Here is a 144,179-nt window from a genome sequence, read left to right as displayed (position 1 = left end):
AAGCGCCGGCTGCAGTGCGGACACTGGATATAGTCGGGATTCTCGGACGGCGGTGGTGGGGGCAGGTCGCTGAGTTTTCCTGGAATGAAGGGAAAGAACTAAGTATGAAAACAAATAAACACGAATAACATTTGGTTCAAAAAGTGATCAAAAGTAATTACATCTTGTGTAAAAAGCTTGATTGGGTAAGCTTCTCTTGGTATGATTAGATTGTTTCTTTAATTAGTCTCAGACAACTAAAAAAAAACTTCAGTCTAGCCCTGAAAACAAAGTTATAGCTGAAATACGAATATGTTTCATTAACATTTACTATTTGATGCTAAGTACGACTAATGAATAGGTCAAAAATGTTACAGTCGTTAAAGGCTTTGTACCAGCAGGCGCGTAGCTACCGCCGTACCTATCTGTCTTATCAATAATACGGGACCCCAGTGCCAAACTTTTTTAAATAGACTGAATAGGTCATCATCATCATCATCATCATCATCATCATCATCATCATCATCATCATCATCATCATTTCAGCCATAGGACGTCCACTGCTGAACATAGGCCTCCTCCAATGCTTTCCACGTTGATCGATTGGTAGCGGCCTGCGTCCAGCATTTCCCTGCTACCTTTACGATGTCGTCGGTCCACCTTGAAGGTGGACGTCACACGCTGCGTTTTCCGGTACGCGGCCTCCATTCCAGAACCTTGCTGCCACATCGGCCTTCAGTTCTGCGTACTATGACTGAATAGGTCTGCTTAGAATTTCTATAATTTTGAAAGAGTAAAGGTTGACGTGCTCACCGCCAGCGTTAAGGTGCGCCTGCACCTGCTTAGCAGCGCGGATGGCCTGGATGAACTCTTCGTGCTTCTGACGCCAGTTGTTGTTGAGAGGCTTGGCCGTCGGCACCTTGTTGCTCGACGCGGCGCCCTTGCGAAGCTTGCTGATGAACGGCTCCGCTTCTGTGCCCTGGGGTTAAGGTTCACTTTTAGACAGNCCGACGAACTACCCTCGTTTACGCCTCGCCTGGCCAGTATACTAGGCCTATGTGACGTGATGCTTTTCGTTGCATTTCTTTTTTTACCGAACAAGTTATAAAGTAGCAATATACTTTGAAGCATGATACAGTGGTTTTATTTGAGATTTTTTTTTTGTTTTATAAATTAACGGTAATTCAATATTTTTAGATCTTTGTTTTTTTTTTATTTTGATTCTTCCGATTTTTATATTTTCCCGATACACTACGTGAATGTTTTGTTTTTAGGGTTTCGTTAGAATTTAATTAAAAAGTTGCCTAGATAGGAAAAGCGTGCATAAAAAAACAATTGATTACAAAATAGTACATTTTAATAATCCAATAATATCTGCATAGTTAATTAATAACATTTAAAAAGCATAATCTTTTGTACAAACATGTCATCATCTTAAAAATTGTGTTATGTATTCGTCTTAATTAATAGGTCCCAACTTGTTTAAGGCATTGTAAGTACTAATTAGTTCTAATTACAACTAAACTGACACTTTTTAACTACCTTCTGCGTGATCTTCTTGGGGTATTAGTTTCGCTACGATTTTGATAGCAGCACGCGTAGTCGTGAACGTATGAGATTATGGTCCAAATAGAGTAGTACACGACAGTTGCAAGACACATTCTTAGTAAAAAGTCGGCTAGACAAAAAGTACCCCCCTTTGGGGGCATTTGGGGCGGTCGAGGATACGACTCCATTGTTAGTTAGGCAGATTAGGGCTGATGATGTCATAAAACGACTTCACCAAGTAAAAGAGCGCGTACGTGAACAGGATTTGTATTAGCGAGTCGACGTACCAGTTAGATGCGACATCCTTGTTATCTAGTTCCAAGTCGGGCATCTCTGAGATCAGAACTCCACTCGAAGTTCAAACTGGTGGACGTTTAACAGGACAGAACAGTCTACTCTAGCCAATGGGGAAGAATAAACAAAGTTTGAGAAGAAGTGGTGGAATGGGAGTGGCTTCCGATTTTAAATAGTCTTAGACTTTGACAGGACAAAACAGTCAATCCTGGGTAATAAACGAGGTTTGAGAAGTGGGGCGTGGTTTCAGAAAATGGGCGTGGCTTCCGATTTCAAATTGACAGTTACAATAATTGCTTAGTAGTGGCCGGCAGCCGAGTGGTTCCGATTTTAAATAGTCTGTCGGTTACAAGAGTCGCCAAATAGTTACTGGCAGCAAATCCAGGTGACGATGATACACCACCCAGCACTGAAGAAGAGTTTAAGAAACAATTGAATGGGCGTGGCTTCCAATTTTAAAAACTGACAGTTATAAGGTTTAAGATAGACCGTTTAGTTACAAGAGTCGCCAAAGGGTCGCCGGCAGCCAATCACAGGTGACGATGAGCTTGAAATACACCAGCCACTTCTGGAGCGTGTGTTTATGTGTCCCGTTACCGCTTCCTGGCGTTGGGCTTGGGCTTGTTAAACTGGAAACTGGCGCACTTGGGAATGTGGCGCTCAGCGGCTGCCTTGTTGAAGCGCCGGCTGCAGTGCGGACACTGGATATAGTCGGGATTCTCGGACGGCGGTGGTGGAGGCAGGTCGCTGAGTTTTCCTGGAATTGAGGGTTGCATCAAACAAAGTATAAAAAATAAGGTGTAATATTGGGTGCAAATATGTGAAAGTAATTACATCTGGCGGTGGGTAAGCTTCTCTCGTTTGGTATTGACTGATTTTATCTTACATTATTCTCAAACTATTTTTAAAAAACACTTCATTCTGTCCCTGAAAACAGAATTAGTATTCAATTTGCTTACGCTGAAATGGAGTCAAGTAAACCCCCGCAGAGTACGCATATTTTATGGTAACGGCCGACATTATCATATTATTAAAAGTATATTGTTGCGACCATGACCTTAAAAATAATATTCAGAAATACAATTTATCTGCAAGTTGTAATTTAATGTAGTTATAATTGCAAGTTGGTCAAGGGATCAAAACTGAATAATTCTGATGGCTATATCCAATCGATTTCGGGAAGAAGAAACCTGTTGAAAAGACAAAGAATGACAGTAAAGTTTGACGTGCTCACCGCCAGCGTTAAGATGCGCTTGCACCTGCTTAGCAGCGCGGATGGCCTGGATGAACTCTTCGTGCTTCTGACGCCAGTTGTTGTTGAGAGGCTTGGCCGTCGGCACCTTGTTGCTCGACGCGGCGCCCTTGCGAAGCTTGCTGATGAACGGCTCCGCCTCTGTGCCCTGGGGTTAAGGTTCAATTTTAGATAGCAGATTTAAGATTTGGAGAGTGATCAAAGCGAAGCGAAATTAAAATCATCTCGAGATACTGAAAAAAGATGATGGATTCAAACATTGTGTGAGTGGAAATCAAGTTATAAGTAAGTCAACAATAGGAATCAGCAGTAATTTTGATTTTCGGATCAATATTTCGCGAGGATCGTCCCACTCGTGTGGGCATGGTAAGTTGGTTAACAGAAACAAAATACATTTTAAATAAGAAACATAAAATAACATTATTTTATGATTGTCACATTCACAAAAAAACTAAATAAATAGGATACTGGCGTATTTGGAACACAATGAGTTCCATTTGATTTATGAACATTAGTACATCACTTTTTCAGTGATAAAATTATGAAATTAAAGTATCGTTTTTTAAAGATTTTCGTGCATAGTAGTTATGCGTGCATAATGTCCGTCGGTAATTGGTAGGTATGTATTGTGAAACAGGCACATTGAAAAAGTCAAGACAGTCAATAAATAATAATTACAAACTGATGTAAACAGGAAGTTTAAAAATTAAATCATAGCTTGCATTTTGTACATGAGTGCGTTTCTAGACAGGAAAATAGGTAATAGGGGTAATGTAACTTTGCTTGCCTTATAATTTTCAGCTTCGGTACCCTGTGTGTGAAAGTTTCATTAAGAATAATTGATACAATCATTGTTGTGTGTTTATTAGAGTGTGGTCATCATCAATAAAATATCGTCAAATAAATACATACTTAAATGTAAAATTAAATCTCGAGACTGAAATCATTATGGCTGCGCACAATGTACAGCCAGACTTCTGTCAAAATTGACGTTACTTTGCTACGGCTAATTATGTAGTACCAAGTCGTACTCGTAGTCTCGTAGCACCATGACCGTTGATTGATCTAATCATTTTCCCCTATTAAATTAAACGAGTAATCGCAGGTCCTTATCATCAAGATCATTTATTCTCCAGTGTCAACTGCAGGAGGACGTCCCAATTTACCATAGGCGAATTGAGGACTTAGTCTGGTAAGCCAGAACGAATGTTCGCATATTTGTATCTTAAGAGATCCATTGGATTCTGCAGGAATCGCACTACTTACATTACATGTCACCATGTGGATCATAATGATCCACTAGAAAGTTTGGATGAGGCATGAGGAAGAACTTATCATATTGAAGAAATAAAGGGTACCTAGCATCCCGTTTTCACCATTAATCCCTAATTTTTAAGTGACCCCTATCACAACAAAATTCATATTATGTGTTACCATAGGGGTCACTTAAAAATTAGGGATTGATGGTGAAAAAGGGCAGAACTCCTAAAATAAAGTTTCCTAAAATGACGAGCTGTCGTGTAAAATCGATAAAGTTTTCGTGGCGCCTACGCATCCTACTAGAAGTCAGGTAAAAGCAAAACTCACCGCCAGCCGATGCTTGAGCGCGTCGAAGGGCTTGCGCTTCTTAGCGTGCGCCTTCTTGCAGATGTCCTGGTGCTTGTGAAGGCGGTCGGGCGCGAACCGCCGCCCGCACACCGCGCACGCCGCGCCCGCGCCCGCCGACCCCGCCGCCGACGCCGACGCCGCCGACGCCGTGCCACGCGGCTTGGTCGGGCTCTGGAATAGGGTAAGGTGGGGCACAATGTGGTCGGGCTCTGGAATAGGGTAAGGTGGGGCACAATGTTACACGGGGTACAATGTTACAATGCATATTTCTGCGTCCCTTTCTATTAGTTGTATGATGTTGGTATACGAGGTGTGTTCNCAGTTTCATTGTATGCCACTGTCAACATTTCAAGTGTTTCGGAGCACTAAATTTAAATGTTTTTACACAAAATTTGATGCAAATCCTTTGATCCATATTTTTCTATAGCAAAAAATCGCCGAGCACGCAAAACACTTATAACCTTTACGGCTCTCACAACCAAACAAAAAATGCTATACACTTGAAACTTGGTACAGATGTTCGGGAAGAGTGTACCAATATAACAAAACAAAAAAATCGATAATCGAAAGTACGTTGCCCGCGAAATTTGAAAAGTCACCTTACTTTTTGAACACACCTCGTACACGTTTGTCAAGCTCATAAGAGCTGCTGAACTGAGCCGCTGAACATCATACAACTATAGAAAGGGACGGAGAAATATGCATTGTAACATTGTATCCCGTGTAACATTGTGCCCCACCTTACCCTACCCAGGAACAACAGGGTTTACACAAATTTATTGGGCTTGAATCTTTAAACTAATTCGCCGACGCCAACGCTGCGGACGCCGTGCCACGCGGCTTGGTCGGGCTCTGGAATACCCAGGAACAACAGGGTTTACACAAATAAACAAACTTAAGACTATAGAACTACTTCGTTGAGGCAGACGCCGCCGACGCCGTGCCACGCGGCTTGGTCGGCCTCTGGAAGGCGGGCCGATCTGGGCCCCGATTACGCTAACAATTTTCATCTTCAACGTGCCCGGACGACGAACGAACATCAGCTGTTTGACAAATCCGTATTGCGGTGTCGTTTTGACAGCTAGTTGAAACGAAGCATAGACGCACAGATAAGGATAGATGCAGCATGTGTCAAAATTTGTATGAAGCCGAGCGTGCCACTTTTTAAACGTCATTAGTGTCATTTTAGCGAATTTTAGTGATTGCCGCAACGTAAAAGTAATCGTATCATCGTACTGCATTCGCAAAGTCATCGAATGATATCGTGTGACTCAATTCAAAAATTAATTAATTCCGATAAAACTGATATATTGTTAAATTTATAGCTAGTCTGATTGTGGATTAAAATAATTATGTAGCGGTAGACGTTATTCTATAATTCTGCATTATTATTTTCAAATAATATTTTTGTTGTGCCTAATGTTTATGAAAGTAATGATCGTTATTCCATTATGTTAAATAGTACTACTAGTAATTCATACTTAATTCCATACTTTTAAATATCCTAGTAAGTAAATGACCTACTTTCATAAAATAAAGACTATTTTACTCAAGCTTTTTATTTTCAATAAATGTAAAAATGCGNTTGTCGAGTGATTTCGGGCTTTTGACTGGACCCGCAGTTTTGACTGCCAATTTTAGAAAAGTGCGCAGACTAGCGATCCAAGCTTTACTGGCTTACTGACAAATTTAGTAAACGAGGCTTTCCTGGAATGCCAGCTCTCTGGCGCAAGTTTTTAAAAAGTTATAGCGTAAAATGTTACCCTGGTCTACTATAGTAGTCCGCGCGTGTACTCTAGTGTTAAGGTAGGCACACTCACAAAAACTAAACGAATAGGACTCTGGCCTATTTAAAAGATTTGCTTTATGAACATGGAAATTACAGCTCTTTTTCAGTGATAAGATTATGAAATTGGATAATCGTTTTTTAAAGATTTTCGTGCATCGTAGTTATGCGTGCATTATGTCCGTCGGTAATTGGTATGTATTGTGAAACAGGCATATTGAGAAAGTCAAGACAGTCAATAAACTATAATTACAAATGGACGTAAACAGGAAGTTTAAAAATTAAATCTTAGCTTGCATTTTGTACATGAGTGCGTTTCTAGACAGGAAAATAAGTAATAGGGGTAATGTAACTTTGCTTGCCTTATAATTTTCAGCTTCGGTACCCTGTGTGTGAAAGTTTCATTAAGAATCATTGATACAATCATTGTTATGTGTGTTTATTAGATTTATATAGAGTGTGGTCATCATCAATAAAATATTGTCAAATAAATACATAAATGTAAAATAAAATCTTGAGACTGAAATCATTATGGCTGCGCACAATGCACAGGCAGACGTAAGTATTTAGATGGGGCGCAGAGAAAAAAAAAAGACGTTACTCTGCTACGGCGAATTATACAGTACCAAGTCGTACTCGTAGTCTCGTAGCACCATGATCGTTGATTGATCTAATCATTTTCCCCTATTAAATTAAACGAGTAATCGCAGGTCCTTAATTATCATCAAGATCGTTTATTCTCCAGTCTCCACTGCAGGAGGACGTCCTCACTAATTTACTTTAAGCGGATTGATTGAGGACTTGGCCTGGCAAGCCAGAGTTGGAAAGGCAGAACAAATGTTCGCATAGTTAGTTGTATCTTACGAGATCCATGGGATTCTGCAGGAACCGTACTAAGTACCTACTTACATTACACGTCATCCACAAGAAAGTTTGGATGAGGAAGAACTTATTGAAGAAATAAAGGGTACCTAGCATCCCTTCTAAAATAGAAGAAGAACTCTCCTAAGATAAAGGGTCTCCTAAAATGACGGGCTGTCGTGTAAAATTCATAAGGCTTATCGTGGCGCACATCCTCTTACAAGTCAGGTAATCACCCTCCTTCTGGCGCAGTCGGGTAAAAACAAAACTCACCGCCAGCCTATGCTTGAGCGCGTCGAAGGGCTTGCGCTTCTTAGCGTGCGCCTTCTTGCAGATGTCCTGGTGCTTGTGCAGGCGGTCGGGCGCGAACCGCCGCCCGCACACCGCGCACGCCGCGCCCGCGCCCGCCGACCCCGCCGCCGACGCCGACGCCGCCGACGCCGTGCCACGCGGCTTGGTCGGGCTCTGGAAGCCAACCTTAGTTAGAGAGACTAGGGGTTGCACAATTTCATTGAAATACAAGATATCGATATGTTACGGTCAAAGTGATAAATGTGAAAATTATGAATAATCGCCGGTTATTATGAATACTTAATTACCGCATGATTTGTGATGTGATTAATATGAGGTCNATCTGTGCATAGACGTAAACGTAAAGCTAAATATCTCATGTGATAATGAAAATACTAGGAAGGTAAGTACGTCCATTACTGTGATACCGAATTTGCACTTCAGTTGGAATGAAAAACGGAGCACGACTGGAGAAGAAGCGCGTATGTACTGGAGACGTTAAAAATTAGCGTAATCGGGGCACTGGGTTTACAAGATCTCATTGGTTATTGTACAAAATAAAATAACAATTATGATCTCCCTCGCTGACGATAACACCGTGTTATCGTACGTACGTACACGCGTAGTTGGCTGGCATCATAGAAGAAGGTATCACTCGCTAAAACAGTGGCGTCAACTGGTGAGCGCTGAAGCGGTAAGTATGAGGACTATCGTAGGTAAGTAATTGCTTTCAATAGTGATTAGGAGTTTACGTGACACCAGTGTAAGGTCTTGCCACTCGCTAGCGGCAACTGACTTTTATCAAAATAGCGTCTGCCTATTGTATTGTTATGCTTTGCATGAAAACAAATGTAGAGAAGGATAGAGGACAGGTAAAGGAAACTTACTGCTGTCTGACGTTTAGGTACCTGAAATAACAAAACAAAACTGAAATAAAAATAAAATAACAAAAAATTATACAGAAATCTCAGAAACAAATAAAATGGTGTTTGGATAGTAAAACCCAGAGCAATCTGAACCAATCGATAGGTTCCGGAATGACCCATCCGGGAATCGAACTCGGGACCTTTCTTTCAATGCTTTTATCGCACCACTAGGCTGACACGAGGGTAGGTAGCCTACTCAAAAATTAGTTTCTTCTACTTACGGCGTTGGCGGTCCGCTGCATGGCCCCGCGGGCCCTACTGCTGTCCGATACCTGCACACATCATCACACTATCAGCACAAATTCTCACATTTACGATAATTTTTAAAATTTTACACGAGAAACGACAAGTTCAACGAAAATTTTCAATGACAATGACAGTTTGCGACAAATATTTTGAATTTAGAATTGTCAGTTAAATTTTTTTCAAAAGAGATCAGAACTTTTTGCTTACAGCGTTTTCACTTGTGACCCTCCTAGGTGGCGCTGCTGTAGGTTGAGGTTTGGTTTTTGGAGGGCTATTTCGAGGTGCAGGACTACTGAAAAAGAAAACAGCGGTAGTTAGTTGGAGATTATTATTTTACGTTAAATTAAACTTAGCAAGTAGGTAACTCTTGTGTAATGTATCGGTGAGTGACTTATTATATCACTCAGGTGGAAAATGCAGTGGCCCGATGACCTCAGTTCGTATTAGATATTATAAGGACCTTTTTCATCACTTGTTCATCACTTGCTTAAAATTTCGTAGCTGGACTACGGCAGCCGAAGTTTGCTTTTCCATAAACATGACGAATCTATAAAAACGAACACTGTAATTGTCCCCACTAAGCACGGCAATTTTTTGTCACTGGCAACACTGGGACAAATTAGCATGGTCTGACTATAGTCTGGTACAACCGGCACCTAACATTTTATAGTAACTTCTTTATTAAACCTTTAAAAATCAGTATATTGGTAGCTCTACCTTCTTTGTGGCTTCTGTTCCCGTACTTCCCTGGGCTCGGGTGAGCGCGGCGTGGGCGTGGGAGCCAGCGCTTCGGGGAACGTCTCGTCTTCCAGAAGGTAGTTGTTGTCGGCCTTGTCCAGTTCGTCGATAAATGGTATCTCTAAGGCCGTGTCCAGATGACGCGTTTTTACTCGCGCCTTCCACACTGGGCGAACGGGCTCGCGCGGCGAACTCGACATCCTGCTCACTCAAGAGCAGGGTGAGCAGGATGACCAGCGTGCCGCGCGAGCCCGTTCGTCCAGGGTGGACGCACCATTAGACAAAACTCGCGACTGCATGTGGACCGAATGTATGAACCTCTAGTACCTCACTATCGCGCGATTCGAAACTCGCGAGTAAAATCGCGTCCTCTGGACAGGCTCTAATTTTCTTACCTTCTTTGTGGCTTCTGTTCTCTCACTTCCCTAGGCTCGGGTGAGCGCGGCGTGGGCGTGGGAGCGAGCGCCTCGGGGAACGTCTCGTCTTCCAGAAGGTAGTTGTTGTCCGTTTTGTTCAGCTCGTCGATAAATGGTATCTCTAAGGCCGTGTCCAGATGACGCTTTTTTACTCGCGCCTTCCACACTGGGCGAACGGGCTCGCGCGGCGAACTCGACATCCTGCTCACTCAAGAGCAGGGTGAGCAGGATGACCAGCGTGCCGCGCGATCCCGTTCGTCCAGTGTGGACGCACCATTAGACAAAACTCGCGACTGCATGTGGACCGAATGTATGAACCTCTAGTACCTCACTATCGCGCGATTCGAAACTCGCGAGTAAAAACGCGTCGTCTGGACAGGCTCTAATTTTCTTACCTTCTTTGTGGCTTCTGTTCCCGTACTTCCCTGGGCTCGGGCGAGCGCGGCGTGGGCGTGGGAGCGAGAGCCTCAGGGAACGTCTCGTCTTCCAGAAGGTAGTTGTTGTCCGCCTTGTCCAGCTCGTCGATGCGGGAGATCAGCTCGCCGTTGCTTTTTGGCAGCTGTGTAAGTAAATAAGTAAAGAGGACTTAATAAGTAAAGAAGAAAGAAAGAATGAAAAATATTTTATTTGGTTCACACAGCTTAAAACAATATCAGATATTAGACAGTTAATAAAATTTATTTAACCAAAATGGCTCTAATAACTCAGCGTGTGTCATGCTCTACATCTACAGAACATGAGCTGGTAACTATTCTTTCTGCACGAACCATCTTGAAAAGATAGTAATTTACGTTGTACTTATGTACGAGTATTATGTTGCAAGAAGGAGTGAAAAATAAACTACTTTATATTTCATTTTGAGTAGAGATCGTGTTCGCCTCGCTATGTTCGTTACATACAAATAGTAGATTTATGCGACTCTATCGATTAGAAAATTACAGTTACTCGTTACGTTCCTGAGTAAGGTGGAAAAAACACAATATTATGTATGTTACTTATACAGGGTACCTACTTACGTCCCAAAAAATTGTGTCAAGCCGAAGCCCAGAGGTAGAGCATCACTAGGGCTACCCCAATCACCGCGACTTTTGATAGTTTTCGAGTTATGATTTTTGTGTTATGATGTAGAACCAAACTCGATAACAAGCACTGAAGATATAAAATAGTTTTTTGTTCGCAAAACTCTCCTATTTTCAACTTGCCTAGGCACCAAGTTTAGTAGTTTATGATTTTATATACTTAGGTACCTACTTACATAAAAAACATGTATTCCTAATCGTTTATGAATTATTTATCACGTTAGAATTTAACATGCAAGGTAATTATTGCTTTTAGGAGTTGCGTGACTTACCATATTGTGTTTTGTTCGATTTAGATCCGGTTCGTGATTGTGGTTGAGATCTCCGGATCCATTTACTATATTTTCTATTTTCTGTAAAAGAAATGCATAATTTGTTATATTTTACTGATTGTGGCATAATATTCAAGTAAGTAGTTGTAAATTGTAATAGAGGCGACTTTGCAAAAAAAGGAAATCTGATGGTAGGTAACAATATGTGAAAGTCAATCCAATAGTTCATCGGAGTGATTTGATTAAAGTAGATAAACTAATTTTCCCGAAGATGTTAGCCATTTAGTTCCAGCCGAGTACAACAGGACCACGTCCTGTCTTTCCTAGGATGCTGTGAGGCAAGCCTAGGGAAATACTCGTATATGTCTTCTCAACCCATTTGGCCAGCGTGGAGTCTTGGGAGGAAAATCCTCCAATTGCCTCTGGTAAGTTGGAGAGGCTCCTGTTCCTGCAGTGGAGACTGAATTACCAGTCTGATGATGATGACAGAAATTTCTTTAAGAGTAATCTATTGAGTACAAATTATTGACTCACATGCTGCTGTTTTTTAACGGTGTGCGTGCTGTGACTGTGGGTTTTGGTGGTTCTCTTCTCCACGACCTTTGAGTTGGCGGTGGCCGTGACCTTGGTGTAGCCATTGGGCAGCGCCTTTCTGGTGGGGTTCCTCTCTGTATTGTGGATGGGCTGCAGCGGGTAGCTCTTGTCTATGCCTGCTTTCGTGCGGCGCTCTTCGAACATTTGGCGGACCTGGAATGTTAGAAGAAACAAATAAGAAATGGCTCTTCGTTCTTAAAAACTTCGAGTGAAGTTACAAAACACCCCATACTTTTCATAGAGTAATCAATCCCTCTTAAAAGTTTCGATCGATTGGTAGCATAGAGCGCGCTTATAGTTTCGAATAGAATTGGTATAGAGAGCGATTCATCAGGTTTCGCCTGAAAGTTGTAGAGTTAATCTAAGTTTAAGTATTCCTGCTTTAACTTCCCACGTGATGTAGGCAGGCGGCTTCGGCGGCGATGATGCACTTAGTCAGCGACGCAATCATCAGCTTGCACCTCATGGAGTTGGTAGAGCGACGCGGTTTTGCAGCTATCGCCTTACAGTTGTAGTAGCTAAGGTCTAATATTGTTTACCTTCCCCGGGTGGTGGGTGATGGTGGCAGGCGGCTGCGGGGGCGAGGTGGTGCCATGGCCTGTGCCCGGGGAGTGTCGCACGCAGTCCAGCGCACGCGCTTGTCGCGCTTCGTATAGCGTCGCAATCTTTGCGGCTTTGCAGTTATCGCCTTATAGTTGTAGTAGCTAAAGTCTATTTCTGTTTACCTTCCCCGGATGGTGTGTGATGGTGGCAGGCGGCTGCGGCGGCGAGGTGGTGCCATGGCCTGTGCCCGGGGAGTGTCGCACGCGGTCCAGCGCACGCGCCTGCTGCGCTTCGTATAGCGATGCGATCTTCAGCTCTATAGCGCAGCGGCATTGCAGCTATCGCCTTATAGTTGTAGTTGCTAAGGTCTAATATTGTTTACCTTCCCCGGGTGGTGGGTGATGGTGGCAGGCGGCTGCGGGGGCGAGGTGGTGCCATGGCCTGTGCCCGGGGAGTGTCGCACGCAGTCCAGCGCACGCGCTTGTCGCGCTTCGTATAGCGTCGCAATCTTTGCGGCTTTGCAGTTATCGCCTTATAGTTGTAGTAGCTAAAGTCTATTTCTGTTTACCTTCCCCGGATGGTGTGTGATGGTGGCAGGCGGCTGCGGCGGCGAGGTGGTGCCATGGCCTGTGCCCGGGGAGTGTCGCACGCGGTCCAGCGCACGCGCCTGCTGCGCTTCGTATAGCGATGCGATCTTCAGCTCTATAGCGCAGCGGCATTGCAGCTATCGCCTTATAGTTGTAGTTGCTAAGGTCTAATATTGTTTACCTTCCCCGGGTGGTGGGTGATGGTGGCAAGTGGCTGCGGGGGCGAGGTGGTGCCATGGCCTGTGCCCGGGGAGTGTCGCACGCAGTCCAGCGCACGCGCTTGTCGCGCTTCGTATAGCGTCGCAATCTTTGCGGCTTTGCAGTTAATATCGCCCTATAGTTGTAGTAGCTAAAGTCTATTTCTGTTTACCTTCCCTGGCTGGTGGGTGATGGTGGCAGGCGGCTGGGGAGGCGAGGTGGTGCCATGGCCTGTGCCCGGCGAGTGTCGCACGCGGTCCAGCGCACGCGCCTGCTGCGCTTCGTATAGCGACGCGATCTTTAGCTCTATAGCGAAGGGACTTTGCAGCTATCGCCTTACAGTTTTAGTAGCTAAAGTCTATTTCTGTTTACCTTCCCCGGATGGTGTGTGATGGTGGCAGGCGGCTGCGGTGGCGAGGTGGTGCCATGGCCTGTGCCTGGGGAGTGTCGCACGCGGTCCAGCGCACGCGCCTGCTACGCTTCGTATAGCGACGCGATCTTCAGCTCATTAGCAAAGCAACTTTGAAGCTATCGCCTTAAATTTGTACCAGCTAAACTCTAATATTGTTTACCTTCCCCGGGTGGTGCGTGATGCTGGCAGGCGGCTGCGGAGGCGAGGTGGTGCCATGGCCTGTGCCCGGGGAGTGTCGCACGCGGTCCAGCGCCCGCGCCTGCTGCGCTTCGTATAGCGATGCGATCTTCAGCTCGCGCTCTTGCATTTGCTTCTGTTGGAAACGGGCCTGCAATAAATAAGATTTTTTAGAATATTTGACTACATACATGTAGAGATTACGTTTAGATATAGTGATTGGCATATAAAGAGATAATATACACAAAGAAAATACGTAGAGTTCTACAGTGTAGTATGTGGTAACACAGGTTGAGTCCTGATCCTGATCATTTTTAACTATTCCCGAAGTCATTTTTTATGGAGCAAATTAACGCAGGAGTTTCGTCATGAGTTTACTCGTGGTTTGAAGATCTTGAGGTTAAGAATTTGGGAATAATACGTAGTACGATCATAAGGGTGGTATTATTAGTTAAGTCTTGTCATTCGTAAATGGAAGGTGATGATACATTACATATGAATGAGTCTACTGACTTGAGTCATTGTAAGTATTTATTTGATTGTAGAGTCATCACTCAAAAGAAAGAGATGAATAAAATAGATCCTTGTATGGCCACCAAATCTATAGCCTAAAAGACTGCTTCCTCCATTTGTTTTTTGCAAATGTTTTTTGTTTGTTGCGATCTCCGCTTTAGGCGGGAGGTCGGCGCCTACGCAGCGATGCGAGGCGACCTGTCAATCGCCATTTTGATTGTTTTCGCTTCCGACTAATCGAAAATGTCTCCAAGGTTGTCTCCAGGAACTCACTTAAGTAACTACCCACTTAAGCATTGTGTCCATTTTAACATTTAGGATTTTGTGTAGATTCGTTGTGGAATTCCTTTGTCCAGTGAATGTCATTTGGGTGAAACGAACGAACGAAACTAAATAATTCACCATCATGGTGTTACTAAGAAACTCGTAATTTAATCTACCTAGATCTTCGTCAATATGGAGTTAATGGCTTTTTATCAGAAATGGTCTTGCCTATAAATAAGAAGATTGATTGATTGATAGTTCAATGGGATGAATGTCAGCGCGGTAATAAACCTGTGAATAAGACCTCACAGGTAATATTAATATCATGTAGGAATAGTCAGTAGTTTATGTAGGCGTTTTGCTACACTTTGATCTTGGTCTAAATAATGTAGCTCTTTGGTATTAAACAAATACTATACTGATTTAGTAGCAGTGCCTCAAATAGAACTAATTAATAGAAGAAGATTTTGCAATGATTAATTAAAACACAAACAACGTAAGTAAGAGTACAAGTAGATACCTAACCTTTACCTACCCCTTTACCTTCATTAGTAATTATAATATGAGCACATGAGCACTATGGTGCTAATAGGCTTATGATAATAAACACAGCTGTAGTAAAGTAATAATTAACAGTCATATAACTTGCTATTTCAAACATCATTGTTCACTATGAGCAATCGAACAGTTATTATTTCCATTTGCTATCGATTGTAACTTGTAGATGCAACTGCGTCCCAGATAGTCGATTTGCAAGCGTTGTAGATGCAACTATGTCCCAGATAGTGGATTTGCAAAGCGTTGCCCAACAGGTTTCTAATTTGCTACAATTAGTATGCGACACAAATGCAAGAGCTATGAACTGTGGGTTGCGCAAATTGCCTACTGTATTGATCCCTTGATGATTGCTTCGTTTGTTATTAGTTGTGTAATTGAAAAATGCATTATGTAACGAAGGTAAAAACATAACCCACTTGGGGTGATAAGTAATGTCAGTCATCTTTAGAAATTTGGTTCTGTTATATGTATTTTATTCAGATTTTAGGGACGACTTAAGACGGTAATTACTTAACTCTACATTTTTAGTCAGTTTATGCCAGTGAAGTTACTTTTCATCACATAAATGGGACGTTTCGCGATTTTTTAAACGTTATTCTTAAAAAATGATAATTTTGTGTTGAATGTGACTCCATGTCTATTGTGTCTTTTGTATGGAAACGATATTAAGAATAAATATTTTGCACGTGTAAAAATTTAAAAAGGAGGATTACATCTATTATAAAAACTCATGAGCCATAAACAGATCGCCTTTTAACGTACAGTCACGGAATGAAAAGGTTCGTCAGTTTTCAAATTGATTCCTTCAACGTCGAATCGCGAGCACATATTACCTTTTGAAACTATGTTACAGAATAATCTCGAGTTAGAGAAAATAATCTTTAACTGTTCGTCAGTAAAGTTCAAAATTATCCAGATCAAAGTTGTTTGACGATTTATCTTGTCAAGAAGATTATTATGATTGATAAACTAAAACCTTCTTGTTAGTTCAACCTGCCATTATTATTTCTATTATTCGGCATGTGACGATGCACAGCATCTGGTGAGAGATGCGTCTACTTCCGGTGTAGTTTTTTACCATTTTATACCTTAAATGACGTCATTTCCGCAATTATTTAATAGGAATTGATTTGACTTACTTCCGTTTGCCGCCATTTTAGTCACCTGGGGGCGAGCTTGCTCGGAGTTCTTCATAGCAACATCGTAAGCAGAAACTCTGCTCAGATTTTTACTGAAATAATTTATTTCTCAACGTTCTTATACTAAGTTTAAAATTAAAAAGTGCAATTGACCGCGCGTGTGTGACCGCGAACGACATGTACGTGATGGTGGTTGGCGCCAAAGGGGACGAGTGTCTTCCGGACGACGAGCAGGTGGACCCAGAGCGTCGGATACCGGAGAAACTCGGACCCCGGCGAGATTCAAAACCGATGAAACGAGGTACGTGGGATTCTGATAGCTTTAACACTCTTTTCGATCAAATGAGCATTCTCGCGAATCTCTATATTGTATAAATAGATTGAATAACGTACCCACAACCATCTTATACAATTTTAACGGCGGCCCCGTCAGCCCCAATCGCAAACATTACCAATCAAAATACGTTGTTAGCATCACCACAATCGAACGATAACTCTTTCTGGTACGAGTTTCTTAATAAATACCCATTTAAAAAGGCTCATTGTGCTCATAAAATAAAGCACCTACAAATGCTTTACCACATCAACAAAGCACTTTAAACTACAACTATTAGTAGACTGGGTGGCCACCCCCAACACTGAGCCAGCTTACAGCTTGAATTATTAAATTCTAATGTTTTTTGCAAATCAAGAAGCTTAATAAGTATGACAAAATGTGCTAAGTACATCGAACATGTATACTTCTATTTTGCAACAACATATAAATTGTAATGTGACATGCAATAAACGTTTTTGAATTTGAATTTGAACATGTCACGAGCGTATCCTGGCTAAAACTCCTAATAAGCATTGTGCGAGGAGCACCCTCCCAGTGCTGGATTTTTGTTCGGCAAAATCACCCTGTGCTCGTACTGGTGATATCTAAAAAATAATCCGACCTTGGTTCTCTAGCCGGTCACTTCAAGCAAAATCAAAACATAATAATATCTTTATTTGCTTAGACTGATTAAATTAGTTCTTACAAATCGTCAAATACTAATAAGTAAGAAGAACTCCGAGCAAGCTCGCCCCCAGGTGACTAAAATGGCGGCAAACGGAAGTAAGTCAAATCAATTCCTATTAAATAATTGCGGAAATGACGTCATTTAAGGTATAAAATGGTAAAAAACTACACCGGAAGTAGACGCATCTCTCACCAGATGCTGTGCATCGTCTCTGCTCAATAATACAAGTTTTATTGTTTTGTAAAACTTGTACTATTAAATAAAAAAAACTATTGTCAATTGATCAATGTCATCATTGCATTGCACTGATGGGATAGAAAAATAAACAAGCAAAACCTTATTTGTTAGCAAACGTCATATTTATTTAAATGTTAGCAGCACTGTTTCTTGCAGTTATGTTGGCAGGTTTGACTCTTACAGTACCTAGTGCAAGCGAAAACCGACACTAAGGTGACGAACCTTTTCATTCTGCGACTGTACATTATTCGTTTAATTCAGCACATTACCGTTAAATCTAAAGAAAGTGCTTTTGTTGAGTAAATCCATTCTCATTCGCGAACCGGAAAGTGAAAGGGAAAGAATTACGTTATAACGATAAGTATGATTTATAATGTGCAATTAGTGTGTGGGTGATAATCGATAATAATACAGATCAAGGTTGGGCTGGTCGCATGACCATTTGTGACTAAACCCGTCCTAATAGGAAGAGCTGCTTATGTTAGTATGTATTACATATACCTATGTATGTAATATGACTTTATTAATTGCGTGGGTTGATTAACAATGAAGAAATGATAACTAGACTTCTGACTCAAGAAACTAACTGGACGATGTCTGTCTCTGAACTCAAGCTCCAAAGCAATTTAATATTATAAATAGAAACGTATCATTTAGCTCTATATTTTTTCAGTTTTCAGGTTTTTTAGCAGAAACAATTTGATTAATTTTTGTAGAAGAGTTTTATGCTAAATCTATACTTAGTTAAGTTTTTGCAATTTTGTGTATTGTTATGGTCACAGCAGACTTATCAACTTTGAAAGTTATCAACACTGTATCGCCTTTCGCGAGCTGTCATTGCCTTTCGGGCGCTGTCAACCGTGAGGCGAGGCGTTTACGTTACGGTGCGGATAAGTGTGCGTTGCAAGGCGTTGCAGTATGGAATTTCATACATACAAAGAATACCAGTCAAGTTGCTACGGTTACGATCCCTTTCCGGGTTGCTAAGTGTGCTACGTCCTTTAAGCTTAAAAAATGTTAAAAGCAAAGTGGGCATTGCAGAATATTAAATCAACTTAAGAGCGTTGGCCCTCGGCTGTCTAGCTTATTCCAAATTAGTTATATCCAAGCGAATAAGGCATCCTTAAGCCTTAGCTAAATCTAATCGTAAATATCATTCGGCCGTCGTTAGCGGCAATGGCCATACACGGCGCGTGCGCATGACTCAGTGGACATCGACCTTACAATGCCTTAGATAAAGGACGGAAACTTTATGCTGGTTAGAAAATGCACGAAGAAATCGGGAATTTTGTAGAAAATTTGACCATTGTTTTTCAATCGTGACAATATTGAAGTTTCCAGACAAACTTTCGTTTTTTAACGCGTTAAATTGGTTGAACGAGGCTCTTCCCTGCCGGAAGAGTGTCGTTATGAAATTGGACATGGATTTCAGCGAATTGAAGAATCATACTAATATTATAAATGCGAAAGTAACTCTGTCTGTCTGTCTGTCTCTCTTTCACGCCTAAACCACTGAACCGATTTGATGAAATTTGGCATAGAGATAGTTTGAGTCCCGGGAAAGGACATAGGATAGTTTTTATCCCGGTTTTTGAAACAGGGACGCGCGCGATAAAGTTTTTCTGTGACAGACAAAATTCCACGCGGGCGAATCCGCGGGCGGAAAGCTAGTAGTAAATATTTCTAAGGGATCGATAATATTATGGTACTTATTTAGTAATTCAGAGCTATTCAAATATATACCAGTGCAGCGTTAGCTACTAAACATAAATTGCGAGAGACTGTGCGAAAAAGACTGCCTTAGGCCGGAGATCAAACAATAAGTAAGTAGTTTTTCGGTAATCTTGCCTTGGTAAGCCTTGGGCAAATACAAAAAACAGAGAGGGTTTTTTCAACTGGGTAAGTGTAACTTTAATAAAAAAGTATGAATATAATTCATATATGAAACCAGTTGGTGACTGTCAAATGAAACTGGCTGCCAGAGTATTTAGGGTAAAGTAGTTAGCGAGGCAGCGACACAAATTCCTTATTCGGGCACATAAACACACCAACCAAGACCGCGATGCAAAACTAAAGCGTTTAACAGATTGTAATAAAGTAAGTGCAATCTAAAAGTTTAATGAATAAATAAGGATTGGAAGTCGAAAATATGCCAAATCAAGAGGTTTCATATTTTCAATAAATCATTTTATTTCCAAAAAATATGTAAGTATGTACTACATTTTGAGTAAATTAATCAATATGTATATCGAGAAAAGGAATGGGTAGAGTTTGAAGCCCGTAAAGATAGAGACAGTTTTTGTACCTATATTGAGTTTTTGGAGATAAGTAAGTAAATATTACACATATTCAAGTGCAAAAAATCCTTTTAGTATTTTTCTTGAATTGATTGATTCTTGACTCTTATAAAGATCTTAATTCAGCGAGCTTGTCCAAAAGTTTCCTATGCACTCGTGCCCTTCAGAATTTTGTTGTATCGCACGTCCATATTGGCTGTGTCAGCCAGCAAAGGACGACAAAACATGCAATGTCAAAACAGAGTTAGTCAGCGATCCGTAGGCAGCGTTACGTCACTTGCATGAGACCTCGTGTGACTCACCACCATAAATGGTCAATCAGAACTCTGCAAAAACTTGCTATTGATACAAGATTAGTGCGCATCAACTTGAAATGTTGCTTCGGCGATTTGTTTATGAGATCATCCTCGGCCTAAAAATAAAACTTCTTTACTTAAGTTAAACCGATTTTGAAGATTAGAAAAATCTTTTCAAGTAGGGAATTAGGCAACCTAGGGAGCTTTTATGTTGCAAGCATTTTTTTGTGTATCATTGTTTTTGGGTATTTAGACGACTATCCGATTTGACTATGATTTAATGACTTTCGAATGACATGTCAGCGCAAAGGTACAAGAAGATTCATTTCATCATTACTTTAGGGTAAATCAGCGTGTTTCGGCTTTGTTATATAAAAATCCTCGTATCATAGCGACAATAATAATTCATAATGCATTCATATTCGATCGACACCACATCAACTAAAATATACTTCGACCACTCTGACAGTTTCATCGCGTGTCAATGTCGCTATCGCTGTAGGATCTTCGTTTATGGTTTCCAAATTCGCCATTAGTATTCCGACCGCGCTATTACAGCCCAAGGTCGCCATTGGTGCTAATTAGAAGCCATTGTAAGATTGTAAGCTGGAGACGTGCGAAACTGAGCGGTAAATTTTATTTCGCTAATAACTAGGCTTATTGGCAATTAAAAAGGAGGTCAGTTATTAGGCAGTGATTTATAGAACCTGATGTTTTTATTAACAGGTTTAGTTCACTTGTCATTGTTTTAGACCCACTTTCGCACTAAATAATATACGAATATCAGGATTAAAATCTAGGAAAAATAGTGTTATCTAAAGCGAAAGGTCGCTGATTGACTCACTTATCACGAAATCTCAGAAACTACAAGTGCTAGGAGTCTCAAAATTTGCGTGGAGGTTCCTTTTAGAACAAAAGTGCTTACCTACTAAGACGGGATTTTGAAAAATTTAACCCCTAAGGGGGTAAAACAGGTTCCACGTGTACGAAGTCGCGGTCGCTAGTTGAAAATAAACGAAGCAGGTGTTCGTAACAACATGATCCGGATATTACAAATCTAAAAACAGAAATATACTGTAACTGCTAAAGAATGCTGGTATTTTTATGAAGCCGAAGCTACAAGTACCTAGGCATGTGGTCAGTGTTAAGTACTGAAAGAAATATTTCTTTTCAAATGGACTGTTTCTATTGTTCATTGGCTGTTTGAATCCTCTTCTTTCTTAAACTGACTGTAGGTACCACTTACCTACGCATTTATTTCCTACATGGAACTTTTATTTGCCTCCAGTAATAGCTGTGTGGGCACTGTTTAATTTTTCATTTCCGTGTAAGGTCACCGTCCAAGGCCACGCTTTTTACATTATTTAATAAAACCGAGAATTCTAATTGAAAGTTAAAATCGATAGTTGTGACGCAAGTCGTTACTTGAAGTTGTTTACTTTCTATAAATGATGTATTAGCTGTGTAGCTGAAGAAATTATACGCATAGAAAACAGAACGGTTAATAATGTAGTTTTTATCGATTTTAGTTTTTATTAAATTTATTTATTTAGAGGGTTACCGCAATAGATGCATAGAAAAATATTTATTGAAGAAGATTCAAACGTTTGTGGTCAGATTGTGTTCAATGTCCCATTCTAATTGAGCATCCGTTTATTAGGTCACTCATCTTCCTCAAAAGGTCCTCCAACGAGGGAAAACTGATCCCTCAAAAGAGGTTCTTTAGCCAGGTGGTAGAGCTGTCCTATATCCAACGAATTTTTCTAGAAGTTCAACGATCGATGATGAACTGATGTGCGGGCGCAACAAAATCTGCACACTACTTTGCAACATTCCGGGACAGTTCACGGATTATGGACGCACACACACAGGCACCCATCGGAACCCGATCCTGGTGGTTACGCCCTGTCTATCATAGGCGAAGATCATCAATAATTCTTGTTCTTTGCTGAATTCCGATGTTCGCGTTTCGCTTCATTTTTTAAATCATTTTCTGTTGCAACCAAATCAATGCTCTATACTTACTACAAACATCTTTATCAATATACATACTCTTACATAAGCTTCGATCAGCTATCTATGATGAAATAAATTAATGCTAGTTCGCAAAAAAAGATTGTCTTTAAAATTACTGATCCAATTAGAAACTTTTTCACTAATTGCAAGCAAAATAAAGTAACATTAATCTAGCTAGAGTGTGTTTCATTTTGTTTAAAAAATATTTACTAGACTCACCTTACATAATTATATGTAACAATTACCTCAAAACATTAAATTAAGTATTGGGAAGGAACAAAGTAGCAAAAACAAGAAATGCATTTTCAAAGAGCTTTCGCTTATTCTCAGAACAAAATGATTTGTCAAAATGTTCATTGATTAGTTGGGAAAGACTTTTCGCTCGCAGTCTGCGAGATCATTTGAGAAACATGCCTCGCCAATGGGAACAAAAGTCCATTGTTTGGCACTGAGGGAGGGCTGTAGAGTTTATAAATTTTAATAAAGACTTGTATTAACGTTAATCAATTAAATTTTATGAAAGTTTGATGATTATGATTAAGTCAAAGTTTTTCAATTAAAGAAGATTTAATCTAATGTACCTATCGATGAACAATGTATAGGGCATACCTAATGCAATGGTGGGTATCTACGAGTACCTAGTTATCTTGTTTTTAATGTTCAATTAGTTAACAATACATTCAATAAATCCTTTATCTTTTAAACATTCATCATATTCCTATGCCCTATGCCCTACGTAGGCAAGCTTTAATGTCATTTAGTTGCTGGCGAAAAAAATTTCGTCTATAATCACTAAGGCTGAGTTGTATCATCTAACTTTAACCATGACGATAACCGGTATTTTTTGTTTGAAGTTTGACAGATTTTTGACGTTTGTTATAGTTAAAGTATGATACTGCAATCCAGCCTACTGTTTTAAGTGAAAATCACTAATTTTAAAGAGTCGTAGTAGACCTGAGGAAGAATTTGCCTTAAGAAGAGATGTTACCTTCGGATCAGGCAGCGTGAGCCATCCATTCCTTATTTCGGCAGGATCAGCTCCCTCCAACGACATGGATGACATGACCCTTGGCTTCCTATTCTTCCAGTGCTCAGGATCCCACCAGTTCACGTGGTCTAAAGACCGAGACATGTCTCTAGTCACCATCATCGGTCTGTCGTGTCTCGCGAGCGTGTCTCAAATGGACTTAGAAAATGAAGCAGTTTGAAAAACCTTGAAAAATTAAGTGGTAGTAATAAATTATTCAGAGACTTGTCCGGCTGATATTACATAGCCCTTGACAACTTTCCTTGGAAGGTATTTATTGACTTATCGACTTACGAGTATATTAGCTTGGTTCAATTATGTACTTAAATAGCACCTGTACTTGTGCTGTAAATGCTAATATTGTTTGATGAATTCAGGTTTTTTTCAGTCGTATTTTTATTGTTTTTGCTAAGACCATGTTAATTATCTCTTTCAAGATTCCAGTGAGTTCTCTTAACTGTCTGAAAATCTAGTGAATAGTGAATTCAGATAAAAAACGATCTGAGTTTGAAAAATTGTCCATTAGACAGGACTGTAATTATCTTCATTGAATCTGAAGTCATTCAACCACTAATATATAAAAGTTTGATGACCCGTAATTTACTTATCCGTTAGAAATTGATTAGTTCTTATTTTAACGATTGAACTGTCTGAGAGTTTAAAAAGTTTCATTTCACACTTTCAAAACGGTGTCAGTGTCTTATAATATTTTATGTAAATCCACTAAATAAACACTTGTTTACACTTTACGTCTGTCAACCCCAACCTTTGAGTTCTGAATGAAACCCTCATACGAATGGGAGTGAGTGCTTATTTGTTTGTTCATCCGTTGCATAGCAACAAAACACGTGGTTCTGCTGCCAATGTCAGGGCGTTAAGATTCCATGAATAAATCATAACCTTGGGAACCACCGGTAGATTGACCCTGGCAATACAAACACGGTTGCTTTCTTCAAACTAAAAACACATTCTAAGTGTTCTTCAGTAAAGTTGATATTCGTTCGTTGGATCCTCGGAGGAAATATAACTTAGTTCTGGTTCAAAGATTCGAATTCCCGTTCGTGTGACTGTTATTGCGGTGGAATAAGGTTGTTATTGATTGATGTAACGTTGTTTTTCCGCTAATAAAGCGCTGATTGTGTTTGCAACAATGCTGAGACAGTCCCGTATTTCTTGCGGCAGACAACGGTTTTGTCTGTCGATCTAGGAGGATATTGATAATCATTCGCGGTCTACATTATGCCGGCATTGACAAGGGTAGAGTATTAATTAAATATAATGACAAGCAGTTTGTTGGTGCTAATTGTCGCAGACTGTTTTGCGACTTCAATGGAGACCTATTATTCAAATAGATACTTATACTGTATTGTTGGTAAATACTTCAGTCTGCTATGTTGTGTATCTGGCTGGGTGGACTGAAAATCTTCTTAGAACATCTTATTCAAGGGCTTAGTGATACTAAATAAGTAAAAGGAAAACTTTTTACTTATTTGTGTAAACTGTTATTCACGATTGCGACCTGTATGGATAGGCCAGCGAACGTCTCAACTCTTGAAACGAATCCGAAGTTATTTCCATTTATTTTATTAACCATTTTGAGTAAAAGAAGACAAACGAACAATACCGGATCAAACTCGCCATGCCTTTCTAACTTTCGTCCGTCTCGCTTTAATCATACATCATTTATCATAACAAATGACAGTCACGAGTTTAGTGCTAACGATATTTGACTCTATGCCATTGTAATAAAGTCTTAAAGTTTCGCCCACTTGTATTTAGAGACATGGCCTTAAAAGTGCAGAGTTAAGGCTGCGCGTGAGTCACAGCTTCCTTGTGAGGCGGTAGAAACTTGCACGGCGTGACGACATCACTTTCGTTCATACATTGTTACATCAATGTTGGACTTTAAATTTAATCTTTTGATTTGGAGAATCTTAGTCCAGAAAATACTGAGTAAAGACTGTGAAATGTTTGTAGATATAGGCTTGAAATAACGTCAATTATTTAGTTATTTTTAAAAACTGAGGTGTAGCAAGTAAAAGTAATAAAAAGCTAGCCAAAGTACTTGTCAATAGAGTCATGTTATTTAAATTTTCATGGCTCATTTACCTACTATGTGATTTGGACATTTGGAATTGGATGTAACGAAGGACTTTCTGACTGAAAATCAATAAGCCTATTTTCAGTGGAATTCAGTTAGCTATTAACATATGAGTATTTATAGAGGTATGGAGCAAAATTGCTTCCGCGATTCATAAGCTTCCATACAAAACAGCGCTCTACCACGATTATAATGTATGGACATATCTGAACTAGGTATTTGAACATTTATGTTCAAATATAGATTCTATGTAAACATTGTTCAAATATTGACTGTCTACGTGGGTGGATCGATGGACACTGTTCAATACAGCCAATGACCAACAATTTGCTTCAATTGGCGCCCGAACGAAATTGTCCCATCAACACGCCGTTGTCTCAAGGTTAGCATTAAATCGATATCAATTAAAACATGATAATGGTAGGGCATTAGGGTGTTTTTTCACCACTACTTAATGCTAAAATATCCTTGGAATTATGTTTCATACGGCGAAACATCTAGCCTGAACTAAGCAGAGTTTCTACTGGACCCAGAATAATTTATAATTAATCAATTCGTTTTTTTTTTTAATTTGACTATGACAAGTTTTGTATTATGACATACCTACTTAATATAGACACTAACGTGTCACAACCTAAAATAGCAGCAGCGGTTATTTACAAATGAAAAATATTTAATGTAAACAATATTAATCATTCTTTTCGTAATGATGTTTAGATATTCACCTGAATTTATATGCTATTATTCATCATTGGAAGTAAATTATTATGAATTATGAAATAATAAATTATTAATTTTATCTTGAGTTATCAAATAATGAGCTCTCATTTATAAGAAAAAAGTTTGACATTCATTTATTTGGAGTTAAAAAGTGTTTATTTTTATTTTGTTAGGAGCCTAGTTTATTAAATATTATTAACTTTAGGTAGCCTTTAGAGGCACAGTACAAAACATTGATTAAAATAATTAGCAAATGGAGGCACCATTGGAAAGACACGCCCAGCCAGGCTTAATTTATTACGGGTGGTGACCTAATTGCGTTTGTAATTATTACACCTTATATTATTCAGCTGTTTGTTTGTTTTCCTTGTTTCTATTAATATAATTAAGTACTAGCACGGAAATGTTATTAATCAATTTCTTTAGAGCTTAATTAAACTTTGATTTTCCGTTTTTAGTTGCTTTAGGTCGAGTGGTAGAGTCTTGAACTCTACAGCAGTTAATTCTGGATTCAATTACTAGTTGGAAAACATTGATTTTAATTTGCATTTTGCTCGATTGTGTTATGATACGTAAAGACTAATGAAAAATGTTATTTTATTGCTATTCTTTGACTATTCGTCAGAAATTACCAAATTACACCACTAATATGAAAAAAAAACGTTCATATTCATTATGTGCAATGATTCTTCTTCTATTATAAACCATGACAACAATACAGGTAAATATTTTTGAAACATTTAGTAATAATTGCTGTGTCCACCGGTACAGTCAAACCGCATCCGATTAATTTTAAGTTCATAATGTCACGGTGTCTGCTCGGACAAATTGTGTTTCACAAAACATGATGACACAGATATTATTGCTGTACAGGTAGCGTCATTATTTCGTGACACCCAAAGTGGACAAAAAGTTGACAACACAACCTTATTCTAATTGTAACAAAGATGTGTTGCGAACTTAGGCTGCGTTTCCACAGAAGCTGAGCTGCGCGGAGCTCAATATACACATCTCATCTACGCTCCGATTCAGTGGAAACAGTGTTAGCGGAGTTGAGAAGATTTACATTAAAATGTAAGGTGCGCGAGGATAAGCGTGACACAGCGGTGTCGAGCTTAGTAGAGCTGTGCGGGTTGAAGCGGGGCTGTGCGGTGTAGAGCGGAGATGCGCAGAGTTGCGCTGGGTGGAGCAGGGCTGCGAGGAGTAACGCGACATCAGGCGCGGGAGTTTGTTTGTTGCAGTTTGACCTTGTACCGTCATCGAGAGTGCACGTTTATCATTATGACAACGGACGAAAAATTTATTGCAAGCGTGAAAAAATGTATTCGCAGCCCCGTTCAGCTCATCTCCACTTCACAGCTCCGCTCCACTAGTCTTAGCTCTGCTCGGCTCCACTTCACCCAGCTACACAACTCAGCCCTGCGCCGCTCATCTCTGCGCAGCTTTAGTGGAAACACCTACCTATTTACACGGCTCTGCTCCGCTCAACTCCGCGCAGCTCCACTTCTGTGGAAACGCAGCCTTATTGGCTACTTTGGGTGTCACGAACTATTTGACGCTGACTGTACGAGTGTAGTCACGATCAAAGCGATTAATTCCGTTGTCAGTGACTTCGTGGCTCGTTTCTGCCTTTTTTTGTGAATCAGCGTCGAAATGAATTATTTTAGAAGATTTGTTTTTCTAGTGGCTCTAAAGCCGGGTCCAGACGGGTGTAATGTGTAATGTACGATTACTTGTAATGTAACATGAATTCTACGTGTGGACGGCACTACGAGCATTATAATTATGTAAAGTGCTGCCCATACTATTTCCATTACATTACACACCACACGATACATTCTATTACGCGTTACACCCGTCCGGCTTAAAAGATACGGGTTGAATTATTAAAAATCAAACATTGAAAAAGAGATGAAGTGAAAGTAAATAGATTTCTGATATTTTTCAACCGACTTCAAAAAAAGGAGGAGGTTCTCNTATTTACCTTTGGATTTGAACCCAGGAGATGCCACTAAGTAGGTTGTTTTCCCCGTAAATTGACCTAGATCGTCAGATAAATTTGATTGAATCGACCTGGGAGATAATATTTTGCGCTGTCAGAGCTATTTTTACCCGACTGAACCGAAAGGAGGTGATGTTTTTCAAGTTGAAAAGTTAGAGAGACAGTTCCAATAGAGGCTCTGAATGTGCCCCTTTCTCCCTTAGTTTCGAGTATAGGCTATGCTTTGATTGTCCGATAGCAAAATTAGTGAACGCACACGAAATGAATGAAAGAATGAGAAATCCCCCATCGCTGATTATGATTTCTGATATTTTTTAGACATCCAGATGGTTGTTAAGAGATGCTGAGCTGGAGTCTTGTGTATTGGATCGGTTCTGTGGGGTCGAGTTGTGATGAGCCCTCACTGGAGATCAAGCTTACCGTTATAGGCATTTGTTGAGTCGTATAGATTTCGTATTTACCGACAAAATCCTTAGAGATGATGACTTGTTGAACCTGAGTTCACGTAATTGACAAGGTTTAAAGTGTTCCAGAAGATAAAATGTTACACTAACCTTCCGTTCTAGTAGTTGCTGTCTCGTCTGGTTTGTCAAAGGTGACGAGGTTTNGCATTTGAAGTCGGTTTTATTTTTTTTTAAAGTTAATTAATGTTCAATTAGTTAACAATACATTCAATAAATCCTTTATCTTTTAAACATTCATCATATTCCTATGCCCTATGCCCTACGTAGGCAAGCTTTAATGTCATTTAGTTACTGGCGAAAAAAATTTCGTCTATAATCACTAAGGCTGAGTTGTATCATCTAACTTTAACCATGACGATAACCGGTATTTTTTGTTTGAAGTTTGACAGATTTTTAACGTTTGTTATTGTTAAATTAAAGCAACCTTTTTTTTTCGGGGAAAAAATGCATTGAATTGCATACCTATCCTGCGGGGACAGGGTAGGCTATGTGGGGCTCACCAAGTCAGAAGGACAAAGGCATACCCACTAAAAAGACCCCGGTGCTCCGTCATTCGCCTTAAGTGGGAAGGAACTGTGGGATTCCGGACAAAGCCTTCACTACCACAGTCCCTCCCGGCGATGCCCGCCTACACGGCGGGCCCTACAGGCCCACCAGGACGGGGGGCGACGGGACCAGCTAGGAGCACACAGCTGTTCCCGTCCGACGGAAATTAAAGCAACCTAGCCTAAGTATTTTAAGTGAAAATCACTTATTTTAAAGAGTCGTAGTAGACCCGAGGAAAAATTTGCCTTAAGAAGAGATGTTACCTTCGGATCAGGCAGCGTGAGCCATCCGTTCCTTATTTCGGCAGGATCAGCTCCCTCCAACGACATGGATGACATGACCCTCGGCTTCCTATTCTTCCAGTGCTCAGGCTCCCACCAGTTCACGTGGTCTAAAGACCGAGACATGTCTCTAGTCACCATCATCGGTCTGTCGTGTCTCGCGAGCGTGTCTCAAATGGACTTAGAAAATGAAGCAGTTTGAAACCTTGAAAAATTAAGTGGTAGCAATAAATTATTCAGTCACTTGTCCGGCTGATATTACATAGCCCTTGACAACTTTCCTTGGAAGGTTTTTATTGACTTATCGACTTATATTAGCTTGGTTCAATTATGTACTTAATAGCACCTGTACGTCTTGTGCTGTAAATGCTTGTAATTGTTTGATGAATTCAGGATTTTTTCAGTCGTATTTTGAAGACCGAGAAAAGTTCTTATGAAAAGAAATATTTGAAAAGTTTCAGGGAAATATTTTCGAACAGAGCTTCCTTTTCTGTGGTTTAAAGTTTCCTATGACACTTAACGGTTCAGCTAGCTTCAAAGTAAACTTGCATACAAAATTAAGAATTGATGTATGCAATTTATAAGAAATAATAATATGTTTTTATTTTACTTTATCACATTATTACATTAACTTAAAATGACTTAAAAACTAAAATTTAAAAATTCGTATTTTTATTGTTTTTGCTACGACCATGTTAATTATCTCTTTCAAGATTCCAGTGAGTTCCCTTAACTGTCTGAAAATCTAGTGAATAGTGAATTCAGACAAAAAACGATCTGAGTTTGAAAAATTGTCCATTAGACAGGACTGTAATTATCTTCATTGAATCTGAAGTCATTCAACCACTATATAAAAGTTTGATGACCCGTAATTTACTTATCCGTTAGAAATTGATTAGTTCTTATTTTGACGATTGAAATGTCTGAGACTTTAAAAAGTTTCATTTCACACTTTCAAAACGGTGTCAGTGTCTTATAATATTTGATGTAAATCCACTAAATATACACTTTGTTTACACTTCACGTCTGTCAACCCCAACCTTTGAGTTCTGAATGAAACCCTCATACGAATGGGAGTGAGTGCTTATTTGTTTGTTCATCCGTTGCATAGCAACAAAACACGTGGTTCTGCTGCCAATGTCAGGGCGTTAAGATTCCATGAATAAATCATAACCTTGGGAACCACCGGTAGATTGACCCTGGCAATACAAACACGGTTGCTTTCTTCAAACTGAAAACACATTCTAAGTGTTCTTCGGTAAAGTTGACAATCGTTCGTTGGATCCTCGGAGGAAATATAACTTAGTTCTGGTTCAAAGATTCGAATTCCCGTTCGTGTGACTGTTATTGCGGTGGAATAAGGTTGTTATTGATGTAACGTTGTTTTTCCGCTAATAAAGCGCTGATTGTGTTTGCAACAATGCTGAGACAGTCCCGTATTTCTTGCGGCAGACAACGGTTTTGTCTGTCGATCTAGGAGGATATTGATAATTATTCGCGGTCTACATTATGCCGGCATTGACAAGGGTAGAGTATTAATTAAATATAATGACAAGCAGTTTGTTGGTGCTAATTGTCGCAGACTGTTTTGCGACTTCAATGGAGACCTATTATTCAAATAGATACTTTATATTGTTGGTAAATACTTCAGTCTGCTGTGTTCTATTGTATCTGGGTAGACTGAAAATCTTCTTAGAACATCTTGTACACGGACTAGTGATATTAAATACTTAGTGATATTAAATAAGTAAAAGGAAAACTTTTTTCTTATTTATGCGTAAACTGTTATTCGCGATTGCGACCTGTATGGATAGGCCACCGAACGTCTCAAGTCTTGAAACGAATCCGAAGTTATTTCCATTTATTTTATTAACCATTTTGAGTAAAAGAAGACAAACGAACAATACCGGATCAAACTCGCCATGCCTTTCTAACTTTCGTCCGTCTCGCTTTAATCATACATCATTTATCATAACAAATGACAGTCACGAGTTCAGTGCTAACGATATTTGACTCTATGTCATTGTAATAACGTCTTAAAGCTTCGCCCACTTGTACTTAGAGACATAGCCTTAAAAGTGCAGAGTTAAGGCTGCGCGTGAGTCACAGCTTCCTTGTGAGGCGGTAGAAACTTGCACGGCGTGACGACATCACTTTCGTTCATACATTGTTACATCAATGTTGGATTTTAAATTTAAATTTTGATTTGGAGAACATTACCTAGGCCTTAAAATACTGAGTAAATTTTATTGTAATTGTGAAATGTTTGTATAGGCTTGAACTAACACAACTACTTGGTTGTTTTTAAAACCTGAGGCTAAGCACGTACAAGTAATAAAAAGCTAGCCAAAATACTTGTCAATAGAGTCATGTAATTTAAATTTTCATTGCCCATTCACCTACTATGATGTACCTTCATGTAACTTGAACCGTTGGAATTGCATGCAATGAAGGGCTTTCTGACTGAAAATCAATAATCCTATTTTCAGTGGAATTCAGTTAGCGATTAATCTACGAGTATTTTTAGAGGTATGGAGCAAAATTGCTTCCGCGATTCATAAAGCTTCCATACAAAACAGCGCTCTACCACGATTATAATGTATGGACATATCTGAACTACAAAGGTATTTGCACATTTTTGTTCAAATATGGCTTCTATGTAAACATTGTTTAAATATTGACCGTCTACGTGGGTGGATCGATGGACACTGTTCAATACAGCCAATGACCAACAATTTGCTTCAATTGGCGCCCGAACGAAATTGTCCCATCAACACGCCGTTGTCTCAAGGTTAGCATTAAATCGATATCAATTAAAACATGATAATGGTAGGGCTTTAGGGTGTTTTTTCACCACTACCTAATGCTAAAATATCCTTGGAATTATGTTTCATACGGCGAACCACCTAGCCCGAACCAAGCAGAGCTTCTAATGGACCCAGAATGATTATGATTAATCAATTCGTATTTTTAATTTGACAAGACAAGTTTTATTTACACACTTACGTATTACAACCTAAAATAGCTGGCATTTATTTACAAGTGGAAAATATTTAATGTAATCAATATTAATCATTCTTTTCGTAATGATGTTTACATATTCACCTGAATTTATAAGCTATTATTCATCATTGGAAGTAAATTATTACGAATTATCAAATAATAAATTATTAATTTTATCTTGAGTTACCAAATAATGAGCTCTCATTTATAAAAAAAGTTTGACATTCATTTATTTGGAGTTAATAAAAAAGTGGTTATTTTTATTTTGTTAGGAGCCTTGTTTATCAAACATTATTAACTTTAGGTAGGTAGCCTTTAGAGGCATAGTACAAAACATTAGTTAAAATAATTAGCAAATGGAGGCACCATTGGAAAGACACGCCCAGCCAGGCTTAATTTATTACGGGTGGTGACCTAAATTGCGTTTGTAATTATTACACCTTATTCAGCTGTTTGTTTGTTTTCCTTGTTTCTATTAATATAATTGAGTACTAGCATGGAAATATTATTAATGAATTTCTTTAGAGCTTTATTAAACTTTGATTTTCCGTATTTAGTTGCTTTAGGTCAAGTGGAGTCTTGAACTCTACAGAAGTACAACATTCTGGATTCAATTACTAGTTGGAAAACATTGATTTTAATTTGCATTTCACTCGATTGTGTTATGAGACACAAAACGCTAGACTAATTAAAAATGATATTTTTTTGCTATTCTTTGACTATTCGTCAGACATTAAAAATAATCAAAAGAAATGACCAAATCCTAACACTATTAATATGAATAAAAAGTTCATATTCATTATGTGCAATGATTCTTCTTCTATTACTAAGCAATGGCAAAAATACAGTAGTATTAAATCTAAATAATTATGAAGCATTTAGTAATAATTGCTGTGTCCACCGGTACAGTCAAACCGCATCCGATTAATTTTAAGTTCATAATGTCACGGTGTCTGCTCGGACAAATTGTGTTTCACAAAACATGATGACACAGATATTATTGCTGTACAGTCAGCGTCATATACTTCGTGACACCCAAAGTGGACAAAAAGTTGACAACACAACCTTATTCTAATTGTAACAAAGACGTGTTGCGAACTTAGGCTGCGTTTCCACAGAAGCTGAGCTGCGCGGAGCTCAATATACATACACATCTCATCTCCGCTCCGATTCAGTGGAAACAGTGTTAGCGGAGTTGAGAAGATTTACATTAAAATGTAAGCGGTGTCGAGCTTAGTAGAGCTGTGCGGGGTGAAGCGGGGCTGTGCGGTGTAGAGCGGAGATGCGCAGAGTTGCGCTGGGTGGAGCAGGGCTGCGAGGAGTAACGCGACATCAGGCGCGGGAGTTTGTTTGTTGCAGTTTGACCTTGTACCGTCATCGAGAGTGCACGTTTATCATTATGACAACGGACGAAATATTGCAAGCGTGAAAAAATGTATTCGCAGCCCCGTTCAGCTCATCTCCACTTCACAGCTCCGCTCCGCTAGTCTCAGCTCTGCTCGGCTCCACTTCACCCAGCTATACAACTCAGCCCTGCGCCGTTTTAGTGGAAACACCTACCTATTTACACGGCTCTGCTCCGCTCAACTCCGCGCAGCTCCACTTCCGTGGAAACGCAGCCTTATTGGCTACTTTGGGTGTCACGAACTATTTGACGCTGACTGTACGAGTGTAGTCACGATCAGAGCGATTAATTCCGTTGTCAGTGACTTCGTGGCTCGTTTCTGCCTTTTTTTGTGAATCAGCGTCGAAATGAATTATTTTAAAAGATTTGTATTTCTAGTGGCTCCAAAGCCGGGTTCAGACGGGTGTAATGTGTAATGTAAGATTATTTGTAATGTATCACGAATTCTACGTGTAGACGGCACTACGAGCATTATAATTACTTATAAAGTGCTGCCCATACTATTTCCATTACATTACACGATACATTCCATTACGCGTTACACCCGTCCGGCTTAAAAGATACTGGTTGAATTATTAAAAATCAAACATTGGAAAAGATATGAAGTGAAAGTAAATAGATTTCTGATATTTTTTTGTATTTTTCCGTATGATCATTTCATGAACATTGCCTTGAAAACAACATTAAAGATTTTGAAAAATAAAGGCGTTATGTAGTGTTGCGCTTACGTTTATTCAGCAATCAGCTCTAATAGTAGAAGTTTATTGCCTATAATAATTGTACCCTTGCATTCCTTATGAAAAACCTAGACTAGGTATACCAACCACTTAAAACCAATACGTCTTTATCTACCCTAGCATTATCGCTTATAAGTTATAAGAGCGCCAACAAGAATTGCTAGAGTATGATTTACTTTATGGGGTATTTATAGGGTTTGAGCGGAATGATAGCAAACAGCGTCGCGGCGCAGCATTATTTTAAATTGCGGCGCGCGCGCTTGCAGGGCAACGGTCTTTGATGGAACAAGGAATCTGTGGAGCTGGCCTCTGCGATGCACAGAATGTTAGGATTTGAGTATTTAGCATGCGTGTATAAAAGGAAAAAGATTATATGTAATTTAAATCGGTGATTTGAATTTGTACGACTGAAGTACATATTCTGTGATAGTACTATTATTGATTACTCTTACTCTAAAGAAAGCCAATACCTAATATCTGCATCAGTCTGATTGTATGAACTAAATAGTTTATAAATCAAGTAGGTTCAAAAGGTAGAGCTCAGGAAGGGTACATTATTGAGATGAAAACTGTAAATTATGTAGAAAATACCTAACAATATTTAAACATTGGCCTTGTTACAAAATGCATAAAAAGCTTGACCTCTCTACTTAATATCTGTTTTTTCCTAAAAATAACTAACAATAAGTACTCACAATAAAGAATATTCAATGAAAGAAATGTAGAGTCATTGATACTGAAAAGATTCACGTGAAAATTTCAAAAGCAGCACTCTAATACACCAAGCTATAGAATAATAGAATCAAAGGCAACTTTCGCAGAACTCCGCTCCACACCACCCTTGTTCTATTGACTCAAGTGTCCATTACGAACAAGTGTTCAATTAGTCAGAATGGCCCGTAACGCCACCACATACCACGGATTTGATAATGGTTCTCCGAACATCGCACGTATAGCTTACTGAGCAGGCGCGTGGCATACACTTCGAGGGTAGTTCGATCAATTTGCTTATTTTAAATTCTAGTACATTTAATTAGGCTGAGGAATGCGTGGGTGGAATTCCTGTAACTGTTTAGTTCTTTAGTGCTATGTTTCTGGGTACTGAAGACTCGGCATTCAGCATATTATGCTTCTGTATAGAACCTATATTATAGGTAATATGGAAAACAATTAAGTACCACGAACTTAAGTGAGCTAAAAGACGGATTTTGTCAGTTATATTGCTCGAATCTGTCTAATCTAACGTATGAAAAAGCTTTTTATTACTTAACCTAGAATGCAGCTGATACGTATGAGATTACCTACATACCTTAGCTATATACAATACATTATTGCGTTATTAATCCAGTGTCTTCCTGCTATTAGATAAGAAGTAGGTTTGTCGTCCGACAGCCTACTTACTGAGTCAGCTTTTTGCTCTATTAAACGATTTACACCAACAGCATTACTTAAGCACACCTGTATATCCATGTAGCTTGTGTATAGTCAGCGTCAAATACACTCGGCATCAAATAAATCGCACCTCCCGCGACAAGCACTTCAAACGTACACTACCCCACTTCCCACCAACATTGGTACCATTTGAAAGCCTAGTTCTAAACTTCATTTCATTAAAGGAAAGGTTTTTACCCCAAAAATGTGTCTTTAGAAGGATACAGAGTCACTTCTTCAAAAAATAGGTAGTTACGTTTGAGCCAACTTTTATGGCTATAAAACTGTTCAATTGGAATTAATTGCTATCCATCTGTTAACAGGACACGTAAGATCATTATTTGGTTTTATAATCACAAAAATTGGTCTACTTGGTCCCAGAGGTGAGCCCCAAGTGAGGCCTTTTTTCAAGTCACATTTATGGTACCTGTTTCAAGTTTTTAAGTTTATTTATTGGGCTTTCAAATAACACCAATATTGTTGGGGTACCTTGATTGTGTCAGAAGAAAATCTTTAAAGTTCGCGTCGCGAAAGGTGCGATTTATTTGATGTTGAGTGTAGTTCGTGACACCCAAAGTGGTCAAAAAGTTGACACAACCTTATTCCAAATAACAAAGACGTGTTGCGAACTTTTTGGCTACTTTGGGTGTCACTAACTATTGGACGCTGACTGTACTACTCGTAGCTATAAAAGCTTATGTAAACACTAGTTTACCGCAAATTCGAAGAATGAGTTTTCTGATTTACGTACCCACGTATAGAATACTGAAACTGCAAAAGATTGACGATACAATTTCCATTACGTAAGGCCAATTTGTATATGAAAGTTCGTGGAAACTACAAAATTCTGTAATTTTCCATGACTTTTATTAACTTGATAGTTATGGATTTTACAGTTATTCCAATATGAAGTAAAGTAGATCTTTGTTTAATAACACAAACAAAGCATTCACAATTGCATGTTTACCTTGTCTAAAACAAGTGGGCGATATTGCAAATTTAATCTGTGTAACCAGTTCTTGGGTCCACCCACTATGCACTTTTTTGGCACCAGGACCTCTATTATGCCTGCCTAAGTTGAGGTAATTGGCCATAAATTGTTCATATTTAAATGTTTTAATTTGCGTAGACAATAGATCATCTTTTTAATAGTTTCGTTTTGGGTTTGTTGGCGAAATAAAACGTTTCAAAATGTATTTTAATAGTGGTATGTTAACTCAGTAGTATTGTAAATAGCCTTATTAAAATAAACATAATTTTACAACAAGCACTTTAACTAAACAAAGAAAAAAAAACTTATAGTTTACTCAAAAATAAAAGGAAAAAAAACTCGATGCTGGCTGCATTTATTCGCTGATAATAGCCTTAAAAACCAAATCTACTTACATCATAGAAAACCAGCTTTCATAATAAATTATGTTTCGGGTGGTTTATTGAAAAATAAAATGCTTAATGTCACAATGTAATAAAAATAAATTGTTTCAGGTGGTTTATTGAAAAAAAAATGCTTGATGCCCCAATGTACAAAAAACATAACTAATTGGTCTTAATCTCGAAACGCAGTTATTTACTTTGATTTCGTGACCATTTTTTTAGAGCACGAGTTTTTATTAATTAGCAATTCTTTTTGGACAAATATCTATCTTGTGGACTTACATTATCTCTTCTGTCACCCCTTTTTTGTAAAGTCCATTAAAAAATAATTGAATTCGCTATCAATGGCCCGATGACAGATATTGATAATGTCTGACTGAAACTGTTTATTTGTTCAAATTATGGTAGGGCGCGAACACATGGTGTGTTTGTATCATTCTACTAATGGTGTATTTCTACCATTCTACACGATCAATAGCTATTTTAATGCATTTTATATGACCCGATATAACCGTAGCTTTGGTTGGCGACTCTACTAATGTGCATTTTTAGTTTATTATAAGTAGATATGTAGATAGATATATGGTTTATTTGCAAAACACATTGACACACAAGAAGCAAAAAGTAAGATTAATAAACACAGGATTAATTAAATTAATTAATTAATAAACAAAGTAGCGTCAGTTCAAGAGAATATAAACATTTGTTTTGCATATTCGCTGTTGTTTTCCGGTCTAGAAACATAATTTTAATTAAAATTACCTAGATCTTTAAAATGAAAAACAGCTCATCGTGAACAGCGTCCGATTCCGTAAAAAATTACTAGTATTTTTACAAGATTTCCATTTTCAGTTTTTTTCTTACTTTCCATGAAGTTTTTTCAGTCTGTGAACATATTATATAATTTAGATTTGTCTTAACCAAAAATATACAAAAAAAAATACTGAAAATATTGTACTGAAAAATTCCTTAAAAATCACCATACAAAATGGCAATATCTGATAATACCTAATAACCAAACGCTGAATATTTAACTAAAGTTTTGTTGATACAAGTACTCATCACTAGCCTTTTGTGGCGCATGTAAAACAGTTATTATGACTGAGGGTTTAACTCGACACGTGATCGAAGATAGGTCTATAGGTTGTCAGACACACCCTGATCGATAGGGCCCGACACGCGATCGGTATATAGGACAGTAGTGCTTTTTTTAATGCCACAAATAACACACTGATACCATTTTTAAAACATGCGGGTATTTTTACTTTGGTAGAGCTGTTTGAATATTGAAGGAAAAACTGCATTCCTAAGACGTAAATTGTTATTAAACGTTTGCAATTTTTAATTGACTTCAAATTCTCTCTATAAAATCCGCGAAAGATCTTAATGAAGTGTAATAAGATAATATGATCTTTGCTGAAATTCAAGATCATATAGTACACACCTATCATTGTTACGATCATTATTTGAATAAATTTTCTTGAATTGATTATTTTACTTAACTTTGGCTTTAAGTGAGAATCGCACGAATAAAAAACTAAATCCATCGCCTGAATCGACGTTGGATAGCTAAGTATGTCTGCTGAAAGATTTGATAAATACTCGTACTTACTTACTTTAGTATTATAAACACTTCAACTGCTCTAAAAATATATATCATAGGTACGTAGGGCAGTAAAAGTGTGAAATATTGACTGCACTCACTATCAGCTTCATTATCAACGAACTCATGTACCTTATGATAAGGAACGGGGCCNAATTGTTTATTAAATGTTTTAATTTGCGTAGACAATAGATCATCTTTTTAATAGTTTCGTTTTAGGTTTGCTGGCGAAATAAAATGTTTCCAAATGGCTGATTATTATCAGCCTTAAAAACCAAATCTAAATATCCAATCCAAATAAAAATCAGCTTTCATAATAAATTATGTTTCATGTGGTTCATTGAAAAAAATTCTTGATGCCCCAATGTACTTACAAAAAACATAACTAAACGTCTTAATCTCGAAACGCATTTATTTACTTTGATTTCCTGACAATTTTTTTAGAGCACGAGTTTTTATTAATTAGCAATTCTTTTTGTACAAATATCTATCTTGTGGACTTACATTATCTTTTCTGTCACCCCTTTTTTGTAAAGTCCATAAAACATTAATTGAATTCGCTATCAATGGCCCGATGACAGATATTGATAATGTCTGACTGAAACTGTTTATTTGTTCAAATTATGGTAGGGCGCGAACACATGGTGTGTTTGTTACCATTCTACACGATCAATAGCTATTTTAATGCATTTTATATGACCCGATATAACCTACGTGGCCTTTTGGCGACTCTACTAATCTGCATGTTTAGTTTATTAAGTAAAGTAATTAAGTATAGAGGAGAGTCAGTTAAAGAGAATACAATATTTTTTGTTGTTGTTTTCTTGTCTAGAAATATGATTTTAATTAATATTACCTTTTTAATTAATATTGAAAATGAAAAACAGCTCTTCATGAACAGCGTCCGATTCCGTAAAAATTACTAATATTTTAACTATTAAGGTTTAAATTTTTTATCAAGATTTTCATAAAGTTTTTTTTTGTCTGCGAACAAATTTATATTTATTTATACATACAAAATGCAAATTCTGATAATGCCTAATAACCAAAAGCAGTTAAATATTGTCTTCTGTATATTTAACTAAAGTGTTGTTGATACAAGTACTCATCACTAGCCTTTTGTGGCGCATGCTAAACAGTTATTATGACCGAGGGTTTTTAACTCGACACGTGATCGAAGATAGGTCTATAGGTTGTCAGACACACCCTGATCGATAGGGCCAAACACGCGATCGGTATATAGGACAGTAGTGTTTTTTTAATGCCACAAATAACACACTGATACCATTTTTAAAACATGCGGGTATTTTTACTTTGGTAGAGCTGTTTGAATATTAAAGGAAAAACTGCATAAGACCTAAAATGTTATTAAACGTTTGCAGTTTTTAATTTACTTCAAATTCTGTCAAAAAAATCCGCGAATGGTCTTATTGAAGTGACTTAATAATATATTATCTTTGCTGAAATTCAAGAAGATCATAGTTCACACCTATCATTGTTACGATCATTATTTGAACAAACTTTCTTGAATTGATTATTTTACTTAGCATAATGAATAAAAAACTAAATCCATCGCCTGAAACGACGTTAAATAGCTAAGGAAATTTGCTGAAAATAAGCTATTTGATAAATACCTCTAAAAAGGATAATATTTTACGGGTCTTTTCAAAAAATTGGATTCAAATGCAATGTTATTCGGTCAGTTACTTCTCACATAAGTGTGTGTCAGCTCATCAGTATGAGAGAGAAAGCCAGAAGCAAAGACATCATGGGGATTATTTTTGAGATGCAGATTCAAAACATGTATGTACTTATTTCCATCTAACTCCAAGCTAGAATTCTGAAGCTAGGTTACCTTATCGTAGATTAAAATTAACATGAGCTCTCCATATGCATTCTAGCATAGCTCTTATCTCCCGTATTAATCTCTTAAGCTAAAAATGGCTTAAATCATTAAGATCAAGCTGGTTGCGTTTACATGCACGCCTCAAGCAAGACATAATTAATAAATTTCCAGTTTAGCTTACAAGATAATTTGAATTTGTACTTTTACCTACTAAGAACAGTCTCAAAACACGCGTAATAGCAAGGTTTGAATTATAAAAAACATTTCTTTTGCAAACTAAGGGTTTATGAGATCTAACACAAAATATAAGTAGTCATCGGGCCTTAAGCCTATGCAAAAAAATAATAAAATTCCAGACTCATAAGTAAAGAAAAATTTGCAAAGCTCATGATGGGTCTGATGTATATTTCTTATCAATGTAAGTTTGGGAGAAAACAATTTGAGGATAGTTCTCCATTAAACTAAAAAACATTAGTAGCTATTATAAACACTTCAACCGCTCTAAAAATATATATCATAGGTACGTAGGGCAGTAAAAGTGTGAAATATTGACTGCACTCACTATCAGCTTCATTATCAACGAACTCATGTACCACGTATGATAAGGAACGGCAGGCGCATCAAAGTTTCGTAGATAATGATGGGAACAATGCTCCACTTGTGCCTTCGTGTGCTAGTCGCTACTTTAGTGCAACTGTACTTTCGTGGTTCACCTAGTTAAACTTTTAATTTAACAAGGAAACTTTTAAAAGTTTATGTAATTACACCGTTTTTAAAGGTCAACAATAATTGCCGTATGTTTAAAGTTACGTTATATTACATATTAATCGATCAGAAAGTAAGTTACTATTTCTCGTACAAATCTCTCCTGTCTCAAGCTTTTCGTAATGGTAAAGTCGCAAGCAATGTTTCTCGCCCTTCAAATGTTGTTTTAGGATAAAAATATGGGCCAATACAGTGCCTTGAAGAAGCAGAGCAAGAAGTTCGGTCACTATTGTCAGCCTCTTTTCAATAGGTTGGCAAGATTGTGTATTAATAAGCTAGAAAATGTTTTTTGTTGTCTTCCTTAGAATACCCCATCGGCCCAAATAACACATTACTATTATTCAATGGATGTGTGTAGTACATTAGGTACAATTACGTCAATAGGCGTAATGCCTATTAGTAGGGCATTGGGTCGTCGATTGTTTGCCCGACCTGGATCCGGCATTGTCAAAGCGTTTAGGGCCAGAATTGGGACAATTGGATAAACTTCAATATAAAAGTTACGACATTTCACTTCGGATCCAATCGTGAAAATGGAATAACTGACGCGCACTTTCGCTAATTTTGATTAGCCTAGTAATTTTCAGTTAAATATTTAGATTGGTACCATAAACTATAATGATTGTATTAAAAATTATGATAGAGTTAGCTTAATCTTTAGACATTTCATTGATGAATTCCTTGGTTCAATGCTGTAACATAAAAAAGTTGTAACATAGGGGTTTTGTACATGTGATTAAGTATTTTTGTGAATAATAATTGATTTAGGTATTTAGCTTAAAAATATCATAAAATTTCACAAAGTGTTTTGACCAATTTGTATTAAAATTAGTTCTTTTAAACCGCCTTAAAAATGACTGTGACATTATGCTTAATTTGTCATATTCAATGCACTGCTTAATGGACCGACAGGCCTTGCGCTGAAACTGTCGGCGGTAATTGCTGTCATTTGAGTCATTTTTCGTGTTGACAAGTGCAAAAACTGCCCAAACACGAAGAAAGCATAGAAATAAACTTTACCATACAAAATGTAGAGACCATTATTTTATTTCTATTAATAATATCGCTAGAAATATGATAGTTTAAAGAGCATGGCGTTGGGTGATTTTAAAGTTTCATGAAAATATGCTTGACACAAACAAAAATTATGAAGAAACTGGAAAGCATGATAGATTCTCTAATTCATTTCTCCTCAATTCCATTCGCCTCTGGAACGCTCTTCCCGATAAAATCAGGCAGGCTCCTAGTAAGTTTGTTTTCAAACACTCTGTGCGCAAACATTTTCTTGAACGCATCAAGTCGTCTTAATCTCCCTTATTCTCTCCTTTTCTCCCTTATCCTCTCCTATCCTCCCTTACCTCTCGTCATCCATTTTATATAAATTATATTTATGTATATATATTATAATATTTAATGTATTATATTGTGTAAATTTTTGTAGCTTTTTAGCACCGCCTACTCAATATCTCTGTTTTGCTCAAGGTCAGCTGGTAGAGAATGACTTATGGCATTAAACTCGCCTTTTTGTACTACATTGTTGTGTGTGCAATAAAGTCTTTAAATAAAAATAAATAAATAGATCTACATAGCAAATCGCATAAATCTATCTACGAGTATGACAAAAAATATTTTTGGAAGATAACGACTTGTTTTGCATCCCTAAAAGACGGTCAATGAATTCTTTCAAATGTTTCCGAAATGTTTGTCCCAAATGAAACAGCTGCTTCTTTGTCTCTGTCTTGATTTGACGAACGGGACCGCAGGGTTCAAGGTTCGCATCCGCGGTCAGGCGTCGCGGCTGGGGTCTGGTTACAAACTTATTGAAGACGGTTAAAAACTTATTGAAGACGGCTGAAATCCGTTGATGACTTGTGTGACATTTGGCTCACTATCTGGTTTGATAATAATACTATTACTACGATATATCGAATGTTTTTGTTATATTTTTGCATGTAGAGTTCTCAAAACAAGAAAGTATAAAATAATATACTTTTAGAAGTTAATAAATATTATGTCAACTATTTCTTTTCGTATTCTACGCTCTCTTACGCGTACCATCTGTTACCTTGTTCTTTGCCAGACAGTGATTTTTAAAGTTTAAGGGTTCCTTGGATTATCTAGAGCTCTTTAAATGTCTTGCATTTTCATCACACTATCTGGGTACAAAGAATTTACTCATGTGAGTAAATAATTTACTCGTGACACATCGTGGAATGCGGTATGCGGTCGAAAGTGTAGTATGTTCGACTCTACACTTAGAAAAATATTTTAATCTCCTTTCAATTCGCTTAATAAACTCTACTGATCCTGACACAATTTTAATGCAGCATTATAATTTCTTATCAGAATTTTGCCACCACGTGCACACCATAATAGCAGAAATCTAAAAGGGGAGAACGTTATGCCCTTGAACTTACGCCCGGCGCTTTGGCGCGTGACGTCACGGGAACGGGCCGGGACACATGGAATGTGTCATGGGTATTGTTAATTAGAGAATAAATGCTCAAATATCCATAAAAAATCCTGGGAGATTGAGGACTCTGTAGAGTCTCTAAGGAAAATTGTTTAAGCCAGTGGAAATTTGGGAAAAAACTAAATAAATGATCCGAGCGTTTTATGGTGGTGGAATGGATATGAGAGTATGTGATATTTTAAAATAATTTGTTTCTTGAAAGTTGAAAGAAATTATTGACTTCTAAAAGAAACAATCAATATTTTTCCTCTAACATTATTTTTTTCAGTTTAAATATTATATGCTGAAAGTGGCTACACTTTTCTAACATGACGAACCAAATATTTTAACGAATCGTGTATTCGTTTTTCTCTGTTATGATAAATTAAGGTAGACTAATAAATAACACCAACGGAAATCAGTGAGTCACCTTAACTAATACATAATACCTATATGTGCGACAGAAGGAAAATGATAAACTTATTACCAATGTAAACAAATAACTTCTAAAGTATGAAGCTACGTAACGACATTGGTAGTTATTTTATTTTAAATATTTCCTATAATAAATATAAATAACTCGGTAAATAATGTAATAAATAACTTACCTGCATCTGCAGAAGTCTGGACCCTCCACTCTTCTCCATGTTAAAATATTTGTCACTAAATTTTTATTTAAAAAACTGTGGAAGACTATTGATTATTCAGCTGTACTTAGTCCAAGTTAAAAGTTATCAAAAGTGTTCAGAAAGTAAATATAAACGTGTGATTTTTGCAAAATTCTCAAACACATAACGTTCACAAAATTTGACACAAAAACATGACCGTTTGACGTTTGGGACGCGCTGACGATTCCCGCTTTTTTATTTTGAAAATCGAACGTTTCGTTCAGAAAATTATTTGAGTTTTTAAATTAAACACTCGTGAAAGGAGGCGCGTTAACTTTTTTAAAGTAGAGACGCGACGCTTCGCGTGGTACCGATCTAACAAGTCGGCGGTTTCCAAGCGACTCAGGCTCAGCTGTTGCGCCGCCTGCCGCGAGAGGGCGCCGGAGCGCGGGCCTGCATGACTGAGCGCTGAGTAAGCACTGCACCTACACGACCGAAACCTCGCGAAGTCTGCCAATGCGACAGTATAGGCCTTGGAATTCGAACTTAATCGCGAATGTTTAGAGTAGTTTTTTAAACAGATACCGTCGGCATTTCGCGGGTTAATCGAGAAATGCTTCTCTTGCGCGTAACATAAGGAAACAATTCGCGACAAAGTTAGTACAAACAATGCTTATTTTAGTGCGCAAATCAGGTTTGTGTATTAGAAACTAAAATATTTTAAGTGCAACTGAAATATTCTAAGTGTAAGTCAATATTTTTTCAGTAAGTAGGTATGTAGAGTTCTTAGGTAATTTGTATTATTATCAATTATGTAGTATGTTTACCTACAGCTAGATTGATTCTCAAACTTATTACATAAAATGATAATTATTAGTCATTGGGAAACTATTTTGGGCGCTTTGTNTACGAAAAACTTTCGAGTTCGTTTCGTTGCGTATTCAAAGTGTCATCGAAAAATTTTGTATGAAAAATTAAACAGCGCCCCCTATATTATAGCCGCCCTAGGGGGCGCTGTTTAATTTTTCATACAAAATTTTTCGATGACACTTTGAATACGCAACGAAACGAACTCGAAAGTTTTTCGTACTAGAGGTACTGTACTTAATATTATTCTGTGGTATCAGGGCGAGCATGGGGGTTTAGTAATTAACGGTACAGCGCGTTGATATTTTACCTTATACCTACCTACCTAGGTAATCAATTTTGTTCATAATCGTATCACACGATCGAATACAATTACGTCTCATTACAAAACAACGCACAAAACTCTATTTATTAATTTCAGTCATAGTTTGTTTGGTGATTGGTCTTTTTTCAAGTTCAACCAATGAAAAGCCTAGATTCCCGTGGGAAAAAGCCCTTATGCTTGACATTGAATAGAGTTTTGAGGTTTTTTCTGCCTTAGGAGGTCATCGAAGGTTATCAGAGGTCAACTTCGACTTGTCTCTTACAAGCCGAAGTTGTTATAGTCCATACCTATATGACTTATATTCCTCAGAATTCGTATTCTGAGTTATACTCTTGGCTCATACTCAGGTCTTGATTTTTAGGGCCTGTCCATGAGGGCGAATTCTACGCGCGTAGAATCCATATGCGCGTTGGCGAGATACTAGGAGCCAATACATTGCGTCCACTAGGCCTAAGATGCGCGCCGTGATAGGCGGTTATCACGGATTTTGCCCATACAAATTGACGTCTATAAAAGTTCATCAACAGCCCTTTACAGTTCACTGCTGGACTATGAGCCTCCTACACTATAGTGGAGGGTTTTGCCATAATCTCCACGCTTGGCAGGCGGGTTGGAGATCGCAGTTTAAAAGATTGATGTTTTTCAGAGAGCGCTGCTGCCCATTCTCTGTTTGATGTGTAGTCCCTAAGTCGCCTCTTACGACACCCGCGGGAAGAGTAGGGGTTGGTGACAAATATATTCTACTCTGCCGTCACCACACGGCTAAAAGTTAATTTAACATCACGATAAAAGTTATCGACGTCAATTTATCATATCAGTAAATCTCGTCATACTACAATATGTTCGTGTTCGCGCGTAGGATTCGCGGCGAATTCGCCCTCCTGGACAGGCCCTTACTAATTTACGAATGAAGAGAAATAAAACATCAAACGTTAGCCATTAAGGCGTTTATTACAAAAGTTACATACAAACATTCATAATCTGTAATGTGAACTTCCTACTCGTACTTAGCCACACCTTTCCGTACTACGCTACCGACTAAGTCCGGTACTATGCGCCTCTACTGTTGACTTTTGAGATAGATTTTCAAGTAAACAAAGTTTATACCAAATTATGGAAACTGCATTTTAACTCCTGGTGTTTAACTCATAGCAAAAGTCGCTGCAATGACACATTGCTGTGAACATATTCATGCGCTGTGACAAGTAGTTATTTATCCCAAGTAAACAACAGTAGAAGCACATAATACCATACGATTTTAAAGGATTTCTGTCCATGCAATATGTAATCTTAAAATGTCCATGTATGAACCTTACGTTTCGATGATCATGTACTCCACGTAGAGTATACGTCTTCATAGATCAATTGCACAAACAGACTCCCATAAAATCTCCATACAAGCTTTCTTTATAAGAAAAAATATGACATGTAATGGAACACATCGACTTCCGATTTATAAATCAAATGCAAGCATCCCTTACAAAAATATTCGACGAGACCAGCGTCCATACTTTATTGCTGCCTATATTATACATTCAAAAAACAACTCAACAACATCAAAACACGATTGTAAATACTTGGGGATACATAATACTAGCACTGGTAGTTTGTATATAACGTAATATTTTGGCAAATGTATCTAATCCAGTGTATGCCATCCTTTATGGATTTAACACACTGGATTCCTTCTATAAAGGTGGTAGGCTTCTACACCTATAGATTCTATGAACACACAAACACAGTCGGTGAACCAACGGCAAGTATTAATTTTATTAGATAATAAAATTATCAAGCTGTTAAGTGCCTTTTGATTTTTAAGTTTTTTTTTGCCTATTTTTCGTAGGTACACCAACCATATAGACCTACATTTCAAGATGTTTATTAAGAACAATATCCAAATCTTTTTTGTTTTCTCACACCTTTCATGTTATGTTTAGGGCTTTATCTATAAAAGAAGACAACATCAAAATGTGCAACAGGGTAATGTTTATCAAAACTTTAAATAAGTTTCATTCATCAATGTATATCTATAAAACATAATAAACAATTACAAAGTGTATAACTTTCATATAATGACCCATTGGCATTCTTAATTCAATACATAAAGCACATCTTTGAAAATACTTTTGAAAAGTATTTTAATTCATACGTGTGCTGACTTTCGTAGTGGTAGGAAACTTTTAGTTTTGCAAAAAAGTATAGATAAACTCAGGAGTTCCTTTCAGTGGAATATTTCTTCCTTTATTTATTTATTTTCATTTCGGTTTGCTAAACTTTTTTGCCAAACTGTGCAAGTGCTTTTAGAAAAATAAATAACTTAAAAAATGTTACACAAAAATTACTTTTAATTATTCGTTCTTTTCCGATAATATCGCACTTACTAATATAATGACGTCTAAATTATTCTAATACCGTTAGATACGAGTATTTTACAATTTACTAAAACATCTATAGCTACATTGCAAGATGCAGGGGAAATTAAAAGTTACCATTTAGAGAAAAATAAACCCATAGGTTTTCAAGGAGTATTTCCACTTTCCCACTGTTATGGTTTAGTTCATGACGAAAAGTTATTTTTTCGTATACAAAAGATTCATAGCTACTAAATATCTGTACCAAGCTCTAATACAGCAGTTTTTTTCTGCAAAGAATGTAACCTTGCGATTTCATGCCACTATGCGGTAACAGTCTGCCTTTTGGCGACATCAACCCAACGGTGTGTCCGTATAAAACATCAAGTTCAAACGTTTTTAGAAAAGCCAAATATCGAAGTCTCTCTCTTAGGCTATTTATTACAAAACCAATAACAAATTAAAATAATTCTTAAAATTCCTTGCAATGTAGCCTTCTCGCGGGGCAAGGGACGTCGCAATACCATGCCTAGGGACACACAACACAGGTATCAGGTATAATAACGTTAGGCAGTCTTTGGGTAGGTCGGAAGATTTTATAGCAACTAGACATCCTCAATAAATTGTACTAATATACAATACCACACCTAATATACCGACGCTATGCCAATACGTTGGTTTTAAAGTTTGGGATGATTGAGATCTTTTTGAAAATAAACTTCACAAAAGACTAATAACTTGCATAGAGACATCTTCGACAAAATTTTGACGCTGTGGAGTCTATTCCTGAAACGCATGTTCAATTTTTTCCATCGATTCATGTAAATTCTTCAGCTAGGTATCTGAAGTTTATTTTCAAATGTTCTCTATGATAAAGGGTGTAACAATCAGGAATCTGCTCTCTACCGACCACATTCACTACATACTAACACCGATTTTAGTTACTTACATCTAATATACGAATTTACTCACGAATTACGATTAAATATATTCCTCATCCATAATTGGTGTCATATTGAGACAAGCGTCGTACTTATTCTATGCTAGCTGCCACTCGCCTCAATAAGGCTTTGTTTACAAGAAAATATTAATTGAAAACAATTTACAATCAAAATTGTTTACTAGAAATAATAGAGGACCACAAATTGTTCCTTGGGAAACACCTAACCAAACCTACGACAACACATCGCTCGTCACGTTTTAAAGTTATTTATTGAAAATATCTAAGTCACGTTCATCAATTGACTCTTTCCTATACCTTTCCATTCGGTACGGGATTATAGATTGATCTAGCTAGAAACATTAATCAAATAAAATTAGGTAGACAAAATTTTGAAGTCACTCAAAGGCTAAATGAAAGATGACGTACAGAACACTCGTGATTTTCACAATTGTTCATGATTTTTGTAAATGTATAAGCATTTCAATATGAGCCCAAATCATATACCTATAAAATGGAAACTTAACGGGTTCAGGATAATAATAGGTATCTTTCCGTAACATTGATAGATACATTACTCTTTAAAGTATGTAAATTATTTTCCTAGCAGGCCCTTAGCTTCTCTCGATGTTGATTCACTCTCTGAGATTATAATTTAAATTGATCAGTAAATTAATTCCAAAAGGGCTCGTGCTTTGTGCGATGTTCCGTATAGTGAATGTTATGAAGAGGACTCTCGGAATACCCTGGATCGTCACATAAAGCGTTCAAAAAGATTCGTTCATGGCTCACAAAACACTTTCAAACACGATGGGTTAAACGAATTTAAACATTTCAAAAGGTTCTTTGTATACGTGCAACGGCATCACAAAAACAAATTATAAAGGTCTCTAAAACTATGTAGGCATATAAAGTGATGTAAGATTATCATTTGAAAAAGTAACAGTTAACCATCTTTAACATCTTCATTTTATTTCATTAATGACGGTTAGGGATTAATGCATGTAATAGAAACCTTCGAAAATATCAGGGTTTGTTTAGGAAAGTAAACAATACATCTCGTATAAAACACCAGTGGACAGAGGTCTTCCCCTAATTCTAAACTATACTGTACCGTAGGCCGTACAATTTCAAGATCTAACAAATTCATGGCTACACACATCGTTTCTATGACAAACATACAGTTACGACTATAGAGCATGCATCTATAAATGGAAATTGAGTTTCGTGTCTAAGTATAACGTCCATTTTCAAATAGAGTGACCAGATATTCTAGTAAGAGATAGTCCAAAATTGGCGTCTCATCACCTTCATCATTGGTGCTCACAGATTCGCTAGAAGAAGATTGTTCATCTTTATAAAAAATACTTTTATAAAAATGTCGATTAGGCTCCGTTTGCCGCAATCCAGCTAATCAGTAGGCACCGTTATATACAAAATTCATAAGATTTTAGAAAGTTAATACTTTTGGCACGTCAATACTTTTTGTGACCAGCACAGTAACGTCTTGAGCAAAACCGCTCATTTGTATTAAAAATGTGCGTTAATTTTGATGTAAAAAGACCTTGTATACTTGTAAAAGCATATACTGAGTATTCATTCGTTCATTTAGAATCTTATGTGAACAGGTTTTCTCTAATTCGACGACACATATTACAGTAGATATTTCTTAAACATTCATTCAATCCAGTGGATCTAATGGAAGTACCACCATTCCCCTTCATTCACTAAAACCGTTCGAAGATCTTTTTACATCAGGATCAAAATTAGAATTCATTTCAAAAATGGACATACCAAAGTACCTTTTCGTTGAAATTTTTCAATAATCTGATGCTGGGATTTGTTAAAAATTAAATCATTTTTGATCAGATTTCCATAATGCGGTGTATAGCATAAAGAGGAATGTAAACATTTTGATGTGACGACAAAGCTTACACAAGAGACCATCACTGCAATTTCTTTCCCCAATCTGACTTATGGTAAGTTTTGTCTTCAAAAGATGTTCCTACCACAAAACCAATTGCATTATGTAATAAATTGTGTGTTTCAATCACGTTTACATTTCTCCCAATGCTCACACCAGCCTGTCATCCACACTTGCTATCGCCATTTCTCAAATTGCTCTGAAATCCCCTACATCATGAAGTCCCCGCAATCGACCCCGAAGTCCCAGTCATCCGACGTGGTGGCTGAGTCGTCGTACTCCGCTAAGGCCTGCTCGTAGGCCGAGGCCTCGTAGGCCGTGACGCCGTCCAGCATGGAACAGGCCTGGGACACGTTGGTGTGGTGCATGATCGGCATTGCGTGGAGGGCGAAGTCGTCGCCTTCTTGGGACCAGGTTAGACCTGCAAAGTTAAATGGTACATTTTTGAAATTAAGATCATCTTCTGGCAGAGCAGACACATTGTCCACGTGGGCCTATATACTTTATTATTATCTCAAAAAGGTTAAAGAACCATAGTGATTTCAAAACAATATTTTGAATTAGAATTTACAAAAAACTTGTTCTATCCAATGTGATATTTTCAGCCATCCATCTTTTTCAAACAATTCGTCGTTATTTTAGCTCTTATCTAAAAAGATATTGCTGCAATGATATGACAATGGATTAAATGCAACCATATCACGCAGATACTACTGCTCAATACTCTGCTCATAGAATTAACAAACACAAGTAATTTATATTGCCTGTCACTTGATAACACCTAGTAGTCTGCGTCTGAACTTATAATATTTAAATTTTGTAATTCTGCAACCATCGGACATTGACGCCCGTATTCACAAACGTTGCTTGCTTAAGGCTGGGTAACAGAGAAAATGGCGAAAATGGGGTTTTCATTTTTCATTTTTGAGGTACTAAACAGTAAAATAAAAGGCTAAGATTTTTTTTGGGCATAGTTGAGGATATTTTCTAGGGCTATTAACGGATGGAAACACGATTTGATGAAGTTGACTCGATAGAATAAATTCCCAAAGTTACCTCTATTCGTTTTCTAATAATGGTTTTATTTTTAAAATAAGCGATTTGAGATTCTGAATCTTTTACTAAACTAAAGTTCAGAAATAACTTGAGGGCTTTTAACGGATGAAATTTTTATATTGCGTCTTATTTAGTTACTATGTTAAAAAATGTGGAAAAAATCGCCCATGACGGCTTGGACAATCTCAATCAGTCGCGCGGTGGCGCTTACGGAGGACGGACGCGTGCCAGTTTTTTGGCCGTGACAGTTCTCGATATGTCAATATTTTTGACAATGATGACTTTGATGAGTCACAGTATAATAATACCAGTGTTACTGGAAAGCCGGCGCAGAACTTCCAGAAGGTCGGGCGACGCCACGGCCACTTTGAACAGTGTTTACTTCTGCAGTTATATTTTATATTTATTCGATTCTAGAATATATTCCCAAAAAGTCTGAAAGGTGTTTTAATTTGTATCACTTGGATATGATTTCTATTAGAAAGTGTTGTGAGTGTGACGCTTGAAGGGAAGGAAGTCAACCTAACCTAACCAACTGCGTATTTCTATACTGTGTAGCTGGAAATTGTGGCGGGAGCTCTTTGACGCGCTGTTTTCGGCGAAGAATTGCGCGCGCAGATTTTGACAGCGCGAAATACCTACTTTAGAAGAAATACCAAGCCTTAAGTGAAGCAGCAAATCGAAAGCACAGAGTTGAATAGAGCTCTGTGATTGGTTCGCGTGTTACCCTATACGTGAACGCGCACTGAGAGACTTTACTGTAATGGTTGTGAATACGGGCGTCACCTCAGGCGTGACTCTCATTGGTTATAGAATCATAGACAATGCTGAACACTTACGGCCGCTCCAGACGCCGTTGGGCAGCGTGACCCAGCCCCAGCCCTGGCCCCAGGCGAGCTGGTGGTCCAGCTGCCCCGCCAGAGGGACCTGCCTCTTGATGACGGCCACCAGCCCGCGACCGTCTAAAGCTCCGACCGCGTTGCGGGAGCTCCGGGAATACATCTCGGAGGAGGTCGCTGGAAGTAGAGAAATAGGGATGTATCAGGTCATTTGGTCTATTCTGGTAGGCCCTTCTGGCAGGGAGTGCCTCATGTTTGTTACCCGCTTGTAGAGGGAGGTATTTTCAATTGAAGCTACTGTATTTGTGCTCACCAGTTAGCGCTACGTGTGAATATGGTCTCGGCCTGTCACTTGCTAGAGGCTATGACGGTGGCGATAACTCGAGAGCGTAATTAATATTGTGTGATTAGCAATCTCCAGGTAAATACGAACAGCCCTGACCATACAGGGTGTAAAGTTAGTCACCGTATTTATTGCCCAGTGAATGTAGGCATTCATTACATTAGTTCACTTCAATCAGATAACCCACAGTTACATAACTTAGGTAACTATAACCACATTCTAAGGGCAATAAACCGAATATCTAATTACTTGTTATCTTTGTCTCGACAAAACAGACAATAGGAACGGCATATTAATAGCGAGACTATTAGGTTAATGAAGTGCGCGTGTAGTTTTGGCGGGAAAACGGCGGCCATAATGGATTAACTGTCAAACGCCATGTCAACAGCACAAACGACTGTGTTTGTGGCAAAACAAGCATCTTGTTAAAGTAGGATAACAATATTATGAATCTGAGAAATGTAAAGGCTCCTTATGAGCAAAATTTGACGATTAGCAAGTAGATACTAATTCAATTAGTGTTGATTTTACTTCTATTACTTTTTAAAAGTTTAATCCAAAAGGAAACGCGTTTTTACCTAAGTAGGAATTGGTCCTGAGGTAACAGAATTACTATTTCATAAGTAAAGAAAACTATAAAAATAAACATATTTTTCTTGTGCAATATTGTCAACTATATTAGCTCCCTCAGGTAGTAAAGTCAAGCAAACTCGTAAAAACATGATTTACAACGAGGAAATTGCTTAATCAGGTTCATTATACGACTAATTAACCGTTTACAGCGATCGCGACCTTGAATAAGATGTTAATCAATAAGCCACAGCTGCACAGTAATAGAGAGAGGAATTTCTCATATTCTTTATCTAACACACGTCTTCACTAACATTACTATGAGGTCTCACTGCGCGTGGACGCATAGGGTGACACACGAACCAATCACAGAGCTCTATTCAACGCTGTGTGTTCGAATTGCTGCTTCACAAACAAGCATCATTTGTGAATACGGGAATTATGTTTTCCAAAATGTTATGCCATTATGAATTGCAAGTAGAGTTGTGAGACTGTTCCGCGAAAATCTTATAAAAGCGCTTTTCAATTTCTATTGGTAGAAAATAAATGACTTTTACGACTCTATGACCTCATTTGGTTTAAAAAAAATTGAAAACCATATAAAATACTAACCTCCTTACTAATAAAAAGATACACGCTGTATTAAATACACATTTCCATACTTAACGCCACTTTAAAACACTATTCAACGAATATTTAGGTTGAGTTGCGCTATATCTTACTTTGACTTTACCAAACTCAAAAATCTGTCAAACTGCATACAAAAAGCACCGGTTATTGGTAAAGTTGCGGTTAAAGTAAGTTGGTGCAACTCAGCCTTAATTTTTTATTACGGGATTAAATTTGGGATCAGCGCAGATTATTTTATGAAGGTATTCTTATATCACTAGTCAAGTGGCATCTTACGAGTATGTCTTATCTATCTTATGTCCTATGTTAGGAGCTCTAACAGTACCTACTCTAACCAAACACATGGCCATTCTTCTAAAACGCCAGGTACAAACAGGACCGACACGACTTGCCCATTAAAGTTGTGAACTCGGCCGACTCAAACTTCGCGTTTTGTTTCAAAACCTTTTAGGCTTCATCGTCCGGAGTTATTCAGGGGTTCAGTTACCTTGGAACTTTAATTAAGGGTCAACTCTAACAAAAAGCTGAACCAAAAAATTGGACGCATTCGAAATTTTTCGAAAGGAACAAGGTTTAGGTTTTTTTTACCCATTAAAACCATAGTCACTTGCATGAGAAAATAATAACTATTCACAAACGATGCTTGCTTAAGTGAAGCAGAAAATCGAACGCACAGCGTTGAATAGATCTCTGTAGTTAGTTCATGTGTCACCCTGTGCGTCCACGAGCACTGTAAGACCTCATAGTAATGTTTGTGAATACGGGTGTGTCATTGCCAACATTTATTATTTAACTTAAAACTGTACGAGTATTTCAAAGATACCTAAGTTAGGAATAGTTCTGTAGTCGGTCATATATTTAGTGGTTTGCCAAGGTAAATAATGGAACAGTGAAATAAAAGGTACACCATGTTTCACCCGGAGTATTTTCTCGTAGATAATTCTTGATACCAGTACTTTACAGCTAAAAACCAAAATGCTAGTAAACACGAATGTTATTTATAGATTAATCCGTTCTATTTTGACTCGACAGTCGTTAACTGACCGCTGATCGTCAGTTAGCAGATGCGGTCAGTTAATTGCATCCTCGGAGTCGCCTCCGCGCTTGAGGGTCGTCACTCAAGAGGGTAGTTTAGGTTTACCCAAGCTACTCGGGAATTACGGACCGGATTTCTTTGGCTGAATTTATAGGCTATAAAGGAATCTACAGGGTGGAAACGATAAGTGATCTCACTCGATTATTTCTAAACCATACAAGATATCGAAAAACTGGTTCCTGATCCTGAAAGTGCTTTACGAGCTCTTTCAAATGGCACCAATAACAGGTTACAGAATAAACTGGATCTATCCGAAAATTCAATGTTTCCGGCTTCCATACATTTGGTACAGCCTCATAATATTAAAAACTACAGAAGGTATCGTAAAACTGGTTACTGATCCTAAAAGTGCTTCACGAGCTCTATCCAACGGTATCAATATTAAGTTACAGAATAAACTGGATCTATCCAAAAATCCAATGTTTCCATCCCCCATACATTTAGTACTACCACAGTCATGGCACTCATCTCTTGATACTTGATACAACACTTTATAGCAAGTAAAGCCTAAAACTAATTATTTCCTTGAATAATTTTAAATAAAAATGCGTTTTTTTTAGGTTCATTATTTAATTTTTAAAAAATACACTTAATATTGTGTGGTTGGCATACATTTAGTATGGAAGCTGGAAACATTGAATTTTCAGATACTTCCAGTTTATTCTGTAACCTGTTATTGGTACTGTTTGAAAGAGTTCGTAAAGCACTTTCAGGGTCAGTAACGAGTTTTTCGATATCTTGTATGGTTTAGAAATTATCGAGTGAGATCACTTATCGTTTCCACCCTGTAAAGTAATCTTATGAAGATGTTAAATCGTTTGATGTTAAGTAAAAGTAAAAAATCTAAATATATACAACTCAAAGGTGACTGACTGACTGACTGACATAGTGATCTATCAACGCAGAACCCAAACCACTCGACGGATCAGGCTGTTTGGCATGCAGGTAGATGTTATGACGTACGCATACGCTAAGAAAGGATTTTACGAAACTCCACCCCTAATGGGGTAAAACGGGATCCACGCGTAAGAAGTCGCGGGTGGCCGCTAGTATTGTTATGCAGAAGCTTTTACTTAGTTCATAAACGTCATCAAGACAAAGTTAAGGGCTCAGACAATATGACACGAGGGCTGTCAGTCATAGAAGAGTTGTAGTCTACACTGCAGTCGGTAGTCCTGGTAGCAGCATCATTTTTTTTTTATGCACAACGAGAAAGCTCTTGGCCTGTATCTCATCTGATGGTAAGTGATGATTAGACCGCAGGTGGAAGCGAGCTTCACCCGGAATCCTCTTACCACGGAGGAACTGGCTATCTTACCTCTAACTGCCGGAACACAACAATGCTGTTAACATTGTTGCTATGGCGACAGACTTAGGTAAGATGGTGGTAGCTAGCCAGGCGGACTTAAAACAAGCCCTACCACCAACCAAACCGAACAGAAAAATCTGCCCCCACTGAGAATCGAACCACAGGTTATCATGTGCATCTTAACAATATTGCATAATCATCTGCAGGTTTATATGTAAGAGTTTGTTACTCGTATCGTATAGGTAAGCATGCGTTTTAGGCTATACGATCTACGGTGCTCACCAATTATACATAAATAAACTGCAAGTTTTTTTTGTAAAAACTGAGCAATTTCAATATTTCCTACAGGGAAAAAGGGGCAAAAACTGTCAAAATCAATTACCCCAATCAAAAACACGGCTCACGGTTTGTATATCAGTTATTGTTGAATATGTATTCGGTGTCTGTGTTTAGAACAGTTTAATGGAAGACTTAATTCGCAGCGTTGATATTTGCATACATCTCTGACATTCAGCGGGGTTAGGGAATATTAAGTACGAATCCCAAATTCGGGTTGAACGTTAGGGTTGCCCTCAGGAACTACTGGTCCGATTTACTCAAAATCTTTCAGAGTTAGAGGCTATATTGTCACGCTAAGACAAGTAACTATTCCACGCGGAAGAAGCCGCGGGCAGAAGTTATTTTTTCTTTACAACTATAAAAAAATAAAGTAATATAAAACCACAGAAGTTATTTATTCTTCATAACTACAACATCCGATATTTGAGAGCTGAATTTGTAGACTTTCAAAATTTACCAAAGATCATTGAATTAGTAAGAGCAAAACTGACTGAACTAATTCGGGTTCTTTTTCCAATAGTTTTTCATTGTAATGTCATGAAAGACTCTATTAATATGTAGAGTTTGCCTGAATCTTGAAAAAAACGTAAAAATATGTTTCCTTCGATTCTAAAAACTCTTTTTCCCATCTAAACTTGCTCATTTTTGCCAATAAACAAGTATTGAAATAAAAATTACTACAAGTATAATACATATAAGAGTAATTAATGTTATTGTTATCGTGAATAAATAATGCATACGAGCAATCCCTTTAAATTAGTGGAAGTCACATTAACTCAAATGTAGCAACCCTACGTGTCGTAAAATGACAACATCCCACGTTATATTATCTGGGATGAATGGATTTTCATGGCATTATCATGTCTGTATGGGTTTGGAATATTGAATGAGCGGAATATTGTTGCGAATTGAATTATTAAGTATATCCGAGGAAATTGTTAATCAGGGCGTGTTACGGGGAAATAAAGTAAATGAGCAGTAGATAGCTACATGCACGTAACATTTAAATTCAAAATTTTACTCGTATAAAGCTTCTGATACACAACTGGTGTAGGTGCAGTGACACGATTCCATAACATCTCAGGTTATATTTTAATCAACATAACTTAATATGCTTAGCATAATAATATACTGCACTGGCCCATTTATTGTCCCGAAGCAGTGGTAGGGTTAATATTGGGACGTGTAAAAGCGCTTTTTTAAAGCCTATTTGCAAAAATAAATAAATAATTTTATACCTACCTACATACTTAGTTTGTCACAAATTATAGTATCAGATTTGAGCTAGAAATTCTATTACATACTAGCGGCCGCCTGCGACTTCGTACGCGTGGATCCCGTTTTACCCCCTTAAGGGTGAAATTTCGTAAAATCCCGTCTTAGTAGGTAAGCACCTACGTTCTAAAAGGAACCCCCATGCAAAATTTGATACTCCTAGCACTTATAGTTGAGATTTGTAAAATAATTATTCTTTAAAAAAAGAAAGCATACCTACACACTTTTATGCATATTAATAGTTTTCTCTTGTGATTTGGTCCTTTATCTGATTAAACTTGCTGCACCCGGCTGTATTGTGGCAAATTGTTAATTAGCGAATATTTTGTTGGACCCTGCGCCCATGGAATATTAATGGCATCGGCTCGCAGAGGCGACAATACTTTGAATTTTTAAACGAAGCTGCCGCGCCGGCGAATCTAAAATACTCCGCGGAATATTTGCTGGTATTTTCGTAGATTAATACATGTTTCTGCCAGTTTTAGCAAATTTTTGTATTATTTATTTAATCATTAATGTCAAACAAACTGGTACATAAAGCGAATTTAACGCTAATGTCATTTTCTGCCAGTTAACCGATGGACTAATCAGATGTTTGGTGGTGCTTCAAAAAGCAAAAGAAAAACAGAAGATTTAAACACAACAACCTAGATAAGTTCATAAACTTTACAATGATGATAAGCTAATACATTAAAGTCAATTTTGTTTTTCAATCATCAGAATAATAGGCTAGTAGCCTAAAAAAATTTTTTTAGTCCGTAATGTTTAATATCAAAAAATATTGGACACATATATTTTTATTTGTCAATCTAACAAATAATTACATAGTTATGGTGCGTTGAAGTTGCGCACGACGTCACAACGTGCGGCATTTTTAAGCAAGCGTTGACGTCACGGGCCTCTTCTTATGAACTTTGGGGCGCTTTATCTCTTTAAATTTTCATTAGTTTGAAAAAGTGAAAAATACGTGTAGAGTATTTTTTGTTAAGTTAACTGACGGACTAATTAAAACTCTTGCTTTTTGACCCAGGCAACATCCCCGTTACAAAAATCCCTATACTTAATACTTTATAAACAAAGCTATTAATTTTGGGCACGAGCGGGCGCCTGATGAAGTGAAGCCAACAAAATGAATACGTCAATCTAAATCAATTCACGGATGCGGACACCGACGAGGGATTGAGTATTAAGTATACCTACTTTTTTTTTATCCACAACGAGGAAGCTCTTGGTCTGTATCTCACCTGATGGTAAGTGACGATCAGGCCGAAGGTGGAAGCGAGCTTCACCCGGAATCCTCAACCACGGAGGAACTGGCTATCTTACCTCTAACTGCCGGAACACAACAATGCTGTTAACATTGTTGTTATGGCGACAGACTTAGGTAAGATGGTGGTAGCTAGCCAGGCGGACTTAGAACAAGCCCTACCACCAACCAAACCGAACAGAACAATCTGCCCCCACTGGGAATCGAACCCGGGACCTCTGCGTCTGAAGCAGGTGGTCTTACCACTAGACCACAGAGGCGGTTATCTATACTTTTATTATAAAGCAAAGTATACTTGTGATAAGTCCGGACAATAGCCTGACATAGATGTCGGACTACCGATCTTCGATCGATCTCCGTCGACCGCTGGATTATAGCGGTAAAACCACTTTTAACGCAAGCATAATACGTTTAAGCTTAGCTGATGGGGTTATTCTTTTAACACAAGCATAAAATATTTAGCAAAGCTGGAGTTAGCATGGATTTTAGTAATTGTATTGTGCTCTATGAATAATTAACTCTTGAAAATAGTCAGTAGGGATTACCTAAGTATTACAAACTAATCTTTAGAATACCAAAACCCAAAACCAAAATATCGATGCAAAGAAGTACGTAGGTATTCTGATAGAAAGATAATTGTAGCTAACATCACTGCTTTTGTCCCGGGACCATTCACAGTTCCCGAGTGACGAGCTATAGAATTCCTGTGACAAACCAATCAGCCCGGAGTCGCGGGAAAAATGTTAAAATTTCATAATGTCGCTGAATGCGGCTACACATTCGCGATTCGTTATGTTTAGGTTTGTTGAAGAAAGACCATCGGACTTAATGTAATGAATGAAAAGGAAATCAACAATTTCCTTAATATTCTTGAAGCATGAGTAAAGATCATTTTCTGCACAAAGTACCTGATAAATTGGCGAATCTTCAATCTCTTGTAAAAGAAAAGTCTATTAACTGTGACTTTTCTTTTACATGAGAGATCACACAATTAAATATAATTATGCTTATTTTATATTTAAAATCTTCTACGATAAACTGCTAATTTATAAAATAAAGTCCAATATAAACTGACCCGTCCTTTTTTCGTTTGTCGCGTGTAACTCAGCGTTGATTAATGTAGAGTCGAAAATCGATTTGTCTTTATTCGAACCGTAAACTCGATTCGAGCTCCGATCAGTGAATTTTAAAATGAGTTATTGATCCTCGGAAAAATACGATATATTTCACTGAACTCGCGAGGCAACGTTGAAAAGCTGCATATAAAATATCGTTTTGATTAAATAAGGTAGATGTACTCTATTATTTAATGGTAGATTTTTACCTTGTCATTTTGGTTATGTGTTTGCGAGGCGTGATGCATACTGTTTACTGTTTTTGCGATTTTTTCATAGGGAGTAAATAAATCGCATAGGTAGAATTTTTTAACGAGCATAGAAATAAAAAATACAAATAAATTGTAAAAATAAAGACAAGAAAAATTCAATGGATTTGTCTCATATTTGGGGATGTACTAAGCTATGTATCATGAGTAGAGTCATATATTAAAAAGATTAATGATTTAAAAATCACCATGTAGATCACACCCACCAAAGATATAAAATCAGTGTCGGAGTTATTCGGATAAAATCAAAGCTCTACACGAAAAGAAATTATGTTTATAAAGGGTAACCAAATTTTAGAAGCCTAGAGTAGAGGTGTTGTGTTACCACTGTATGGATAATGAGAAAATCCAAACCCTAAGAAAAGGTAAGTATAATTGTCAGTTTTCAATTATTTACATGTGGATGTTAGTTATTTCACAAAATATAATACTCCTGAAAGATGTTTTATTGATGATGTCTTTCTTTACCAAATGTGACATACCTAAATGGAAAAAACATTAGCCGTGTGATTGTTCGAAGAATTATTATTTTCCAATATCTTTTTTACTAGAACAATTTAGTAGCTTTTGATTATATTTCCAATTCCAGCAAATATTATATCCCTCAAAGTAAAACAATCTCTAGATTCAGTAGTTTAAGTTACGGGCACAGCCACAGTATTTAATAATAAAATTATGCAATTAACCAATAACACTAAGGCACAACTTCTCTACTCACTCTAATTTTCAATTAACTGTAAAATTGAGTTGGTAAATAATAAGCCTTCGCTTTGCGATACAAAATTGGTGGTAGAATCACAGATTAAAGTCCAGTCAATGAATGATTCAGTTATCTCCTAACTAGCCTAAAATAAAGTCACGAAGTCAGAAATTGTGTTCCCCACATTTCCCTCTATAATACTTTATTGACTGGACTAATAATAATATACTGTAGAATCGAACTTTGATATCTTAAAAAGTACCCCGACTGACTCTACAGTCAGTTGGGGTACATCTATTATTAATTTTAATTTTAGTATTTCCCCTAGTCGTTTTTTAAACATTTTACTGATAGCGGATGACGGGCGATTTCGTTCTCGTGCACTTCGCGGATTCTCTAGCAAGAGCTGAAAATCAGTGTTCTGCCCTTTTCAGGGTAGTGTTTACATTGAGCTCTTAGCTTTTTGCATCGCTGCGACACACATCATGCAGGAAATATTCTTCCACTTGTAACTGCTTTTGTTTGTTTTAATATGCATGCTTATATCGTATTCTGCTGTATTCTATTCTTTTCTTATTATTGTTATGCTGCAACTTTACTATTTCATATTGTGTGTTAAGTGTATGCAAATAAATGATTTATCTATCTATCTACATCTACCTACATGAACTACCCTTATTGTGTCTCCCACTGGTAACAATACAACTGGCATTGGTAAGTGGGCATTTAGCATTTCTTTTTAGAGATCCTCACGCGTCTGCCCACGAAGGGAACACGTGTTATCATCGCGAGACGGTGCAGCTGACGGCTTCACGGAGCCAGGCGATTGTTCGGAGAATTTATCCTAGGCCAGGGTTGGCAAGCCATTGTGTGTGTATTTTTTCTAAAAAATGTTTATTGAAACCATCCAATGCCATCAAATAATACAGCCTTTGTGGTTTACTCAGATCATAGAATGATCTGAGGTGGTTTAGTAGTATGGCCGGGACAAAGTTGACCTTCACTGGTTGAGTTTTTATTGGCGGTCAAGCTGTAGATCCTGGCTACATACGACTTGCAGAGGTGGGAATAGTCCCGTAGTATGACTATCTCCTTCATACCCAGAAGTCCAGCGTTAAATTTCTAGTGAGTGCAATATTTCCTGCTCGTTTCGGTTGGCGGTAGGGCTTGTTGTAAGTCCACCTGGGTTGCTACCACAATCTCATCTAAGTCTGTCGCCATAACACAATGTAACAGCGTTGCTGTGTTCCTGCGGTTAGGAGTAAAATAGCCAGTTCCACTACGGATGAGTATTCTAGTTGGTTGACGCTTGTATCTTTGGCTTGATCATTACTTTCCATCACGTGCAGAACCAAGAGCTTCCTCGTTGTGGTTAACAAAAACTCAGTAATTGGTGACGTACCCATGCATTTTATTGTGTCGCGTGCCATTGGTTCGCCATCCCTGTCCTACCCCATTGTTTGTAAGAAGCTTACGTAAAGTGCTTACGTCAGGGAAGTCAGGTCTAAGTGTCGCGAGCAAGGAAACCTAGATATTATAACGTAATTAATTGAATCGTAACATAATGAACTAACGTCAATCCGTTTCAATAGGAGTTGTTACGTTAAGTAGAGCATTCACGTAACTGTAAATTAATTTATCTGAAAATTGTGTCAATAAGTTTGTCTGTCTGTTTATTTTAAGGCATATGCGTAGTTTTCTCGGAAACTGCCTGTACTTGTAATCAATTTGTTTGGTTCAGAAATAATGGACGTGTTGTGACTTGTGAAACTAGGTTCCAATTTGTTATTCATGTAGAGCTGCCTGTTTGCCTTAATTTTTTATAAATATTAGTAGGTACATTTGGGGGCTTGTTTATTATGAAACGTTTCATCACGAACATACTTTTTAAATGACATAGAATTTTTTTCCAAAATACCGATAAATTATTGATCTTTGGAGAGAAATGCAAGTTGTCTAATTTATAATAATAAAGTGACACTTCAAAGTGACGTTAAGAAAAATTGGTTACTTAACAAAATTTTATTTACTAAGAGTAGGCGCACACCGTTGATTTTTCGTCGGCCGATAGTTTAGTCGGGCAGTTGATCAGTATGGGCATATATGGTAGTGCGCACACTACGCCGATTCGATTTGGCCGATTCTTCATACAATTTAAAATCGGGCACAACTATCGGCCAACTAAAAATCAACGGTGTGCGCCTACTCTAAGGAATACTTACGGCGAACTCTCACGGTGGGTCGTTTGAAGGCAGTGCGGAGGTACGGCATGGACATCACCAACTCGATATGCGGTGGCGGGGGCAACTGTTGACGAAAAAACAGACAAAATTTAAAAAAAATGGGGTTTAATTACTACTAAATATTGTCTAGTAACTGCTCTAGACTCTAAGCTTTTCAATTCAAGCAAAAGTTAATATAAACTTCCAAGGCTAAGTAGGTACTACAGTGTATAGTCAGTAAGTTGGTCATTTTCGAATTCAAACAAATTAATTCCTTTCAGACTACTTACTTAATTTATTCTGGTATTTGTACTTATTTACTAAAGTAATAAACGGATTTGAATGTAAAAAGCATTATAACTAAACTGAAAAATACTAATGGTTGATTAGTTTTGTTGATAGTTACCGTTTTTGAAATCGCTGACATCCAGTCTCTGGCCACAAGAGAGCAGGAAAAAACAAAAGAAAACGACATCATTAGTAAAAATATACATTGTTAAAAAAACTTTAAAGACTAGGTGGGAAATATACTTTGTTTACACATTTGGAATGCATGACCCTTTTTAAATAAAAGCAGATTTTCTAACTGATTTAAAAGATTCGTAAGTCTTTTTCTTATAGTCCTTAATGATGCATTTGGCAGAAACACTAGTGTTAGTTAGAGATGCCGTGTGGTGACGGCAGAGTAGAATACATTTGTCACCAACCCCTACTCTTCCCGCGGGTGTCGTAAGAGGCGACTTAGGGACTACACATCAAACAGAGAACGGGCAGCAGCGCTCTCTGACAAACATCAATCTTTTAAACTGCGATCTCCAACCCGCCTGCCAAGCGTGGGGTTTATGGCAAAACCCTCCACTATAGTGGAGGAGGCTCATAGTCCAGCAGTGGACTGTAAAGGGCTGTTGATGATGATGATGATGACTAGTGTTAGCAGGTCGCATGGCTCATCTAAGTTGTAACTTATCACTAACTCTATTTCAGTCATTTTGTGGTTTTCATGGAAGACTCTACATCTTTAATAATGTATGTAAGAATAATGGTTACAGGACGAGAGCAACCGAATTACGTAAGTACAAAACTTTCGCATAAATATTAATGAAGGTCCATAAAAACTCGCGTTATTCCCCGACTCGGGGCCCTCAAAACACCACAAGTTTTTATGTGAACAATAACCTCACCTTTTTATGTCGGGAATTACATCGATTCAATAATTTCATTGCCCAAATAAGCGAGTTANCTTGTATCTCACCTGATGGTAAGTGACGATCAAGCCGAAGGTGGAAGCGAGCTTCACCCGGAATCCTCAACCATGGAGGAACTGGCTATCTTACCTCTAACTGCCGGAACACAATAATGCTGTTAACATTGTTGTTATGGCGACAGACTTAGGTAAGATGGTGGTAGCTAGCCAGGCGGACTTAGAACAAGCCCTACCACCAACCAAACCGAACAGAACAATCTGCCCCCACTGGGAATCGAACCCGGGACCTCTGCGTCTGAAGCAGGTGGTCTTACCACTAGACCACAGAGGCGGTTATCTATACTTTTATTATAAAGCAAAGTATACTTGTGATAAGTCCGGACAATAGCCTGACATAGACGTCGGACTACCGATCTTCGATCGATCTCCGTCGACCGCTGGATTATAGTGGTAAAACCACTTTTAACGCAAGCATAAATACGTTTAAGCTTAGCTGATGGGGTTATTCTTTTAACACAAGCATAAAATATTTAGCTAAGCTGGAGCTAGCATGGATTTTAGTAATTGTGTTGTGCTCTATGAATAATTAACTCTTGAAAATAGTCAGTAGGGATTACCTAAGTATTACAAACTAATTTTTAGAATACCAAAACCCAAAACCAAAATATCGATGCAAAGAAGTACGTAGGTATTCACTGATAGAAAGATAATTGTAGCTAACATCACTGCTTTTGTCCCGGGACCATTCACAGTTCCCGAGTGACGAGCTATAGAATTCCTGTGACAAACCAATCAGCCCGGAGTCGCGGGAAAAATGTTAAAATTTCATAATGTCCCTGCCTGCGGCTTCACATTCGCGATTCGTTATGTTTGGGTTTGTTGAAGATAAACCATCGGACATTTCTGTAATGAATGAAAAGGAAATCAACAATTTCCTTAATCTTTGATACTTAAAGCATGAGTAAAGATCATTTGCTACACAAAACACCTAATAAATTGGCGAATCTTTAATTATATTAACTGTGACTTTTCTTTTACATGAGAGATCACACAATTAAATAAAATTATGCTTATTTTTTACTTAAAATCGTCTACAATAAACTGCTAATTTATAAAATAAAGTCCAATATAAACTGACCCGTCCTTTTTTCGTTTGTCGCGTGTAACTCAGCGTTGATTAATGTGGAGTCGAAAATCGATTTGTCTTTATTCGAACCGTAAACTCGATTCGAGCTCCGATCAGTGAATTTTAAAATGGGTTATTGATCCTCGAAAAAATACGATATATTTCACTGAACTCGCGAGGCAAAGTTGATAAGCTGCATATAAAATATCGTTTTGATTAAATAAGGTAGTTATACTCTATTATTTAATGGTAGATTTTTAGCTTGTCATTTTGGTTATGTGTTTGCGAGGCGTGATGCATAGTGTTTGCGATGTTTTCATAGAGCTTAAATAAATCGCATAGGTAGAATTTTTTACGAGCATATAAATAAAAAATACAAATAAATAGTAAAAATAAAGACAAGAAAAACTCAATGGATTTGTCTCATATTTGGGGATGTACTAAGCTATGTATCATGAGTAGATTCATATATTAAAAAAAAAGATTAGTCGGAGTTATTCGAATAAAATCAAAGCTCTACACGAAAAGAAATTATGTTTATAAAGGGTAACCGAATTTTAGAAGCCTAGAAGGTGTTGTGTTACCACTGTATGGATAATGAGAAAATCCAAACCCTAAGAAAAGGTAAGTATAATAGTCAGTTTTCAATTATTTACATGTGGATGTTAGTTATTTCACAAAATATAAGACTCCTGAAAGATGTTTTATTCATGATGTCTTTCTTTACCAAATGTGACACACCTAAATGGAAAAAACATTAGCCGTGTGATTGTTCGAAGAATTATTATTTTCCAATATCTTTTTTACTAGAACAATTTAGTAGCTTTTGATTATATTTCCAATTCCAGCAAATATTATATGCTTCAAAGTAAAACAATCTCTAGATTCAGTAGTTTAAGTTACTGGCACAACCACAGTATTTAATAATAATTATGTAATTAACCAATAACACTAAGGCACAACTTCTCTACTCACTCTAATTTTCAATTAACTGTAAAATTGAGTTGGTGAAGCCTTCGCTTTGCCATACAAAATTGATGGTAGAATCACAGATGAAAGTACAGTCAATGAATGATTCAGTTATCTAAATAAAGTCACGAAGTCAGAAATTGTGTTCCCACATTTCCCTCTATAATACTTTATTGACTGGACTAATAATGATATACTGTAGAATCGAACTTTGATATCTTAAAAAGTATCCCGACTGACTCTACAGTCAGTTGGGGTAAATCTATTATTATTTTTAATATTAGTATTTCCCCTAGTCGTTTTTTAAACATTTTTACTGATAGCGGATGACGGGCGATTTCGTTCTCGTGGGCTTCGCGGATTCTCTAGCAAGAGCTGAAAATCAGTGTTCTGCCCTTTTCAGGGCAGTGTTTACATTGAGCTTTGCTTTTTGCATCGCTGCGACACACATCATGCAGGAAATATTCTTCCACTTGTAACTGCTTTTGTTTGTTTTATGCATGCTTATATCGTATTCTGTTGTATTCTATTCTTTTCTTATTATTGTTATGCTGCAACTTTACTATTTCATATTGTGTGTTAAGACTTAAGTGTATGCAAATAAATGATTTATCTATATATCTATCTATATCTACATGAACTACCCTTATTATCTCCGACTGGTAACAATACAACAGGTATTGGTAAGTGGGCATTCAGCATATTTCTTTTAGAGATCCTCACGCGTCTGCCCACGAAGGGAACACGTGTTGTCATCGCGAGACGGTGCAGCTGACGGCTTCACGGAGCCAGGTGATTGTTCGGAGAATTTATCCTAGGCCAGGGTTGGCAAGCCATTGTGTGTGTATTTTTTCTAAAAAATGTTTATTGAAACCAATCAAATAATATCGTATCTGTGATTTAGTAGCATGACTGGAACAAACTTGGCCTTTACTGGTTAGGTTTTGGCGGTCAAGCTGTAGATCACACAGGAGTTTGCAGAGGTGGGAATAGTCCCGTAGTATGACCATCAGCTTCAGACTCAGACGGCCAGGGTTATTCAAGGGTACAAAATTTTCTGCTCGATTTGAATGGTGGTAGGGCTTTTTCTAAGTCCGTCTGGCTTGTTACCACAATCTTATCTAAGTCTCTCGCCAAAATAAAATGTAACAGCGTTTTGTGTTGGCAGTTGAGGGTAAGATAGCCAGCTCCTCTGTGGATGAGAATTCCGGGTGAAGCTCGCTTCCACCTTCAGCCCGATCATCACTTTCCATCAAAAGCAGAATCAGGCCAAGAACTTCCTCGTTGTGGGTAAAAAAACTTTGCGTGCCCATGGGTTTTATTGTGTCGCGCGCCATTAGTTCGCCATCCCTGTCCTACCCCATTGTTTGTAAGAAGCTTACGTAAAGTGCTTACGTCAGGGAAGTCAGGTTTAAGTGTCGCGAGCAAGGAAACCTAGATATAACGTAATTAATTGAATCGTAACATAATGAACTAACGTCAATCCAAATCCGTTTCAATAGGAGTTGTTACGTTAGGTAGAGCATTCACGTAACTGTAAATTAATTTATCTGAAAATTGTGTAATTATGTTTGTCTGTCTGTTTATCTTATGGCATATGCGTAGTTTTCTCGGAAACTGCTTGTGCTTGTAATTCAATTTGTTTGGTTCAGAATTATTATTGGACGTGTTGTGACTTGTGAAACTAGGTTTCAATTTGATATTCATGTCGAGCTGCCTGTTTGCCTTAATTTTTTATAAACATTAGTACATTTGGGGGCTTGTTTATTATCAAACGTTTCATCACGAACATACTTTTTAAAGAACATAGATTTTTTTCCAGAAATACCGATAAATTATTGATCTTTGGAGAGAAATAATCTATACTAATATTATAAATGCGAAAGTAACTCTGTCTGTCTTGCTTTCAAGCCTAAACCACTGACTAAACCGATTTTGATGAAATTTCGCAGAGTGATAGTTTGAGTCCCGGGAAAGGACACAGGATATTTTATGTCCCGGTTTTTGAAACAGGGACGCGCGCGATAAAGTTTTTCTGTGATAGACAAAATTCCACGCGGGCGATGCCGCGGGCGGAAAGCTAGTGAATAATAAAGTGACACTTCAAAGTGACGTTAAGAAAAATTGGTACCTAACAAAATTGTATTTACTAAAGAATACTTACGGCGAACTCTCACGGTGGGTCGTTTGAAGGCAGTGCGGAGGTACGGCATCGACATCACCAACTCGATATGCGGTGGCGGGGGCAACTGTTGACGAAAAAACAGACAACATTTTTAAAAATGGGGTCTAATTACTACTAAGGCTGAGTTGCACCACCTAACTTTGACCGTAACTATAACGATAACCGGTGTTTTTTGTATGGAGGTTGACAGATATTTGATGTTTGTCAAAAAAATAAGATGGTGCAACCCAGCCTAAATATTGCCTAGTAACTGTTCTAGGCTCTAAGCTTTTCAAATCAAGCAAAAGTTCATAGAAACTTTCAAGGCTAATTACTACTAGTGTATAGTCAGTAAATAAGTCATTTTCGAATTCAAACAAATTAAGTCCTTTCAGACTACTTACATTTATTCTGGTACAGTTCTTGCAACTCACGAAGGCGAGTGAGCTTTACTTGTGTGTGTACACATGCACATAACGATAGTGTAATGTCATGTAATGTCTATCAAAACTATTGGAAAACGAACATTAGCGAGCCACCGCACATCGTGAATTGCAACAACTATGTATATTTGTAACTTCTTTACTTGAGTAATAAACGTATTTGAAAGTAAAAAGCATTATAACTAAACTGAAAAATACTAATGGCTGATTAGTTTTGTTGATAGTTACCGTTTTTGAAATCGCTGACATCCAGTCTCTGGCCACAAGAGAGCAGGAAAAAACAAAAGAAAACGACATCATTAGTAGAAATATACATTGTTAAAAAACTTTAAAGACTAGGTGGGAAATATACTTTGTCTACACATTTAGAATGCATGACCCTTTTTAAATAAAAGCAGATTTTCTAACTGATTTAAAAGATTCGTAAGTCTTTTTCTTATAGTCCTTAATGATGCATTTGGCAGAAACACTAGTGTTAGCAGGTCATGGCTCATCTAAGTTGTAACTTATCACGAACTCTATTTTAGTCAATGGAAGACTCTACATCTTTCATAATGTATGTAAGAATAATGGATACAGGACGAGAGCAACCGAATTACGTAAGTACAAAACTTTCGCATAAATATTAATGAAGGCCCATAAAAACTCGCGTTATTCCCCGACTCGGGGCCCTCAAAACACCACAAGTTTTTATGCGAACAATAACCTCACCTTTTTATGTCGGGAATTACATCGATTCAATAATTTCATTGCCCAAATAAGCGAGTTAGAGGCTTTTTCATTATTTCCGTGTTCCTCGAACGTCTAGACGGTTTATTCCACTTTGTTCACCTGGGTGATATCACCTCGGAAGCATTTCACCCAACTTTATTTTCCAGGTGAATTCAGTCGACTAAAGTGTTAACCAGGTAATATAAGTCCACTTGGTCAATGAAAAAAGTCGCATGTGTTCACTTGGATGAATAAATTCCTAGGTGAACAAAGGATGCTGTTTTAGTTGACTCTATTGACCTTGGTGAAAATAAATGGACATGGTTGCCATGTTGTGTACTTGATTTCCAATGAAAATGCACAAAATGAAGTTCTGTCAGCTGTAATAAATGTTCAACATAATTATCCTTCATTTGCTTACGAGTATTTTATAAAAAAAATATTCCTTACATACCCTATCTTCCCTATTTTTCATTCGCCCGATTTGTATAAAAGTACATTTAACCCCGGACTATACCGACCCGCCACCTACCCTGTATAAGTACTTACTATACATAAGCCCTCATTAAAATTCCCTATAGGATCCCGCTGATAGATCGCCCAATACCAGACCACATTAGCGGCTGGTGTTGCAATAAGTTGCCGTGACGAGGACCTTCACCCGCCAGCTGGGGAGTGATGAATTACCCCTCTTTTTTACGCGGGGAAAACGCACGGGGTAGTTTTGCGGCCGGGTACGCTTTGAGTGTGGCGTGCGAAATGCGCATTACGTATGTCAGCTACAACTTACGGCGGTAGAGGCCAAGAGAGTATTTGGAAAGAGTAATGTGTGTGTGACGTAACGGAGACCACATCTAGGCAAAGACGTAGGACGTCCACCAGCACCATGAACTATGGACCAGGATCAACATAGCTGGTAGCAGCTGGATGAAAGCGGGAGATCGTGTTTGTGTGAAGAGCATGTTGTTCTAACCTAACATGTTGACCTAAGTAAATCTAGAGTAAGTAGTAGTGTAGAGCAGTTCACATTATTCGTAATGTGGTTAACTATTGTAGTCCCGATTGATCTTCCAGCCGGGCTAGGATGCGCGCCGTGATATACTTTATCGACGTCAAAATGTATGGGCAAAATCGACAAAATGGCGTGAAAACCGCTTATTGCGGCGCGCATCCTAGGCCTTCAGGACAATGTGCCAAGTTTATGGAAAATAATCTCTTGAAAAAAGACCCATAGTCATGACAAATATATATATATTCAAATAGATAAATATCCAACAAACTGCCGCAGCCGAGAATGCAAAACTAGCCCGTATTTCCCGCTTGAGAACCCACTAGTTTCGTATTCCGGCTCTTTATCCGTGCCGTCCAATTATTATAAATAATGAGATACGATCACGTTTCTGGGGGTCTACTATGCAGAACGTTACGATAAATCACCTCCTTGGGTCTCTTTCTGCGAGAATCTAGAGCTAATTAAAAATATATCAAGAACGGAGCAAATAGGGTAGTATTCAGGATGTCTGTAACTTTCAGGACACCATCTATAACTAGTAATGATCTTAAGCGATGGTTCTTAGGTACTTTTGCCGTTCACACCAATTTGGTAATTTTTTGTTTAAATATTTCATTGTATAAGATTTTAAACTTTCATTAAGAAACGTCGCGTTAAGACCCGTGTCTTATTATTTTATTTCATTGTAGCACTTCAAAATTTGATTTGATTTGATTTGTTTCTGGATAGTCCATAGATTAAGCCACATCCACGCAGAACTTTTTTATGGCAGTCAATTGACTGAATTCTCGTTAACTTTTTAAGCTATTAACAGTGAATAAAATTCAAAAGAAATGTAATCTTTCCATGTCATTCGCCTGGCCGTGTCAACACCCCTATTGTTCTCCATTGTCTTGCTGTGAGACACTTGATAGGTTGAATGGTAAATAATTTATCGTTATAGATGCTGGGCTGCTGTCCTCTCTTAGGAATTCAAACATTTGACGAAGGTCGAGAGCACATTTTCAGAATCAAGCCTAAAACAATGCGAGTTAGATAGATTTAACGCAAATACGCAAATTACTCCATTTTTTTAAATCTTTCTTTTTATAATTAAAAGCTATCCAAGAGTCAATTGTTACATAACTCTCTGAGACGTAGGTAAGTAGTATTGTTAAGTACAGTTAACAGCATATCCGATTAATAATATTTTTTTCAAAATCGCACCTACTACAACTACAAATTTTCCGCAGGTTTTTAGATTGGTAATGCGATGGTCCAGGGCTTCTAAACTATGCGTACGAAAAAATGGCAAGTTCCCAAGGGCGTCATAGTAAAAGAAAGTTTCGTTAATTGAATGCATTAAAATAACCGTTAGTAGGTAATCGTTTTCCAGAATAGGTCATCGTTCCCAGCGAAGTGTAACCGCTCCCGGTCCTGAATCCGATAAACTCCTGGTGGAATTTCATGTGACAGCCACTCTTGTTTAGAGCTTTAATGAACGCTAGGAAATTAAGGAATCCCACCGCGGCTGGAGCGCAAGTGGCGGGATACTTTGGGGTAGCTTCTATGGCCTCATTTGTTTTGGTTTTGTGAGTTTCTAAATCTTTGCACAATTTCACACACCGCCAGCTAGCCCCAAAGTAAGCAACTTATATGTTTGGGTTATGGGTGCTAGCTTGACATACATATTATACATTAAAACCCTGACCCGTCATAGAAATTAAAATTCATCATTTCTATTTCTGCCCGACCGGGAATCGAATCCGGGACCTCTTGGTACAGTAGTCCGTTCTGAACGACTACACCAAACGGCCGACACGCAAAGCAAATCATCCTACTAATCCCAACTAATATTATAAATGCGAAAGTAACTCTGTCTGTCTGTCTGTCTGTCTGTCTGTTACGCTTTCCCGCTTAAACCTCGCAACCGATTTTGATGAAATTTGGCATAGAGATAGTTTGAGTCCCGGGAAAGAACATAGGATAGTTTTTATCCCGGTTTTTGAAACAGGGACGCGCGCGATAACGTTTTTCTGTGACAGACAAAATTCCACGCGGGCGAAGCCGCGGGCGGAAAGCTAGTATTATATAAATGCTAAAGTTTGGATGTCTGGATGTCAGTATGTCTGGATGTTTGTTACTCTTTCACGCAAAAACTACTGAACTGATTTTAATAAAACTTTGCAGTATTATTGTTAATAATTAACCCAGAATAACATATAGGCTATAATTTATGACAATCTCTGACAAACTAAATTTCACGCGGGTGAAGCCGCGGGCAAAAGCTAGTATCAAAAAGCAAATCATGAGACATTATAGGAATAGTAATTTGATTAGAAAAATCTTTTCAGACATAATAAAACACGTGGAATTCAAGGACCATTTTACCACTTGGATTTTTGAGCAAATATAGCAATAAGTGTTCCCAGTAATAGATGCTATCACTATAACACGAAATACTAAACAGTAATTTGATTCGAAGGGAAAATTGCGTGTTTTCGGAATTCTGACTAAACTAATAACTGGAATTCAAGCATATTATGAATATTAAATTATAATGGGTAAGTAAGTAACATGATTATTTATATGAAACAAAATATAATGTAAAAACTTCGTTAGGTTTCAATACATATTAAACTCATATACTTTAGGATAAATACCAAGGCATCGCATACAACATAATACGAGTAAAATGTGTTAGCAAAACAAATAAATTAAAAACAACTGACGTAAATGGTTTAGTACCTATTTCATTTAGTTTTGTTTCATCCATATTAACTATCAAACAATTTAAACAACTTTGTACAACAACGAAATAACTCATACAAACTAGTAGTTTTAGCTTTTAGTTGAAATCCGTTAAAACGTCCACGTGTCATGGACGCGGTGAACGATGCATTTTGTCAAAATGTTTTCCAGGGTTTAATACTGGTATTAGTAGTGATTTGAGTCATATTCTCATATTTCAGTGAAGTTAAAGTTTTGATAGTTCTAATCCGTCTGACATCACGCGTGACCTTTGCGCCATGAAGGCTTGACCCCGGCTTGGTTCACTTGGCATGACTTGGTACTTTCGGTAGGTAGATAGATGAAACGGCAAGGGTTTTGAAGCGAGAAGGTTATACAGGGCTACATTTATCTGTATGCATGTAGACTTCTTAGGGATCTGTCCCAAGAAGCGCTTAAAAGTAGGCAGTATTGTATTCTCCTTGATTTTGGTTAGATACAAAAAGTTTTTGTGTTTTAAAAGCAGAATCATTCATTCTCTTCCAAATCAGACAGGGTTTTCAAATACCTTTACATTTGATTGTAGTTAAATATCAATTACGATTACGAGTGTAGATAACTCTTTTATCGGTTAGATGAAAACATATTCGATAAATCAGATTAAAAAAAACATTTCTTTCTTCTCAGCACTGGCCCATTTATTGTCCTGAAGCAGTGGTAGGGTTAATACTGGGACGTGTAAAAGTGCTTTTTTAAAGCCTATTTACAGAAATAAATGAGTTTTATGAGTTTTTTATGAGTTTTCCGCATAAAATCTACCTGTCCCTGAAAACCTTAGTTCGAAATTACGTAATTTCTCTACAATTATGACTCTAATCTCAAAGCGTATAGAGGCTTAATATTGTTTATTATCAACTCATTGACGGCCGACCCGCGTACAAATTATTCGCGAGTAATTAATCAAAATTGCTTTGAAGCGGTTCTGGCCCCTAACTCGGCATAATAAGGGCGCGAATGGCGCGAAGTTGCGACGTAATTAGTCAATTGGAGGAATATTAATTTAGCTGAAGCCATCGCTCACGCAAAGTTAATATATTTTTTGCGACTTCTCTACCTATGTCCGGAAAGTTATGCCATTTTTCAGGAGCGTGGGAAAGGAAAAAGGGATATGTACGGCGTATATTAAAAATTTGCTTGTTGTTTATGTAGCTACTTGTTAGAGCTTTTTTTATGCTGCTCTTCATCAATCATCGTTATGCAATTGTCAAATTCTTCACTTTATTATCCTACCACATCGCCTGTGATCTAGTCTGTGCTGAAATTGATGAGCACATACTAATCATTCGAAAACACAACTTCTGTAAGAGATCTTAATACTGACCATAAAAACTTGATTAGTTTTCTCAATTTAAAATTAGATTATAGATGCTTAAGAATCAATAGACATTTAAGTAGTCTGTTATTAAATTAGCAAACCAGTGACGCCATAAGTTTATGCATCGTATCGTATTGATTGGTGTGATTACCTACCCTATTCTTGTTTAATTTTGTATCGGAATTCTATATCAAAAAGTTTGTATATCAAGCTCAGCTTATGTTGACGTCCATTTGCAAGATACTCTACTAAAACATGCAAGACGTGTGTGCAGAAATACATAAATTGTAACCAAATAAATTTGAATGATGCATCATTCATCAACTTAATTTTATTTTGATTCGATTTTGCGAGCACTACAGAGCGCGCAATATAAATTCCTACAGCCATGAGCTCTCAATTTTTCTTGTTTGTCGCAAAATCCCCTTAATATTGTCGGCCATGCGCCGGGAATGTGAAATGTTAGTCTTACTTCACATAGCAACGGGTAAAGTTTCGCACAAACATAGTCATGGAGACAGGACATTTTCAAGATAAAACTAAGATAAAATTTACATAAGAATAGGGATTACCTAGGTAGCTTACGATTTGGTGTAAGTACTAATTAACCTATGAATAAAATAAGCGTTTTGAACGATCTATTTAAATACTCATGTAAATGATGTTCTCATGTAAGTGACTATTTGTCTTTTTTGAGAATAAATTTCTTTAACCATAATTATATTAATACCTAAATAGTACACACTGGTACACCTACGGAACATGTGGTCATGAGAAATGTTCATTTACTTATTCTGTAAAGTACTGAAAAACCCAACTGCTAGGCGGTAATAATATGTTCAGTTAGATTAGTTTCTTAGTCGTAAGCTGTTATTATTTTAAAAAATTAACATTAAAGAGAACCGCTATCTAAATTGATATCTATCTGTGGGATAGTGAATATTAATGCCGCAGTTTCAGCGGCGATAACAGCCCCGCCCCCGACCCACCAATAGCTGTATTTTTGTTTTCCCGGCCCTTCCCAAATCCACGTAATCGCATGTCGAGCTACGTTACTGTTTCTACCCCTACCATTGGAAGCAATCGAGATTGTCGTTCGTTTGTGATAGAAAAGAGAACATGACTATAGTCTTATATTCAGTTCCCACCGCTGCAACTCCTGTGTAGCTAGAATCTAAGCTTAACCTAGGCTCTAGGCCCTAAAGGAAATTGAAATTTCATAGAACCCGCAAACGGTATCAATCGAGATCGAATTTAAGAATCGACTTCCCATCCAATGCAAAGGGAATAAATGATGACAATCAAGTTGTTACAACCTACATGATAGAAAAAGAAAAAACACCACCAATGTGTTGTAGGTATGCCTTGGTTTATTCGACCTGATATATCATTGCCATCAAGGCCTATAGCGAGTGGCACTACGACGCGACACAACGTCAGTCAGGAGCCACCAAGGGCTTAAAGCGCCTATAATAGTGTAGCGACGTATGTTAGATATTTATCTCGATTCTCGACTAGACCTGCCACCGATAGTAAGGGGCGGTCTCAATGAAAGTGCTGGCAACCCCAGTAGAGGAGGCGGCAAACGGCTGCGGGATAAGGCAGTTATTTATTGCCACATTCTTGTCCGCCCGGATCATGCTGACGGTACTTACAGTTTCAACAAACGGTTAGGTATACGAAATGCTATAGTTGAATTATATCCACCAGACTAAGTTCAAATTCAGATAAATATCATAAGTATAAATAGGTACCTAATTAATTTTTACTTGGTTCTTTGGAACGTGTCGAAACTTGAAATACTTATTTTATGATAAAAAGCCCTTTAGCCTCAAGAGAAGCGTTTTTAAAATAATTAAGTTTTCATCTTTCTTCAGTGAATTCGTGGTGAAAATCCTGTTGCGGCACAAGATTAATTGCATTTAACTTTGACCTCAATCATATCGTGGTTATTTACGATGTGAACATGGAACAATAACATGTGAGTTACTACATAAGTTCCATTGTCCATAACATACTGAGTCACGTTCTACATGTCATTGCACCACGTGTCGCGCCCATGGAGTGATGGTAAACACTTAAAAACAATCAAACGGCAAAAATAGCCGGCGGCGCGTGTATACGTGAAGGTTTTGAAGGAAATAGTTTAAGGTCCAAAGTCAGGTAACTGGCAAATGAAATGTAGACTGAGCGATGAGGAAAAAGTTTTAAGTGTAAGTTATCTATTGAGATTAGAAACTACTGAGTATTAGAAATATGAAACTAAGAAGAACAAAACATTAAGAAATTGTTAAGTGCTAACCAGTGTTTATTGTAAGTTAAGTTGTCGTTGACTGATGCAATAACCTGAAGCTGTGGCCCACGGCAATAGAAGCTGATCAAATTTAATAACCCCAACTTTGATTGCAAAGTTAAACAATGTTGAGGCCACAAGACAATGCGATCGATTACAGTACATTTCATCATATTTAGTAAACTAATATTATATCATGAAATTATTTTTGTCCATCAGTTTGGTATGTTTTCGCGTGAGCACCTGTTTTTTTTAATTAATGTAGTTAATGAGACAGAGTTAGGCTAAGTTTTGTCCCAAAAATTACATACAGCCTGTAAATGCAGCTAGTCTCCTAGAAACTACTATATCGCAATAAAAAAAACATCACAATACACAATACTTTAGGTATGTAGGTATGTACTTAAGAAATAGGTATCAATCACGGGATTTGATGAGAGTTTTTTTAAGAGACCGGAATCCAGGACTCGAGTTTATATTAGTTTATGTTGATATATAATTTATAGTAAATAATTTATAGTAAATCGAATGTATAATAAATTCGATTGGAGCATACTATAATCCCAACTAATATTATAAATGCGAAAGTAACTCTGTCTGTCTGTCTGTCTGTCTGTTACGCTTTCCCGCTTTCCCGCTTAAACCTCGCAACCGATTTTGATGAAATTTGGCATAGAGATAGTTTGAGTCCCGGGAAAGAACATAGGATAGTTTTTATCCCGGTTTTTGAAACAGGGACGCGCGCGATAAAGTTTTTCTGTGACAGACAAAATTCCACGCGGGCGAAGCCGCGGGCGGAAAGCTAGTTATTGGTATAAAGTTAAAAAAGCGAATTGTAATGCTGTTCTTTCATTAATCAATTAGACGCCATTGTCTGGAGTTGTCATGGAATGGAGATGTCATTGGCAAACTACCCACGCAATCTCTCGCACGGTTGCTCACGTTTTTATAAAAGTATCTTATTATTTTTAAACCGTTGCTACAGACGTCTCTTTTAGCGTCTCTATGTAACCGCGAACTAAAGTACACACAGAGCCATCTATTGCTATCAAATTGTAACTTAAATATTGATGTCAATTATTGTGTCCAAATTAAAGGTGAGATAAGAGCGCATAAGAAGTTATTAAAGGCAAGTCAAAGATAAGTTTCTATAATCAGGACATCAGAAGGTTTTCTAAAGATGAACTTACGTTTAATATTATTTTTGCCGTTTAAATTAACCCGTTTATTAAACCAAACAAACTACTTCGCGCAAAAGCCACCTAAGTACCCATAGGTACTTGATAGTTAACCTAGGAAATGCAGCCTGCATCCTGCTTCCTGCCACTGAAACAAGAAGCTGCCTGTGATTTTATTCGCTTAACAATGACATGCAGCGCAAGTAGCATCAAAAAGCTTCAAGATTTCTGCCATATTTTTCTCTAATGAACAAACTCAGAAACGTATTAAGCTAGTGGTTTCTTTTTACTTCTAACTTTTTGTGTTGCATTATTTTTGTAATTTAATAGTTACAGCTTGTGACTACGATCGGTGTATACGGATCAAAACTTCAAGCGAATATTTGTAGGTAGGTTGTACCTATTAATCTAATGTTAACAAATGGGAACTAAAACCATGCGTTTCTCATTGTTTCTGATTTACTTTTTTACATCGAAATTATCACTGTTTCGGGATTTTGCAACAAAAACACTTTTTAACGGTAAATATTAACCCTCCCATATTTTTGTTTCGACATCCTTACTACCTTCGGATGTTACTTTTCATTGTTGTCTATTAGTCAAACTCTAGCACTGCACGTCTATTATCTTTGCTAGACACACTCTAGCACTGCACATCTGTTACTCAACATCATCATCANCAATAGCTGTATTTTTGTTTTCCCGGCCCTTCCCAAATCCACGTAATCGCATGTCGAGCTACGTTACTGTTTCTACCCCTACCATTGGAAGCAATCGACTATCGTTGTTTTTGATAGAAGAGATACTTACATTAATATAGAGTCTGATATTTCGACTCTTAGGTAGCTATAGGATCTATCAAAGCTTAACCACCAGTAAAAACCACAATCAGTGAAGACCTAGAGGAAATTAAAATTTCATTGAACCCGCGACGGTATCAGTCGATATTTTAAGATAGTTAAATCTGAAGCAAATAGTGCAAAGCGAATAAATGATGGCAATCAAATTGTTACAACCTTCATAGTAATAAATAGATAGAGGAAGAAAAAAAGTATCACCACATCACTACATCAGAAGTCACCAATAAGAGTACCTACGTCTTGAGATTTCCGAGCTGGTATTCCACTCGGATGCAGGCCGCTACCAACTGTGCGATGTGGAAGTCATTGGGGGAGGCCTATGTTCAGCAGTGGACGTCCTGTGGCTGAAATGATGATGATGATGATGATATCACTCGTACTTCACGCTCAGAGTTTCTCTAATTCCTATCAGTTTATAGCGAGTTACACTAACTACGACGTCAGGAGCCTCCAAAGGCTAAAAGCGACTTTAATAGTGTAGCGACTATCGATGTGAGATATTTATTATCTCGATTCTCAACTAGACCTGCCACCGATAGTAAGGGGCGGTCTCAATGAAAGTGCTGGCATCCCCAGTAGAGGAGGCGGCAAACGGCTGCGGGATAAGGCAGTTATTTATTGCCACATTCTTGTCCGCCCGGATCATGCTGACGGTACTTACAGTTTCAACAAACGGTTAGGTATACGAAATGCTATAGTTGAATCATATCCACCAGACTAAGTTCAAATTCAGATAAATATCATAAGTATAAATAGGTACATAATTAATTTTTACTTGGTTCTTTGGAACGTGTCGAAACTTGAAATACTTATTTTATGATAAAAAGCTCTTTAGCCTCAAGATTCAAGAGAAGCGTTTTTAAAATAATTAAGTTTTCATCTTTCTTCAGTGAATTCGTGGTGAAATTCCTTTTGCGGCACAAGATTAATTGCGTTTAACTTTGACCTCAATCACATGTTGGTTATTTACGATGTGAACATGGAGCTCAATAACGGGTATATTGCCTTAAATTTTCAGGAACAATAACACTTGAGTTACTACATACTAAGTTTCATTGTCTATAACGTACTGAGTCACGTTCTACATGTCATTGCACCACGTGTCGCGCCCATGGAGTGATGGTAAACACTGAAAAACAATCAACGGCAAAAATAGCCGGCGGCGCGTGTATCGTCCTATACGTGAAGGTTTTGAAGGAAATAGTTTAAAGTCCAAAGTCAGTTAACTGGCAAATGAAATGTAGACTGAGCGACGAGGAAAAAGTTAAGTGTAAGTTAGGTATCTATTGAGATTAGAAACTATTGAGTATTAGAAATATGAAACTAAGAAGAACAAAACATTAAGAAATTGTTAAGTGCTAACCAGTTAGTACTTTGTTTATTGTATGTTAAGTTGTCGTTGACTGATGCAATAACCTGAAGCTGTGGCCCACGGCAATAGAAGCTGATCAAATTTAATAACCCCAACTTTGATTGCAAAGTTAAACAATGTTGAGGCCACAAGACAATGCGATCGATTACAGTACATTTCATCATAATTATCTAGTAAACTAATATTATATCATGAAATTATATTTGTCCATCAGTTTGGTATGTTTTCGCGTGTAAGCACTTTTTTTTTAATTAATGTAGTTAATGAGACAGAGTTAGGCTGTTTTGTCCCAAAAACTACATTCAGCCTGAAAATGCAGCTAGTCTCCTAGAAACTACTATATCGCGATAAAAAAACATCACAATACACAATACTTTAGGTATGTACATGTACTTAAGAAATAAATATCGATCACGGGATTTGAGGAGAGTTTTTGGAAGAAACCGGAATCCAGGAGTCAAGTTTATATTAATTTATGTTGCTAATAATAAATAATTTGTAGTAAATCGAATGTATAATAAAATCGTTTGGAGCATACTATGATTGGTATAAAGTTAAAAAAAGCGAATTGTAATGCTGATGTGGCTTAATTTTTTCATTAATCAATTAGACGCCATTGTCTGGAGTTGTCATGGAATGGAGATGTCATTGGCAAACTACCCACGCAATCTCTCGCACGGATGCTCACGTTTTTATAAAAGTATCTTATTATTTTTAAACCGTTGCTACAGACGACTCTTTTACCATCTCTATGTAACCGCGAACTAAAGTACATACAGAGCCATCTATTGCTATCAAATTGTAACTTAAATATTGATGTCAATTATTGTGTCCAAATTAAAGGTGAAGATAAGAGCGCATAAGAAGTTATTAAAGGCAAGTCAAAGATTTTTAGATATTTAGAATTCAAAGAATGCTTATCTTTATGCACACCAAGGTCAAACCCCGCCTACCACTACATGTATGTGCCCCACCATCCATGAAACTAACAACCTAAAATATCTCGGGATCATAATTGACGGGACACTCTCCTTCAGACCTCACATAGAAAATTTAGTTCAAAGGGTACGCAAATTAATATATGTCTTCAAAAAACTTCGAACAATAGCAGACAAAAAACTGATCACAAAAGTATATTTATCGGTCTGCCAATCTATTATCCAGTACTGTATCACTTCTTGGGGTGGAGCACATAAGACTATATTAATTCCACTTGAACGAGCTCAGAGAGCCATCTTGAAAGTCGCGAATTCTCTTCCCTTTTTCTACCCTACCCACCTACTATATAGTTCCTGCAATGTGTTAACTGTCCGCCAATTATACATAATGCACACATTACTTAAACAACACACCTCGCACTTTTATGTTGCTGACACCACTAATAAAAGACGGAAAGACATAGTCTGCACTTACTTCGCAATCCATCTCCAAATTTATTTATACAAATAGATTTTTTACTTTCCTCGGTCCGTTTCTGTACGATAAATTAAATAAGATTCTTAACATATATGCCCTAAATTTATATAACTGTAAAAAAGCCGTATTTAAGTACCTTCAATGTTTGACATATGACTTAACTGAGGAGCTACTTGTAGTACCTATGTAATCTAAGTTTTAACCTAAGTGTTTTAAAAAATTGTATTTAATATAGCAAATTGTTAATTTATATTTAATTACTATTTAATGTGTGAGCTTTTTTCGCCTGAAACACAGGTTTTTAACCTAGCTCAGGCTACAAAAGACTGTGAACTATATTATTATGTAAACTCTAGCATAATAAGTTCGTATAATGCTCTTATTTTTTAATGAATAAATTATTTATTATTTATTATTATAAAGATAAGTTTCTATAATCAGGACATCAGAAGGTTTCCTAAAGATGAACTTACGTTTAATATTATTTTTGCTGTTTAATAATTTAAACAGCTACCTAGCTTTAATAATTTAGCTTTAACGGGTTAATACCCGTTTATTAAACCAAACAAACTTCACGCAAAAGCCACCTAAGTACATATGTCTGATAGTTAACCTCGGAAATGCGGCTTGCATCCTGCTTCCTGCCACTGAAACTAGAAGCTGCCTGTGATTTCATTCGCTTAACAACGACAGCGCATGCAGCATCAAAAAGCTTTAAGATTTCTGCCATATTTTTTTCTAATGAACAAACTCAGAAACGTATGAAGCTAGTGGTTTTTTTTTCTGATAACTTTTTGTATTGCATTATTTTTGTAATTTACTTTACACGATCGGTGTATGGCAAATATGACGACCAAAACTTCAAGCTAATATTTGTAGGTAGGTCAAATGGGAACTAAAACCATGCGTTTATCATTGTTTCTGATTTACTTTTTTTGTTGTGACATCCTTACTACCTTCGCATGTTACTTTGCATTGTTGTCTAGTCAAACTCTAGCATTGCACGTCTATTATCTTTGCTAGACACACTCTAGCACTGCACATCTGTTACTCAACATTCCTACTTCTTCGTCGAGCAATGGCGCCTACGTCTTACACGTACCTATCTGCTCGAACGTTTAAACTAGGGATGTTACGGATATGTAGTTTCGGTTATGGATACGGTTACGGATATAGGAATAATATTATACCGGTTTCGGTTACGGTTACGGATATTTTATTTTTCGGATGTCCTAAAGTTTCGGTTACAGTTACGGATATCTGTGCTTAAGAATACAATTTGCAATAGTTGTCCAACACGGTTCATTCATGGCCGCACACTTTACATCGAATAAAAAGTAATAAAAATAGAAAAATTGATACTAGATGGCATTATAAAGGTAAATCAATCTGTTATGTCTTTACATATAATGCTATACAAAAAACAATTTAAACTGCATACATCCGAAACTATCCGAAACTTTTGGAATCGGTTACGGTTTCGGATATTTTTTTATTTCGGATATCCGAAAGTTTTGGTTACGGTTACGGATATCCTAACATCCCTGGTTGAAACGAGCCGTTCAGGAGAGAGTAAATATCTCTTTACACAGGTAATTTATTTCCACTCAAGTGTAATGCTCTACGTTAAACGTGCACCGAGAAAAATGTGTTTACATCATTGACGTAAGGTTCAGAATTGAATGCATCCGTTTACGTTTTATGGAGCCTGTAAGTTGAACGTATTTTCAGTTACTTTAGAATGAATGTGTGTGGTATTTCGATCGAACCTTAATTCTAAACTTTTTATCTTGAATCACTTTGATATTCGCTCTACCACTTGATTTACTTATACTATGGTGATTATAGGGTTTACTTATTTTCGTGGTGTTGTAGTAAAAATCTTATTTTTGCCAACAATATAAAGCACTAAATTAGCAGAGCTTGTATAAAGATAAGCTCTACGTAGGTAGTACAGATGACTACACTGGAAAATAGTTCCAGTATTTCAAGCACAGATTTGTTTATATTTATTGAATTAAGGGCATCCTTAGATCTTTATTTTACTACTTAAAACTTCTTGTCAGTTTTTGCATTTCATGCCAAAGAAAACTTAATTACCTAGCAGCCTACACAAGACAATCGATAGAGCCAATCTAATATTCACTCATATAATATAATCTATCAAGTCCACCTATTAGAACCGTCACATCCAATATACAAGTCATCCAAAGTGTTATTAACGAACCGGACCGAATTTCCAAAGTCATTAAACCCAAGACAAAAGTAGATTTATGCAAATCCTTGGTATTGATCTTTGAGATAACAGAGGTGTTCATCCCTTCCGAGTTAGAGACTTTAAAAGTAAACTTGGAATAAAAATACACCAGGAAAGCTAAAATTAAAAGTGAAAGAGATTGTTTTGATTTATATTTAACGATACGCCAAAATTAGGGGTCACAAAACCGTTTTTCGGTGAAAGTGGAACCGATTACCGGTTTTGCCATGTTTGAATACCGGTTTTGAAAAATAGCGTGAAACCCGGTGCAACCAATTTTTTTCGGTTTTGTGAGCCCTAGCACAGGATAAGTAATAGTACCAAGGTTAGATTAGTGCTAAGCTAAAATCCCTAATCTAAAGCCAAAAATTCTAGAACATAACAACTAGACAACATTGTACCTATGCTCTGTGTGTATCAAAAACATTCAAAGTTAGACCCAGGTGTTTCTATGTAGGTCGACATACCTACATTAGTTCTAACCAGCGTTGCTACTCGCTTAATTACCCCATTTGTGTCCTGTCTAGTTAGCGATATACATAATTTATAGATCCCTTTCGCATACGAGTAGTATTCAGTTTTGTAATGGAGCTTATTTATATTTAACAGACTAGATTATACATACTCTTTTCTGTTTCAGTACAAAAGTGGCCTAATGCATCAAAACAGACGCTTCGGGCAACGTTTAAAGAAAAGAAAAAGAATATAATTGTCCGTATCAAATTAAACGCCTTGGACAGCTCACGAAGAAAAAGAAAAAGAAAGATGTTGCCTGTTCAACAGACTCTATTCTTCTTCGACCCAAAATCAGATTTATAAAACACATCAGTGGGTCTAGACAAGTGCAAATTATAATCGCAAACCAGTCGAAAAGTGGTCGAAAAGCCCCTTTTTTGTATGGAGATTCGATCAAAAAGTGCGTTTTGTCTAAGGGGGCAGGCATCATGAAAGAAAAAAATTGCAAAAGACTGTCAAACTCTTTTCTGATTCTATACAGTCTACGAAACCGAATCAAACGCCGTTAGCTCATGAAGAAAACAAGATATAAAGAAAAAAAGGTCTCATCATTTGTCTTAGTCAGCTTTAAAGAAAAAAGAAACTTGGCTTTACGAATCGGATGCCTTGGGACGCTCATAAAAGAAATAAAAAACATAACGAAAGAGTATTTTAATACTCACTTCATCTCAGCATCAGATTTGGCCAGCATCCAGACCACCTGCCCAGGGTCCCGTCGGGAGCCTAGAGCCATCAGCTGCGAGAGGCGAGCGCCCGGCGGCAGCGCAGGTCTGCGAGGCACCTGCCCCGTCCAGTTGGCGATGGCCAACATCTCTGGACACTCCTTCACGAGGTGCTTCTGTGTTGCCATGTACTTGCCGGACGCGTCCTGGGGAATGGAGAGAGATTAGTGTTGCGAGAATCCATGATGGTACTTCCGTCGGAAAATATATGAAGTTGCAAAGAAACAAGTGTACTATGTGGGGCTCTCCCCGCCAAAAGAGCCTTACTTAGGCCTCCCGCGCACTAGGCAGCCAAGAGTTTCTCATACACGGATTAAAAAGTAATAAAGCTCTTTTATTTATGCAAGTAGGCTTTTAAAAAGCACTTACACGTCCCTATTAACCCTACCACTGCTTCAGGACATGAGGATTGGCTGCCTAGATGCCTATTGCGCGGAGTTGCTTAAACCCGACAGTACTTTCCGGAGCCAAATGAAACGGAGCCGCGAGTTATTCTAAAATTGGTCCGCGGCTCCGTCTAGGCTGTGATTCTCTCTGAGCACTGTCATTTACAATTTCACAATCATAAAGAACCTAAGTATATCTACGCCAGGTCACAACGCAATTCCACCTCCACAATAAGGCATGCTTACTAATTAGAAGGTATGCTAATCTAATAAGACGTACAAAGAGATTAATTACCTTTATGACGTCTACACCAAATTGCAAACGCGGTGGAGAATAATTAAAAAGACTCATTAATTTATCGTTTCTCCTTCGCATAGCACCTATCAACGTTGAACAATCAACCTTATATCAACGCAATAAGAGCCACGTTCTGCTCGATACTGCACTGCAAGAACATAAGCTTCCATCTGTTACCATCCACCCGGAAAATTACTTTGAAAAGTCTTCTTGAATAACTTACTAGGAAAATATTTTTGTAGATAGGTACGCCAATTTGAGATCAGAAATATTGAGTTTCATTTGTGTAAAAGGAATAACAGTACCAAGTGAGCTCCTTCTCTCCACTTTCGCAAATTGAGTCAAGTGTAGAAACATTATCATTTTCATTTTGTAAGGAAATCTTCAGGAATATTCCAATATAATATTGTAAGATGAAAGATCATAAGTATGTACTTCAAAAATAGAAATGAGCTTAAAATTGGTCCAAAACATATACTCGTAAATTCAGATAGAACATTTATCTATTGATAAGTAAATACGTACTTGTATAGGTACAGAGGTACTTAAAAATAAAATAGAAGTATGTTATAATTTGTACTTGAGTTCGGTTCGAGTTTCGATCGATCGATTTAGGATACGGGACTAAGAGCTGTGTGATCAATTAATATCAAATACAATACGTATTAACACAGAGCAGGGTCTGGCGCTGACGGTAATCTCAATATAAACCTACATAATTATAAAGTATGTGTGCATACAGTGTCGCCGCTACCAATTTGAATTGAAATATGGGTCGCCAACACTCAATAAATTGTTATTACCGATTTTAATCATGGATAAATTAATTACTGTTCGTATCTTTTTGTTTTGTAATCATGTCAAGCTAGCACAAATTAATGCACACTTATTTTCTTCTATTTTGTCAAATTTTGTAGTGAGTTGTAACGTTCGCTGTGGGCCACGCACCCCTCTTTCATGGTTTCTGCAGAATACCTTCAGTACGTTATGACCTTATACTGAGTAGAGACCAATTTGGTACAATGTATTTTGCTTTTTAAGTTGATTGTACTTATTGTTTAATTTTTTGGTGCCATATAAATGTTTTTTCTTTCTTTCTTTCTTTCAATACTGAGAAAGCCAAATTACTAGATATGGATGAATTTTCACATCTTTTTGTTTATTAGCCAAAAAGAAAAACAACGAGAGATTAGTGTTATAGGCGCTAATGTTCAACAAAAATATAATGTGATGTACGACGACTGTACCAGAGAACTAATATTTGCTAGAGGCATCGCAAGAGCTCACAATCGAACATCGAATCTAGTATTAATAAAGTATAAGACTATAGTATTTATTAAGACTAATAGTTTTAGCGTTTTGGTTTTTCTGTAAGCTTATTGTGTTATGTGTTACCATCACGCAACTTCACGCAAACCGCCTCTCGCGTTCATGTTTTCTGTGTTCTAAACAAAAAAGTTAGCACTTTTGATCCCATAAAAATAAAACTCCCTAAATAGCCGAAAGCTTATTGAATCTTCTTTCACAACGCCTTACCATACAAAATTAAGGAGATTCTCTACTGCTCCTCTGTCGAATTCAGGGAGGCTTCTGAGGATATTCAAGATAGAGGATATAATAGAGGACGATCCAGATGTCTCTTTGGAATTACGCCTATAAATAGCACCTTTTTTGTCCGCAAATTATGTTACTTTTAAACTTGTTTACTTTGCAACGAAGTTAAAGAATTTTGATACATTTTAATGTTGAATAGCGTTCAAGTTCAAGCAAAAAATAGAATAAATTCTCGTTTCTCTTTGTCTTTAATTGACTTTAGGTATGTGTTTAACAGATTGTAGCACATAAATAACGTTTAAATGTTCAATCGTGCATGATAGCAAGGAACTTTTTACGTGAGAGAACGACTCTACATGGCTCAATTAAATTAAATAAGTCATAATAAATACCTATTGAATGCGAATAAAGTTATAAAAGTCATTGAGAGAGAGAATGCAGGAGACAAATCGATTGTCTGGGCGGAATCCATTGGGGAGGTACCGGAAAAAGCAACGTGGGACGTCCACCCACAAGGTGGACCGACGACTTGATAAGATGACAGGAAGGCGCTGGATGCAGGCCGCTACCAACCGTGCGATGTGGAAGCCATTACGGGAGGCCTATGTTCACTGTTCAGCAGTGGACGTCCTGTAGCTGAAATAATGATGATGATGATTTGGGAGGTCGCTCTGTGGGCCATAATATCCCAGACCTGGCCATAAACAAAATAAGAAGAATAATAAAACTCAATCGATTGTCACACAACCTCTCCTTTTTAAATCTTTCTTAGAATACTGCACAAGCTTCAGAATCTCAATATCCGCACCCTTTCAGGGTGTTTTGTATTCAATCGGTGTGATTGACGTATCGGTATGCACCAGAGCTGTCGGGCGCTGCAATTTATACAGAGGGAGGTCCCCGAAGCGACGCCGGATCCTATTCACTCGGAATCTAACAGGTAGCGATGGTACGTGCGGGTTTCCCGAGTTGGAAATGGATCAGGATACGGTAAGTGTTTGTATTTCGGTTTGTAGCGTTCGTAGAAGTGAGCGCAGTGAATTTTGTGAATGGTTAAGTGATAGAGAATTAGACATAGACAGAATACAGAATGAAGCTCAAAACACAAATTAGTAATCAAGTAGGTACCTATTGAAGTTTTTGATGGGGTCAATTTCAATAATTAGACTAATCACAGCACATAATTTGATTTGATTGAGTTTGTATCGAGATTTGAAAGTTGTTTTTAAGAGATGAACACTCTATAAATGAATGATCATTTAAGTCTGTAATTAAGATTAAGATCTTCATTGCAATATTCGTTCAGGCTTTAGTTTTCTTCAGCCAACTTAATGCTATAAATAATAAAGCCAATAGATTATATTGAAGTTTCCAACTAAAATTCAGTGAGCTCGCATCGTCCGCAACCAATTTATACCCATCTAGCACGGTTGGATCAAGGCCAAAAATTTTATTTCTTGTTTACGAACCCCTTTATTCTACATTTTCTTGCTGTCCCAGTGCAATCTCCGCTTGATCATAAACAATACTTAACGAAGTTCCTTTGTTTCGTCCTACATTAATGTCTAGATGGTAGTAAAGGTGGCTAGTGCCCCGCGGGGTCCCACAGCGTGCAAATCACACTGCTCCTCCATTTTCAAGGGATTTTATGGGCTTAGGACATCGTAAATGTAGATATTTTAGTAACAGGATAAGGGAAACAAAAAGGGTGTGACGCGAAAAGTTGTTTTAGTCCATAGTTATAATAAAATTTGAGATAGGAGCTTTTTTTGTATTGCTCTATATTTACTTACCGCAAGAGAACTAAAGTGACTGACATAGCCCGCCGAATCGCTAAAATCAAGTGGCAGTGGGCGGGGCACCTATCTCGCAGAGCTGATGGCCCCTGGGGCAGAAAAGTTCTCGAGTGGCGACCACGAACCGGAAGACGTAGTATTGGCGGGCCTCCCACTAGGTGGACCGACGATCTGTTGAAGGTCGCGGGAGGTGCCTGGATGCGGGCGGCGCAGGACTGGTCTTTGTGGAAATCCTTGGGGGAGGCCTTTGTGCAGCTGTGGACGTCATTCGGCTGAAACGAACGAACTATATTTACTTACTACGAGTCCGTGCTTAAAACTTTCCTGGGAGTTCGATAACAATTAGCATTCCCGCTTAATAAAACGATATTAATTTTATCGCCCGCGAAATTTGTGTTGACCGTACCCGATACTCTAAAGTCAACAAAACAATTCGGAATAGTTCGCAGGTACGGGCCGCTGCGAAAACATTGTAATTGGAAAACTTGGGCTGCACCGTCACTTCGGTTCTAAGGCGGGGGCTACATGAGAGACTTACAGCAGTTCTACCCCATTAATCAAATTGGATTATTTATTGCGACAATAGAGTATCTACAATGGCCATCACTTATGAAACATTTTAACGCAAAATCGAAACTATTGCGACTGTACAAGGTGCCACAGTTTTTGTTTGATGTCCCATCATCCGTACAGCAATCAATATGTAGGTAACATTTTTACACGAGGGTATAAACTCTCTGGATCTCTGTATCATTGTAGTGTAGAGGTCGAGCGTCATAACTAAATAATATATCAAAACTGTTAATATAGGTAAAAGCGATCTGAATTAAGGCATAACAGAATAAACATTAACTTGACAAAATACTAAAGCGTAGGGGATAATTTTAAATCCAAAAAACGTGTAGCCACTGTGTACCCTAAGTTTAATGAGGTTACACCCCTGTGTGGACCACTTCTTAGACTGCTGGCTGGTGATTACAGAGCCTGGAACGCAATAAAATTTAAATGGGCTAGCTAGATAACGGCGAGACGCCTGTGTCAACTGTCGCTGGCATTCCGTTTTGATGTTAAGCCGTGAAAATGGCCTGTTATTTGCAAAGTAAATAAAGGAAATTCGGCCGGACATACTTGGGATTTTTCGAAGAAAAATTAAGAGAAAAACACAGATAGTGGTCATGTTTCTTGCTCTTTGAGCTCAGAACGGTATAGCGAATCACCTTAGCCAATGTACGGTTCGCCGAAATCACCCCTAGTCGTCGGTTGGTTTCACGAATAAATCCATCCCCGATATAATTACTCCACCGAAAACACTTTTCATCGATGATCCCTTCAATTACAACACCTTTTACCGATGGACCAGAACGGGTCACCGAAAAACTTTAAACACAAATAATTTTACCAACTTCCTGGTGTACTTGTATGTCTTATCATCTATACTATCTACACTAATCTACACTAATATTATAAAGAGGAAAACTTTGTTTGTTGGTTTGGTTGTAATGATAAGGCTCAAAAACTACTGGACCGTTTTTAAAAATTCTTTCACCATTCGAAAGCTACATTATTCACGAGTAACATAGGCTTTATTATATTTTGAAAAATAAAATAGAGTTCCCTAAAATATGTAGATAATGTAGTCCACGCGCGCAAAGCCGCGGGCGGAAAGCTAGTAAGATATACAGTGATTTCATCTTTAGGATGTACACAACATGCAAATCCGTTAAGCCATAATTTAAAATAAAAATTAATAATATGTAGTATGATGCGCTGAAAACGGTTTTACATCTCCATTACATTATTATGTAAAGTAAAATAAAACAAGAGAGAGATACGAAAAGGAGTAAAATATTAGAATAGATGATACCGCGTGTCCATGTCTTGTCAGCCCGCCCATTATATCGCCCAAATTACATTTTTAAAGCCGTTTTACGTCGTTAATAAAATCTTTTATTCCTTCTGCAAGTGGCCAGTCGGATGAACGATAAGAACCCAGCTCGGATTCCGTCGGTAGTAAAACCGATTTATATTCTGCGTTAAATTGGCAATCGATCTAAGTATACGTTTTTTATACATATCCCGTTTCTGATATATTCCTAAATGTATACTCGTATGTATAGTCACATGAATACATGATGTATGCAATTGAAAAAGCATTGTGTCTATCAAATCAAATAGTTTATTCAGTACATAGGCCCTTTCCAGGGTCTTATACGTCCCAAATATAGCTTGCCCTACCACCACTTCGGGACAACAAATGGGCTGGTGCTGAGAAGAAGTGGCGGAAGAAACGCTATCACCTTTGTCCTTTGTATGTAAGTAAACGTTCCTTAACACCTACGTTAGTACGACAGTATGTTAGATAACTAGGTACTTCATTTAGTCCAACCAAATACTTAGCAGTAATTTAGAAGTTGCGAAGGTTTTTTTTTTTCAAAAAAGACAAATCATACCACATTAAACATAGAGAACTTTTCTCGCTGAAGCTTTCTATATGTCTCTCAACGCTGTGCATTCAACTTCGCATACAGTTGCTGCTTCACTTAAGCAAGTATCGTTTGTATAGTACCTAAGCTGTATTTCAGACGCTAAACTATTAAGCCAGAGCCAGCCAACTAACAAAGCCCCACCCCCTGTGTACAGTAAGTAGTGTGATATGTTATGATCCTGATGGATGCTTTTATCGATAATTGAGTGGTTCGCTTTCAATGCTGGGACAATGGCAAAGAGCGGATTGATTTACGCGAGGGCATGCCGGTATACATGTCAACTTGGGGCGTAGGGATGTAGGAAACGACAAAAGTTAACCTTTCTTACTCTATTGACACACTAGGTATAGAGGAAGGGGGTCTTATTACCATCTTCGTGCCACGATTTCAAATATTTATTGATGCTTTTGTTATTTCTATTCTCTTCTTATATGACTAATGCAGTGAAGTATGGCGTTCCATATTTGGTTTTACTACTAAACATTAATTTAATTATACTTTTTGCACATAATACAGTACAGTGGCGGACTTAATGCCAGGTGGCATTCTCTGCCAGTCAACGACAGGTAAATTAGAGAAATTAAACATCAATAATATTGATAAAAAATTGGGTTCTTTCTACTCTGGTATTTTATGATAATGAAGAACTTTCCTTGACCCCTCTATCAAACGTGCGTAAAACGCAGTAGGTATAGCGTGCATCAAGCGTTTGTTTGTCGCAACTCTTATGATCGATCTATTCATTTTTATGTATTTTATTTCCAAAGACTTAGTATGCAGACATTACTTACTTGGGATGAAATTGGCTCACAAATAGTACCCACTTAGTAAAGAAAATTGACAGTTTAGCCTTCTGATGTAGAGAAAGAAGGGCTAAAAATTAAATATGTACCTAACTACTTTTGAGTTGTTTACATTTTGCTGGAAAGCTACTATTTTGACTTGAATGGAACAAAGTTAAAGATTCATGACAACGAGGCTGCAAGCCCAAAGTCACAGGCAAAGCTATGTAGTGTGCTCTCCAGTTTGGCGCGTGTCCATACAATAAGACCCGACGTGTTGAGTGGCGCTCGCCAGATGTCGCTGGTGGCGCACAATGGCCGACTGTAGGGCTGTGAGAAATAAAACTAATGCCAATGCTTTTAAATATGTGTTTGGGTAATAGACAGTTCAGAGTTGAAGGGACAATAGGCAGATAGGACTAAAATGTCACTACGCCAGTATGCCAGATATGTAGTTGTTTTATAAAAGGGCTTGTTGAAAAATATTATCATAGGATATTGTCAGTGTTCAATAGATTGACTATACTGTATACTAAATAATGCCTCGACTACAAAAACATAAAGAAATATAACCTTTCTCCTTATTATCATGAAAGAACACTCTAAATCAGTGGTTCTTAACCTTTAGGTCATGAGGGACTATTTTACCAAATTTCTGTCTTGTCAAGGGCCACCTCATAATCATAATCGGTCAAAAGTAAACCTGTTTGACTGCAAAAATCAGTTAAAAGCGGTTTTGACCAAGGCGTGCAAGTGCTCTTCGAGGACCACTTGGAATGCTTCCAGGGACCACCTGCAGTGGTCCGCGGACCACCGCGGCACCGGTTAAGAACCACTGCTCTAAATTAATATGATCACGAGAACAAGTCATGTGCCTACATCAAAGACGAACTGTAATACGAATGACAGTTTTTATTGCATGACCAGTGTGAAAAATATCGAATATAAAAATGATTACCCTAATTCACCCTGTATTATTTTCCTTATTTTTTCAAGCATGTAAGGAAAAAGTTCATAAATCATAGAATCGTCTTATTTCCATCGTATTTCTTAAGATAACAAATTAAACCCTCCCAAAGGACTAAGAGGCAACCCTAGAGCCTTCAAGAGCCCTCGACACGTAACGAACGCGAAGCAAAAATACAAGAGGATTCTTGTATCAATGAGAAATAACGGATTCCGAATGTTATTCCCTAAGACTTATACTCTAACTCCGTTTTATATAAAAATAATATCATATTTGCCAATATTTTGTCAGAACGGAAACAACCGCTTGGCTAAATAAATATTTAGGTAATTGTTTTTCGACATCAAATGTAGAGACGCGTTTATGAAACTCATTGCTATTTATCGCTACCAAAATGTACATTAGTTGGTGATAATACGGAGATAAATCATGTTATAACTTTTGACCAATTAACTCATTTACTTTGTTATAACTACCATTCATCCACTTAACTACACTCTCCTTCCCAATTGTTGTTTCCAAAATCACAGGAATCAAAGGTGAATAAATGAATAAGTAGTCCCTGTACTCCTTAACAATACCTACTAATCAAAGTATAATATGTATATACCTATTGTTGTATTAGTTGGAAAACATTAAGAAAGTTTGCGACAGCCGCCCGCCCAGCCGTCTCATTGGGCGAGGAGTATCACGGGCGCCCAACAACTTGCGACTAGAGATTGCGGACTATGGAAACTTACTATCACATATCTTTCGAAATAAATAACATAATACATCCATATTCATCCATACTTCCGCACATACTATAATATTATGTGCCAAATAACTCCTTCTTCAAGAGCAAAGCCGCAGGAAAAGTCTAGTAATAATTATAAATTATCTTTAAAAAAAAACAAACTATACCACTAACCTAACTAAAAACCGGAGTAGACATTGCGGTTAAAAAATATGTATTAATTTTATGAACGTTTTTGTTCAAAATAACAATAATAATAATGTCTGTTCGTCTGCCACCTATCACATAAAAAAAATCTGAAGCAGCTGTAGCTGTCAACCTAAATATTATCGTACGTAAAGAGTCGCTATAGGCTTTAATGAAAATACGAGTACCTATTGTCTGACATTATTGTCTAAAACAGGACAGAAATATTTATAAGGTGGAAATCTCAAAATCACTTTTTCATACAATTTGTCCATCAGTTTTATTTGAAGGAAATGGATTTCTCATTGTACTTCAACATCAGTCCGACCAATTATACCAAAGAGGTTTTGCGTTAATTGCTTCGTTAACAGGTAATTGCCTGTTTCATTAACCGTTCTGATTGGATATTTCAAAATAAGAATTTACTGACAGGTATTTGAACGCCGTAAATAATAACCGTTTTCAAATACAATACATCAAATCAACTTTAAGAGTAGGCGCACACCGTTGATTTTTAGTTGGCTGATAGTTGTGCCCGATTTTAAATTGTATGAAGAATCGGCCAAATCGAATCGGCGTAGTGTGCGCACTCCCATACATGCCCATACTGATCAACTGCCCGACTAAACTATCGGCCGACGAAAAATCAACGGTGTGCGCCTACTCTAAACATCTAATGGTATGGCTGCTAAAAGGGCTGTTAATCAGTATGAATATGTATGGAAGTGCACACATTACACGAATTTGGTATCGGTATTCTTCAACGGTACCTACCTACAAACTGGAAGCCAACCAAACTATGGGCCGACTAAAAGTCTGAAGTCTGCAGGATCTAAGGGATTATTAACTACATTCAACAAATTGAACAATCAAAACGTTGTCTAAAAGATAAGATCGTCTAGTGCAGTTTCAAATAATTGCTCTCAGCTGTAACTAACTATACATCAGTGTACAAAAGTCACATAAATCTGAACACTGTGTAATTGCAATAAATGTCATTTTGCCCCAAAATGTTTGAAGACTGATGCACTGACTGTACAAAAGGGTATCTTCTATCTGTAAAATAAAACCTTAGGTACGTCTCGCCGCAATGCACATTCGACTAAACCCCCCTCCAAAAAGAATGCTGCCATTTTCTGAGATGTATTACTACTACGAATGCACTTCCAGTGTTCCGTTTGACGGTTATTGCAAAATAGATTTTATCGCTACGACTTACAGTCTAGTCGGCATCGCGACTCAAGTTTCGCTGGGTTCCCGAAGAAATTGCAGTCTTTATGCCCTCGCCTTATCTACCTTTAAGAGTTTTGTTCCGTCGGATCGGCGAGATTGCACGACGTAGAGTGTAGACTTGGATTTCAAAACCATCCTTCGATATTAGATTTAAGGTGAGTTTACAGAACAAAGCTCCAAGCTTGATGCATCGCATCGATATTGCGACATTGTCAATACACTTTTTTTTGTACTTTTTTGTCATTGTGTGATATCTAATTTAATAATTCTAATGGTTAAACTCATTTAGGATCATATTCCATTGTGTTAATTGTCTAACACCCTCACAAACATTACTATGAGGCCTAACAGTGCGCGTGGACGCACAGGATCCCAAAAACCTATTCAAAGACCTATTGAGTGAGTGCGAACCAATTAGGTAGAGAGCTCTAATCAACGCTGTATGTTCGACTTCGCATAGCGTTGCTGGTTTCGTTTGAGAATACGGTTGTGAATTATTGTCAGATGTCAAATGTATTAAAACGAGTTATTTTATCACATGCCTTGAGACAAGACACACGCTACAGCAAAAAATACTTCTCCTTTATATTCACCATAGACTGAATCCGGTTATAGGATCCTATAGACTACGAGTATAGACATGTTTTCTCCAACTTTTCCCACACTACCATTTGATGGCTCCACTATCCTTTGTTTTATTTGGCATTTGTTAAGCAAAAGTTTGTTATGTCGCTTCAAGTTGTAGATTTATCGTGCGATTGACAAAGTTGAATTACTTTTGTACCGATTTATACTCTCGTTGTGATTCGAGCGGCGCACGGTGGTCTGAAAATGAAGCTCCCATACCATAGAAACTTAATGTCAGAAATTAACAAATAAAAATATGCATTGTGTTTAGTATACCTCCCTTTGTTTTACTAATATAGTATGAAGGGTATGAGTAGCTCCATGTGTGAGAAAAAAAATATTTTTATTTTTTTTTGTATGGAAAAAAACACTTAAAGTGGATTTTTTTAAAACTGAATAGAACTGAAGGGCTGGTACTCACATGAGCTATTGCACCATATACGGCGATCAAGATGACATACAATTCTTGTGCCTTTGGGTGCCGCTTTGCATGTACCAAGCTTTGAAAATTTTGAATTTTCAGTAGGTGATCTTTCAAGTCTTTGATGTTATTTTATGAAGTTATTAACCGTTTTCAATACGAGAATAGTATGTAAATTAATACTCATACTCATAATAATAACTAGGAATATACTAGGGATATTTTTAAATAATTTTTATTTTGAAAATATTAAAAAATAAAACGTTTAGTCATTGAATGAAGTAACCAACCAGTTGGTAACTGACATTGTTATTAATTATTAACCTGCTAATGACGTTTTAATGAAAATAATAGAAATCAATATTGATTAAATAAACAACTTAAAAAATCGGACTGCCTAATAGGCCAGTAGAATTACATTTGAAATCGGAAATAGTTCCTACAAAAGATTTTATTATTTTAATGGCTTCATTTGTTACTCATTAAGACTATCCTAAATTTTCAACTTCGACGGAGTTGTGCTTAAGTGGTGGGGGCCCCCGAAAGGGGCGTTTTTCGGTTTTACGGTTATATCGCGTAAAGGACTTACCCTATCGAAAACTGGTCTTCATGACGGTTGAAGAGCATTTAATCTTGCATTGAATAAGACCAAATTCATATGTTTTGGACAAACTGTTCTCGTGCTTATCTTCGAAAAAGTACAAAATGTACGTATAATTAATGATCCTCTCCACGTCCAATGGCTTGATACCCGCAGGATTCCAACTTTTGAAAAGGACCGCCTCAACCAGTGTAACCCTGTCAAGGCTTACGAGCTGGATGCGCCTATATCTTGTTCGTCCCAGCCATTCGATACGTTGCCTAATCGATGCCTGGTATGGTAACACAGAATCGTTCAGGAGAGTGCAAGAAAGAGGTGCAGTAACCGCAGTTAAGGAACGGCTAGAACGAACAAGCATAGGTGCATCCAGCTCTTAAGCCTTGACAGGGTTAAACTGGTTGAGTCGGCCCTTTACAAGGCTTGGGAGCCTGGGAGTGACGAGTCATTGGACGTAGAGAGATCAATAATTATACGTACATTTTGTACTTTTACGAAGATAAGCACGAGAACGGTTTGTCTAATACATAATATTTATTATGAATTTGGTCTTATGCAGGATTAAATTCCCTTCAACCGTCATGAAGACCAGTTTTCGATAGGGTAAGTCCTTTACGCGATATAACCGTAAAACCGAAAAAACGCCCCTTTCGGGGGCCCCCACCACTTAAGCACAACTCCGTCGAAGTCGAAAATTTAGGATAGTCTTAATTCAGATTTCAAATGTAATTCTACTGGCCTATTAGGCAGTTCGATTTTTTAAGTTGTTTATTTAATCAATATTGATTTCTATTATTTTCATTAAAACGTCATTAGCAGGTTAGTAACTAATAACACTCCTGGAATGGAAAGGATTCGGCATAAACATTAATGGCGAGTACATCACTCACCTTCGGTTTGCCGACGATATTGTGGTTATGGCAGAATCGTTGGAAGATCTTGGCACAATGCTCGAAGACCTTAATCGAGTTTCCCAACAGGTAGGCCTGAGGATGAACATGGACAAAACGAAGCTTATGTCTAATGTCCATGTTGCGCCCTACCCAGTTTCAGTTGGGAGCTCAATTCTCGAGATTGTTGACAAGTATGTCTACCTCGGACAAACGATCCAGCTAGGTAGATCCAATTTTGAGAAGGAGGTCAATCGTCAAATCCAACTCGGCTGGGCAGCGTTCGGGAAACTACGCAACATCTTTTCGTCCAAAATACGTCAATGCCTGAAGACTAGAGTGTATAACCAATGTGGTTTACCAGTGATAACTTATGGCTTGGAAACGTGGCCCCTCACTATAGGCCTTATACAGAAGCTCAAAGTTGCATAGCGTGCTATGGAGAGGGCTATGCCTGGTGTTTCTTTGCGAGATCGAATCAGAAATGAGGAGATCCGTAAACGAACCAAAGTCGCTGACATAAGTAGCCCGACGGATTACTTAGCAAGCTGAAGTGGTAATGGGCAGGGCACATAGTACGCAGAACTGACGGCCGATGGGGCAGAAAGGTTCTGGAACGGAGGCCGCGTACTGGAAAACGCAGCGTGGGACGTCCACCTACAAGGTGGACCGACGACATCGTAAAGGTAGCAGGGAAGCGCTGGACGCAGGCCGCTGCCAATCGATCGACATGGAAAGCATTGGGGGAGGCCTATGTTCAGCAGTGGACGAAATGATGAACTAATATCAATGTCAGTTACCAACTGGTTGGTTACTTCATTCAATGATTAAACGTTTTATTTTTTTATATTTTCAAAATAAAAATTATTTAAAAATATCCCTAGTATATTCCTAGTTATTATTATGAGTATGAGTATTAATTTACATACTACTCTCGTATTGAAAGCGGTTAATAACTTCATAAAATAACATCAAAGACTTGAAAGATCACCTACCGAAAATTCAAAATTTCCAAAGCTTGGTACATGCAAAGCGGCACCCAAAGGCACAAGAATTGTATGTCATCTTGATCGCCGTGTATGGTGCAATAGCTCATGTGAGTAACAGCCCTTCAGTTCTATTCAGTTTTAAAAAAATCCACTTTAAGTGTTTTTTTCCATACAAAAAAAATAAAAATATTTTTTTTCTCACACATGGAGCTACTCATACCCTTCATACTATATTAGTAAAACAAAGGGAGGTATACTAAAAACAATGCATATTTTTATTTATTAATTTCTGACATTAAGTTTCTATGGTATGGGAGCTTCATTTTCAGACCACTGTGCGGCGGAGATATCTTGACGCCATCTCCGCTATCTCAGGTAGTGATGTGGGTACATCGATAAATCAATTAATCAGTAGTCACTACTAGCAATTTTCACAGCACCACCCGATATGTTGTCCCAAAGTGGTGGTAGTAGACGTTGAAAGAGCTTTTTAAAAGCCTTCTAGCAGAAAATAAATGACTTTATAATTATTACCACAGAATGAGTTGTTATTACCTAGTGACAGTTTCGCTTAAAAATACTTCTTCACAAAAGAACTTCCCAGCACTATTTTAATTTAATGGGCAATAGCATCAACATAAAAACTATCTAACTACATATTAATAGCAATTCATTAATATTACGTTCGATCTCGTTAAAATTACCAAATATTATTTTACAACAATAAGCATTTGAATTTTGATACCATTATTGATAGCTTTCATAGCACTATCGACATACTAAATAATTTAGAAACCTTCGATTGGTTTATCGATACTTCCTATAGCAATATTGATTATCTGGCAACACTAATCTGAGGACGTCCTGCCGTAGATGGTGACTTATTATTTTACGAGAACTTCGACTTAAACAACTCTTACAAAGTTACGATAAGATATAAATCATGTCAATATATCAATTTTAGTCATAAATGTGACGGTTTTGATAAAGTGTTTAAATTATCATAATATTGACAATGGATAGACAGATAGTTAAAATAATAATTATAATGTTCGTTCTCATTCAAATCGTTTAGTCAGTAGGTACATAGGCCCTTTCTAGGGCACTTATACACGTCCCAAACATAGCTTGCCCTACCACCACATCGGCACAACATATAGGTAGGCTGGTACTCAGAAGAAGTGGCGGAAGAAACTCAGTCACCTTTGCAGCTTTGTCAGTATCATAAGTTATATCTAAAAGTATAGAAATTCATGCTCATTACTAGCACGAAAACATGCCACTATTGCTACTTGACATATATGACATTTTATAAGCATCAGCATCATCATCATCATCAGCCATAGGACGTCCACTGTTGAACATAGGCCTCCCCCAATGCTTTCCATGTTACCATGAAAGAATTGTGTGTGAAAGCGCTGGACCCAGGCCGCTACCAACCGAGCTATAAGCATGGTACCTTTATAATAATATTGGGTCCCCCATTTGTGGAAACCTCATAGACAAAATTCTTCCATACAACCGAAATTATTAGTTTACTGTTTTAAGAATATTCAGGCGCATTTGTCTCTAAAATATAACTAAATCTAAGTCTTTATAAATAAACCTTGGCGAAACTTACAACAGTAAGTTGGTTCCAATAAATAAGAACGCGAGAATAATAATATTATTATAACGGTGTCTAGACTGAGATTCATCGGCTATATTCTGTAAACCTAAACATTGTTAGTAGACTAGGTATTTTATTTAATCTATATTTATAAAAGCAAAAAGTCACTGATTGGCTGACTGACTCACACACTCATCACAAAATCTCAGAAACTACAAGTGCTAGGAGTCTCAAATTTTGCTTGGGGTTCCTTTTAGAACGTAGGTGCTCACTAAGAACGGATTTAGGAAACTCCACCCCTAAGAGGGTAAAACGGGAACGAAGCCGCGGGCGGCCGCTAGTCACCCATCAGAATTGAATTGTAAACATTACGTGTTACAAAATGCTTGTACCGTTTATGAATCTTCATAACAATCGTCTCTTTCATCATACAGTCCAACATATTTCATCATCATCATCAACAGCCCTCTACAGCCCACTGCTGGACTATGAGCCTCCTCCACTTTAGAGGAGGGTTTTGCCATAATCCACGCTCACGCAATCGCAGTTTAAAAGATTGATGTTTATCAGAGATCGCTGCTGCCCGTTCTCTGTTTAATGTGTAGTCCCAACATATTTAATAAACCTTATTGAAGTAACTGTGAATAAGCTTAAATATTGTGTGCTTAAGCTTAAATCAATCTTTTCATTGATAAACATCCGTCACATTTTTACGTGATAATTATTTCAAGAAAAAAAAACTATTCTCTCTATTTATACAATAATCTCATCACAATCAAAGTTCGCAAAGCATACTATTTGCTGTATGTTCCGTTACATTTTTTTCCAAAGCACTCATTTCGCAATGATTATAATACATGACGAGGCGCAGTGCAGTGTAATGAAATCTAACTGGCTTCGTAGCAGCTTCGTTTGTAGCTACGAACTCGTAATATCAACTCATGGGCTCGTAGCTCGTAGCTTCTGCTCTGTAGCAATCGCGCCCGCCGTAGCGGAATAGTGAGGTGAGAAAAACTTCGCTGGAATTTTCCAGGAAAAATATACTAATGTTGCTCTGGAAAATATGTAACGTAGTCGTTCCATACTAGAGTCTGGCTACGTATTTTAATGATAGTTTGTAACAATTTAATGTAACTGTTATATGTATTTGCGTCTTAATTAAGGATGCTTGACTGTGTCTGAATGTATCCCATTATAAAGTTTCAGTTGTTCATCATAGTAACCAAAATTTTTGGCACAGCTTTCTAAAGCAAACCTCTTTAATTTATACCCTTACGATCTGCTGTTATATCATGTCCTAATGATATTTGAAAGTACATAGAAATTGAATACTGTTTCAGTCAATTAATTTGGCTCTTGTTACCGTACACTATGATCCGCTTATGTAACCTATCGATAAATACCACAACAATGTACGAAATATACATTATGTGAGGTTACAAACTTGTTAATAACAGCTTTATTATTTTACTGTGCGAACTATTGTTAATTTTTCAAGTAATTATTAATATTAATTTCATATATGTGTAGCGAGAATAGGTATCTAGCAAGACTATTTTATACTGAAAATCATAATCATTTTTCACAAACCCCTGTGATCATCGAGCTTTATTTAAACAACACTACAGGCTAACACTGGACTACATATGGCGAAATTGTCACATAAAACACAGTGGTAGACTTCCCGAAATTTCTATACAAAACAGCTGAAACGATTTTCGCTGCCACGGTTGCAGTATTTGCGTTGGCACGGAAAACTTTTTTCAGGATGAAAACCTCTATTGTTCTCATTGTAAGCCTGGAAAAACATTTTTTTTTCGACGTAAAACTCTTTTATTCCCATCGTCCATTTGAGTGACATTCTATTGCCGTTAAAATGTTAGAAAAACAAACATGCCACGTGAAAGTGCTCAAATACGTTAGAATACAGGGTGGAAACGTTAAGTGATCTCACTCGATTATTTCTAAACTATACAAGATATCAAAAAACTAGTTACTGATCCTGAAAGAGCTTCATGAGCTCTATCAAACAGATACTGTTAGAGAATAATAGGTCACAGAATAAATTAGATCTATCCGAAATTTCAATGTTTCCAGATTCTTAGAATGGTGATATCAAATTATACGCTGTAAACTTTTTATTTATGTTTTGTTTGGTCTGTTTCTAGAGGCATGAAATCACAAATAGGTACTTATCGTTTTTAATAACTTCAAGCCCTAAATAACTTTATGTTTAAGCTCATTACTATTCGAAAATATCTTAATAACCTATACCATACATCGTTCAAGCCAAGTTTATCACAAAAATATCGTAATTATGAAGAGTGGTGGACATAACTCGTGTTTGCTTACTGCGGCCTTGGCCTAGACAACTTCTGTCACAGACAACAGTCTGTCAGACCGCGGATCCGAGTAAACACATCTTATTTGCTTTGTGGTTCGGACTCTCACAAAATACAGGGTGAGATAGGAGAGAAAAACTTATGGCGCAGTTATGTATGCGGAAAATTGATCGAACAGTGTGCTTACCATGAGTTTACGTTAGGTGTGCTCGCTAGCAACTGCGTAAAAAATGACATTATATGAATGAGATATTGTGCATCGTCCCTTGCGGTTACTTTCAAGAAATAAAATCTTCATAGAATTTTTTGACGTACTACGAGTAGCTAGCGAGCACACCTAACGTAAACTCATGGTAAGCACACAGAAGTATGAACGACTACCGATACCAACTGAAGTGCACATTTACAAAACAAACGTGCCTCCTTTCAAGAGTGTATGTCTTGTAAACATAATGTGTATTAAATTCGTTTTATGAAAAGAGTAACGAGTATCCACAGCTCAAAAAGTAGGCTATTTTTTTTTTCGATGTTTCAAAAAATGTCTTTTTTATATTATTTCTGGATCGAAAAGCTTTTCCAAAAGTGGAGTTTGATTCTCAAAACCATACACACACAGTACAACAGCTTAGTCTTCGGCAGATATTATTTTTTTCAGTGTTAGCAATTTCTTTCAGGACGCTCTATACAGGGTGGAAACGATAAGTGATCTCACTTGATTATTTCTAAACTACACAAGATATCCAAAAACTGATTACTGATCCTGAAAGTGCTTCACGAGCTCTATTTAACGGTACCAATAATAGGTTACAAAATAAACTGGATCTATCTGAAAGTTCATTGTTTCCAGCCTCCATACATTTAGTAAAACCACAAGATATCCAAAAACTGGTGACTGGTCCTGAAAGTGCTTCATGAGCTCTATCCAACGGTACCAATAAGTTATAAAATAATCTGGATCTATCCGAAAATTCAATGTTTCCAGCTTCCATACATTTAGTACTGCCACAGTCATGGCACGCATGTCTTGATAATATTATAGCAAGTAAAGCCTAAAACCAATGTTTTCCATGAATAATTTTAAATTATAATGCAATTTACAAGTTAATTTTAAGTGTTAATTATTTAAAATAAAAAAAAATAACACTTCTAATATTGTGTGGCTGGCATAGTGGCATACATTTAGTATGGAGGCTGGAAACATTGAATTTTCGGATAGAGCTAGTTAATTCTGTAACCTATTACTGATATCATTTAAAAGAGCTCGTGAAGCACTTTCAGGATCAGTAATCAGTTTTTCGATATCTTGTATAGTTTAGAATTAATCGCGTGAGATCACTTATCGTTTCCACCCTGTATGCTATAACTCTAACACTAATTGTAACCTTGAAACTTAAAGCGACCAAATTATTCGCACCAGTTCCGAGGAAAATCTCAAATAGTCGCAAGTTTAGTTCGGGGAACAATCAGGAAGGCTCAATGGCGAAGGTTGTAAGGCTTCTCACAAACTAATATCATCGCCGAGTGATTTATTGCGCCACGGCTCAGTTGAGTCGAGTTTGTCAGGCTGGAAGGAATATCAGTGGGGAAAATTTAATTAAGAAAGAAAAAAATCGGAACATAGCTGCTAATTTATTAATGTTATCATCATCGTCATATCATTTCAGTCATTTTATTGAAGTCTTGCAAGGAACAATTTACCTTTGGGTCTCGCAATATTTACTATATCATCAAAGTCTGGCTCCTAATTGCTAACGATATTGCTAGTCTACGAAGTATAGTTTACTCTTTTAATACCAATATAGTAATATAAATATATGCCACTTTGCAACGGTAAGCATACCAATTTATTTAATTTCCACCGACTCCTGCTCTCCGTAACCGTACGGTTTCTTATAAGGTACAATTTTGTGTGGCAAGCTGATATCGTATGCCATGTTACTTCCTTATGCAATAAGAGATCAACTGCATACCCTCAATTGCATGGCCCTGAGATACTTCGAAGTTTTATCAACAACATTTTTAGAGATATAGTTAAACCCGCTATCGTGAATCATAAAACCTAAATCGGCCATGTGTTACTGTGAGTCGTACTTGTACATGAAAGGTTCCTTAATAACGTCGAAATTATAAATGCGGAAGTAACTCTGGTTGTCTGTCTGCCTGTCTGTTCTGCTTTCACGCCTAAACCACTGAACCGATTTTGATGAAATTTGGCATAGTAGTTTAAGTCCCGGGTAAGGACATTGGATAGTTTTTATCCCCGTTTTTGAAGCAGGGACGCGAGCGATAATGTTTTTCTGTGACAGATAAAATTTAAACGCGGGCGAAGCCGCGGGCGAAAAGCTAGTATAATAATATAAAAGCCTTACCTTAAACCACGCCATCGTTGAGTCGTCGTAGAGCACCACCCATTCTTCTGACCATGTGTTCCATAAATATTTTCCTGTGGGACAAAACAATCATAAATAACTATTTTATTTTAAAGACATTTTAAAGAATACTGAGTTCGACATAGAGTAGATTTAGCTCTATTTCAATATTAAATGTTTATGAAAGGCATTAAAAGTACAAAAATTACACTCATAAACTAACATTACAAGAATTTATGGAATATCGAAAATCCATATTTACTACAGTAAACTTTTGCCAAGCCATTTTAAATCTTACTGCTTGTCAGTTAGAATCGCTTTTAATCTACGTCAAGCGAGGTGGTTATGGAGGAATTTTATGTTGGCGTAACTTTGTGAGAGCATAGTGATGTGCCAAGTTTTTTCGGACTCAAATTGACTCGATTATCGGATTGTACCTATATTCTATGCCGATTTTTCAATAGGTAAATTTTGTATAAAGAATAAAATTAGCGTTTTAAACATATTTTTTACACAAAATCTGTTATTAATAGTAGGTAGTTTCGTAATTATGGTCCTAAATTCAATAACACCCAGTTTCGCACAGCTTTTAGAGCTAAGTTTCTGAAAATTCAATTCAAGAGGATTTTCTTGGTTTCTTGCCTTATCAATTAAATTTTATTCGATTCTTGAACGCTATCAACGATCACTTGAACTTGGCATGAATGAAGTCTCCAGTCAAAGATGCCCCTTTATTCCGGGCGTTTCATTCCGCGCTGGATTATTGAAATGGGTCATAAGATTCTCGGTAAGCGGGGTTTGATGCTTATAAATGTAGGTTAAATAACAGTTTAAGCCATTGCTAGTAGAAACACAGGGATAATCAGAGTTACAGATAGAAATTATAATTCATTCAATAAGGTACACAAAACCTGTAAAACTACTTTATGAGAAATAGACCAAGATTTTCTGAAAAGGGAATTTCAAAATATTAAACTCTGAATAAGTAACGACTAACTAAGTGAAGGAGTAAACTTAGCACTTTAATCTATAAAAATAAATAGATAAACTTACGTTTGTATCGAAGCATGTAGCCTCCCTTGATTTGTGTCCCACCATGTTCTGAAATAAAGGAATTGCAATAAGTATTCCACATAAACAAAGAAAACTCATAAAAAACTCATAAAACTCATTTATTTCTGTAAATAGGCTTAAAAAAAGCACTTTTACACGTCCCAGTATTAACCCTACCACTGCTTCAGGACAATAAATGGGCCAGTGCTGAGAAGAAGCAGCGCAAGAAACTCAGTCACTATTGTCAGCCTCTTTTTCAAAGGTTTACATGCTTTAAAATGTACAAAGTTATAAATATTTATGCGAGCTAGGCAGTAAAGTATCCCAAACATTTTTATCTTTTAAATAATCATCGACTTTATAGTAGCCATTTTTCATTAAGGTACTTTTAATATGTGCTTTGAATTTATGAATGGGTAGTTCTACAACAGTTTGTGGTAATTTATTAAAGAATAATACATTTTCCCATAAATGAATTACCAATCTTATGCAATCTGAAATTTGGAACGGCAAGTTTATTTTTGTTTCTTGTATTAAAGTTATGCAAATCGCTCTTTTTCGTGAATTGCTCTATATTTTTGCGGACATATAAAAGGTTTTCATAAATGAACTGTGAAGCTACTGTCAGTATGTTCCTAGATCTAAGAGATTGTTTGCTGCCAGGATATGTTCGTTAATTTGTTCCCTGGCTGAATTATATTTAGCTGTTATGGATGCAAGCGAGTCATGCAAGTTTGTGATTTCAGCCTGCAACCTTTCAACGTCCAAGTTATGAGTGGACCTACTCTCTACTAATTTACTGTGGTAGATTTCTAAACTGTCCACTAAATCTAAATTCTTTTTCCTTAACAGAATATTTTTGTGAAACTGTTCTTGCTGTTTTATTAATTTTTTTGTTTTAGATATAAACCTATTAATTTTAACATATTTTTTTAATTTATTTCTACTAGAAAAAGTTAATGGCTGACTAATGTTCTCAGATAATTTGGTGTCGCAAGATACATTTAGGTCTGGAAGCACTGCACGTCCACCAGGGCTTCCAATTAGCTCTTCGTATAGGTTCAGAGTGTGTGTGAACTCCTGCTGCTTTCTTTCCTCTTCGAAGTGCAGTATGGTCTTGTTGGCGTCCCTCAGTTCAGCTNCCTAGATCTAAGAGATTGTTTGCTGCCAGGATATGTTCGTTAATTTGTTCCCTGGCTGAATTATATTTAGCTGTTATGGATGCAAGCGAGTCATGCAAGTTTGTGATTTCAGCCTGCAACCTTTCAACGTCCAAGTTATGAGTGGACCTACTCTCTACTAGTTTACTGTGGTAAATTTCTAGACTGTCAACCAAATCTAGATTCTTTTTCCTTAACAGAATATTTTTGTGAAACTGTTCTTGCCCTTTTATTAATTTTTTTGTTTTAGAAATAAACCTATTAATTTTAACATACTTTTTTAATTTATTTCTACTAGAAAAAGTCAATGGCCGACTAACGTTCTCAAATGATTTAGTGTCGCAAGATACATTTAAGTCTGGTAGCACTGCACGTCCACCAGGACTCCCAATTAGCTCTTCGTATAAGTTCAGAGTGTGTGTGAACTCCTGCTGCTTTCGTTCCTCTTCGAAGTGCAGTATGGTCTTATTGGCGTCCCTCAGTTCAGCTTCTAACTCATTGTTGCGCATCAAGGTCTGCTGAAAGATATTGCTGCACTGGTCGAAGGTACTGATTGTATGCAGTAGTTCATCACGGTGCTCGGTTACCTCCTGGAGACGGACATGCAGTTCTGCCAATTCTTGTTTTAGTTCTGTATTCTTTCTTATTGTACAAGTAATTTCCTCCTCGCTCTCTTCTCTTTCCCTAATGAGTTGGTTACAGCTTTCTTGACTCTGTTTCAGTTCCTCGAGTGCCCGCCTAAGTTTCAGCTCAATGGCTTGTGCCGCTGCTCTGCGTGTGAGCATGTTGAATGTGGTTTTTGTCTGAAATTATCCAAAATCTAAATCAGGTAATCCCGTACCTATGTAGGTAATTGCTCGAGCGAATGACTTCAAAATAAATTTTTCTTAGGTCAATGTACTATCAGTATGTACTCGTAGGCGTAGGCATGTAAAAGGTAAATGACAATAGTATCTGGTACTGTAAAAATGGCCATACCAAGAAAAACAGCAGCAATTCTGACATTCCACCGAAAAATGGCGGTAAGTAGCGCGTGACCCGGGTCAGAATGGGGTCGGAATTAGGAACCACTCGCACTCGTGTCTCCGAATCGACCGCAAGTGTCGAACGCTATAAATCTGACTCCTGCTTGCAATTTGAACGATGTAGGGTGTAGGTAAATTGATTTTTAAGACTAGTCAATGTAGCGGACATTTTTGCTTTATTTCCTGAATACTAGACTGAAAATTTGATGAACTAGAGTTGACAGAGTAGCACTTGCGTGCAGGTTTTCTTTAAAAAGATACTTGTTTTTACTTAGTTACTTTGGTTACATCAACGCCCTTAAAGTAACCTTATTAAAAATTTTCAAAGCACATTTAAAATAACAAGATAGTAGGTTCTCAAATTACACAAACCGCAAATGAAGGCACTTTATTTTTAATCTTATTTCTCGTTAATCAGAGAGTACAGTCTTTGCCTGAATAAGTGTCACCTTTCATCCAATAAAGTAAGACCATTTAAAGTTATGATTAGAAATTCAATATTTGGCTTAGCATCCTAACCTATTTTACTTAATTTAAAATCTTACCAAAGATATAAATTAAACTGACACTGTTATGAATAACTTGTGACTTTTTATTACTTACAACACTGCAACCTACACGATAAAAGAAAAAAAAACAATAAATAGGTACACTCATATTGGAAACCTTTGATATCAACCCACAGCTCTTAAATCCAATTTTAAATACAATTTTATGCAGAAATAAATTGATTAATTGCATAAAGGCCTAAAAAGATGCCTTTTTTAACGCAGACTGTACTTCGCCGACAAAGCCCGATAGAACAATGGCGACCGAAAGCGCTAATCAGCCGCAATCATCTGTTATTGTCCAAATTACGCGAGCAGCTTCAACCGTAGACTTGTGGACGTCTAGAGAATTTAATAAAGGAACCTACTTAGTTGTATAGACCATCATTAACACTTAAACTGTATTAGCAATTTGTCAACTCCTAAATTTGTTTAAAGAACTGTAGCGAAGAACCCTAGAATCTTCACTAACCTATGGCTAAGATTCCTAGAAATTGTTCAAAATCAATACCTAATTGTTGAATTAGAAGTAAGAGTAATAACAGAGTAAATACAAATGAGTAGGTCATCTTCATAGAATCGGACTGAGCGCGGTTTGTATGTGAGCGCGCCAATATACGTATGCGGCGCGCACGCACACACTGACAAAATTCGGCGCAACCACGACTGGCTCCCCGCTAATCCACGCTAAAAAATTACTACTACTACTACTTACGTTTCTATGAAGATAACCTACTCATTTGTATTTACTCTGGTAATCATAACCTATTATTAAAAAACTTATTTGCTTCCAATTCATCGGCCTGCCGGGCTAGGATGCGCGCCGTGATATACTCTTACCAACGTCAAAATGTATGGGCAAAATCGATAAAATGGCGTGATAACCGCTTATCGCGGCGCGCATCCTAGGCCTACAGGTCATCACTTTGTATCAGGCGAGATACAGACCAAGAGCTTCTGGGTTAAAAAACATAAACGTCTTATTGATACTTTTTCAGGCAATGACTTTTTCTTTGTTGTAGAAATTAAGATTTCGCCAATGTTACATGTGCAGCTTTGATAGAGTTACATTGCGTTTTCATGTCGACTTTTTATCCCATTTCAGTATCGTCCTCGACACATTTATGAGCACACGTCAGACATTTTACATAAAAGCTCGTAATGTCCAACATAAAGTGTTGTCAGGCAAATTGCGGTTCATAAGCGGGTCTCCGAGGAAATCTGCTGTGCCAAATGTGGCACGATGTGGACGGGAATATCTCACGTTTCGTTATAATTAAAAGGGTTAATGTAAATGATAGCAAGGATTCTGTTGATTAGGTAATTTTATTCTGCTTATGTAATGCTAATACAAACATTTATATCAACAACAGTATCGCCTTTTAAACGTCATACTTACTCGGGTTATTTAACAAGTTTATTGCAAATTAACTGGCACTGTGCAAATACTATATCATCAAATAATTGCTCTCATCGTGAAGCGTCGTACTTTATTAAAATTAAAAATCCTTTATTATCTGGTTCGAAAGACCATTAAATGAGAAGACCCACAAAATTACGCACACACTACAAATACGTGAAATCAAATTATTCTTCTCAATAACAAACTTTTTCCTTACATATAAATCCGGCTCGAAGGACTATAAAATAAGTAGACACTCGCACGCACAAAATAGGTTGACTTTAAAACCACTTACACTCGCATAAATTAACACATTCCGTGGTGTTCACAAACATTTTGCCCTCCAAAACACGAATAGGGCTTCCTGGAATAATTTGAGGGTAAGATTTAAGGCGGGAAGTTTCGCGCGAGGCGATCAAGGGAGGCATTAAACCGTCGTTGGTATGGTGGCGCTACTGAGTTGCTAATAATTTCGCCTCAGGATTTGTCACAACAGCGTTATTAACATAATGGAAAAGGGTATAGTTGTCTCAAATAAAACATGTTAATAAATCATACCTACTGTCTCTACATATTAACTATACGTCCCATATCTGGAGTATGGTAGGACTATGCATGCTCATTTGGATGAGAATGTAATTAAATAATTTAAATATTACTTTTTTCACAACAAAATGATAATGTGGGTTTCGGCCAATATGCATTCTATGAAGATTATTTCACTTTAGCGTTTTGTAAAAATACTAATTGAGTCTACAACTACAGTGTTTATTTGATATGTGAATTAAAAACTTTCTCCCCGCATATCCTATAATTATAAGGAATACGAGTAACTACGTCTTGAGGATAAAACGACAAGATTTTAGGTGACATCATCCAGTAGGCATCCAGTAGAGGACTAGGTGGACCGACGATCTGGTGAAGGTCCCGGGAGGTGCCTGGATTAGGGTTGCCAGATGCCCGGGAAATCCGGGATTGTCCCGCAATTTTGCGTCTTGTCCCGTGTCCAGTAATTAGACATTACTGTCCCGGATTTCCGAAAACCTAATAGTTTTGTGTCAAAATAAACTAATATGTAATAACAAATGACACGGCTGGCCTGCCTGTGAGTCCTATTATGTACGTTGACGTACATTACTTATTTAATAAAAGTGTGTATTTGAAAATAAATGGCATTTTTCTTTTGAAATACAAATTAAATCATTTGAGAAACCAAGATATTTTTACTATGGCCAAGACCCGACACCGTTGTCCTAGTAGAATTGTCCCGGATTTGGTAAGTTTCCATCTGGCAACCCTAGGCCCTGGATACGGGCAGCGCAGGACCGGTTGTTGTAGCAATCCTTGGGGGAGGCATTTGTTCAGCAGTGGACGTCATTCGGCTAAAACGATAGCTTAACCAAAGTGATTGTTGTGTGCCTACTGGTGTTTCTTTAGTTGTGACTATTGTCTGTTTTGCTCCTTGTTTGTTAATGAGCGCTATCAGCGTCGGACTGGCCATACAGTCGGGGTGGCATTTGCCAGCCGGGCCCCAGCCTGCGCGGGCCCCCCACTGCCTGGGTTGCGGGGCATGCGGCAACCGTAGCACAGGGGGCCCGCGCAGCGTGGCCCCTGTGCTACGGTTGCCCGCGTGCATGTCTCGGTAACTATGCGTCGTACAAAAAAGTTGTACAGTCATAATTTGTAGAAAATTGCTTTGCCTACAAATATGTTAATATAACTGTTTGCCTTAAATTAAAGATTGAAGAAGTTATAAGCAAAAAAAAATCCTTTTTGCTTATGTATAACTTCTCTAATTTAATTTAGGACAAAAAGTTATGTAAACACAGGGCCGTCTTTAACCTACTAGGGGCCCTGGGCACTTATGGATCAAGGGGGCCCTTGTCATCTAGAAGAAGGTATTTTGAGACGGACAGACGGGGGCCCCCTCCGTCGCGGAGCCCTGAGCACGTGCCTAAAGTGCCCAGTGGGAAAGAGGGCTTTGACCATTTATGTTTCTTTCATGATGCCCTGGCCTTCATTGGTTGGATTTTTGGCAGTCAAGCAGTAGATACTCAGATAGAATCCTGAACTATAGAACAAAGCTACAATACCGAACGGTGAAGATGTCAGACTGGCCGTCTCGGGATCCAAGGAACACTGGTTTGAACCCCGCCGCCGCTGGACTATTGTGGGGAAACCACTCGTCACAAAAACATAATTTAGCTAATCGCAACGCTCTCCACGGCATTGATGTTGAGATCAGGTCAACCTGATCTTCTGGCTGTTCCGCAACCACAATTACTTGGCCGACAAGCTGCACGAGCTCAACCCTTGCTGGGGCGACGACAAGCTTTACCAGGTNTGAAGATAACCTACTCATTTGTATTTACTCTGGTAATCATAACCTATTATTAAAAAACTTATTTGCTTCCAATTCATCGGCCTGCCGGGCTAGGATGCGCGCCGTGATATACTCTTACCAACGTCAAAATGTATGGGCAAAATCGATAAAATGGCGTGATAACCGCTTATCGCGGCGCGCATCCTAGGCCTACAGGTCATCACTTTGTATCAGGCGAGATACAGACCAAGAGCTTCTGGGTTAAAAAACATAAACGTCTTATTGATACTTTTTCAGGCAATGACTTTTTCTTTGTTGTAGAAATTAAGATTTCGCCAATGTTACATGTGCAGCTTTGATAGAGTTACATTGCGTTTTCATGTCGACTTTTTATCCCATTTCAGTATCGTCCTCGACACATTTATGAGCACACGTCAGACATTTTACATAAAAGCTCGTAATGTCCAACATAAAGTGTTGTCAGGCAAATTGCGGTTCATAAGCGGGTCTCCGAGGAAATCTGCTGTGCCAAATGTGGCACGATGTGGACGGGAATATCTCACGTTTCGTTATAATTAAAAGGGTTAATGTAAATGATAGCAAGGATTCTGTTGATTAGGTAATTTTATTCTGCTTATGTAATGCTAATACAAACATTTATATCAACAACAGTATCGCCTTTTAAACGTCATACTTACTCGGGTTATTTAACAAGTTTATTGCAAATTAACTGGCACTGTGCAAATACTATATCATCAAATAATTGCTCTCATCGTGAAGCGTCGTACTTTATTAAAATTAAAAATCCTTTATTATCTGGTTCGAAAGACCATTAAATGAGAAGACCCACAAAATTACGCACACACTACAAATACGTGTAATCAAATTATTCCTCTCAATAACAAACTTTTTCCTTACATATAAATCCGGCTCGAAGGACTATAAAATAAGTAGACACTCGCACGCATAAAATAGGTTGACTTTAAAACCACTTACACTCGCATAAATTAACACATTCCGTGGTGTTCACAAACATTTTGCCCTCCAAAACACGAATAGGGCTTCCTGGAATAATTTGAGGGTAGATTTAAAGCGGGAAGTTTCGCGCGAGGCGATCAAGGGAGGCATTAAACCGTCGTTGGTATGGTGGCGCTACTGAGTTGCTAATGATTTCACCTCAGGATTTGTCACAACAGCGTTATTAACATAATGGAAAAGGGTATAGTTGTCTCAAATAAAACATGCTAATAAATCATACCTACTGTCTCTACATATTAACTATACGTCCCATATCTGGAGTATGGTAGGCCTATGCAAGGTATGCTCATTTGGATGAAAGTGTAAAATTAAATATTACTATAATTTACTGATTTATTTAATTAATAAATGTTATTATAATATTATATCTAAATTATTTGACGATAAATCTAATAAGCTTATGTATGTAACTGCCAATTTTTATTGTTGTCTGACAAATTGTATGCTCTTTGAGCGGAACATAGTGATACTACCTACTGTAATAATAAATGTCACCATTTTAGCTATGATTTACAATAAATAATTTAGTATTTGTATATTTTGTACTTTTTTCATAACATTTATGATAATGTGGGTTTCGGCAAATATGCATTCTATGAAAATTATTTCTCTTTAGGGTTTTATAAAAATACTAATTGAGTCTACAGCTACAGTGTTTATTTGATACGTGAATTAATAACTTTCTCCTGGCATATCTTATAATTATAACGACTACGCGTAACTACTTCTTGAGGATAAAACGAAAGGATTTTATATGACATCATCCAGTAGGGACTAACGATAACTTAACCAAAGTGATTGTTGTGTGCCTACTGGTGTTTCTTTAGTTGTGACTATTGTCTGTTTTGCTCCTTGTTTGTTAATGAGCGCTATGGCCTTAATTGAATTAAATCGAGATGGCGCGGTTGATCAGGCTTTATGAATGAATCGTTTGCTGCTTTTAACAATCTCGTCTTTGGCATTTATTGGGCTATTCACGTTTATGAAGATTAGCAAAATAAGAACCTGGATGTTTACCATCTTTACATAATATAAATCGAAATCACTTCCATCTGTTTGTTCCTTCAATAAAATTATATTTGTGCGAATCTTGGGAATTTATTCTCCATACTTTACCAAAATACTTTGTAAATGAAGTCTATTTATAAAATAAAATATTTTCATTTTCATTTCATTTCATACGACTAAATAAAGGGTTGTCCTGCAAGCTACATCTAGCTATGTAACTACATATAGAACTTTATATCATTCTATTAGATAAGAAAAATATCACCAATTTGCTTTATTATTTGTGCATAAAGTTTTTTTTTTCTTTATTTCGTACAACTCTAAAAGTCTGACCCTCGGTTCCGGGCCGGAGCAAGACACGAATGAATTTTATTGAGCAAGTTTGCGGTACCATAATCTGCATCTCTCTGATATAATAATAATAATAATAAAGAAGCTCTCGCTAGATGGTTGGCTCAAGGGTCAGATTCAAAAGGCGGTGATCCTCAGCACGGCACGCATTGTCCGGAGGTTCCTCAGCCTGTGACCCTGACCAACGGTAGCCTGGGCCCTGCTCCGCTGCCAGCGGGTTAACTATTTTTAAGATTTTTGTTTTTATAATGTATTTTTATTTTTTGATAATAATTACATTGTAAAAAGAAAAAATTAAAAATAAGAAAGTAAGATGAATAAAGGAATAATAATAATAAATAATAATAAAATCTTTATTTAAGCAAGACAGATTTACAAAAAACGGAATGACAGTCTTAAGCTAATTACATGCTATGGTGGATTGTGAAGAAGTGTTGGTAGCGGTTCTCGCACTAGGTATGCACCTGTATCGCGAGAATACAAGTAACATTTTGCCAAGAAATTTTTATGCGGGTGGACTGAATTGGCGACTGCCTTTGGGTAATTTACTTACACAATACAAATTTACAACAACAAGCAAATTATACAAGAGTGGAGATAGATTGTATGAGTGTGTGTGAGCGTATATGAGTACCTGCAGTGCATGTTGTCTTTATTGTGGTATTTTGAGTAGGTTTTCCGTTTCCATGTAGATGGTAGATACTACTTATACATACTCAAAAAATATTTTGATTAAACCAAACAGGAAAACCATTAAAAGAAGATTACTGCTCGGTTACTTATACTTCTGTGCTTATCCGTTCACCGCGATCGGGACGCTCAGTGGAAAACCAATTTAGATATCGAATATCCATTATAAAAGAAAGGCGCCTTATCGCGATGCAATAAAACTGTGATTCCCAGATAAATGTGCTGTCGTCGCGTTTTACATACGGCCATATTTCTCCACCAACAGTTATTGAAAGTAGGGNTGCAATTTAATTTTTTATGCAATATAGGGCCATAACCAACTCCTAGCCTATCTGAGAATAACACTACATTGTTTGACTTTTTTACATTTAAAAATTCAGTTTTTGCAGACATTGAAGGCCGCAAGCCGCCATCAGTTTGTTGCTGACTTACTGGCATTGGTATATTTGGCAGAGATTTAAAATCCGTAGTAGGATTACCTAGATCTAAGAGATTGTTTGCTGCCAGGATATGTTCGTTAATTTGTTCCCTGGCTGAATTATATTTAGCTGTTATGGATGCAAGCGAGTCATGCAAGTTTGTGATTTCAGCCTGCAACCTTTCAACGTCCAAGTTATGAGTGGACCTACTCTCTACTAATTTACTGTGGTAGATTTCTAAACTGTCCACTAAATCTAAATTCTTTTTCCTTAACAGAATATTTTTGTGAAACTGTTCTTGCTGTTTTATTAATTTTTTTGTTTTAGATATAAACCTATTAATTTTAACATATTTTTTTAATTTATTTCTACTAGAAAAAGTTAATGGCTGACTAATGTTCTCAGATAATTTGGTGTCGCAAGATACATTTAGGTCTGGANAAACCATCACGGAAAGCGTAAGAACCTGCCATTTTGAACGACAATTCGTCAGAGTCGACATCGTGGTAAGAACCGTCGAATAATGTCGCTTTGATACCCACAACAGGGTAACCAGCCAATACACCATTCTTCATACGTTCTTGAATACCTTTATCAACCGCACCAAAGAATTCTTTAGGAACTGTACCGCCGACAACTTCTTCAGCGAATTGGTATTCTTTACCAGCTTCTTCAACATCCATAGGTTCTAAACGAACATATACATGACCGAATTTACCTTTACCACCTGTTTGACGAACAAACNGCCTGACATGGAACGTGTTATGGGGGCTGAAAATATAGGAAATGACCCATTCTATCCGCCAAATCATTTTGGCACACGATGCGCCAAACACCCTGTATAACTTTATATCATTATCTATTAGATAAGAAAAATATCACCAATTTGCTTTATTATTTGTGCATAAAGTTTTTTTTCTTTATTTCGTACAACTCTAAAAGTCTGACCCTCGGTTTCGAGCCAAGACACGAATGAATTGAGCAAGTTTGCGGTACCATAATCTACACCTCTCTGATATAAATGTAGATACTACTTACCTACACGAAAAATATTTTAATTAAACCAAACAGGAAAACCATTAAAAGAAGATTACTGCTCGGTTACTTATACTTCTGTGCTTATCCGTTCACCGCGATCGGGACGCTCAGTGGAAAACCAATTTAGATATCGAATATCCATTATAAAAGAAAGGCGCCTTGTCGCGATGCAATAAAACTGTGATTCCCAGATAAATGTGCTGTCGTCGCGTTTTACATACGGCCATATTTCTCCACCAACAGTTATTGAAAGTACTTTGTTATTTGAATACTACAAATTTTCCTACAGAAATTCTGTTTAAGTCAACTTGTGTACATTTGCCAGGTTTCTTTCCAATAAATGGCCTACAGTAGTTCAAGGTTAGGTACGTAATAGTATAATATTGTGAATGCAGAAAACATACGATATTACAAGCCTATTGTCATAATCATAAAAATAAAACGACTTTTGGTACCTAATATTGACATAAACATTTTGAAAACTACTCAATAATATTTACAGACGATGGAAAAATACCGTAAACCACGTTACAGATAAATATTATACCTAGATGTAAAAGATATTGTAATGGAGCTTTACCTAGCCTATCTAATAATCATAAAGTTTTTGTCAACAATCGATCTTTTGCTTTAAGCTTACACCTCTGAGAAGGCCTGAAAGTTAGCAGCAGACATAATCAAATCATGATGATTACATAAATAATCTTCAATGAGAACCAGCGTGCTACAAATACTTTATCGCTCTCGCATTCGTCTGAAAACATTCTAAAACTCCTGTAAATTCAGTTACACTGAAAACAGTGAACTTTTGTCTGCTGCAAACTGGTCTGAACTCAATAACGCTTTAAATTCATTTGCCGTCAGCCCGTTGTCATCGCCCTCCTCATTCAATAACGTGTGGGGCTGCAGTGTAATTACTTTTTGTTCGCGTCACCAGCGTTTTGGAGATCCGTGAGAGAGNCGAGAGAATAGACCAACAGACCAAGGCATTATAGGCACCCGAATTCAGTCCTACATTGACTTTTCATTTGCAGATTTTCAGAATATTTGAAGAAAAAAAATTACGGTCCGTGCCAATTGAATTTTGCAAAAACGACTGAAAAGTAATGCTTTCAATACTTCCTATTGGCGAGAGGTTAATGAAAGTTAGCTAATTCGTAATGCTCATCAAAATTCTGCAAGTATACAATATAATGTACTCGTTTATACTGATAATATTGTGCTATAAGTAGTAATATACAGTGTCTTGGCAGTCACACTGTCAAGATATTACTGAGTGGGTGACCTTTTTTGGCTACTTAGTAATATATTTTTTTATGTAATGTCTTTATTGCCTGAATTGTCAAAATAAAATTATTTTCTTTCTTTCTTTCTTTCTTTCTTTCTTTCTGTAATTTTCGATGACAAACAAGTAAAATTTATAACGCAGCATACCTACATTAAACCCTCTTGAACCGTTGCATTCTTTACGCCTTTACTAAACATAAGGCATAGAGCTACGGAATCCATTGAAAACATTCCATTCACACTTTCCTTTTTTAAAACTATCTAGATTTTCTGAGAGCAGCTCGAGTGCGAGTCAATATCTATTAGCATAAACCCAATATCGGGCAGCTGGCAGCTGCCCCACACCTGCCCGCTGCGATATGGCCGGGAATATAAGTAGATGATATTGCTGTTTGGATTCAACCAAATGTTGCTATTATGAATAATTTAATCTTAAATTGTAATGCATCCTCTTTGCCTGAACACTTTATCAATGGTGGCCTGTAGAACAGGTTTTAAACAAAATCTATTTCAGGCACCAGTCCCACACTAACTTAGAATAAAGTTCAACTAAACATAATGTTGTACATATAACTATTGTAGTATTAGCCTAAGTTTATGAGGGAAAATATTTTTTTCATGGTAGGTAAAAAATTAGAGAACAATTATTTGATACAACAAAGTCGATTGAAACGCTTGAAATACGAATAACGTATTAGAGTAGGCGCACACCGTTGATTTTTCGTCCGCCGATAATTTAGTCGGACAGTTGATCAGTATGGGCATGTATGGGAGTGCGCACACTACGCCGATTCGATTTGGCCGATTCTTCATACAATTTGAAATCGGGCACAACTATCGGCCAACTAAAAATAAACGGTGTGCGCCTTCTCTTACTACTCGTAGATGTATTCGGGTATAGATGTAACTTATTCTTAAACATTGAACTCTTGATTCAATACGGTCTGGTGGAGACTTTATTTACTGACCGTACCTGAACTGAAACATGTAATAATTATCCCAGTTAATTATGGAATAAGTTTATGATTATTTTATGATGCGGTTGTTAAGGGTTTTGGTAAGCCAATTTACGAAACCCTTTTGGTATCCCCAAACATCGTAATTAGGAAAAATATCGTCTGTACATAGAATCCCCTTCTTCGCATTTTACTTGATTAACTTACATGTTTGTTGCAAACTCCATAATTGACTTTAGATAAAATTACCTACTTCACATAAAATCATAAGTTTATTTTGAAGAGTTGTCAATTTAATTCATTACTTTGTCTGTGTAATTAATTTTGGAACAATTTCGCCTTTACGTTTCCGTGATCTTTATTACATTAAGTAAGTACGTATTGTAATATTTTCGTTCCATTATGTAAATAGGTACCTACTTAACAAGTTAATAAGTCTTAATTTCATTTCATTATTAGCAACTAGCTGACCCGGCGAACTTTGTTCCGCCTTAATGGCAATAAAAAGTATCCTATGTCCTTCTCCTGGCTCTAAACTACCTCCCTGACAATTTTCAGCTAAATCGGTTCAGCCGTTCTTGAGTTATAAGTGGAGTAACTAACACGACTTTCTTTTATATATACATATAGATAAAACATACCGACTGTACGCCTTATAAAAATCGATTCCATAAACAATCGAGAGTTGCACGCATCGAATAAACTCCAGCCAAGATTACACTGAGAGGCAGACACATCCCATTCTTGGTTATTTTTATTTTCCGATTTAGTACTTTATCACTTTAGCCATCGTGAGCATACAAATAAGTACATTATTTGTCGCTCCCATCGGATGTCCATCGCGTTTTGCCGTCTTCGAAAATTTTGCAGCCGATGGTTGAGGCCGTTCGTACGATTAACCCTGCACGCAGATTTTCTCGCGGTATCAAGTGATTTTTGGTCATTCCCGTAAACGAGCACAATCTAGAGTCTTCAGGCGTGCATATGTTTGTCTCGAAGCGCTGGTAGGGCCCAAAAGATAAGGAGACATGTAAAGTGCCCTTTAAGGGCTACCTTTTCTTTTTCTATTATTTACATTTTGACGTTCATAAGTGCCACTTGTGGTCTAAACTGAATAAATATTTTTGATTTTGATTTTTGATTTTGCAGTTTGGGTATATTACAATCAGTTGCAAACAAATCTAAGGCATGCTCATGGCCATATCTAATTTAAAAAGGTAAAGTAAGGTATTAAAGACGTGGAAAGAGATGCTATTTTGTGTAATTAAAAGAATAATTCAATATGTTCATGGAAATCGAACGATAGGTCTCAAAATTCCATCATTAGTTATCTTCATCTTAAGACATCAAATTATCGCCATTTTGTACAAATTAATAAATAAACTGACAATAATGTAACGTTTGCCCCCAAAATACACATGTTTGCGTCTAATTGAATGCTTGCCGTTCAGATAGAGCATGATTTGTGACGGTTTGGGCCACGATGTTTGCGATACGATACGGTGGCGGCGGAAAAGTTTAGCGAATCTTCATTATAATCAGATTAGGGCCGAAGGTCAACCGACTTCAGCCTAAGAACGGTTTACTTCGATAAAAGGATAAAAATATCGAAGTGGCGATAAGAAGAAGCTGAAATGTTTCTTTTCTCTCTGAAATTAATATTTTTCTGTGAAGTAAATAAAAGATAAATAGTTTAAAAAATAAAACAACAAAACTTATTGATGCATTAACATGCAAAATATAGTGTCCACTGTTGCATCTCAAAGAGATACTATGTATAAAGACTGTACTGTAGTACAGTCTTTATATGTTTTCTCTTGGCAGAAAGAAAAAAAAAATAGGATTGAAACTGAAATGAAGTACCTACCTGCCTATAAAGTAACCCCCTTACTAATAAAAAGTTACACAGTTGTTGAACACTGTTATGACATTTCCATACTAAACGTCACTTTAAAACACTGTTCAACAAGCGTGTAAGTTTTATTAGTAAGGTTAGTATTTAATTCTGTGATTACAAACATAAATAAGTTGAGTTACATAGAAAATACCTTTTATTAAAAAGTTCAAGTACTTAACTTCAGTCAGTGATCGCTCTAACAAGTCCTTATTCTCCGATTGTTTGTGACAACATCTACAAGGCCACCAGCAAGGACTAGTTTGCTATACACCCTGTATCTATACTTCATAATCGACCTTTAAGCAAGTTGTGCCATTGTCATTCAATGCCAGTGTGACGTGACCTCAGTCCTCCCTGCAGGCTGCAATGCCCTCGCATTCCTTTTCACGGCTCTACCATAAAGTTAATATAGGCCTAGCGAAATAGAGCAACAAAGAACTGATCGAGTGAGATGTGACTAGCAGCAACACTGTGTGATAAAAAGAGATGCGTGATGCCGTCGCCGCACGTCAAACAGAGCCGTTTTTTGCAACTATTTGACAGTTCGGAGGCACTTAGTGGCACGCTAAACGGAAAATTTGAGCTCTGAAATATTTTCAGATATTATGTGAGTGAAATCGTGGATGTTTATGAGAAATAGTGCCTCAGAAACTCGGTGACTGGTTCAGTGATTGATTTATTATACAAAATAGTGAAATAATCCTGACAACTGACACACAAATAATATCCAGTGTCATCCAAAATCGGTTCCGAAGGAATATTAATTATGGGCTCTACAGACGTTCAATGGTCATAAAGGGTGCATTTATATCTTGAACTTCATAATCGACCTTTAAGCAAGTTGTGCCATTGTCATTCAATGCCAGTGTGACGTGACCTCAGGCACCCCCTGCAGGCTGCACAATGCCCTTGCATTCCTTTTCACGGCTCTACAGAAATTCAATAGTCATACAGTGTGGATTTTTCAAGATTGTTGAGATTGGAGAAATCGAGGACTATAGGACATAGCATTCATGCTCAAAGGAATCTAAACACACTTGCTCGTGTAAGAAACGCTCCTATAGATTTTGTTAAGTAAATAACTTCTTTCATTATTACCTAAGTACTCTATCGCTTGAATACTCGTGAGCAATCTTTAGCCAAATACGATTAAATATTACGAAATTAGCGATAGTAGAATTTGACTGTCGATTATTAGAGCCGAAGTTGAAAGCAAAGACGATCGGCATAGCATGGAGCAGAGCTGACGTATTTATTTATTTATTAGGTATATACTACAGTTGACCATCGAGTTTTGTTAGTATCGTATGCGGAGACTTCTTTTTTTCTGAGAGATCTTTTCGTTCCTGGTCTGCTCTGTCCCGCTCAGTGCGACGTATCTTATATGAAAACGGCGCACATCGTTTCTCCGCTACACTCAAACGTTTCCATTGAACCTGAGCAAAGATGGGGCGTGTAAATATTGAAATTCTGTAGTTGCTTTTAACACGTCGTCTCCCCTCGCCTTGGTGGAAAACGGGCCTAACTGAGAACTTGAACATTCAACACCAGTGTAAACAGAAAAACATTTCATTGTACTTTTCATCCGTATTGAAACTGTACTATATGGCCCAGTTCGTCAGCGTCTGCGAACAAGCTGTGAATAGCTTGATTGCGAGTGCATTAACGTGCCACATTGTTTCATTAGCTTGCTTGATGCCAGCGAAACAATGGCTTGTAATTTTTCAGTTGCGAGTGTTTCAGTTCTGTAAGGCTGCAGGCACATGATGTTTTGTTGTAATTTTTGCATATTTATTGGAGAAATAGCATATTATTTGGCTAAAATAAGCGCGGTGGGACGTTGCGATCATTTTTTTTAACTTTGCTGTAAATAAGTTTTTTCTCTTGTTGTCAGGCGTATTTTTCCCAACCTATAGGTACACTTTATTAAACTTAGTACCTACTGTAGTTGGTCAAATGGTCAGTGACCGTGTTTTGAGCATGCATGAGTTGATATACTCGTACAAACATTATTGAAAGCCACTGATCAGTTTCAGAGATGGATACCCTCTATTTCCGCTCTATTGGGTACACTATGCTCTATGAATGTCCACATTATACCGAGTAAGGCAATTATACCGAGCAGACACTTCAGAGTCATATCACATAATGTTGCTATCTACATGAAGAAACAAAGCTTAATTAATTTTGTAATCCAATGTAGACAGTTTATTTTATTTTCTTGAGATGTTACTTTGCTACATGCATAATTTAAATGCAAAAAAAAACTTTTTTTATTATTATAAATCCATCTTCGATATGTCTAGATAACTAAAAAACTAAATAGGTTTCCCTACACCATTTTATTTCCACCTAAGAACTTGACAACACACAACAATACGTCAGCAGTGTGGAAGACGGCTTCAAAGTTTCTCATCAGAAAGTCAAAGGACTTTCCACTCGATATTAAAAATGTACCCTTAGAACCGATTTCCATGACAAAGGTGGGGCTGGCTGCTCCTTATCTGGGGAGAGCAGGAGTTTGAGATTATTGCGACGGACGAGCCTTTCGAGGTAATCGGGAATGGGGAATCAGATTATATGCCTGAGCAAACAAATGATCAAATTGTAAGATCCTACTAATATTATAAAGTCGAAAATTTGGATGTCTGGATGTTTGTTACTCTTTCACGCAAAAACTATTGAACGGATTATGTTTAAACTTAACAGTATTATTGTTTAAAACCCAGATTAGCAAATAGGCTATAATATATGACGATGTGACAAATAAATTTCAATAAATAAATAAATAAGACGTTTTTTTTTATGTGACAGGAGGCAAACGAGCAGACGGATCACCTGACGTGTCTAAAAAGCGCCATATCGTCATTGGTTAAAATCTACAGCGCTGGAAAAACCACTGTTTTTGACGTTCGTAAATATTCATACGGGGGAAGCCATGAACATGATATCTAACGGGGGTAAAACGAGGTCTACGCGTACGAAGTCGCGGGCGGCCGCTAGTGTTTAATAAACTTAAGCATTTTGTCTGGAGTGTTAATTGGGAAGTAGGTTAGGTATCGGAGTGCAAACTCTAACATATAATTTAACTTTACTTCAAGAGGAGTGAACGGGAATATTTTTTTGTGTACTTCTTTACTCTAAAAAATATAGGTAGCGTAACCATTGAACGCTTACTATCTGTCATATGTACAGACGACGGCACGTCAAAGTAACCACTGTGTGTTCTTGTGCAGTTGTAATAAGAGCTAAATAGCAATAAAAATGGGTAGCCTGATGTGCTGTCTTTTGTACAATTTGCACATTATACGTATACGTGCATTACTACTCAATGTAAATTTAACAAACTTAACTATCACGCTTTTGTGCCATTCCCAATGTAATAAAACACACCAGAAATTAAATTCTTGATCATGTTATTCGTGTTTATTGAGTGACTAACCCACTTATGGTACAGAGGAGATGGACACAGAGGGATCATTACAACTGCATATCAAGCACCTATAGCCAGGTCCTCTACTCGAGGCAGCCTTGGGTCGAGCGGCCGCCCAGAACTATCTACATTTACACTAATATTAAAAGAGGGTTTCATGTTCATTATTTAGATTAATATATGCGGTACGAAGTTCGCCGGGCCAGCTAGAAACCTATAATTTTAACCTAATTTGTGTCAAGAAAATTACTTATCAAAAAGATTTCAATCATATTTAGGCAGGTAGTGCTTGCTTACTTGGCAATACTTTATTGATGATCATCAGTCATTTGAAAATCACTATGACATTTTCTGTAGTGATAATGACAATTCTTAAAACAAAATTGAACAGTCAGATATTCTGTGGACTGTACTTACTACCTACCTCGAAATATATTAAAGCCTGCAACAGATTTTATTCGATGTACAAAGGCAGAGAGCACTTTGTCTAGCTCTACTGTGCTTAGCGACGGTGCACGTGCAAAATGCGATTACACCAATATTTCACACAAAATACGTTTGTTACAAAGCTTTTTCATTTTCACGAAATGCTTGTACAGTTTATGGACTGTCTAGTGAAATTACAGAGTGAATTCTTAGGCTGAAGTAATTTTCTTCAACTTGAAAGGGGATTTAGACTCTGAATTTATAAAATAACATTACAATCATTAGTAGTGATAATAATATGTTCTATAGGTACAAGCAATAGTAATAGTTAAGTACCAATTATAATATAGCGCAAATCTTTATCAGCTCTACATTTTTAAGAGCTATTTAAAACCTACTTCGTAAATTAACAGATCAGTAATATGCGTACATATTAATATCTGTCTAGCTGGAGCAATTAACCCAGCAACTAAAACAATCCAAAACTAAATCCGATCTTCTTTTGCCAGAAAATTTCAGCCCCGAAAACACCCGTGACCATTTCTCGCTAGTTTTCCAGTAGAGGCATACATTGTGTGTTTCGTGAGAAGGTTCGTACGTTCCGCGAGCGTTACTAGTCAATGGTAGCTTGGGTAAGCAAGGGAGTTGATAATTACATTGACATTGGGGAGGCGTTTTATATCGATCGGGCTTAGTTTTATGAATGGCTGGTTCGCCGGGAGTGCCGGGCCTCTCCCGGCCCTCGGAGGGGGAGGGAGGGGAGGGGGGGCTACTCAGCTGATGCGAGACGTGACATGATCATTAGCCTCCCGATTAACTTAAGTGCGAGTCGAGAGGATGTGTTAAATGCATAATTAAGACTTTGAAGCAATGACTTGCCAGTCGAAGTATGAGATTAAACCTTTTTACAGCTCAAAAGTTATGTACCTTACTCGTAAGTGAAAAACGTTTTTGCAAGCACACTTATGAGTTACATTGAAATTGCAGTAGAAACAAATAGTATGAGGATGAACTGATGATGATGATTACAATAGCCTGCCTGGTATTGTAATATTAAATACCGGTAAATTAGTTATCATTTAGCTACAATCAAATTTTATTTCATTATTTTATTTCTAAAACTGTTTTAATCTTATTAATTATGATAATTAGAGTTTTCATATCAAGTTGTGAAGCTGCCTTTCAACTTACACTTAAACATTATTCACTAATTTAGAGATTTCATTTTATTAGAAACATAAAAAAAAACCTACTTTATTACAAATGTTTCCATAGGTTAGATAAGTAGGTAGGTACTTGGAAACTTTGAGCTCTGATATTTTCCCGACTTTGATAATAGAGCTCTAGTCGTTTTGCAAAAAAAGCCTTAGTTCTATTGAAACTGACTTCCCAACTCGTCAATAATGAAGCTACTTTAAAGGTTTCCTTGGGTACTTAAATGTTCTTCTTCTAATAAGTGCGAAGTGAATGTTTACTTCTAACTACTTCTGATAGACATTGATAGAAAGCTCTTCTTTGCACAACACACACACTGAAAGATAATAGAATAAAATATTGAAACGGAAACATTTAGATTACAGTCCTTTAAAATCTAATAAAACTAATTACTATTTATATTATAATTTACTACATAATTACTCCTAATATCAATTTCTTCGGAATGCAGGCCGATCGTTTATGAATTCAGAAATTAAGGGCGTCGGTCGCACATATTAGGTAGGTAACTAAAATTCATTATTAAAATCATGTTTTATTGATGAAAACAATTTGCCTAATTAGTGAGCAATGATCACAATAATTATGTGGTGCTGCTCTATGTTAATATCATCAACATTGGTTCAATAGTAGTAATCCTGAATACTTACGTATCAAACGATTTCAACATTTTGGAATAGTATAATATTAAATGGGCTCGTAAATATTTCCAATACTTACTAAACGTTTTCAAAGCACTAAACTTTTGTATAATTTTTGGAAGACGGTTTACTCAGTAAACAATCAAAACGCTGCATCTAAAAATACAGACACCATTCCCAACATACCCATTTAAATATAAATAGATTCGCCCCAATACTTTACATAATAAAGATTCGCGAAATCCCCAGCGCCTTGAAATCTTGGAGGAGCCTCGCGCCTTTTAAATATTAACTTTTTAATTTGAGAGCGAGATAACGTCATTGGCTACATTCACTTCGCCGCCATTGAAACTTCTTTGGCCTACCTGTGAATGGCCGTTTTTTTGGCCAAATATTTTGTGAATAATACAGAATTGGGGCGGACAGAGTGGTCTTAAAATTTTATTGTATGACACAATATGAAACACAAAAGCAATTATGCGCTATTTTGCCTTTCTGACTTAACCTTTGCCAGTGGCTTTGCTTGCATGTATTAGATTGTTACAGAATTACTTTACACTATTATGTAAACTTGCAGATGTTCTGAAAAATAAATAGATGACAAGTATCGTGCCAAACTAATGAGTAACTACTTATTTGTATCCACACAATCATAGTGACTGAAAAATCATTTTCTTCGTAAATCGTACTTATGTGAAGATAACCTAATTTTCGTTATTATTACATAACGCGAAAAGATTCCAACAAATTATTTATTTGAAGATAATCCCACAAAATATTTAGAGTAACTTGTTATAAAAATAATACATACCGTATTCATCTTTGTAACGGCGGCATAAAGAGAACATCCTGTTTGTGCCCTGGGGACCTGTAGACGAAAGGTATTTTTGATAAGGGTATTCAACTGACAAAATAGTTATACAATCTCTTTTAAAATACTGGGGTTTCGAAAAATGTGATCTACATTTTCAGGTGGGTTTAAAGTCTGCCTAGACTAATTTAATATTTATGAAGATAAAACTATTAGAGATATTACTTTAACTAATTAAAAATCTACTTAATAACTTATTTCCATCTATGTAGTGCGTGATTTTATTTTAAACACAATCCAAAAAGTAGAACTACGAAATAGAATTTCGTAGTCGCTCGTAGTCTCGTAGTCATATCAGGAGCCGTAGCAGCCGAACGCTACGAGAAACGCTACGAGCTGTAGCAAATCGAATAAACACGAGTCAAATACCATTTATTGAATGAAGACAGTTCCGATGCTTATTCAAAGGGATACTGAAGCTGTTGTTGATGATAAGCTGTGACATTTTAATGGAATGAAAGCTTATGGAGGAGAATTAAGGATGATAGAAGTATTTAATGGACTAATTAATAAAGATTTTGGATGAGAAACTGTATATCTGGATGTAGTAGAATTACAAATTCTTAATCCTGGACACTTTTGATTTTATAATCACAACTGGATAGCAGGTTAAAAAGATGTAGGAAAATATAAAATGTCCAACTTTGCAAACTCATTGATTAGCTAAATAAACGAAAATAAGTTCGTTAAGTTACAACGGTTCTATATCAGTACATTTAATAGATTTTTTACTTAAGAGTTTAAATAGTAAATAAAGGTGTAATAAATTATTGAAATTGTAGTATGAATGAAAACCCTGTTTGCTGAATTAATTAAACAAAAACAAAAAAAAATTACATGCATAATTTAAAAAAAACAATTAAGTATTTTAACTTTCACAAACGACATAATAAATGATACTACGAAAATCTTAAACATAAATTGAAAACTTAACTTTATACAGGGTAAAATGTTCGTGTATGCTTTTCGTGCTCTCTACAGAAACAAATAATCTTTACAAAAATAAATAACGACTGAAATTAAATGAAAAGGGGAATTGACCGTATATTTCCCAAGCACTTGAACTAGACATCCAATACTATAGAAATGTGGACCTACATCTAATCTGTGCTGATACCAACCTCGTTTGTCCTAGTCTATCCGCCTGGCCGTATCGTGACCCATTTTAAAAAACACTAAAAAAGTGAAAACGTTTGAATTTCAAAAAAGGAATGTCAGAGTCACAGCACATAAAAAAGTTCACATGTGTGACAGCGTGGAGGCCGGTAGCGGTTTGAGCGCACGGAGGTTGTATAGCGACTGGTGTGGTTGTCATTTCGCGTGCGTCGGGGGACGTCGGGCGGGATCGGGCGCTCCCGGAGCCAGGACGAACGGAGTCCATCAACGCAGTAAATAATGGCTGCACGGTGAATTTTGATGTCCACTTTGGACCTGATGAAAAATGCAATAGGGGACGTTATTGCATTTAAAATTTGTTTTACGGTGGCCTAACTGCCGCAACGCTGAGAGAGTTAATCTCTGAGTGCGCTCATGATAATCCGTTACGTAGAGCCGAATCGGAACTGAATTTAGATACACTCTTGAGATTTACACTAAGTTCAAATGTTTGAATATAGCTTAGAATATAAATGTCCCTACCTATCGTGTATACAAGCTATTTAGGCATCATTCTAGTCTTATTCTGTTAGCTCGATAAAATAAGGTTTCTTAGTTAATTTTAGTTGAAATTGGAAACAACGGTCGATTAAAAGCAGCGAGAAACATTATGCTTAACCATAATACTTAGTAAACGTTTATTTGGCAATCTATGCAGACTAGTTTATTGCTCTGTGTACGAATATGTACAGCTTGACGACAGCTTGCTAATGGCTATTGACCCGGGTAGCGCAGTGTGACGAGTTCAAATCCCGAGACAGACAGTTCCAAATGAGCCGTGTCTCAGTTGAGGTATAAACTAACGTTAATCAACTAGGTACGACTGATTAGAAGTGATATCTTTTATTTTATGTCAATTTCTATGAGATTCGTCAAAAGTACTTCTTTCTAGATATTATTTACTGTAGGAAATTAGTACAGGCCCGCAGCCATTTAGATCTATACCAGTAATTATACATAGCTTTAAAACTATTTAGTCTTGAAAATGAGTATGAAACAAATAGAACTGTTAACGAAAGTACATCTATTTCTAAACAAACAAAATGTATGCAATAAGTGAAGTAATACTTTACCCGGTCTGTATATTTATTTGCATATTATATTCTCTATATTTACAAACATTTCTGAAGAAAAGAGCGATCAACACAAGTGAAACCACAAGCCCCGTTGCTTACAAAAAGTCCATTATAAAATGCATTGTGTCGCATAATGGTGCCTTTAGAGGGAATCGATGGTGCTTAGTGCGAGCGCCACTTCTGTAAGCATTAGGGCTTCATGAGAACCCTTTGTTGGGAACGTAACCACGCACTGGCTTAGAATGTCTGTAAATACTTTCAATTATACTCACACGCAGCACAAATGAAGTTTTAAAAACCATGCAATTGACAGAAAAGGTTATAGAGATAGGTTTATAAATACTAGTACCACAGAATAATAACAAGTACTAGTACCAGGCCTGTTCATCTCCGCGAGTTTACATCGAAAACAAAACACGCACGATAGCCCACCTACAGGATACTATTCGACAAGGCCTCACATACGAGCGAACATTGACTCACGCACGCGTATTCTTGTGTATGATGGAAGAAAATTAAGAAAATGGTGTACTATTTAACTGCCTAAATAATAATAAAAACACAGAATGTACTTTGTTAAGTTGCCTCAAGATACTGAGAGGTAAATAACTAGTTAATATTATTCATGATAATTCATGCTAAATCATGTATTTCCTCTGCCATTTTCGGCAGTTTGGCACCTCACGTCACATCATTTTACCGAAGTCAGCCCTATAGTTCCAAAATACTGGACTGTCCTGTCGATGACATTGACAGTGGGGCGCCACCGTCAATACCGGATCGCTGGTTCAGATTTTTGCCATGTTGGAAACCATATAATTGAACGATGGTAGCGCCCCCCTGTCATTGAGTTTGGCGGGACAGTTCAGCGTGGGTCATCTATAGCTTCGGCGCAGTGCCGATCACTGACGTTTGTCAACAAAATGGTGCTTGACTCTTGAGCCAGGCTAAATTACACCATATTGTTAATGACATTGAGCATACATTTTTTTAAATACCTTCGCGAAGTAAAACTTCTGTACGTAGTACTTATTATTATTCTGTGCTAGTACGTTCAGTCAACAATACATGATTTTCAACCTTTTTCTTTTGACGAAGCCTGACGATTGCAGCTGGTAAAGCGATTGTAAAATAAAATTTTTTGATCATCGGTTTATAATAATAAAACAAGGAATAACGAAACGAAAAAAATTTGACATTATTACCTTATCGCGTATAGGTAGGTAGTAGGTATAAAATTATGCAACGCGAAAGTTTAACGAAAGAATGCACTAAAGATTTTTTGTGCCAGACCTTTCTTTCTATAGACATACCCGCTTACTAATAAAACTTACACCCTCGTTGAACAGTGTTTTAAAGCGACGTTTAGTATGGAAATGTCATTTTAAAACAGCGTTCAACAACTGTGTAACTTTTTATTAGTAAGGGGGATAGACGTTTAAATGTAACAAAAATCCTTTAAATCCTCCTTATTTAAGGAGTCTGCTATCCCAACAAGCTCTTCTATCACAAGCAAAATAATCTCATTAACATCCTGCCCTGATAAAAAAGCCACTTGCCGCATCCTCGCGAGTAATTACTTGGTTAGTACCTCCCCTAATGAGGGCTGAGGAGGCCACCCCCTCCGTATGTCTGCATACTGCAAGCGATGCCAGAAGCAGTGGAATCGAATGAGGACGCGTGGAGGTATGATAGCTAGAAATGGCAATGAAAATTTTACTAACCAATAAGAATAAGACATTTTTTTTTAACATTTCAGATAGCATTTTTGAGGACCCATAACATAGTTTTAACTTTGTCTCGCTAATGCACTACCACTTCATATTCAATAGTTATTTGCTGTATTTATTGGCCATTTTCTGAATTCCAAAGTCATACACTGTAAATTGATTGAAAATATAATTATTTATTTGCACTTTGATGCCATGCCATAAGCTGGATAAAACTGATTGAAATTGCGGGCGTCTCCTAATACAGGTTTTCTAAACTTAAAAGGAGACACCCAACCCCTGTAAATGTGTCTTATAAGAAAATAAAGAAATTTTGAATTGTTGAATATAAGGCGAACTTAATGCCAGGCATTCTCTGTACATTTTAAATTAATATTCCGGGAATTTATTTTACTTACTTATGTAAGTAGGACCTACAAGATATATTTGTTTCCGTTTGCAGACTACGACTTAGGCTATCCTAAATTCTTACAAGTTTTTAAACCACCATATGCACGTTCACAAGAACTACAAAGTTCAGTAGAAAATGTCGCTTCCACCAAGTTTGTATCCCGTCCCCAAACTCCAGCGGCATTTGAAATCAATGCAAACACAAACACAAGTCGGACCGCTCTCGAACATTCTGCTAGTTACGAGTGCAGTTGGCATCGGCTGGCGACGTCGACTGCTGACGACCTTTGATGGCAAACGCTGCAGTTCTATCGAGTTTATTTCAAAGTATATTGATTAAGTAGAGGCGAACTTTAGAACTCACATGATACTTCTATCATGTGAGTTCTAAAGTGCGCCTCTACTTTTTTGTACAGAAAATGTTGCTTCCACAAAGTTTCCACTAAGCTCCCGAACATAGCTGCTAGTTACGAGTGCAGTTGACATCGGCTGGCGACGTATACTGCTGACGACCTTTGATGGAAAATGCTGCAGCTCTATCGAGTTTATTTAAAAATATGTTGCATAAAAATAGCGCGCTTAAAGTCATTATAAGGCATTTGCTCCTATTGTAGTTAGTCTTCGGACGCAGAAATTCTAAATGCATTCCTAAGTACAAAAGCTCTAAATTCTTGAAGGACTAGACTAATTTGGCATTTTTTTATCTTTTAAACCGACGAAGAACCGAGGTTTTAAGGAAACAGAAAATTCCCGGAAAAACGTAGGTAAGTAAAATTATCTTTTTTTTTCTCATCCAATGAAATACAGAACATCATCTATCCTACATAAGTCCCATAAATGCATCCAGAAGCGTTTTACAAAGATATTTCTGCGACAATACCCATAATTAACAAAAGATACGGTTCAATTTAATTGCTGCACTAACAATCGAGCTTAATCGAAATATCGCCGAATTACTGGATCGGCAAAAAGCACGTACAGCGAGCTGAGCTTTTAATCGCATTGGACTCATTTCGAATGAGATATTTTATGAAAGCTTCGAATAGGAAGGTGCAAAGCTTGATCTGATGACATACAAGATGTGCAGTCGCCAAACAAAATGAAATGTTTTTTAAATGAAGGTGTAATATACAGGTGAACCTGATTCTTAATACATGCACAGGTATTCAAAAACCTTTCACCATTAAAGGTGCCCTTTTCTGTTGAAGCTTCGAATTTGACTTGTTGTTCTGATATGGTACCTAATTAAATATTAAGCTTATTTTAGCTGGATTTGTCTGAAACATATTTATTTTATAATATTTGTCCCCCACGGGATCCGAAAATGTAACCACTTTATGGTGCGTATTATAAGTTTCATCTATGAAGTGACTACCTACTTACCTTTAACACTAAAATATAAGAGATGAATATAAAATTATATGTTTCTCTGTTTAAAAAATGCTCATAATTTTCTTCCAGTTACACCAGCAGATAAGTAGAGCTTTTCATTTCTTAAAGCACTCTCAATTAAAACGGCTTTCCAGCCTTGTTCGTCTAGGTATACTTAAAAACCGTCAAATCGCGTAAGACAGCTCGCCCGGGTGTTCCCGACCGGGTGACCGGGCTGTGACCGCGTGACCCGGTCACACGCTGACCCGGTTGCGCTACCGGGTATGCACCCCGCCCTGTGCATCCCGCGATTGATTCCTGCGGCTACCGGTGTTGTTTTTGAGTTGCATGGACTACGAATTAATGGTATTACTTTGTGAAATGGATTTCGGAGGATGCAAACTTTTAGCTCTTACAATATCTTTCAAATCAAAATGTATAACGAATGATTGATGACCTATTCTGGATAAGTGCCCAGTTTAAAAAACATATGATGTTGTAGTACTTAAAAACAAATAACTGCTTAGTGAAAACTCAATTTAATAGTGGCACTTAAGAACAACACTTTTACTAATTACAATTTACCTACAATATAAAATTATACAAAAACCATCAAAAATGCTTATCGAAAGAATCCTTCGTGTCTTTTGATAACGTGCTACTGTCAAAAGTGGCGCCAATGCTGTCCAAATTTTTAGCAAACTTAACATGTATGTCCCTCTTCAAATCGTTCGCAAACTCATCAAATTCAGGATCAGAACTCAAGATTAGGTTCTCATTTAGCTTTGGAGCGATACTTATATGTTTCATCACCAGTTTGATCACTCTCTTCATCGTACTAAACTCTCTCTTGAATTTCGTAACCATGTTCGTTTTTGATTCCAGTAAAGTTTTCAGTTTTTCATTTTCCAGTTGTAATGCTAAATTTTCTTTATGCCTTTCCAATTCTTGTCGGTTTACAGTGTCTAATTGTTTTTTCATTTCAATAATAATTATACGGAACCCCTTCTTAGTTCGCATGAGGACTGAATTGGTTCTTGCTAATTCTCTTTTCAGATTTTCGATATCTTCTTGTAACCTCCGAATGGTATGAAGACTGGAGTTAGAACCTGTCTTCTTTTTATTATTTTTATTGAGCACCTCTTTAACTATTACTTCGACTGCTGTTGTGTTATTCCTGAACACTTCATACGAAGTCCCGGGTTCGCTTTCATCGCATTTATTTAATTTCATTTGTGTGGACCTCGTGTTATTTGAAATTGAATCATCGGATACGGGACTTTTGGGTTTCACTGCAAAGGACATGTTTAAAGCACTAGTTATTTCAATAAAAAAAATACAAAAATATGTTTGGAGAAACGTTTTTTGTGTTTTATTATGACTTATGACATTGGCAGTTCAAAGACAACTTTTATTATTTTTTAAATTACAGCTGAAACCTTTTAACAGAAACCTATAATTGCTGATAACTGCATTAAAAAGTAGGTTTTAAAAGTCTACCAAAATTAAGTGCAGTTTTCAGAAGTCGTGCTTATTTCACCCATATTATATTACCCACGTCTACAAGTATAGTTTTATGGCGGTTTCACCCTTTCTTTCCCTTTGTTAGATTTCAGTGTTCTATACCTATAAGATCAATATATGAGGAAGGATACAGCCTCCACACGTCGTTACCAAGGGCGCCTAATTGAAGGCGCGCTCCTGGCTGGGGGGAAGACTTTTTCCTACATAACAAAGAATTATAATGGTAGGATCACAGCTGGTACAGCACATGTCTTGGTAGGAAGCAATCTCGTTATAAGAGTACTTTGGAGTTTCATTATTTTGTATAGACGTTCCTACCGTTACTATTGTACTTGTTACGTGATAACATACAAATATTACATATTATGTTTTTCTATTATAGAAAAAAAAATAGTGCAATAGGGTAAAAACCGTTTTTAGCATGTTTGTTTAGACGTACGTATTGGTGCTTTGATTTAACCTAAGCAAAGGACTGACTGCTCCCAACAATGGTGTCCATCTGTCCCTTACTCGTATTTTCGAATACGTCCGTTTCTCCCTCATTTCATATATGAAACATAGATACTTATGTATAGAAAAATTCTGTCTAGCTAGAGCAAAAATAACAAGAAGGAATAGGAATTTCATAATAAGTACTTACCCAACTACTTCACTACGCCCATTTTCACAACACAACTTGTTTTTTTAATTCACTTGCTCTATTAAATAATGCAGGCAATAAGCGTGGTAGCTAATGAACGAGCGGTAAACAGGGCGGCAAACACCGGGCGATCCTCCCACCTCCCAGCACGAGCCACCTTCATTCACTTATTTTCATATTTTTTACAGGCTTTTATTCAATTTACCTTGTTTGTTAGGTACAGACCTTTTGTTGCGATGAAACGCATTGAACGTTCTATGATCAAAGCTTTAACGTTGAACGTAACTGAGCGAAAAGACTTGTTATGCGATATGGAAACAGTACTATTATTTTCCATGTCGTCACGTGCAGCAGCACAGAATTTGTTTTATAACCTGTACCTACCGTACCTACACTATCTAACTGCAGTTTATCAGGCCGTCGGTCCACCTTGTGAGTGAACGTCCTATGCTGCGCTTTCCGGTACGTGTAGCCTCCACTCCAGAACCTTGCTGCCTAAATAATAATAAAATTACCTACATAAATGCAATTTATTCTTGATTTGCCTTTCCAAAATCAGAAGGTACTTACCTACCTACCAATACTTACTAAATCCCTAAGTTAGGTAACATCCGTTCTGATTTTGGTTTTACTATTATATTTTTATACAGTCAGCAAAAACTTTTCATTTTAATTTATTATTCCCACCGTTTTTTAATAAAAGAGGATTAGCAGCAACAGAAAGGCTCACGGAATCGTAATAAATGATCCGAGACATGTCCTTTCATAGAAAAGGGGAATTAGCCGGGCCACGGATTCCGAAAGGCAAACAAGATCTACCAGATATAAGGGGCTATTACAGAAATACATAGCATCCTCGCACACGATTGAATAGGCTTTTTCTGGACAATTTCATTTCTCATGTCAACTCGATAGCGCTGTTTGATCCACGGTTAAATCAATTGAGACACTTTTTTTGGAAAATGTAGAGCATGAAACGCAACCGGCAACGGCAATAAGGTAACTATCCTGTTAATGTTATTAAACATTGTTTGTCATTTTGTTTTATTTCATCATCATCATCATTTAGCCATAGGACGTCTACTGCTGAACATATTCCTCCCCCAATGATTTCCACAATGGCCGGTTGATGGCGGCCTGCATCCAGCACCTTCCTGTTATCTTGAGGTCGTCGGTCCACCTAGTGGGTGGTCCAGAACCTTACTGCCCCATCGGCCGTCAGTTCTGCGTTGTTTCATTTGTTGATGTGTAATTAATATGATAAGCTCATTCACACAATAAATAGAAATTTCATACACTGTCGCTATTCCTTTACGTATTTAAATCGCTATCTGCGGTCATTTGAATCTTAATTAAACATTTCTTTGGATCGAATACTCGGACAAACCGCAGACATTGTAAACAGAGCTTTACATCGGTACACTTAAAGTAAAACACTCCTTGTAATTAACATCGAGGTACTTCACAATAGCAAAAGGAAATAAAGCTTCTACCGTTTCAATACTGTAAAACTGTTGGAGAGATTTTCGAGAAGCTTCCTAAGAAATTGAAATACGATTGGAATTGGGAGCTAGCGTTGCCTAGAAAGTAGGCGGGTTTCAAAAGAGAGTTTGGTCTAAATCTAGGTGTTACCAGTATTACTAAGTAGGTTGAAATTAAACCGTGTTTCTTGAAGTTTTTTTCTTAAAAAAGAGGACATATAAGAACCTAACGTAAATATTTGGCCTTAGATTATTATGTAAACTGGTATGTTAGATATGAATAGTAGGTACTTACCTATTCAAGATGAGTGAGTGATGTAGGTAAGCAGCAATATTATCCCTTATTTATATCATTAGTATGACGATTTGATCGCAAGGATCATCCATTCAATTGCGCTACAAGTTAACCTTGAAATTAATAACGACAAAGGACGGCAGATCTAGGATAAATAATATATATTCAATAACAATAGATACAAGTACAAGTAGTTAATTTAGTATCTCTTCAAGAGTACCAGAGTATACCTAGTTTAATCAATCGTTTAGATACTTGAAACTCAACGTCGATGTGGGCGTTTCAAAGGAAACTGTTACCGCGCGAAAAAAATACCCCGCGAGAGTTTATTGACCATCCTTCAACTGTGCTGGCACTCCCGGTACCTAGCTAGTTATAATGCACCCGTAACCCCGTTCGGAGAACACCGACGCCCTAGATTCGTGGCCTCGAGCTAGCTCGGGACAATACCTAGCACGTATACCGCCACGGGTACTCAACTGCCGGCCCGCTGGCTCTTCTAAACAAAACACCTGGTTATTGTTTGGATAGTGGTGTGACAGGCACAAGGAAAACGACACTACACGTCTGTGAGGTGGTGTTTGGTTCTCAGCTCTTATTTAAACATTTTCATTGATTTTTCAGCGTCAAATAGCTTTTTGGCCACTTTGGGTGTAACGAACTATGTATTTGACGCTGACTGTACCAATGGTCGGTACCTAAAGGAAGATTAACGGTCAGAAGAAAACACTGTTAATTGATATTGACTTTTAGGAGTTTCTTTATAATGCCACTAAAATAAAAGTAACTTACACACTGTATAGCGAACACGATTACACAATTAAAGAAGAATGCAATTAAAAAGAGGATGAAAAGCTATTTTAGAGAACCCAAGAAGAAAATGATGGGAATACGCGACTTGTAGAAGACATGTGCCTTAACNAAATACTTAGATCTAATTGCCTTTAACCCGTGAAAAAAAAACATAGTTATGACTCGATTGTCGTAATGAACGAACTTTGTAAACCTTGCAGGTTTGTACGGAACCCTCGGTGCGCGAGTCCGACTCGCACTTGGCCGGTTTTTTTCTAACAGACCTACAAGATTTAATGTTGAAACGCATTGAACGTCTCTCCCAGATTATGTAAACTGATCTGATAGATACCTATGATTAAGCCTACCTATTCAAGAATGCATGTCTGATGTAGGTAAGTAGCAATATTCCTTATATCGTTAGTAAGTATGACCATTGAGCAAGGATCATCCATTCTATTTGCTCTACTTTTTCACCTTGTATACAGGGTGTTAGGTAAATGGGTATATGAGCCGACACTAGCCCATGTTAACATAGGCAAATAAATGGTATAGTGAAGTCAGAAATTTGAAATTATCATTTTAATTTTTTTTATTTTCATACTAAATAAATTTTGTAAAATCCGATTTGTATGAAAATGAAGATATCAATTTTCTGACTTCACCATACCATTTATATGCCCATGTTAACATGGGCTAGTGTCGGCTCATATACCCATTTACCTAACACCCTGTATAATTAAGGATATTTAAGCGAAAAAGGACGGCAGATCTAGGATGAATTAATATCAACTACTTAGCTTTTGCTCGCAGCTTCACCCGCGTGAAATTTAGTTTGTCACAGATCGTTTATAGCCTAAGTATATCCCTATATGTTATTCTGGGTTATAAACAATAATACTGTAAAGTTTCATCAAAATCCGTTCAGTAGTATTTGCGTGAAAGAGTAACAGACATCCAGAAATTAGTAGGATAACAATAGATACAAGATAAATAAATAATTGAGTATACCTACTCTTCAACGCTATTACCAGAGTACTAGTTTAATCAATCGTTTAGATACTTGAAACTCAACGTCGATATGGACGTTTCAAAGGAAGCTGTTACCGCGCGAAAAAAATACCCCGCGAGAGTTTATTGACCATCCTTTAACTGTGCTGGCACTCCCGGTACCTAGCTAGTTATAATGCACCCGTAACCCCGTTCGGAGAACACCGACGCCCTAGATTCGTGGCCTCGAGCTAGCTCGGGACAATACCTAGCACGTATACCGCCACGGGTACTCAACTGCCGGCCCGCTGGCTCTTCTAAACAAAACACCTGGTTATTGTTTGGATAGTGGTATGACAGGCACAAGGAAAACGACACTACACATCCGTGAGGTGGTGTTTGGTTCTCAGCTCTTACTAAAGCATAGTTGTTTACCGTCAACGACTTTTCATTGCTTTTTCAGCATCAAATATCAATTGGAATAAGGTTGTGTTCTCAACTTTTTGGCCACTTTGGGTGTCACGAACTATTTGACGCTGACTGTACCAATAGTCGGTACCTAAAGGAAGATTAACGGTCAGAAGAAAACACTGTTAATTGATATTGACTTTTAGAAATTTCTTCACACTATAATAAATTACAAGTAAGGCCCAGAACACACGGTGAAACGCAATTGCAACGAAACTGCAACATCTAGTTACTTTTCAATTGCATCGAACACACTGTAATAGCGAACACGATTAACAGAGTTAAAGAAGAATGCCATTAAAAAGAGGATGAAAAGTTGTTTTAGATAACCCAAGAAGAAAATGATGGGAATACGCGACTTGTAGAAGACATGTGCCTTAACCAGTCTTGAAATCTGATCGACAAAAGGAGGTTCCACTGTAGGGGGGAAGTAAAGTAATATATCACTTGTTGTGTAATCTTTCGGGAAAGTGTCCTAGATTGAGAACAACTGCTCTGAAACTTGGTGTTCTACCGCGTCAGTTGTCACGTGCCCGCGCCCGCACGCCGCAACAAATCGAGTTTGTTAGTCAGTTTAGCGCTAACTAAGGGTACGCACACAAGTACCACTCGCGATAGTAGATAACTTACATAAGTTCATTCATCGAGAAGCAATGATTAACACAATAATGTTACGCCCGTATTCACAAACATTACTATGAGGTCTCATTCATAGTGCGCTTGGACGCACAGGGTGACATATTAACCAATCACAGAGCTCTATTCAACGCTCTGTGCGTTCGATTTGCTGCTTCACATAAGCAAGCATCGTTTGTGAATAAGAGCGTTAGAGTCGCCATACACAGATGTCCTGTGGTGGCCACTCGCGACACATAAAATACTGACCCTGACCAGTGGTGATAAACATCAACAACTACTAGACGTCTGTCTTGTCATAGCTTTGGTGATAAACTTACAGTTCTATGACATAATTTTCAAACCATCATCAGGTAAGGGTAAAAAGGAGCCTGAAAATGCGGCGAAATGGTTCCCAGTAAAGGATGGTACGGCAGTTTGCTTCGCGCTCGACTTGGCGGGGGCACTACCGTGCCCCCCGATCTGTAATGGCACCACTGCTGCACTGTAAGTAAATAGATGCCGTTTTGTGGTTTATATGCGCGCAACCTTAAATGTTCACGATACACATTAGGCAGCCGACATGTTACGTAGCTGAACGAGGCCAAATGGATAGCCAGTGGAAGGCCATGGATTAAAATTGGGTCAGTGTTATGTTATCCAGGAATTAGGTCTTGGGCCTAGTCGTCTGGATTAGTATTTTATTGATGTAATTAGATTCCGGTTGCTGTATAAGAAATACTATGGATAAAGTATAGGTCGCGCAACGAGAGTTGAGCCCATCTACATCAGAGTACCTTTTATTTATTTTTATTTTAGGAATTACAAACAAATGTATTATCTACTCAATATTTGAATTCAAATGTGTAAGTAATGTATTGTTTGTGTTTTGTATTCATAATGACATCTGTGTGAGTAGGTACCAACGTGTTTGCTTCAACATTCGTTGAGCGACTTATAAATGAATGAGTATAGAGNGCTGATTTCTAAAAAATTAGACTTGTACAATCAAGCAGTCATGTAATGTCAACAAAATTGACATAACTTTTTTTTAATGACGTTCTCACTGCTTTAAGATATGTTTTTCAGCCGAATTAATAGCAGAAATGAACGAGATTGAACGAATGAGCTAAAATATTTCAAGGTTGGCCAACATAATAACGCAAATTTTTCTTAATATGGCAACAATTGGGTTATCACGCGATAGCGGTCGATAGACTTTTCTATCGATGGTCCCATGTTAGGGAAAATGATAAAATTATCTACGTGATCGAAAATTGTCTTATCATATCATGTCATTGTCGATGCGCGCATCTTAGGCCTACAGTTCTCCTCAACCGATTGAGATGAAATTTGGTATACCTACTCATGTAAGTACGATGACAATGCAATGTTATGGTACCATTGAGCTGGTCTGATGATGGAGTCAGGAGGTGGCCATAGAAACTCCTAAATGAAACGGCGGAATCGCATCGAATTTGGGTTCGTTGGGATTTGTCTTTTCAAGCACTTTAGTACTAGATGATGTCCAGGGTCCAGATGATGGAGTCAGGAGGTGGCCATAGGAATTCCTAAACGAAACGGTGGAAACTTATCGAGTTTGGGTTTGTTGGATTTGCCTTTTCGAGCACTTTGGTGCTAAATTGTATAGTAATTGTACCAAGGCTCTGAGATTGAGTTGAGATACAACTAAAAAGTGTATAGTAAAATTATAATTAAAAAAAAAAGATTTTATTCTGAAAGGCAGTTCTACTAAAACGATAAAAATAATTGTACCTACTTATGCAAGGTTTAAATAATTTCGAAAGCTTGTAGCGCAAACATAAAAGAGGAATATATTCCATGCGCTATACAATCTTTCGAAATTACATAAATTTGAACCTTGCATACAATTATTTTTTTCGTTTTATTATCACGTGTTAACGGATTAACGATTAACGTTAACTTGCGTTAAATCTTCCGAAATGTAACGTTTTAACGTTTAACGAAGTTAATTTTTTTAGTAACGGTTTAACGATTAACGAAGTTAACTATTTGATTAACGATGCCCAGCTATGTGTATAAGAAATACTATGGATAAAGTATAGTTCACGCAACGAGAGTTGAGCCCATCTACATCAACAAGTATTTAAATTAAAACAAGAGCGTGGTTGTTAGGCCTCAGCCTCGAATTTAGCGGGCAGCGGGGCGGCGGCGGTAGCGGCGCGGGAGCGGCAGGATCTTATGCGTAAAATCAAATAGACCGGTTCTCGAAAACAGCGGCGCGGGAGCGGGCAACGAGCGGGCAGCGCACTCCTTCTTTTGCCCACAATAAATCGAGCGTTAGGAATAAATTTGAATCG

The 144,179-nt window shown here is 37.4% G+C and overlaps 3 protein-coding genes across 3 annotated transcripts in view; all 3 read right to left on the bottom strand.

The window, feature by feature from the left end:
• The window catches only part of LOC114364711 (zinc finger C2HC domain-containing protein 1C), a 24,688-nt gene extending 1,068 nt beyond the window's left edge, over positions 1-23,620 (bottom strand). The window contains exons 1-11 of the mRNA XM_028320969.1: positions 23,120-23,620; positions 13,791-13,958; positions 11,831-12,043; positions 11,297-11,377; positions 10,341-10,504; positions 8,999-9,083; positions 8,767-8,817; positions 8,507-8,527; positions 7,602-7,793; positions 3,056-3,221; positions 1,522-2,578 (exon numbers count right to left, since the gene is read on the bottom strand). Of these exons, the coding sequence (XP_028176770.1) occupies positions 2,415-2,578; positions 3,056-3,221; positions 7,602-7,793; positions 8,507-8,527; positions 8,767-8,817; positions 8,999-9,083; positions 10,341-10,504; positions 11,297-11,377; positions 11,831-12,043; positions 13,791-13,958; positions 23,120-23,281 (1,467 nt within the window). The 5' untranslated portion in view covers positions 23,282-23,620 and the 3' untranslated portion in view covers positions 1,522-2,414. The remainder of the gene's footprint in view (positions 1-1,521; positions 2,579-3,055; positions 3,222-7,601; positions 7,794-8,506; positions 8,528-8,766; positions 8,818-8,998; positions 9,084-10,340; positions 10,505-11,296; positions 11,378-11,830; positions 12,044-13,790; positions 13,959-23,119) is intronic.
• Positions 23,621-50,449: 26,829 nt separating this feature from the next.
• Positions 50,450-130,582, bottom strand: LOC114364746 (uncharacterized). Its single transcript, XM_028321027.1, has 10 exons — positions 130,432-130,582; positions 129,251-129,307; positions 107,583-107,630; positions 106,530-106,603; positions 86,201-86,406; positions 70,068-70,095; positions 69,397-69,481; positions 53,061-53,063; positions 52,799-52,975; positions 50,450-51,324 (listed from the first exon to the last, which is right to left on the bottom strand). The coding sequence occupies exons 2-10, from the start codon at positions 129,285-129,287 to the stop codon at positions 51,113-51,115; spliced, it is 870 nt and encodes a 289-aa protein (XP_028176828.1). The 5' UTR covers positions 129,288-129,307; positions 130,432-130,582; the 3' UTR covers positions 50,450-51,112.
• A 5,002-nt stretch (positions 130,583-135,584) lies between these two features.
• LOC114364761 (uncharacterized) lies at positions 135,585-136,394 on the bottom strand. The gene has a single exon (XM_028321060.1). The coding sequence runs from the start codon at positions 136,335-136,337 to the stop codon at positions 135,645-135,647; it is 693 nt and encodes a 230-aa protein (XP_028176861.1). The 5' UTR covers positions 136,338-136,394; the 3' UTR covers positions 135,585-135,644.
• Between the last annotated feature and the right edge of the window lie 7,785 nt (positions 136,395-144,179).

This window comes from Ostrinia furnacalis, unplaced genomic scaffold, assembly GCF_004193835.3.
Source record: "Ostrinia furnacalis isolate ACB-3 unplaced genomic scaffold, ASM419383v2 OfSCF7464, whole genome shotgun sequence".
In the NCBI taxonomy this organism is placed as follows: Eukaryota; Metazoa; Arthropoda; class Insecta; order Lepidoptera; family Crambidae; genus Ostrinia; species Ostrinia furnacalis.
Note: the sequence above shows the minus strand (reverse complement) of the source record. Positions and strands in the feature narration are given on the sequence as shown.

Bases quoted from the DNA above. Each gene is read 5' to 3' on its own strand.
- LOC114364746 (XM_028321027.1), bottom strand. From the start codon at position 129,287: ATGTTCTCTTTATGCCGCCGTTACAAAGATGAATACG. The intron at 107,631-129,250 runs GTATGTATTATT...CCTTTATTTCAG, and splicing joins CCGTTACAAAGATGAATACG to AACATGGTGGGACACAAATC. The intron at 106,604-107,582 runs GTAAGTTTATCT...TTTGTCCCACAG, and splicing joins CTACATGCTTCGATACAAAC to GAAAATATTTATGGAACACA.
- LOC114364761 (XM_028321060.1), bottom strand. From the start codon at position 136,337: ATGTCCTTTGCAGTGAAACCCAAAAGTCCCGTATCCGATGATTCAATT.